Below are 134,680 nucleotides of genomic sequence, written 5' to 3' on the forward strand. Positions count from 1 at the left end.
TGTTGCTGAGCTGGACGCACAGAAAGCCACCGACACGCGGGAGCGCTGGAAGTCGCCACCCGCGCTGCTCTTCCTCTGCACACGCGTGTCTCCCAGATGACGCCTTGTGCGCAGTTTCGTTTATCCCGTCAACGGCAGGGCGTGGGTTTCCTTTCATGAAGGGACATGTGAACCTGTTTCACTCCTTGTCACAGACAGCATCAGGGCGCTTTGCCGTAGGGACACACCTGTTGTGTCGCTGTCCCTTTCACGGTGAACGTCGCGGTTGTTTCCGCCTATTTCTGTTACTAACGGTGCGTCCCTGAGTCTTTGTCAACCAGCCACTCCTGTCATCGCTCTTGGAGGTTGGTCTCCAGCGCCTTTCCCTGATTCAGCTCCCAACCTTCCTCCACGAGCAGCTCAGGGACCCGCGTGCTGTTCCCTGAACAGGCTCCCCCACCTCGACGCGGCCCCCGGTCACCCCCCCGCACAGCGCCTCAGTCACCCACCAGACCTGCCCACCCTCCACGCCCGGCTCCATCGACACCTCTACCGAGGCCTCCCATCCTCCCAGGCAGAGTGCGCCTCTCCCTGTCCTGAGGGCCCTTCTCAGGTCCCCGGCATTCTGCATCCCAGCCCCTGGCGCTGTGCCGGAATATAGCACAAATTCAATAGACATTTGCCGACTGGCTGCGAGAACAAACAACATGCATGCAAAATGTGGCGAGGGTGGGTGCCTCCTGCAGTCCACGCCCACCCACCGGCGGCACCCAGCAGCACCCCCCACACTGCGCAGACCTTGGGGCCCACGTGTCTGCATTTGCTGAGTCATTTCCAGCCACTCCCTGAGGCCGTGGCTCCCTGAAAAGCCTCGGTCTGCGTTCCATCCAGGTGGGGCTCTGGGTGGTGAGGCAAGAAGAGAAAGGAGTTTCCTGAGACCGCCCTGTGCCAGGCCCCGAGCAGAACCTTGGGGCACTGCCTCCCCCCTCCTCCCCCAGGAACTGTCTGAGGTCCCCAGCTGCCGGGCGCACCTGCACCGGGTTGAATAGCCTCCCTCAGAAATTCCTGTCCACCTGGAACCTGTGGATGTGGCCTTATTTGGAAATTGTCTCTGCGGGCGGGATCAGGTTACATTTAGGCCACACTGGACTAGGGTGGGTCCTAAACCCAGTAAGGTTGGTGTCGCGGATTGAATGATTGTGCCTCCCTGCCACCCCCCATGCATGTATTGAAACATAATCCCAGTGTGGTGACGTTAGGAGATGGGGCCTTTGGCAGGTAAATAGGCCATCGGGTGGAGCTCTCGTGGATGCGATTAGTGCCCTGGGAAGAAGAGGCTGGAAGGCGGGGGAGCTGTCCTTGTGCCCCATGAGGATAGAAGGAGAAGCGGGCAGTCTGCAGCCTGCAAGCAAGTGTTCCCCCGAACCTCCGACCACGCCGGTGCCCTGATCTCAGACTGTGAGAAATAAATGTCTGCTGTTTGTGAGCCTCCCAGACTACGGTGCTTTGTCATAGCAGCTCATACTAGGACCGCCGGTGTCCTTACAAGAAGAGAAGACACACGTGGGAGAGGCCATGTGACCACAGAGGCAAAGATTGGGGTTCCCAGGAAGGCCAGGGACTGCCAGACACCACCCGAAGCTGGGAGAGGCCAGGAAGGATTCCCCTGCAGGTCTCAGAGGAGACGTGCCCGTAACACTGGAGCGGCACTTAGATGGGCATGAGCCGAGCAGGGACCAAGAACCCGGTGCAGAAAGTCGCCAGGGCGGGGAGCCCCGGGTGCCTGTCGATGGGCAAGACTACAAGCCCCTGGGTGACCACGCCCTTAAGCATTAACCCCGGAGATGACTTCTAGGCCTCAGCTGTGTTTCAGCTCTGGGCCCAGAAAAGCAGCAAACCCAGGTGGAGCGACACCGTGGCCGACATCAGGACCAGCTGCAAGGACTAATGACTCCCGAGGCTGACCCATCAGCGGAGACCTGGGCCCCGAGCAGACACAGCGGAAAGCTGGTGGATATTCTATTGAGATCTTCCCCTGAGGCCTCAGGTAAAAGCCCACCCTTGGGAGGGAGGGCCCCCTGGGCTCCTCAGAGCAGGCCTGAGCCTGTCCCACCCACCTCTCCTCCGGGCTCTCTCCGGAGCACTCGGAACCTCTCCTCTCCCATCTCTCAAGGCACGTCTCTCTCTCTCTCTTGCTCTCCCCCCACCCCCAGCTCCAAGGGCCCTTCTTTTGCTATAATTTGTTTCCTGAGCCCATTCCTTCTACACTCACTTCTTCTACCTCTGTGACTCTCTAAAGGAGCTTTCTTTTACAATTTGAGTCTCGGCTCTGAACTCTCTCAGCCAGAACTCAGGGCCTGAGGTTGCTGGACTGAGGTTCACACCTGGTGCTGTGTCTCCGCCGCTAACGACGCCTCGATCCAGCCTCCCAGCCTCCAGAGCTGTGAGATCGTTTTGTCCGAAGCCACCCAGTGTGTGACACTTGGTGACAGCAGCCTTAGGACACGAATCCACCCTCTTTCCTCCCTCCCATCTTCCTCTCTCGCCAGGGAACCTGGTCCCACACAACCCTCCTCTCCCGAGACGGAGGCCGCGCACCCTCATGGAGGCCGCAGGGCCCAGGGCGGTGAACACGGGCTCCCGGCTCAGAGGCTGCCTCTTTCCCTCCTCAGCCTCTCTCCACCTAACACGGAGGATTTACTTGCCGTTGGTCTCACCCTCGCTTGGGCGCGGGGGTATCTGCAGGGTGACTGCAGACCTCTCGGTGCCCAGCCCCACCCTGCGCCCATCCAGGCCTCCGAAGAGGTGGCCGAGCCGGCTGGGTGGGGGAGGGGCCCACGGCGTAGTCCCAGCAAAACACACGTTCGGGGAGAAAATGATTCAGGATTTCGAGGCATTCCAACCCAAGTGCAGGGCCTTCTGGGCACAGGCCCCGTGGCAGCTGTCACACCCAGGGGGCCAGCCCGCTCAGACCAACCAAGGCCACGCAGAAAACAACGCGAACAGTTATTGAGTCTGCTGCGCGCCAGACTCGGCAACTCAGAAGCCTCGTGTCCCGTTTCCAGCAGGCCCTGGGTGTGGTGGCCTTTCCCCGGTGAGGAAGCGGAGGCCCCCAGGGATGAAGGCAGGTGAGCCCACGTCTGACTCCAGGCCATCCTGGCACAGCCTTTCCGTCAGCGCCCCCCCCCCCCCCAGCCGGCCCTCCCAGCCGACGGAGGAGAAGGTGGCCCATTTCCAGAGGAGGTTTGGGGCAATTTACGCAGAGATGCAATAAATCCCAAAACCACTGAAGCATGAACAAAAACACCAGAGTCAAAGAGTGAGGTGGGGAGGCCAATGTTTTTACCAGAAACGCTAAGCTGAGATACGCGGCCCCCGGGAAACTCGCCCCCAGCGCTCCGGCAGCTGCGACAGACGGAGGGCTCGGAGGGCTGGTCGCACAGCCCTGGCTCTCCAGGAAAAGGGAGAAAAGGCGTTTTTCACAAGACGCAGCTGCGGAGAGGCCCTGCTGCGCGAGACGACGCGGAGGACTGCTAGAGCCTGGGGATCACAGTTCTACAAAAGCACAGGAGCTCGGAATCGGACCATTTCAAGAAATGACGCTTCGTGCGGAACCCACAGGCATCCCGTGCAGGTGACTGTGGGGCAGAGGAAGAGGGGCACAGAGGGACCAGCTTCAACCAGCCCCGGTGCTGGCATCCCGAGCCCTGGGAGCCGGGGTGAGCTTGGGGGGGAAGTCGCCTCCGGGCCCCTCCCCCAGGCGTTCTCGGTGCTCCCCCGTCAGTGGAAAGGAGGCCCAGACGGGAGCCTGTTAAAGCAGCAGGTTGCTGAGTGACCTGCCCCCCCCCAGGTCTGGAAGACATACCTGTGCACCACCTCCCTACACAAACATCTCTTTAAGTAAAACAGATGGTTTTAACGTAGTCAAAATAATGTTCCCCTCTTCAAAAGGATACGGTTTTGTTTGAGCAGAGATAAAAGTATGTTGCTCACAGCATTGCTTTTTTTGGCCCTCGTAAAATGTGACCTTGGCAAAGGCTGACCTTGGAGAGACCCCTGGAGAAAAAACAACCCGAAGACGGTGCCATAGACTCAGCTCCAGCCCAGGGAGGTGCGCCAGCAGCCGCAGTGGGGGACGGGAGACCAGCGGGCATCGAGTGGCCTCTGCCTGGCTGGAAGAGCTCTGGGGGGGGGGGGGCAGCTGAACCAGGGGCACCTGAGGCAGCACCTGCAGCCAGGCCAGCCGGCCCCCTCCCAGCCCACAGGGACCGGCTGCGCGCCCTCGGGCCCGCCGCCCTCCTCATCTGTAGATGGGGGCGATGGTGGTGAGAAGGGCACAGTGAACAAACACCAGGGACCCAGTCCTGGAGGGCGTGTTTCCAGGACATCACTTTCCTGCTCCACCCAGCGGGGCCTGCCCACCCCTGCATGCCCGCATGCCCCACCCACAATACAGAATCCTGGGTCCCTTGGGAGAAGGCAACGTGGCAGTAAAAAGCTGCTTGGGGGACAGTCCAGAGTCACCTGACGCCTGCACAGGGATCTCTGGGCTCCCGGCAGGGAGAAGCCGCTGTCCTCCTGGGTTTTATAACCTCAGCTCACGTGAGGACCAGTGGGGAACCTTGGCCTGTCGGAAAACATGGCCACAGAGCAGGCTGCTTTTCCCTAAATCCCACTGTTCTGCGGGTGCCGGTGGAGACAGCACAGGGGGGGCTCGCCCACTGGAGCCGCAAAGGGTGCCAGTGAGCAAGGGGTGGAGGGCCTCCCAGCCAGGCGAGGCTGCCCGGGTTCAGTGCCCCATGTCCTTCCCGTGAGGACCGCAGCGCCAAGAAGAGGCTGCCCCTTCAGAGAGCAGAGCCCACTGGCTGCCCCGTGCTCTGCAGCAGGGACAGAGGGACAGCCTGAGGGACCGACACAGCCGTCCTGTGGCGTGGGGTTGGGAGCAGCTGTGGCCAGGCTTCTGAACCAGGTGCTGGAGCAGAGCAATCAGAGCAGGGAGGGGGCGAGCAAAGCCGCCAGCCTTCTTAAGTCACACGGAGGAGGTCCCGCCTCAAGGTCAAGCAGGAGATCCAGGGTGAATGACAGAGGCTCCAGGCCACCGGGGGACCCTGTGTGAGGCACAGTGAGGCCCAGCTCTACCGCTCCATGGCGGGACATGGAGGCACCGAGCGGCAGCAATTCGGGCGTTTCCATCTGTGTGACTGAGCCGGGAGCCGGGGCCTCAGCGAGGCTCACAAGATCTGGTGCTTGCAGGGGTCACACAAAGCTTAGCTCCGACTTTCCCTGGCTGGGCTCAGCCCCCGCAGGGGGTGGCTTCAGAAAGGTGGCAGGTGAGCAGTCCCCTAGCGTCTGTGCACCAGACCACGCACAGCAGAAGCCAATCGTTATCCCCAAACCATCCTCTAAAGGCTCCAAGGGAGACGTAAGCTTTAGGAAATGAAGATCAATGTTGCTGCTTTTGCATCGCATCCAGTAGACGGCTCACCGGATCTCCCTCCATCCAGTAGACAGCTCACCGGATCTCCATCCAGCAGACCGCTCATCGGATCTCCATCCAGCAGACCGCTCACTGGATCTCCATAGAGCAGGCTGCTCACTGGATCTCTCCTGGGCACCCTGTTCCTGGTGCCTCGACGTGCACATCTTGGGAACCCTGCGCCATCGTAGGTGTCCCGGATGGCAGAGGTGAATGACGCACAGCCCCTGCCCTCGGGGAACGTGCCATCTAACACAGAAGGGGGAACAGGCGAGTGGTCAACAGGTCAGACCCATGACTAAGTAGCAATGAGCTTTAACCCATGACTTCCAAGACCAGGCTCTAACATGCTCGGCAGGCAATGTCTGCATCATCGGGTCCCCAGCCTCTACTTCACATATGACCCAATGGGAGAACCCCAATTTCCAGCTTCTTCAGTGCTGGTCCCCTAGAGCCAAGGTGGCCAGTGAGTTTCCCCTCTGGGGCAAACCTCAGCGGACTGAGAGTGGCTTCTGTGGCACCGTGTCAAAAGGACTTTGAGCCAAGCCAGCCAGACTCAATGTGGGAGACCCTGGACAACGAGCCGTGCCTGCCCCTGACACCCAAGGGTGCCCTCGTATACCCAAGGTACTATTGATGCCACACATCCCTGATATTTCTGCTCAGCTGGTTTTGTCCCCCCAGCCTGACCCAAGTGAACAGCCCAACTTCTCCAGATGTCCTCTGCCTGGATGTCACAGTGGCCACCATCGCTTCCCAGGGCGGCCTCCACCCCTCCTCACTCACCCACGGTCTGGGGGCGTGTGCGGTAGGACGCATGCCTGGCCCCGGGGCACGGCCCGCCTGGGATTGTTAGCAAAATAAATTTGGACCTAATTAGTTCACTCAAACCATCCACTGAGGAGCAAGCTAGAAGGTTGAAGCTGATTAATAATTGTTGCTGAAGCCGGGGGTAATTAGTTATATAATTTTGGGCACTTGACCTGTAATTCCACAGAGCTGACATCACAAGACCAGAGCATCCGCATGGATTACTTTCAAAGGGCGGAGAGAAATGACTCAACGTTCACGTTCTCTCCGCTCTCGCTGAGCCAAGTCCAGGGCCAAAGGCTCACAGTCAACTTGACATTGTTTTAATAAAACGTCTGTGGAGCCAGAACACATGCGGGTTTCTTTACTGACACGCCCGATGCCCACTCGGGACGGAATGCACCCACTCTGGGTGGTAGGTACCCTGTGCCCTGGCTGGTCCCCCCGCCCCCCCCCCCCCAGTGGGCTGCAGCTGTCCCTGAGCAGGGCTCCCTCCCCATCTCTGCTGTCACGACTGACAGGCCCCAGAGCTTTGTTCCCCATGTGCTTTTGCAGCTGCTGGTGGCGTTCGTCACGGTGATCTGAAGAAAGCCCCTTGACCCGTATCCCTCTTTCTACCCCTTTAAGGCCGTAGGTGGTCAGTGGGCTGTACTTGTGTGCACTTTGGGTATGTTTTGTTTGTAAAAAATGTGAAATCTGGGCCTGGGCACTAATTTCTAAAATAAATGTGTATATATATATACAGTGTAAGGTTAACCCCCCAGTTCCTGAACAGACCTCGGCAGGCATCAGTCTCCCTTTTTCTAACTCAAGCCACATGGGTGCCTGGGTGCCCTTGGGGACACTCGGAGAGCTGGGACCACAAAGTCAGAAGGCTCATCCAGGGAAAGCGACAGTTGGAAATCGTCAGACTCTCTGTTGACTAAACTTCTCGGGGGAAACTGGTCCGTGGGTAGAAGTTGGCGGGTGAAGCCCTGGACGCTCTTAGAGGTGGAACTGTCCGAAGTCGTGGCCCCTGGAAAGTGTGGCTGTTCCTAACGTTTGACAGAGGTCACCCTGCCCTCCAAGGAGCCGGTGCCCTGTCGTGTGCGAGCAGCCTGCTGAAACGCAGAGCTCGCCGGGCGTGCCGGGGAGACGCTGGAGCGGCTGCGGGCATGGCGTCTTCGTGGCATCCTCGTGGTGCATTATCGCACCATCACGTCATCTGGCCCTGATTCCAACGTTTTAAAGAAATCCCTCCAGGGGATAAGCTGCCTGGTGATTAATTAAACTCTGTAACAAGCCGTTTGCCATCTCCCGGGCCTTATTAAGCCGCAGATACTCCGTAAAGGGGCCCCGAGAGGCGTTGCCGTGTCTGGAGACACGTATTTAACCTCCCTTGCTTTGTCCGCTAAATTTCTGGCTGTTTTTCTTGATGACAAAATGCATTTTGGGGAACTTGGCAATTCCCCTTTATGCCCGTGCTCAGCCCTTAATAAATTCTTCAGATCCTCAGCTGGGGTAGCCGTGCCCCCCCCCAATACATGTTACAGAAAATGAAGCTGGGACGTGGCCTCCAGGCCACAGGGGCCCAGTCCTGACCTCTGAACTCTCCATTCAACCCTCGTCCACTGCACACCACTGACCCAGAGCAAAGCAAAGACACCGTGACCACCCACCTCTTCTCAAAGTCTGTAAAATGTCCACCACGGCGTGGAAAAGAAATGCAAGGGGAGAAAAACTGTCTTGGAAAGAGCCACATAGAAGAACTATGTGTGTAGAAGGAAAGCCGTGCTGGGAAGTCATGAGAAGATGCCCACATTAAAGGACTGATGGATGGCCTGAGAGACAGCAGGGAGCTCGGCCAGGGCCTGGGCACCGGGGCTCAGCACGCAGGGGCCTGCTTCCCAGATGCCGGGGACAGGGAGTCATCAATCTCCGAGCGTAAGGAGGGGCCCACCGTGGGTCTCCAAACGCTGAAGTTCACGGGATTCATGAAATCCTACCTCACGCGACGCGCCTCCTGGGCTGATAAACAATATGTGCTCACCTACGTGGTCTCTCTGGTGGCAGCTCCGGCTGCCACGTCAGGCCACGTGGCTCCCTGCCGCCTCCAGTCTCCATCCCAGCCCCCAGCTGTGGCACCGAGAAAAGGAGCTTTGTGGTCTGAATTTTTCATGCTGAATCCCCAGTGCTCTCGGGGTTTTTTCCATTTATTCAAACCTAATTGGTGAAAGAGGCATTTGGGGAGCCCTTATTAAACACTGTCATTTCAGAAGGGAGTGTTTATATTAATGTAACAATCAGGATGTGCCATTTGGGGATTTTGAAAAATAACTTTCCCCCCCCCCCCCAGCATCTATGAAGTTGGCCTTCCCTCTTGAAGTGTGGGTGTTGTGTTAGTAAAATGAGCGTCCCCTGGCAACATTTTCAGAGGGGAGCCGGCCGGTCACGGAGCACAGGTGACCGAAAGAGCAATATTTCTCTCCGGCCAAACAGCCCGTGCGGTTTCTCTTACTATAGCAACATCCAGCACCGCCTCGGGCTCCCGCTGGTAAAAATCAATTCTCGCGCCAGCGTGGACAGCAGGGCTGATGAATGGAGTCATTCGAGACGCAGGGTCGGGTAGCACAGCCAGTCCCTTGTGAGCTGCAGATCTGGACAAAAGTAAATACCTCTGGGTTGTGACTTTTGTTCTCAGTAGGAAAAAGAAACCTTTCAAAATAACGTTTCGTGCTGACCTCTTCTGAGGGTTAATGCCAGGTGCTGGGCTGGAGGGGGCCAGGAGACCAGCCTGAGGTTGGTGGCAGCCACGTCCCCATGACGCGAGGCTGCCCGGATGGGGGAAGGCCCGGCATCGACAGCTGGCGTTTGCGTGACGGGCGATGTTACTCACAGGTCAGCCCGGTGCTCGGGCCCCAGCAGCCGCGGCTGCTCCCCGAGGACACACTCCAGGTAATTACAGAGGAGCCTGCTCCCCGGGTGTCTCGGGTGAGTCCTGGCTCCATTTCTGTTGTTTGGTTTTCACTAAGGAACCCACAGGCGGTTGCTCTCCAAACCCAGCCTGCCCTGAGGGTCCATGTGATGAGTCTTGGCCAAATGTATGAGTTCCATGCAAGAGCATAAATCAATCAGCTGGGCCCAAATGAGCGAAGTCTCTCTGTTCCCTCGGAGGGCGTGGGTCTCACTCACCCTAACTGAGCAAGTACTTAAGGCCCCTCCGATGTTCTGGGCACTGTGTGAGGACCTAAGACCCCAGGATGGCAGGACGGTCCCCTGTCTGATGGTTCCATTGCCCTACTCCTTTTAGGTGAAATAGAAGGTCCGGGTTGAAGAACACACCCCCCTTCTCTTATACGTCAGGTGCTCCCAGGTGAGCGTGCCTCCTAGCCTTGGCTGTCCCTTCTCTGCCACACCTGTGGGAGCATGGAGAGGCTGGGTGCCCAGGGACAGTGCGGACAGCTGCCCCAATGGAGCTTGCCAAGTGAATTTGATTGAGGTCCCTGGAAGAATTCCACCTCCTCCAGGAAGCCCCCTGAGGCCCGCCCGTAAGGCAAGCTGGAGCCCTTCCCTTTGCCTCGGTGACGTTCCAGAAATTCACTGCCCTCGGGGAATGCTGCCCGATCGTCACTCACTCAGGCCCTGGCTAAGACGGAGGGTGACATGGATTGAGTCACCATAGGTGGGGCCGAAATTTTGGTTTTTTATTTTCCCCACCGTTACCAAGCTTTGGAAATATGTAAATTCCTCAGACATTATGCATTCGACCACAGGGCGGGGGCTTGGGAATTAATCACAAGGGGCCATGAAAGTGGGAAGGAAGCTCAAAGTTGAAATGGAAGAACCAACAGCCCCCAGTAAATCTGTGTAAGAAGTGATGACATGGAAGGAATTTTTTTAGAGCACCAAGAAGAGGGCAACGCAATGGGCCGCATCCAAGTCACGTTCCATCTGCCAAGTTCGCCAGTGGGGAAACTGCGCCCATCCTTCCATTCATTGGACAAGCGCCCCCCAGCCTCCCCTGCGTGCGGGCCCCCTGTGGGTGCAGGGCGGTCCCAGCGCCGTCCACGCCTGTGGTCACAGGCCCGCTCACGCATCCTCTCGACAGGCCCTTTGCGATAACGTCGAACATCAGAGCGAGGCTGGAAAGGAAGGCGGACAGGTGAGGGGGGAGCCGGCGCGGACGGGACAGGTGCACCGTGTCCAGCTGTGAGGTCGGGGCTGTCACAGAACCGTCTCGACCAACACTGACCGACAGGCACTCTGAGGTGGGTCCCAGCACGCAGTCCTGGCTCTAGGGGAGAGAGTCCAGGCTGAGGCCGAGTCCTTGCAGAGGGAGGACCCGAATCTAGGTGCATCCGATTCTCAGCCCTGTGCCGTCTCTGAGCCAGAATGTGCTGGAGAGAGCACAGTGAGCACGTGGCGGACTGAGGAAGCCAGCTCTGGGGGGAGGGCAGTTCCTGCTTCCCCAGCCAGGCTGAGAGCTTGGGGGACACCCCAGGGACATTCGGAAGGACGGTCTGACTCACGGAGACCCTGGCTTCACGGACCTGGGTTGGCAGGATCAGTGAGGATGGGTCTGGGGGTGGCGTGTGGCCTGCCCTGCAGCAGGGACATTCAGAGAAACAGAACCCAAGCTGGAGGGGAGCGCACTTCCTCTGCCCAAAGCCAGACCCGGCCGACCCCAGTGATCTTTCTCTTCCTTGGCCAGTTTCAAGGAGCTGAATTAAAATCAAAGCGGGTCACCCTGGCCAGTTTTGCTCAGTGGTTAGATCACTGGCCCACGGACTGAAGGGTCCTGGGTTCGATTCTGGCCAAGGGCACGTACCTCGGTTGCAGGCTGGGTCCCCAGCCCTGGTCGGGGTGCGTGCAGGAAACCAATGGATGTGCCTCTCTCACATCGATGTCCCTCTCTCCCTCTCTCTCTCCCCCTTCCACTCTCTCTGAAAAGCAATGGCACAAATATCCTCAGGTGACGATTAAAACAATAATAATAAAATCAAAGTGCGTCCGCGCTGTCTGCATGCTCCCTAATTGAGAGATGTGCTACCAGAAAGAGCCATCACCTCCCGATTCCGTCAATCACTCAGTAAGTCCAGCGGCCTCTGCTAGGCCGCGTTGCCAGGCACCGTCGGAGCCCTGGGGCTGCCGAGGTGTGGAGGCGTCTCCTGGAATCGGACTGCGTGGGATGCTAACCGCAGGGAAGCAAACACAAACACTTTGCCGAGCACTCGGAGTCTGGTTGGGGGGGGGGCCTTCTCCAGATCAAGTCACCAAAAGCAGGCCCCGCCCATAAGCGAGTGGCCGCTGCGGAGATGGCCGTTGGTTAGAGTGAAACTGTGCTTTGTAATCAGAAATGAGCAGGGGTTTGACCGCCTGGCCGTGAAAGAGCTGCAGGAGGCAGCGGCCTCCGCTCGCCTCCCCTAAGAGCGGTTTCCGATTTCAGCCCTTCCAGGCTCCTGCACAAAAAACAAGCCTCGCCGCGTGGGATTTCGAGCCTCCCGAGGGCACTGAGTCCTTACGGCAGGGACCCGGCCTCCGAGAGGCGCTCTCTTCCTCTGCACGTCACGATCGGGATTTTCCGGGTACTGTCCGGGAAGAACGGTCAGTCTAACAACCGTAAATCAATCTTCTTAGAAGACCGTATGCAGCCAACAGAAAGGAAGGAGGAAGAATGAACCTGAGTCACAATCGGTGTCCCTCGCTCGGTTTGAAACCCACCTCTTCATGTACTACTCCTGAGCCACGGTCTTGCTTGGTGTTTGCATAACCTGAGGCCGTGGTAAACTCCGTAAAATAAACCTATACTCCATCAGGTGTCTCTGTCCTTGAAACCAGAGACTCCATGCCTTACACTCAAATGCACAGCTCTAAAAAGAGGGAAGGAAAGACCGAATTCTTCTGTGAGCTGGGCTGGAATTTCTGGCTGGGCCGGCCGGCCGAGCGTGCCCCGTGGGCCCCCGATGCAGTGCCCAGGCCCGCGGCTTCCTGGGGGCATGTCCAGGGGAGGGGCCTCCGGGCCAGCCGGTCTTAGGCTCAGATTCAGGCCTTGTCCCCTTACACTCCATGTGCCAGTTCTTTTATGCCTGAAACAGGAGTCGCGACGAAAACTCCGCCCTCCGAAGCCTGGAGCGGGGTCTAAGGAGATGGCGCCTGGGGCAGGCTCGGCCCAGCCCTGGCACCTGAGCTGGCGTTTCCCTCCCGCTGGCTGCCGGGCTCAGACCTCAGGGCGCAGCTGGGCTCTGCTTGGGGCCCGTGGTCTTCAGGGGCCACGGGTGGCGTTCACCGCTGGAGCTGCCAGCGCACGGCCACCGCGTGGGCCCCGCGGCCGGGACCCCTGCCTTTGTGCACCAAGAACACAGCAGCGTTCCCCCTTTTGGTTCGTTCTTTCATTGTCTGGACCGGCTACAACTTTAACAGCCAAAGCACAGGGAGAGGTGTCTTCTTTTTCCTTCGCACACGAAAAAGAAAATCCTCATACTATTTAGTGTCTTCGCTTCCAGGTCTCTGAGCTGAAGACCGTTAGACGTCGTGGGAAGACCGAGTCCAAGGACGTGCGGGCCTGTGGACGCAGCGCCCGCGCTGTTAGCGCCCCCGCCAGACGCAGCGTGGTGAGCTTGGGGCTTGGGCTTCAAAGCTCTGACGCCTGTTCGCTTATTTATTCAACAGCAGTGTGCAGAGCCGGGCACAGTGCTGGGCACCGAGGTGCAGAGAGTGTTTGGCCCCTGGTCCAGGGCGCTCACATCTGGTTGGGGACAGAGGAGGCGAGGGGAGTCAGGCCACAGCACTACGGAAGCCCAGAGGGACACGTAAGTCCCGCTGACTACCCCGCCCTATGGGGAGTGCATCCCCCGATTTTGCTGAACAGTCTGTACCCTTTCTGTGATTTAATCCTCAAAACGAGTCCATGAGGAAGACACCAGCAGCGTTCCCACCGGCCGCATGGCCGCGGGACCCGAGGCTCTGAGCTCTTGTATAAGTTTCCCAAAGCCACACAGAGAACCGTGGAGAGTAAAACCCAGACCTCCTAGAGCCCAAAGCTTGAGTTCCTGACAATTTTTTGCACGCTCTGTGTCACCTACGACCTCGGAGTCTCCAGCCACACCCCTTGCTCAGTTGTCTGCTATTTAAAACCCCTGAGGCATCTTGAGAGCAGGGTGGGGAGGTAAAAATAATTTAAACATGCAAAGTATTATCAGTAACCTCTGAGTTTTCTATACAAGGAAGTCCTCGGTAGGCTGAGCAAGGCCTTGATGCATTTTAACAACCCTGAAACTTAACTTGGAGATGAGATAAGGCCGGTCAGTTATTAAACATAACTATTCGCTGATTTCCACATTCTTCTGTGCGGCCAAGCTTAGCCACGGGAGGTGCGTGGGAGTCACGGGGAGCCCTGTCCAGCCCAGCTGCCGCCACTGTGGGGCCCGCCCAGTCCAGGGTGCTCGTTCCGGAACCTTCTCCCAAGAACTCTGGTTCTCCTAGAACCGCCACCACCCCGGGGACCTGGCTCCAAGAGAGCCGGCAGTCCTGTGTTTTTTCCAGGTCCCTTGTCCTGCACCATAGGAGATATGAGGCCGCCACCAGCTCACTGGCTCCCGTCTTCCCTCGCTGCTCGCTGCCTGAGCCCACCTCCCAGGAAGCTTCCAGGCCTATTCGCCTCCTGGCCACTAAGAGGTACCTTGTGAGTCAGTCACAATCCATGACCCCAGCTCTTCCCGAAGCGGTTTTAAATGGGCCGTGCACTTTCCGACGACGAGGTCTTCCGAGTTGCATTAGCTGCATTTTGGGATGGGTGCAAATGCACATTGTAGCATGTGCCGGCGCGTCCTGGGAGCCGGGAATGATTGGCATTCTCGGGGCAACCCCCCTCCAGTGCCTCCCAAAGCAGGAGAGCCTGAGTCAGCAGCTCAGGTGAGCGCTGTGGGAAATGTCTCCTCCCCCCCACTCTCTCCGTGAGAGCCACTCAGCAAAGTCACCTCCCCGCGGCTGTCTTTCCATCCCTCGAAAGGTCTCTCCCGAGACTGTGTTCCCAAGATGTTCACCCACAGGGCGGTCTGGGACAGATCTGCGCCTCCGTGACCTCTCTCTTCCGTTTGCCTCGGGGATGGTCAGACTTAAAAGTCAACCATAGGGCTCTTTGGCCACTAAAAATGCTTGCATGGGCACGTCTGTCCATATTTGAACCCGAGTGATCATCAGAGTCACCTGGGAAAGTTTTTAAAAGTGTGAGACGTGGGGTCCATGCTGGAGTTCCTAAACCAAGGCTTGCACGGTAGACCCTGGGGATGTGTCTCAGATCCCCGCAGGGTGCCTCCTCCTGGCCAGGCTGGGACACCCCACCGGGCGCAGTACTGGCCCTGCAGGCAGCACCAGCTCAGAGGGCCAGAAATTCATGCTCCAGAAGGAAAGGCCTCCACAAAGCTAACGGGGGATCTTCAGCCCAGGGCTCTGGAGCCTCAGGTCCTGCTCCGAGGCCTGGGATGCTCCTGGGATGAGAGGCAACTGGTCTCACACCTGCGACACAGAAACCCTTTCTCAGGGGCACACATGGGGCGATGGCTGGGCAGGGCCCCGGAGAGATGCCTGCAGGACTCGGGGGGCGGGCTCCCCTCCGCCCTCCGTCCTCAGTGCAGGTATCCGGTGCCTACGGCCTGTGCTGCTGGGAGCTTAACTCAGCCGAAATCCATCTCCCCGGGAGCTACCCCAGCACCCTTCTGGCCGACCTCAGGCCAGACACTTGCCCTCGCTGTGACTGTCCTTCCCTGGAAAGCAAGTCCTATGCCCGCGGCCCCAGAGTCGAGCACCTAACAGCTGCAGCGGAAGGACTCTAACCTGCGAGTAACCAGCCAGGCTCTTAGGTTTGGTCCCCGAGGAAGGTGAGACGGTTTGTTTTACCCGATACAGGCTCGAACCAGCGACAAATGTGCAGGAACGGCACAGTGAGCTGAGCGGGACAGTCCAAAACGATGACTTAAGTCAGCCCGGAGGCAGGCGACCAGTGACCACACCTAATTACTCACTGACCACTGGGGCCTGACCCGAGAATTCCTCCTCGATGAGTCACCCACCCCCCTGGTCCTGTCTCCTTCCCCGAGTACTTGACAGATGGCCGCCTGGGGAGCTGGGCCCCTCCTGTTTGTGCCCTTGTTTTCTGTCACTAACCTACAGGACGTTAACCCCGAGTGTGAAGGAAAGGTATTTGGGGGGTCACAGGATTCTACGTGGGCAGCGCTGGAAACAACGTGGACTTTTACCAGCGCCCGTGACAAGCATTGGGATTTACTAAAAAGAAAAAAAAAGCACCAGGTGCCAAGTAGTGGGAGTGACGGGGTGTCGAGAGCGTCCTTATGAGAGCGGGAGACTTGGTCAAGTTCACGGAAAGCGCTGGGAGTCCAGCCAGGAGCCAGGAGCCCGCCAGCGGTTAAGGAGAGGAAGCCCGGTGGGGCCTCGGTACCTGGGGCTGAAAAGCCATCGGGGACAGTGAGGGCCCAGGGATGGGCACCAGGGAGGGAGAAGCCACCTCCAGGGCCTGCGGAGCTCGTGGGTGACCGGAGCCGAGGCCACGGCTACCTGGAAGGAGGGCTCTACGGCCAGGCACCACCTGCGGGAAGGAGGACCTTAGACCCCACAGCCCACCCCTCCTTCCGTCAGGGAAGCACTCTCCCTCTCAGGACGGAAGACCAAGCGTGACCTGTGGGGAAAATGAACCAGAGGGACACGGCGCTGGGCTCCCTCCGCCACCCCCGGCGGAGTCCGGGCTGAGCTTGCGCGTAGTGGACGATTAAAGACTCCTGCGTGTGGAGAGCGCGATGGGAACGTCGGGCCCTGGCTGGCGGGGGAGGCCGCGCGCGGGAGCCCAGCGTTTCAAATGCGGCCTCTCCCCTAACGGAGCGGAAAGAGCCGTCCAGCCGGCGCTGTGAGCCGAACACCGAGAACCGCAGCGGAGAAATGTTGGCTGTTTTGTCGTGAACAGTGCCACCGGGAGAGCGGGAAGCTGACGCCCCAAAGCCCGAGCTCCCGATGGCAAGGAGGGGACAGATTCTCTAGGGCACAATCACAAGACACAGGGGTTAGGGGTCAGGGTTGTGCTGGGAGCTGATTGTTGAAGGTGAGGTAGGGAGACGAGTCATTTCTTCAGGTCTGAGGACAGCTCTGGGGTCTCCACCCAAATGGTGTCCCCTGGGCCTGCCCCTGGAGCCCTGCCGGTCCTCAGGCCAGGGTGGAAGGGCCCTGTCTCCGCCAGCCTCCCCGATCCTTCCTCTGAAGGCTCACCCCTGCCAGTCTGCTCTGGGCGCCAGGGTGCCTCGCTCCACGCTGGCCCAGAGCCATTCCTCTGCGTCTCGCTGTCCATCGCCCCTCTAGGCTGGGAGCCACCTCTGATGTTTAGAGAGACAAGCTCGGTGCCTGGCACACAGTGGGCGCCCAGCGCAGCTTGTCCGACCGTGATTGAAAGAACAAAGGCCTGGATGGGTGAATGAATTAACAGGACCGTGTGCTGGGGGCGGGGGGCAGGGGAATGCGGAGAAGGACATTTACGGGCTGCACAGCTGAGCAACTGATGATTTTTTCATTGACACTCAGGCCCCACACGAAATTCAAACTCTCTTCGCTGCCCACACAGAACACAGTCTGCGCTTGTCACTCGACCCGAGACAGGCCACGGTGGGGGGACCGTGAGCGTGTCCCTCCTCGGGACCGCGGCCCTGCAGAGGGGATGGGAAGCTCAGCCTCAAACCCTTGGTGGGAAAGGCTAAGAGGAAGCCATCCATCGGGCGCGGGGAGCCCCGGGCCCCCCCGACAGGCCCGGGCCGCCCTCACCAGTGTGTGCGGCTCCCCCGTGACACGTTGCCCTGCCAACACGCATTCTGAGTCACCCAAGCAGACGTAATGCCATCGCCACCGTGACTCGATCCGGTTGAAAGGGAAGATTCCGACCTACCTAGGAAATGATTTTAATCAGTTTAGTTCCAGAAATAACTATGGAAATTCAGATTTTCCCATTCGGCTGCTTTCGGGTATTACATTGTGACCAGTGACTGAGGAAGCCACCGCTCCCCACCCCCAGCCCTTCCTCGGGGAGAAATGACGTGATTGGCAGCCATTCTGAGTCCCACATGGAAAGCTCTAGGGACATAAGCATATGAAAAGCCAACAAAAACGAAGCTTTTGAAAATAGAAAAAAACACCAAAATTACCGTCACTCTCACTCACGGAGCAGACAGCCGGTGCCTCTCGCATTAGGACGAGTCCTCCCCTCGCGGCCAAGTGTCTCAGTCCCCGGGAAGCAGGATCTGGGGCGTCCAGATGGTGACCCCCAGCGAGGCCCCGGAGAACGTAGCCCTGGAGCGTGCGGAGTGGCGGTGCTGGCGCTCGGTCATCCCCAGCGGCCGGGCGGGCGGCTAAGGACACGAAACACGCCGGGGCCTGGGAAATTCTCGGGGCCCCTGTGTGGCCGGCCCGGGTTTCTAAGGCCTCGCTCGTCCCTTTATTCGTCCATTCAACAGTATTTATTGGCGTACACGCGCCCCTTGACCCCTGCAGTCGCCTTTCACGGAGGTGGGGAGGTCGCAGGGAGGGGGAGCACGCTGAAGTCCACGGTGAGATGCAGCCAGCGTCGCCGAGCTGCTGAGCGGCGGGCTTGGATGTCACCTACCTTCTGTCGCAGCCCCGCCGCGAACCACACCCTTCCTGGGGCCTTTTAAAGTGAATATTGTAAATATTAAATTGAAAGTTGACCCAGACACTGGCTAGGGCCGTCCTAGGCGTGACCATAGGCATCGTGGCCGGGACACGTAATAGTCACCACGAAGCGCGTGTGTGCAGAAGTGGCACTGGGTAAGGAGACCGGCGGAACTGTACGGAGGTCGGGCCACCGCCAGCCGCCCAGAAGGACAAAGTAAAACAGCCCCGCATTTCCTCTCAGGCCTGACGGAACCAGCACCGCTCCTGTCAGATGCCGCTGGTGTGAAGACCTGGGACCCTAGCAGCCCCCGTGTACACGCGCCATCCAGGATGGGGACTAGCTCTCCCCGGGGGGCCCAGGACAGGGGGAAGGGTGCGGAGTGTTTCAGAAAACCGGGTAGAGCTTTTCAAGCCCTCAGCCATCGCCCAGGAGGACTGAAGCCTCAGGCCTGTCTCCACCCAGAGACATTGCCGGTCCCTCCAGGAGGGAGCTGCGGGGACCCTCCTGCACCAGCAGCCGCGCACTCATCCCATTCGGGGCACGCTCACAGCTCCCGGTCCCGGTCCCCCTCTGTGTCGGCAGAGAGCTCTCTGTGCAAACGGGTCCCGTCAGCCCTGGAGGTGGCGAGGGCAGCAACGGGGAGCCAGGCCTCCCGAGCCCCCGCCCTGACGAGCCTGCTGGCCGACGCCTCTGCGGCCCGGGTCCAGCTGGGGAAGGCTCAGCTGAATCGGCATCCTGAGCGCGCTCTCTAACCAGGAAAGTAGGTGGCTTTGGTCACTCACTTAGCACATGGCCTCAGGAACAGGGTCGTTGATGGGCTATCTTTAAATAAAGAGATTTTCCTGAAGAGAGAAAGGAGAATGAAGTTTAAACCACAGAAGGTTCAGGAAGCGGCGATGTGTGGCCCTGGGGACACCAGAGTCCTGGGCCCTGGGTGTTGCCTCGATGGTAGTGGTCTTTCTTTACATGTTCACTGTATGTTGACCTGCATGTGCTGTGTATTTGTATGTTTTTATCATATGTGCCTCCTAAATGCCAAACATGCTTTTGAAACTGAGACTCAAAAGCCATTTTAGGAAAAACAAAATCTTTATTTTTAAGAAAATAACTTACAGGTTGAGCGAACTCTGGCCTACGGCTCTCTGTTCTATGCACAGCGTCGCAGGCCGGAACAATTTGCCTTTTTTTGTTGTTTTTTTTCTGTTTTCAGTATAAGTTTACAGATATTATTCACGTCAGAAACTGCGTCACAGGGCAGTCCTCGTCGCACACCCCACGCCGGGACAAAGCGCCCCACGTAGAAGGCTGTTGTGAATAGAACATTTCCGCCGAGGCCGGCATAGATTTATAGATTTATATATAATTTCACAACAGCTAACAGTCATTGTCATCCTTAGTCAAAACCGAAGTCACACTCACTTTCAAACTACAACACGGAGTACATGTCAGCGTTACACTTCCCATACATTTAAAATATACTTAGACTTTCAAATACATTTATAAGGTACAGCGAGAGCGAGAAAATAAAGTCTCGGCATTTAAATACAAACCACCATAGAAAACCTTCAGGAAACAGAAAGTCCTATAGTACAAAAGTGCAGCAAGCCCCGCCCTCCGGCCGCAGGCCCGGGTGAGCCGCACCCGCGGGCGGCCCGGCCAGCCTGACGCACCGCCGGGGTCCCAGCCGCCCTGGCACGGGAGACGGAGGGAGGCGCACAGGGACTCGCCTCCCCGCACGCTGCCTGGGTCTCGAGCCCCGAGGTGGCCGGGAGCCCCGCGGACAGCTACGCACGCGTCCCGTCCGGAGACTCGCATCACTTGGTGTTTTGCTCCAGCGCGGAGTACTCCGTCTCCGACACCCTGGAGGCGTCGATGAGCTTGGTGAGGCCCGTCTTGGCCGAGTACTTGAAGATGAAGGCCTTCATCAGCTCGTACCTGTAGTTGCGGTTGATGAAGCTGTAGAGCACGGGGTTGACGCAGCAGTGCACCAGCGACAGGCACTGCGTGACGTGCAGGGCGGTGAACAGGAGGCTCTCCAGCTGGCAGGAGTAGGGGAGGACGTGCAGCATGGAGCACACGTCCAGCAGCACCGCCACGTGGTAGGGCAGCCAGCACACCAGGAAGACCACCACGTAGGAGAAGATGATCCTCCGGCTGCTGTGCTTCTCCTGGTCGCCGGCCGCCGCGATGGCGCGGGCCAGCAGGAAGTAGAAGACCGCGATGACACAGAGAGGGATGACAAAGCCCAAGGCCACGGACAGCAGCTCCGTGCTGACCAGCCACTCTTTGACGCTGTGCTCCGGGTAGAAGGCCCGGCAGTAGGTCTCGTTGGAGGCAGACGTGACCGTCTTCAGGTAGTAGGTGTCGGGCAGGGACACGCAGAAGGCCAGCAGCCACACCAGGACGCAGACGACACGGCGAGCCACCTTCTTCCTGTGGCTCGAGGTGTTGGCAAAGTGGGCGACGGACAGGTAACGGTCCACGCTCATGCAGGTGAGGAAGAAGATGCTGCCGAACAGGTTGATGGAGAAGATGAGGTGGGTGACCTTGCACGTGAGCTCTCCCATGGGCCACTGGTTATGCTGCACAAGGCTGACCACCCAGACCGGGATGGTGACCACCACCCACAGGTCGGCGATGGCCAGGTTTAAGATGTAGCAGTGGGTGTCGTAGCCGGTGGTCTTGGCCTGGATGTTCACCCAGACCACCACGGAGTTGGCGATCATGCCGATGACGAAGATGAAGATGTAGGCGAAGGACAGCGTGTAGAGCAGGACGCTCTTGTTGGCCATGTTGGGGCAGGTCACCGTGTCCACCACGATGCAGTCGCTGCTGTTGCAGGGCCAGCTGATGTCGGAGAAGTTCCCGGGTTCCGAGTAGTCAAAGAGATGCAGCTCCATGGCGGTGAGGGCAGCGACCAGGTGGCCTGCGTGAGAAATTGAACTGGAAAGACGGAAGAGGAAAACCGCGTCATTAGGAAACACTCGCGTTTAGGTCACAACGCTCTTTCAGCGCCTCATAGGCTTCGGCTCTGCAGAAGTTTTGCAAAGAGAACAACCATTACAGGACGCTGAGAAACAAAATCAAACAGCCCGGCCGGCGTGGCTCAGGGGCTGAGCATCCACCTATGAACCAGGAGGTCACAGTTCGATTCCCGGTCAGGGCACATGCCCGGGTTGTGGGCTCGATCCCCAGTCGGAGGCGTGCAGGAGGCAGCCGATCAATGATTCTCTCTCATCATTAATGCTTCCATCTCTCTCCCCCCTTCCTCTTTCTGAAATCAATAAAAACATATTAAAAAAAAAAATCAGACACGCCCAGAATCTAAATCCACGTGATGCTCAAAGAGACAGTGTTTGCTTTCTCTCTTTTCATGGCTGTGTTTGCAAGAAGTCGCCAGCCCGGCTGTGCCCAGGGTGTGAAAGCGACACAGTCCAGGGGCCAGAGAAATGCCAGGCAGCTGACATGGATGGCCGGCTAGCGCTCAGCGAGGGGACAGTGGAGACATTTTATCTACAACCCCCAAAATGGCAGAATTAATCTGTTCTTTACCCGTGTCCTGCTCTGGGGTCTTAGTGAGACTGATTCAGACTCTCTTCTGAATTTGCATTAAAAACGGGACTACTTCTTTCAACCTCTCTGCAAAATCAGCACGTAATCCGGGTCTTGGGCCACCCTCCGGCTGCAGACATGCAGACCACCGGGGACGTGGTCAGCATGTGGAGCACCCTGCAGCTGACCGCGCTCCAAGCCCGCGGGCTCCGAGGCTGCCCTGTGACTCCCACCCGAGGGCAACCGAGCAGCTGCCTCGAGCTCTGGGCCAGCGCCTGGCTTTCCACCCTTTATCTGTGCAACTGCTCCAAGGGCTCTGTGTGCCAAGACCCAAAGCACAAAAGTCACCACCTGCTGCCGTCCTGGAGGAGCCGACACGTTTCCCAACTGTCTCCCCTGCTGACCTGACGTGAGGCCGATGCTCCGAATTGTCACCACTCAGCACTCATGGAGAACCCAGCCCAGAGGTACCACTTGGCCTGGCAAGGATTTCTCCATGAATCACCAGCTATGGGAGGTGCCAGGGGCTGTCTTCCACCACTGCCCCCCTTGCCCCCAGGGCCCTGAAATCCTTCCTTGGCACGCATGGCTCTGGGTGGGCATGACTACAGGGGGAGATGTAAAATTAAGATAATCACAGGCCCTGGTGAGGACTGGGCGCTCACCCTTCCTTCTCATCTGTCCCAGGTAATGACTGACCAAGCCAAGTTTATTTGCGCAGTTAAAGCAGACTCCAGGTCACACATGAGAACTCCCCGGAGGAGGGAGGTCGATGGTCCACCCGCGGTGCGCAGGTGACCACGCTGATGGTATGAGAGGCAGCTGGGAAAAGCTCCCCGAGAGCGGACCCTCCTGGGCCGGGATTCCGGCTCCTCACTCGTTAGTGTTTACTTGAGCCTAGTTAACCCGTCTGCCCGCAGCTTCTCAGGACACCAGCGCCTAAGAACCGAAGGCCCTAATACAGAACCTAACACATAGCAAATGCTCAATAAAACTTTCCCTGCCCTCCTGCTCCCTTTAGGGGAAAGTGTGCCCTCATTTAATTCTTTCTTCAATTTAATTTTTTAAATTTTATTTTATCGTTGACAGTATTAGAGATTTCTCCCATTTCCTCCCCTTCCTCGCTTAATTCATGCTGCAAATCTGAAGCTGACACTTCTGGGCAGTGTCCCTGCCGTGGAAGTCATGCAGGACACAAAGACGGGCGGTCGGTTCTCCTTCAGGATAAAGAGCAGAGTCCCCAAGAAATGAGACATTTCGCTGCCTCCCAGGACCCGCTGGCTCCTCAGCCTCAAAACTCACGGCAGGCGACCTACCCTGGAACCCCGATCACCAGAGGCCGCCTGCAGGCTTCCGGAAGTTCTCCTCTGTTGGGTTGTAAGTGGCCATTGGTTCCCCTCCTGGTGACCTACCCAGGCCTCAGTGTCCCCACTGCTGATGGAGAGGGCGGAGGAGCTGGGTTAGAGGACAAGCCGCAGCCTGGCAAGCCAGAGAGGTGGGCCGGGCCCAGGGACAGGAGAGCCACTGGGCTGGTGCCGGGCTGGGCTCCTTCTCCGCCTGCACTGGGACAGCCCAAGAGGCCATGGCCACAGCCATAAACCCTGGGGTTTGGGCCGATCACAGGGACCAGAAAGAAAGGAACACAGAGCTGAGCGTGTCCCATGCCCACATGACCTCCTCTGCAGCAGCCGGTGTGGATGGTCAGCTTTCCTGGGAGGCAGCGGCCATTCTTGGAGCTGAAGCTTAGGAGCAACTTTGTGGTGTCAATCAAAGCTGCCCACTGCCTGCTACCCTGTGGCTCGGAGCCCACACCAGGGTGGGCCAGGGCACGAGCCTCACCACAGACACTTAGGTTGTCAGGTGTCGGCATAACGGGTTCCCGGCAGGGGGGAGAAATGCGGCACAGGATGAAAGACATTTCCAGTTCCGTGACTCCACAATTCACACATTCCTCCTCCCGAGAGATTCTCATGTTCCCAAGTGTACACACAGGAATGTTTATTGATGCACAGATTATATGCTAGCAAGACAGAAATGCCCATCAGTAGAGAAACGGTTCAGTAAGTTCGGGTGTCCACTGTTCGTGGTGAAAACAGAGGAGACAGACCCTTGAGAATGTGGAAAGTTGTAACGCTGTTCAGCGGCAGCGGTGAGCAGATCCGCGCCCATTCACAGGGCGCAGTCTCTTTCATGTAAAAAAAGGCAAACATTGTGTGCATTTTATATGTAAATGAGAAAAGGCACAGAGAACTGTCATATTATGTATAAAACTTTGGGCCAAGATGGTGGGGTGAGGGGACAAAGCAGGGATTGCGGCTTTGACTCTATAAACTTCTCTATTATTTGAAATTTGACATCAGGAATTACATAAATTTTAATTAGGAACCATAAATCGGCAGTTACAGAATAGTCATGAGTGTGTAAAGTACAGCACAGGGAACAGAGCCCATAATATTGTAACAACTGTGGAGGGTGCCAGGTGGAAACTAGACTTATCGGGGGATCACTTCATACGTTATATACACGTCTAGCCACCACGCTGTACACCTGGAACTCATATAATATTGGATGTCAACTGTAATTGAAAAATAAAATAATTATGTAAATTTTAATAGAGGCAGGAATGTTCCAGAAAACAATAAAGGTTCAGGTTCCACGTTTCCAGACCACAGACACTCAAGTGAGAACAGAAAGTAGGTTGCTGACCCCTCCCCTGCCCCCCACACTTCCCGGGTTTATCTTACGAGTCACCTAGATTCCACGGAGTCCCCGTCCCACACCTGCCCTCAGGCTGCATTTCGCACCAGCCACGAGGGGCAGTGGCTCGTCCTGGGCCTGCGGGGGACCAGGTCTGCCAGGGCCTCGTCTACCACTGATGTCCCACGTGGTGGAAGGGCTCCTCTCTGTCCCCGAGGACGGTCCTGGGAGCCGTGCCTCTCACTTCCCAGGCTCACTATTCACCCACCACGTATCCCTGGCAACGAGTGAGCCGCAGCCAGCAGCCTGGGGTACTTAGCTGCATCCAAATGCTCTGCCTGAGCTCTCTGGGCAGGCTGCGGGGAAAGCCGGGATTAGAGGCCTCTGAGCTCAGCGTCCCCACAGGGCGGTGATTTGTCCTGCAGTAAACTGTCCCTTCACCGGCCAACAGTCAATCCCTCTGGGACAGACTGCCAAGTGCTCAGGTGTCTGGCCAGTGTTCAGCCAAACCGCCTTCAATGTGTTTGCCATTTCCCATCACAGACCAGGAAGCCCCTTCCCAACTAACCCCTCAGCCCCGCCCGTCCCAAGTGACGTGTCCCCAGTTCCTCCCACCTTCTCCTGCCCAGGCCGAATCTCGTGTATCTGGTTTACATTTCTCCTGCCTGCTCACGACATCTCACTCACCTTCCTACAGACACAGCCAGCAAAGCCATCGGGCCCAAAGTAGGTGGTCAATGAATCAACAGTCAGTGAATCAATAGTCAATGAATCAATGAAACGAAAGATCTGAGACTGTCCCTAGAAATGGGTGTGCAGAGGAGACTCCTTGGAAATCCCCACTGAGCAGGGATACCATCACCCCTCCTCAGGCCCCCAGAAGTTTGTGGAACCTCCTCTGTGAGGGGCTCTGCTCTGGGGCACAGGGACCCAGCATGATCACAGCCCTGCTAACTGAGGGGGTTCACCAAGCAGAGCTAGAGGCCAGAATCAAGGCTTGATGGGGGGAGGGGTCAGGCTGGGCCTGTCCCTGCAGGAGCCACATGGTCTTGAGCAAGCAAGCGGCTTTGGTGCTGAAAAGGCTCTGAGGACAGAGGTGACACAACCACACAGGCTTGTAGGTGTGCCGGGTGGCAGGGAGGACACACTGCTGGGGGAGGACATCTGGGGAGGAAGGTGCCCGCAGTCTCCAGCAGGAAAAATAAGATACGGAGGGCCAGGCAAGGCCCCAGGCACCCGCAGACACCGAAGGGCCCCTGCCTACAGGGGACCTTCTTTATCTACTTTCTGCGACTGGGGACCTGTTCTCCCAGGCTGGAAGTTGGGGGAGCAATTCAGTGCTGTCCCCAGACGAGGTCACCTGTCCAGCCCCTCTCACTGCTGTGCACCTGGAGACAGGCCGGGCAGGACAAGGGGCGGGCACCTCACTCTCCCGACTTCTCCTGAGACTCTGGGGAGGGGAGGCCTGCTCGGGTCTCCTGCGAAAGCCCCACCCGCTACCCGCCGGGCCTGCCATCTAGACGAGGACCCCCAGGACCTAGAGAATCACTGGGCAACTGCACAGGACCGAGGTTTGGTTTTCAAGTGTTCGCTTTTTGGAGTGTTTTTGTTACCAATCCTGCAATAAATCTATGGGGTGGTTCTCAGCCTAGTGGACTCCTGTGGCCAGAGCAGCCTGGGGTGCAGTCTGTCCCCCAGAAAACAATGCTGACTGGACCACACACACACACACACACACACACACATGAGTGACCCTGAATGATCCTGGCCTGCACAAGTAAAGAACTGCTCTGAACCATTTGAGAATTCAAAAAATAATAGAAAATTTAAAAAGAAAAAGCCATGCCCTAATTCAGATGCAGGCTACCTACTCCCGGGGTCCTCGGACATATGCCACGTCAACACAGGGGGCACCTCGTCCACTTAGGTACTGGGGGATACAGTGAACCCCCACATCCAGAAACCCGACCTGGTCTGTGTGCTCAGCTGCCCACAGGGAAGTGGAGCTGCGCCCAGCAGGGCAGATCTGAGGTCCCGAGTCACAAAGGCGGCCGCCAGGGTTGGCGGAGTGTAACCAGAGCCGAATTCCCACCCAGCTTAGGACCAGGACCAGGCGGCGGGAGGTCAGCCAGGCTGAGAGCCACTCAGGGCTCCCGGCACACACAATGGGGCTCCCAGGAGAATGCTACGCAATCTCAGACTCTTCCATTCAAGCCAGGAAAAGAGCCCCACAAAGGTATCTGGCACAATAAGAAATCTGGACGTGCCAGCTCTGCTGACGGGGCCTCAGGGTGCAGTCCCCATGCTGCGCTGTCCACGGCCCCGGATCTGCCCTCAGCCAGCAGCAGTTCAAGGCCACCTGAGGTAGTCGCAGCCTCTCCACCCTTTGGGCACTTGGAACAAAACAGGGTCAGCTTCCACACCTACTCTTGGCTCAGCAAAATTTTTGCTACAAAACTACACAATTCCTCCAGCAATTCCCCATTGCTTTACTAAGGAAGCAATAATGGGCTCCCCGCCCCAATTCTAAATTAGTAGGTCCTCGTGTAACAAAGGCATCTGATAGCCCAGCACAGAGCCGGTTCCTTTTTTTTTTTTTTTTTTTTGCTTGCCTTTATTATAACAGCAAATGTGTGCCCTAGAGCTATGATTTTCTGGACTTGAACAACATACCTGCCCACTTGGATGCTCCCAAGAGTAAGACTAAGTTCCTGGGTTGCCTGGTTTAACAGCACAAATCCTTCCCAGCCCCCACTTCCATTCAAGTCCTGCAAAGTCACTGGGAAAAATCTCGCCCTGAAACCTTTCTTTAAGGCTGTTTCCTCCTCATGGGCCACTCTCAGGGTTGAGAGTGACTCTCAGGCTCGGGTTTGAGAAACTGCCACCAACTTCCGTGTCTCCCAGGAAAACAGGAACCTCACCACCTAGAAAGATCACACAAAAAGCCACTGTTCTGAGTAAATAGGTTTTTTTGTTTGTTTTGTTGTGGGTTTTTGTGTGTGTTTTTTTCCCCAATTCAGAAAGCCTATGCTTGGCCTGTTCTGGGCCTGACTAGAAACCACAATATCTTTTTCATTCTCTCAGGATTCGTTGTTAACGGGTAACCTCACCTCTAGAGTCCTGACCCCCTGTTAAAGCCCAGGCAGGCGGCCTGGGCTATACTTTACAGAACTTTCTTTAAACTATGATTGCGATGCAGGCCCTGTTTAAAAAAAATCAGATGGGCAGCAAAATACGGTCACTTTCCAATTTCCTTTCTCCTTTCCACCTGCGTTTCTCAGTTTTCCTTTTGCTTTTCCACCCCGAGCAGCCTCCGCCCCCACTCCACCCCCCACCCCAGGAGGCTGTGGAATCGAGCTCAGCAGTTGTGTGCACACTTGAGTGTTTATGGCAGAGACAGGGGAAAAAAGGGCAAATTGTTTCCAAGGTGGAGCTCCCCTGTGCCCCCGAGAGAGCCGTGCATCGGGGAGGCTGGGCGGGTGGGGGGGAGGCAAGAGCTTTATCCACTTAAATCTGCAGAAAGTTGGGCGCAGGCTCCAGCAGCCTCCACTCTCTTTTCTAGGCAAGCCTATTTGGTCTGGCATTTTCCTGGCATAATAAAGGCACACAAAGGCTGCATCTGTGCTTAAAAAGAGAAGAGAAAGTTATCACATGGAGACTCTGCAGAGTGAAGTTTGGGGGGGGGGGGGGGGGTGTCACTGCACCAAACACCTTCAAAGGCTGGCAACCACTTCGGGAGCTGGGGGGGGGGGGGGCAGTTCCACTTTAGGGAAATGTAATTATTCTGTAGCGAGCAAATGAATTGGGGGGGTGAAGACAGAAAAAGAGAGCGAGAGGGAGAGAGGGAGAGGGAGACAGCCAGTCTGACTTTTACAACTTCTCATTCTGTCTGGAAATCACAAGTCACGGTTAACCACCCATCTCTGCCCTCGCTCCAAAGTCCTTCCTCTCGGACGCCTCCTGAATTTTTGAGCCTGCTGACAAAGCTGAACAAAATTTACGTTTTACCGAAGGGGTACATATAAATCATAAAGTCCTAGCCTTGGACTAAACACGTCCTGCGCGAACAAGAAGCACTCGGGTGAGATGAGCAAGGACGTGGTCGGGAGAGAGACGCCGAGCTCCCCGGCTCCCAGGACCCGCGATCCCCCCGAGGCGCTGAACTCGGGCGCCCTGGGCTCCGCAGAGCCCCGGCTGCGTCTGCTCCGTTAAGGATGCCTCGGAGTCCAGGGTACATCGGTCTGGACTTGCGCGTGTCCTACCGAGTCGGTCTGTCCCGCAGCTGACACGGCAGAAGCGAAGCAGGCAAGCGGGGTGCCAAGCTGTCCCCCGCGCCGGCTCCGAGAGGCACAACGGACACCCCGCCACCCCCTCGCGGAGTCCTCCGCGCGCTGGAGCTTCGGCACCCACCGCCGCAGATGGACACCAGACCCCCAAACCCAACGGACGCACGAGAGGTCCTGCCACGAGCGACCTAAGAAAACCGCCCTTTCGCGCTCCGCCGGGCACGGCGCCCCGGCCCCGCGGCGGCGGGTAGGCGCGCGGTGCGGCGCGGCGGTGCCACGAGCGCCGGCTCCCCGCCAGCGGACCCGCGCGGTCCGGCGCAAGCACCCATCCGGCGCAAGCGCCCCGCAAACCCCCCGCCGGAGCGGCAGCCCTGCCCGCCGCCTCCCCTGCTCCCCGCCGGGGCGAAGGGGAGCCGCTGCCTTACCTCCGGCCGCGCTCCGGCTCTGGGCTCGCCTGCGGGCTCCGCGCTCCCTGCCTGCGGGCTGAGCGGTTCGGGGCACTGCGAGCTCAGGGCTGCAGACTCGCGTTATATACACTGCGGGAAGGCGCCTCTAGATGGCAGCTCTGCAACCCACAACCCCGCCTCCCTCCCCCCGCGCCGTGCCACCCCCGCCCCGCCCGACGGTCGGCGCAGACACACATGCATGCTTGCACGCACACACCCCTCCGCGCACCCCGGTCTGCTGCTCCCAGCGAAGCCCCTCCACGCGCACCAGCCGCTCTTGGAAAACCCCCACCTTCCTTCATTTGCAAAGTCTAATGAAGCCGCCAGGTCCAGACCCCGTGGGGAGAGGAGGGGGGGGGGGGGACGGACGTGTCAGCTAGAAGAAAAACTGCGAAGAGACCCTGGTGCTCTGTGAAATCGTCAAATATTTATCCGGTCTCAGGTATATCGCGAACAATCCCATTAACACCAGTGCGCCCTTTGAATGCCTCTCGGCCCCGGGAAGACTTTGTTCCCCAGACAAATGCGCTGAACTTCTGAACCTGGGGGCTGACTTAGGCAGCCTGGGTTTCCTTTGTTAATTCCTCCAAGACGGAGGTCACGGTGTTAGCGGGAGCAAGCAATCGGCATCATACCGAGTACCCCCAAAGCGGGGAAAGAGCCTCCGGAATAGATTTCAATAGATTTTATTTCAAGTCTTTTTTTTTTTTTCTGTAAAGTACTTTAGGCCCAAAGCCCTTGAAAACCGAAGCAAAACGATACTCTGAAGCCGCTACACAGTGCGGGGCACACACAGTCAGGGTAGAAAAAGTGTCTCTTGGATGATGTTTTTCCTGAGGTGAGTTTAGCCAACGCTTTATTACTATTATTGTTATGATTATTTAAATCTACATTCTTATCTAGAAGTGTGTGGCTGAAGTTCTGTCCATGGGGGAATTAAACCTAAAAATGTGCTCCATGGAGCGTTCACCTCCCGCGCCCTATTTAGAAAAGTAACCACAAAGCAAAGACCTCAGCTTTCACTTCTAAAACCACGGTAGGGGTGCTCCCCGGAGGGAGGTGCAGCGTTTCCTTCGCGGGGGGCTCTCTGAGGGCCTCCGGAGCCAAGTGCGCCCCTTGCAGAGTTTCCACGTTCTCCCTCCGGAGCCCCTTTTTATACTTTTACTAAAAATAAGAGCAGCCAGCCAAGGCGGGGCCGGGGGGCGGGGAGGTCGCGCGCCCCTCCGCTGGAAGCCTCCTTAACAAAAACAGTATTTTGTTTAGATCAGTCTTCAGGAGCTGAGCGCACACCTGCTCTCCCGGGGCGCCCCGAGGGGGTCTGCTCCCAGGGGCACCCCAAGGCCCAGCTCCCAGAGAGAGCTGCCCTCCAGGAAAGCTGCGGGCAGCTGTTCCGCACCCCCGAGGTGCAGGGGGCGCTGTGAGGATGCTCATGCGTCCGTCTTGGGCGCTGATTCCTTCTGCGGTTACCCAACCTCCGAGCCCGAAGGAAATGCGCCCCCAGCTGTGAAGCAGGGGTTCCTCCGTGACACTGGCCACGGGCTCTTTGTCTCCGTCTGTGAACTTGGCCGTCGGTCCCTTAGAGACGCATCTGTCCCGGGGCAGGTTTGGGTGCTGCGCTGAAAAAACAGGGTGGGTTTGAATCCGCTCGCATCCAGCGCGCTCTCTTGAAAAAAGAAAAAAGAGAAAAAGAAACAGGCATTGAAAAGAAACCTGCCCCAGGATGCTGTTGCTAACCGTGGAGGAAGGGACATGCAAAGCAGCTGTAAAAAAAAGCACCCGGCTAGTTCCTCCGCTTGGGGCCCTCCCTCCCCGCCCGGCCGGGTGCAGGGGCGACGGCGGCCGGTGGACCCAGGACTCGCGGCTGCGGGAGGCGCAGCTCGGCCGCGCGCAGGAGGCGGCCCGCGGCCACCCCACCCCCACCCCACCCCACCCCCACCCGCGTCCGCTGCGGCCCGGGTGCAGCACCCCCGCCCGCCCCTGTTCCAGGCCCGGGGAACTGAGAGGTGAGTAAGCAGTGCTTTCGAAGGGAACCCGACTCCATCGCCCCGGGGCCTGAAATGCCTCTGGGGCCCTGGGGAAGTGTACCCCAGCTTTGGGAGGATCGCCTTTGTAAGGGAGGGGCCCACGTGGTCGGCTTAGGAGTTTGGTTGCTCTCCTAGGAAACCCCGAGAAGGGGGGTGGGGGCGCGGGCCGGCTGACTCCGCGCTGGTGGTTCCCTGTGCACTCAGTGGGTGGGGGAGGGTTCCCAGCCCGGCCCCGCGGCCACCCAGCGGCCACCCCGCCTGGGAGCCGCACCTGGGAGCCCAGGCTCCCAAAGAGGCCGCCCCGCGCCCCACCCTCGGCCGGTAGGCGAGCAGGTGTGACCGCCTGGCCCAGCCTCCTGCCCAGCCCCGGCCTCGCTTGAAAAGCTCTGGGATGCTGGAGGGCCAGGGCCAGTGCCGGTGGGTCCGGGTGTCTAGTGACCAGCTAGAACGGAGTCAGCTTGGATACTGGGGACTGCAGATGTGACCTCGAGGACACTCAGCTGTGCGCCTGGCTCGGGGAGTGACTTTGCCCAGAACAACCTCAGAATATCACACAAGGCATTGCGGAGCCCTGGAGCCTGGAGTCCCAGCCCTGGGGGGAAACCGCAGCATCTACAGGCCCGGCCTGCTGGGAGTGGGCTCAGCTAGGACTGGACCTCCCCTGAGGGACAGACACTTAGAGCTTCTTCCTGCAAGGACCTCGGAGTAGAGACAGGGCCCCAAGAGCCTGGGCTCTGTCCAGACAGGTCTGCCTGGAACCCCAACTTACACATCACGTCTCCTGAGGCGGCTCAGCCTTTTTGAATATCAGGTTTCTTATCTTTTAAAAAATTATAATAGAACCTTCTATTCTTGCCAGGTGCTTCTCAGGATTAACTGAAAAGATTCCCGTTAGAGGAACCTCCTCACAGGTCCCAGCAAGGCCCCACCCCTGGCCCCACCAAACCCCAGTGACTCATAGCGTTTTTTTCAGGAATTCAAAGATACTTAACTCAGGCCCTGGCAGGTTTGGCGCAGTGGTTGGAGCATTGGCCTGTGGAGTTGAAGGATCCTGGGTTTGATTCCAGCCAGGGGCACGTACCTAGGTTGCAGGCTCAATCCCTGCCTGGGTCAAGACGCGTGCTGGAGGCAGCCAATCAGTATGTGTCTCTCACACTGACGGTTTTCTCTCTCTCCCCCGTCCTCTCTCTCTGAAAAGCAATGGGAAAAATATCCTCGGGTGAGGATTTTTAAAAAGATGCTTAACTCAGGTTTCAACCTCTGATGGACCTTTTGATAAAGTTTGAATGTTTCATCACAGGAGCGGCATCTGAGCGTGACTCTGCAGTCTCTCTGCTACGTGTTCTGCCTGGAATCTTCACCGCAGCTGGGAAGGTGCACCATCCCCCCCATGTGTGTAACTGAGGAAATGAGGCCCAGAAAGAGTGGGCAGCCTGCCCAAGGGGAGCCCTGGTGACAGAGGTAGAGCCACAGCCAGGCCTGCCTGGCCTCATAGCACACGCTGCCATCCAGTGCCACAGAGAGACAAGGGAGAAAGAAAAGCCACAGTAACAACACGAAAGACTGTCTCAGGTGAGGCTTCCTAAAGCGCACCCTGCATGAGAACTCGGGGCAACCGATTCAGGAGGGAAGGGCTCCCGGGAGAAGCTTACAGGGAATGGGGGAAAGACAGCCAGAATCTCAGCTGCAGCCTGACCCCCGCCTGACTCTCTGAGAAATGTTGGGGGAGGACGTCAGGGGATCTGGGAGCATCAAGACACTGAATTAGGCATCGTGGCATCTATTCTATTAGCTCTGAGAATACACATTCTTACCTCAGGACCTTTGCACCTGACATTTTCTCTTCCTGGGATGTCCTTCCCAGTGATTGTTATAGGGCTGCTCCTCTTATTTGGACGTAGGCTTAAATATAACTTCTTTAGAAAAACCTCTTCTCACCTCTCTAGCCAAAGTGTCCCCATCCCAGTGATTCCCTTGTCACTCGATTTTCTTCATTGCCCCAATCACCATCCAGAGTCAGCAGTTCACTGTTCGTCTTCTCCTCACTACAGCGCTAGTCCTCGGGGGCAAGAATGTTGTTATTTGTTCAGTGCTGTATCCCCACGTGACACATGGTGCTTGGCCCATGGTAGATTCTCATCAATATTAACTGAATGACTAAACTCAGATGAACCTTATTTTTAATCAGGTGTTTGCCCTCTTCTTATTTCACTCACCTTCTGCCTCATAGAATTGGGGATGGGGGGTGGGGGGAGTAAGGAAAGGGCTCCGGTTAAATGTTCTTGGAAAACAGAAAACCATATACATTAAAAGTAGGCAAAAGGCTTGAATAGGTATTTCACCCAAAGGGATATCCACGTGACCAATAAACATGAAAAGCGGACGACTTCCTTAGTCACTGGAAAAATAGAGTTAGAATCACAGCGCCATGCCACTGAACACCCACCGGAATGGCTAAAGTGAAAGTAACTGAATGTTAACAGGATGTGGAACCACCAGGACTCTCATTCACTGGTGCTTCTCGAACTCCAAGTGGTGAAGGACCGGCTCTCTTTTTTCTTTTTAAATTTCCAGTGCATTGCAGACCAAACACGGTCCCACTGAGCACGACTAGCACACAGCTCCTGCTGACTGTGCCTCAGCTCTCAGGTGTGACATCTGAACTGTCCACACACCCTCAGATAAGGCTGCTGACCCCGTGTTTGTATGTCACCTAACTGTCACGTCTCCATAAAAGTTTCCAAACGCTCAGTATCAGTTTCTGTATTTACCTCATTGCAGACCAGTCGCCAGTAGCTCGAAGCCCACCCTTGAGTGGCACTGCAGTACCCTGATGGTGAGTGTGAATTAGCACAACCACTTTGGCATATTTGCTGCAGTTGAACATACATATACTCTAGGACCCAGAAATTTCACTGCAAAGTATGTATCCAACTTAAAGGTGTAATATTGCGTGCAAAAAAAATGCAAGAATGTTTATAACATGACTATTTCTAAGAACCCCAAACTGGAAATGAACCAACATTAGCAGAAAAAAATATTACAGACCAATATCCCTCATGCGCATAGACATAAAAATCTCTTTAAAAAGCAAATCAAACACAACAGTAAGCATCATGACTAAGTAGGGGTTGTCCTTGAAATGCAAGTCTAGCTTAACATTTGAAAATCAATATAATTTACTCAGTTAATGAAATAAAGCATTGGAAAAATTCAAAATCAATTCATGATAACAAATTTTCAATCTAAAAATAGAACGATTTCAATTTGATTTAATTTCTCAATTGGTTATAAGGTATATATGAATTTGATATAGGGCATGTATGAATACTTAGAGCTAACATTCTACTTAATGGTGAAATTCAAACACTTCTAAAATTGAAAACAGGCAAGGATATCCATTTACCACCTCCTTTCAACATTGCACTGGAGGTCCTAACTATTGCCAATAAAGAAGAAAAAGAAATAAAGGCATATGGGTTGGAAAGAAAGATGCAAAACCACTTTTATTAGCAGTTGACATGATTTACATAGAAAATCCCACAAATACACAAAACAATTTCAAGAACTAATCAGTGAACTTGGAAAGGCTGAAGAATATAAAGTCAGTATACAAAAGTCAATTGTATTTCTATCAGCAAGAAACAATTAGAAAATAAAATTTTAAAATTTCATTACAGTAACACCAAAACTCATAGAATATGTAGGAATAAATTCAGCAAGAGGCACATGAGACCTCTATAAAAATAGCCCTGAGAGAAATTAAAGAACACCAAAATAAATGGAGAGATATACCATATTCATGGACTGGGAGATGCAATATTGATACTATGTCAAATTTCCCCAGATTGATGTGTAGATTTAATGTAGTCTCATCAAAATCCCAGATGGTTCTTCTGTAGAAATTGGCCAGTTAATTTTCAAATTTTTATGGAAATTCAAAAAGACCTATAAATAGCTAAAAGTATTTTGAAATGGAGGAATATTGGAGGACTCACACTTTGTGATTTCATGACTTACTATAAAGTCATGGTAAGCAATTTAGTGTGGTATTGGCATGATAAACAAATAGAGCAAGGAAACAAAGTAGAGTCCAGAAACAGACTCAGACAGGTGCAGTCCATTGATACTCAACAAAGACATCATAGCAATTAGCAACATTTAAGGACAGTTCTATTACTATATCATGGTAGAACTCAGATAATTGTGGGGACTGACTGGAAGGGGATTTTCTGGGATGATGGCAATGTTCTCTCTATATTTTTTTAATTTATCTTTATTGTTGAAAGAATTACAGATGTCTCCTTTTTCCCCCCTTTGACCCCCTCCACCCCACATCCGCCCCCCAGGCCTTCCCCACACTATTGTCTGTGTCCTTGGGTTATGCATTTATTCATATAAGCTTTTTGATTAATCTCTTCCCCCCCTTTCCCTCTGAGCTTCATCAGTCTGTTCCATGCTGCTTCGTCTCCAGATCTATTTTGTTCATCAGTTTATTTTGTTCATTAGATTTCACATATAAGTGAGATCATGTGATACTTGTCCTTCTCTGCCTGGCTTATTTCACTTAGCATAATACTCTCCAGGTCCATCCATACTGTCCCAAAGGGTATGAGATCCTTCTTTATAGCTGCATAGTATTCCACGGTGTAAATGTCTCACAGCTTTTTATCCACTCATCTACTGATGGGCACTTGGGCTGTTTCCAGATCTTAGCTATTGTAAATTGTGCTGCTATGAACATAGGGGTACATACATTCTTTCTGATTGGTGTTTTGAGATTCTTAGGATATATTACTAGAAGTGGGATCATTGGGTCAAATGGCAGTTCCATTTTTAATTTTTTGAGGAAACTTTATACTGTTTCCTATAGTGGCTGCACCTTTTCGATTGGATAGTGCTTACATGGGTGTATATATTTATCAAATATCAAACTGTACACTTAGATGTGGGCTTTTCATTAAATTTTACCTTGAAAACATTGTAGAATATGCACATAAAATGATATTGTTCTTTTAAAATTTTAGAGCAGTCAAAGAAAAGTACATATGGTTTGTGGAACTACACAAAAAGCCTACATCGATGTGAGAAAGGCCATCCACCAACTTGAAGACAACGGTTACCTCTCAGGAGAGAGAGAGAAATGGGATCGAGTGGGATACACGGGGACATCTACACCATCTCTGTGATATTTTTACTTCTTCAGGCAAAATGTTCACATTTGTCAGATCTTATTGGTGGCACATAGGTATACTTTAGATGATTTGTCATTCCCTGTGTCTGAAATGTTTCATTTTAGCCTTTAAATTTTAAAAAGAGGAAAATAAACTTGAATAGAAAGTTCTGGGCGAAGCATGGCTATCTCTACTTCCTCTCCATTGTCAAGTTTGACACAGAAAAGAATGTTTTCTGATCTCCGAGTGAGCCCAGGAAGCTGCTCCCACGAGAACACATCAAAGCGCGAGAGCCTAATGGGACGCCAGGGACAGCGGGTCAAACCCGAGGCTCATTTTTCTGAAACTTTGACAACATTCCACAGCATTGTCGTTTCACGCCCCTCACGCTTCAATATATAGATTCTGCTTCAAAACCTAACACCGATGCAGCTGAAAAGATCTAAACCTGGAGACAAAGAAGACACATCTGAGTTCATCTGGTAAAATTATTTCAGCGGATATGGGTTTTAAGATTACAAATTTTATATATGCCAATAGAGTTATATATTTTAATTTCCACTTATGTTTGGAAAGACTTCTAAGGAGCTTAAAGACACCTTGTGAGCTCAAATTAGTAAGGGAGATGCTCCCTCCCTCCTTCCTTCCTTCCTGTTCAGAGAGAAATAGGAAAAAATAGGGCAGAGCAAGATCTCACTTTCAAAACACGCTCTTCCTAAAAATCGTTAACACCAGATTTCCAGGGTTTCTGCTTACAGTTGCATTAGCTTCTGCAGGAGGCCCGTCCCAAAGACGCGAGCCAAGGGCGCTCTTGCCTCTTTTACCGGTTAAGTCAGGTGCTCCTTGTTGGTAATTGCCAGAAACCCAAGTTGAACTAGTTCAAGCAAAAAGGAGGAGCTTATTGGCTCAACTGGGCAAACCAGGGCGAAGAGGGCCGGAGCTGGCCCCGGGTCGGCGGGACGCGGACTCTGCTGGAACCGGGACGCCCCCGTTCCTGTCCCCCCCTGTCGCGGGCATGCTCTCTGGCGGGACCGGGCGGAAGGCAGCCGCTCGGGTCCATCACAGGCGCTTTCCTTGGGCGGTGGGCCTACGCGCACTTGGTCTGATCTTACTGATATTCCCGGTGGTTCAGCATGTAAATTAGAAACAAGTGAAATGAACTAGGAATAGATCAAGGGCAGGCAGGCGGAAGCAGGTGCACCCTCTCCCCAGCATTTGTCCCCTCCTGTCGCTCTCGCACCTCAGGACAAGTTCACAAGTCCTGGTCCAGGGCCGCCCACCAAGAACGTCTCCTCCCTCTTGCACCTCCTAGCAGGGTTTCACTACACACATTTACATCTTAAAAGATCATCTCAGTTTTGCTCTGGAAAGTCCCCTGCTCCCCCACGGAGATGTAAATACTGTGAGTCAGGGTTTGGGACAGGAAGCAGAGGAAGGTTCCACCAGGAGAGGAGCTGTGGGAAAGTCTGATAATGGGGGAGCGAGGCCAGAGGCCCAACACAGGTACCTGAGCCCCAAGGCAAGTGGGAGGGAAGCTGGGCCTCCTGCTCTGCGGGGCCAGGGCCAGGCTGGCAGGTACTGGTGGCAAGAATTGGAGCACCGGGGACGGGCTCAAGGTCTAGGCTGACGGAGGCCTGGGAGGGCCGGGAGGGCCAAGAGCTCTGGCAGGCCTGGGAGGCCTGGGCTGAAATATAAATCCAGGCAGTCGGCACTAACAGTGAGAGGAGCTTTATTTCAAACAGCCCGAGACACTTCTGTTGTTTGCAAAGGCTCCATCAGGAGACGGTCCCCACACAGCCTGTTTTGACGTTGGGATCAGTTAGTACAGGGATCAGCAGGCACCTGGGTCCCAGTCTCCCACAGCGACAATGACCCTGGGAGGGGCTGGCGGGACGGTCCCCTCACGCTGTGCCTCGGGTTCATGGGGAGTGCTCCCTGTGTTCCTCTGGGGGGGGGGTCAGGAGCCAGCATTCCTCCTGGGGCCACTCAGCTGGTCTTGGAGACAGACACTTCCAGCTCAATGTCCTGGTGGAGTTCCTGGGTGCCTGAGCGAAGGACTTCACCCAGCTGGTGGGAGGGGCGCCGGGTTCGGCCTCCAGGGGGCCCTGGGAAGGAGCCCCGAGTGCTGGGGGCACTAGGAGAGGCAGGGGCCGGTCACACAGCCCCTCCTTGCGTTACTCAAGCCCCCACGGGACTAGCCCTCAGGTGGGGTGGGACAGGCAGAGGCAGGGAGGTGCCCCGTTGGCGGCGGCCAGAGGACAGGGGCATCTGCAGGGTGGAGGGGGCAGGAAACCAAATGGGGACTCCCCTGGGGAAAAAGACGCCGCCTCCAAGGCCAGGACTTGAGCACAAGGTAGAGGCTGGGCAGTGAGACTCCGGGAGCAGGGTCCCTGGCTTTCCCTCGTGGGCGGGAACAGGTGCAAGTCCCTGCAGCCAGGTGGGGATGACGTGAGTCCCATGTCGAGTGGTTTCATTAACAGTGAAGGAAAGGATGGCGGTAACAAGTGAACGCTGAGCGTCGCTCTTTCACAGAGACGTCGCATGTATCTCTGAACCCTGGTAACAGCCCTGCAGAGAGCATTCGTGTACATTAGTATCCCTGTGTCACCGAGGAGGAAGCTGAGGCTCAGGGGGGTCCCCTGCCTCGCCCGCAGCCCTGCCCAGCTGCTGGGTGTCACTCAGCCTCCGGCCTGGTAGGGAGGCTGGGTCACTGGTTTTAGAGAAGCCGCCTTGCCTGGAGCGGGCCTGGGCTGCGTCTTGCCTGAAACAGAGCCAAGCTCGCTCCGGCAGGACTTCCCCGGAGAGGTGAGGCCATCCGTCAACACGCACTTGACTGCCGGTGACGGGAGGGATGTTGACACACCAGTCCTCACTGTGCCGGTGGAAACCGAGACCTTGTCTTTAACCCCGCTCTGCAGGTCAGCGCGCCGGCCCGCAGCTGTGTGGCCAGCGGGGCGCCTGCCCGACCCCCAGCATCTCCTGCTGGGAACTCATCTGGCCAAGCAGCGCTGGGTGTTCCAGGCCCACGGGGCCCCGGGTGTGGGCACGACGTGGCTGACCTCGCCCGCAGCCCGCAGACTGCACGCACCGGCCAGGACAGCCACCCCTCGTGACCACGGCCACGGGAAAGGACAGGGCGTGAAGCGGAAGCCACTGCTGTGCTTCAGCCGCATGCCGGAGAGCTGACGTCTCCATTGTCCACTTTCTCTGTTTTTATTTTTTTCTTTGTTAATCCTCAACTGAGGATATTTTTTTTTTCATTGATTTTTAGAAACAGTGGCAGGGAAGGAGGAAGGGGGGAGAGAGAAACCTCAATGTGAGAGAGACAAATCCATCCGTTGTCCCCTGCACATGCCCTAACCTGGGTTGGGATCAAACCTGCAACCCAGATAGGTGCCCTTCACCAGGAGTCCAACTGGCACCCTTTGGTGCTGGGGCTGATGCTCTGACCAGGGAGACACACTGGCCAGGGCTTGAGTGTCCACTTAATGTCCACCTAATGCGCCCCAGGGTGGGACCTGGAGAGTGTTATGCTAAGGGAATAAGCCCGTCAGAGAAAGACAAGTGTCACATGATCTCATGCACGTGGCATCTAAGGAACAAAATAAACCGATGAACAAAATAGACCCAGAGACACAGAGGCATGGATGGGCTGAGGGGCCTCCGAGGGAAGGTCGGGGAGAGACTGACCTAAGAGCTTACACGCATAAACGCATAACCCGTGGGCACAGACAATAGTGGGGTGAAGGCCTGGGGGGCAGGGTGGAGGGGGCCAATGGGGGGGAAGGGGACGTTGTGATACTTTCAACAATAAAGATAATAAATAAAGAGGGCTGAGTGCAGAATAGAAGCCTTTTATGACCGCAGAGTAAGTCTGTTCACGCGGACAGTTCGGGTCTCCAGTCAATTTACAGGGTTCTGCGACCGTCACCCAAATCCAGCCTCAGAACATTCTCATCACTCCATGGATGCATCTCATTTTTTAATTATTTTCAATGGCTCGTTTCCCAAAGAGCATTTTGACAGTAAAGTCATATTTATAGTCAAAAATAAACATTTTGGATGATCAGGAATTGAGGGTTTTTTTTTTTTTAGCAACGAACCTTCCTTAGAGGAACATCTTTAAAGGTTCTTCTTCTGGAAGAAATTTTGAAAATTAAGAAAAAAAAAATTTGATATGCAAAAAAAAAAAAAAAGAACAAATTAAATAACAAACTTGTGGCTAAATCTGAACCAATTCTGATCACATATTTATGGAGTGTGATCTTTCTATATTCTTTTGCAGATAAATAGGGACACGTTGCCTCTCTTTGGAGCATCTCTTAAGACTTAAACTTTAGTAACTGCTTTTGCATTGACTTGAATTATGTTAAAAAGACAAAAAGTATATTTTTAAACAGTCGTGATTCGTGTGGAGAGGCTCTGGATAATTTTTATTTTCTTCTTTATACTTTAGCATGTTTTCTGCATTTTTAGAATCATCATAGCTGTGGTCTGAAATAATGAGAAGACACATCCAACGTCCCTCGGGGAGGTGGCCAAGCTGGCAGCCTGAGCGCCCTCCCCAAGATCAATGGACAGCTCGTCTTGCATTTTACAATGGACCTCAGAGGACACTCTTACTCTCTTAAATTTAATTCACTGTCGCTGTAACCCCCAAGAGCTGACAACACATTTTATTAAATTCGTATAGAAACAGTAGCTGTGTATTAAAATAACACGGAATAGGCCCGCCCTTGCACGGAGAGAGACCCGGAGAGACAGGGAGGCCCGTAGCCTCAGGGGCGGCCCAGAGTGAGCCGGACAGAGGCCAGTTTCCCTCGTGGGCATGCCGGTCATTCAAGTAACCGGGTATCTAGTTTCTCACGAGACCAGGAAAAATCCACGTGCGGCACTAAAGCGCCCGGCACTTCACAGTGCGCGGGGCGAGTCTGAGAGGGGAGCAGGCCCCTCGCGGGGGACGTGGCTCCTTCGCGTGAGCCCGAGAGGCCCCAGAGGGCAGCTGCCTGGCAATAACCTCATTTCCTTTCTCACGTGCGGAAACCGGGGGTTTTCGGTTCTCGCCACACCTTGTGTCTCGGGCCTGCGAACTTCAGCAGGGCGAGACCACACCATGCAAATAATCTAATAACTAAGCACGACTCCTCTTTCTAGTCATAGAGGAGGGCTTGGCTCGTCCGTGGCTCCCTCCAGAACAAGGTACCATGACCGTTTAGTCTCTGTTGCCCGCAATCGAGGTGTATGCCTGGAGGGCAAGAGCCGTATTCTGTCACGTCGATGCTTCGGGCCTGCACGTAGTAGGTATTGGACAAATAAATAGCCCCTAATGGATAACTAAGTGTCCCCGCGAGGGAACAGAAACCGTGACAGAGAGAACTAGAGTCGTGGGGGCTCAGAGTGTATACAAGACACCCCCTAACGCGGGGGAGGTCCCCGCTGGACTCTCTACCGAGGGCCGTCCCGGATCGACACCGCTTTCCTGCAGGGCTTACGCTGCGGATGAGAAGCGTCACATACTCTTCCACTTGCCTGCAAACTTAATTCCAACTGAAACGCAATCCTCCTTGCGATACCACAATGGTGCTCGGGACAGAATCTGCACCCTCCTTCCTAACCCAAAACACGTGTAAATGGGATTACAGGCTTCTAGCTGCCAATTTGCTCTGATGGCATAAAAGACCCGAGAGACAGTCTGAAGGCTCTGGGGTAATTACGGAACTACAGCTAGTCGGGGAAGCGTCCAACCCTTCACGGCAGGGGCCCCTGCCTGAATAGGTGCGGCGATTTTGAAAACGGGACCCTCGTCTCTGGCAATGGCTGGAGCAAATGAGTGGCATGCTGGCAGACGCCCGGGGGACATGCGGCCCCAGAGTGGCCCGCCTCTAACCATGCCCGCGACCCGGCTGCCTCTCCCGGGCCCTGAGGCTGTTCGGGGCCGAATCCACCGCCGCCTGTCTGGGCCTCCTTCGCCCTGAGCTAGGGTTCCAGGTTCAGAGGACAAAAATACAGGACTTTCAGTTAAGTTTCAGATAAAGCACAAGTAATTTCTGCAGGTCCCATACAATATTTGGGACATGCATGGCACATAGATGCATGGGCCATACTTACCCCCAAAAGTATTCATGGCTCATTTGGAATTCAGATTGAACCAAGCAGCCCCACACCGTGGTTTCTAGAGGACAGAACATCCGCTGACCGAGGGGTCCACTAGGCCTGGTCTTAACCCACAGCCATTTCCCAAAGAAGAAAGACAAGGAGGGACCCCCCCCACACACACCCCTTCAATGCCGGGTGTCAGTTTTCCCTTGATTTCTCAAAGGGGGGGGGCACAGGTCTCGCTGTTCCTCTAAGCTGGGGGAGGGGCACTTCCATGGAGGGCCCTTGGCTTCTCCTGGGGCCACGGACAGAGCCCAGCCTCTGGCTCGAACGGGTTCTTTGGACCACACGGTCATTACTTTCAATTGGGAAAATGTGTCGCTATCATGTGGCTGTTTCATTCCGGTCACTCGTGTCTGCCTCTCTGTTCGGGGGACGCCTGAAGCTCCGATCCTGTGTAGACAGGCTCGGTCACTGTTCACGTCTGAGATTACAGCCGCACCAGCCCTCGGGGGGTCCCGAAAGTCCAGCCCCCGACCGCGGGCCCTGGCGAGACCCGGAGCAAGGGGAGCGGAGTGGGTCGGTCCGTGCTGCTCCTCACGCCGGTAACAAAAAGGGCCTTTTCATCAAAACCTGTTAAGAGTTGTTCGGGGAATTATTCTTAAAAGAAGCGTTTTTTTCTTCAGAATACCTACTTTGAACATAAACACTTTCTTAATAGGCTCTTTTTTCCAGCCTGACAGCTGAAAGAGGTATAATTTGCAAGTGCTGATTCCCTGAAAGAGCAGGAATACATGTCAGCGAGAGAAAGAAAGTAAATGTGATGAGGAAATTGTACCTTTCGGGGGGGGGGGGGAGTGCAGTGAAGGGGGTGGAGGAAACAGTTTGATCATAAAATTACTGTGCATTTCCCTCCCTGAGTTCTCTGCGGAAAGTAACTACCGCTGGCTCGTAAGCACCGGTAGCAGAAAGACAGAAACGGAAAATTAAAAGCAGACCAGGTTCAAAAACAAAGCTTGAGGAATTCGAGCCATTCGGAAGGCCAGGCAGGCCCGGCGCTGTTTCCGGGGGAGGCGGCCGGGGCCTGGCCTTGCGTGTGCGCTGGGACGGCCCAGCTGAAGGGGCTGGGAAAGGCTTGGCTCCCGGACTAAGCCTCTAATCGAAGGAGGAGCCTGTTCCCAGAAAAGGGCTCGCAACTTTACGTCCATCTCAGGAGGCTCGGGCGCTGCCCACAGGTCTGTCGGGGGCCTGGGCGGGCCCAGAATCCTGGAGCAGCGCCGAGCCGGAGTCCGTGGGCTGCCCGCCTCCTCGCGGCCCAGCCCCACGCGGCCTCCCCCTGAGAACCAGGCAGGCCGCCCACAGGCGGACCTTCTGTCCTCTACTCTCCAGCAGCTGGCGTGTGAGTGTCCCGCGTCCAGGGTTTCTAGAACCTGGTCAAGAGCCCGGGAACGCTCGCCAGGCGACACCACGCTTTACCCAGGCCGTGGGGAGCGTGTGGGGCGGGATTGCTAAGCTCCTCTGGTGTAGAGGGACAGACAGTGAGGAGACCCGGTGCCACTTCCAGCCGACCCGGGGTAAGGCCCTTGGTCCTGAGTTTCTGTGTCCCCACCTGTATGTAGCTGGGGTGATGCCAGGTACCTCCGCGGGGCTGCAGTGAGGACTATGTGACGTCCTGGGTATAAAAGCGCCTGACGCACAGCGGGCGGTCGTTCCGGAGAGCTCTCTCGTCTCGATCTCGCTTCCTTCCCCTCCCCTCTGCTTTCTGGGACCACCTCTCGGTCCCCTGGCACTCATTCCTGCTCTGGGATCAACTTGGGGAACCCAGTCTGGACAGAGCACAGCGAGAACGTTTACTGAATGGACTCTGGGCCTACGGTTCTTGGGTGGCAAAGACAGAAGTGATCAGATGAGGCCGTCGGCTCAGGTGCCACCCAGGTGCTGGCAGTGCAAGGTGAGCTAATGGGTTACTTTCAAAAGGACATCAGGCATTGGCTTGTGGACCTGCAGGCCACAAATAGGGTGTCCCCCCAAAATGTATACACACACTTGGAATAATTATAAAGGCAGTGTTTACTAGAGTACATTTCATTTTCAAAACTGAGCTGTCAGCTGTTACGGGGTGTCCCCCAAAAATGTGCGCACACATTTTTGGGGGACACCCTGTATACGGACCCTCGTCACCTGGCATGTGACCCTTCACTGGCATTGCCTCATGGTGGGATCTCCCTTCCTGGAGCCCCACCTGTTGACACAGGTGTGGCCACCTGCTTACCGTCCATGCAGCGCCTGGGGCCCTGGGCCCGGGAAGGTGCTGAGTGGTGACAGGGGGAGAATCTGTCAGCAGACACTCAGGAGATGATTTTCCGTGAGATCAAGGGAATGTTTGCCTTGAAGTTTCCTTCCCTTTTATATGTAGGACTTAAGCTCCTTTGGTCCAGAGAATGGGGCTGTGGTGTCGCAGTCCCTGACCACAGATGGTATCTGGATATCTGGACGGAGCTTTGGAGGGGGGAGGGGGGGGAGGAAGAGCTCTGGACTTCAAAGAGGGGAGCCGGTGACAGTGAGGAGGCTCCAAGAGGCCACCGTGTGATTTGGGAGTGCTGACAGGTGGCATCTGACCTCCGCCTGGGGCGGCAGCTGGCCCTGCCTGCGGCTGACCCTCCCCATGCAGCCAGGGCCGGGGCACAGATCCTGCCCGAGAGGACAAGAGCGGAGCAGACCCATCGAATGGTGCAGGGGAGCCTTTTCTCCAGGGTCTATTATTTTCAAAAACGTACCTGCGTCGGGGGAGAATGCGCGTGAGCGAATACAAGGTGCCGGCGCTGCTCTTATGCCCACGGCGGCCAGTTTACTCCCAGGCGGCGTCCCTGACCCGCGTCCCTTCCACAGGGAGTGCGGCGCCTCGGCTCTCCCGGGTACAGCTGTCCTGCCTTCCGAGTGCCGTTCCCAGGGCCCCTCCCAGCGGGTGCGCTCAGGTCCACGCCGACCTGGGGCCCCGTGCCCAGGGCTGGTCCCAGGAAGAGCGGCCGCGTGCCACACGCTATCCTCTCGTCTGTGTGGAGGACTTGGGGACGGCATGTACCTGGGACGCTGTTCAGCGCGGAGCTTCTCGTTGACTTTTGTGCTTTCACCTGAAACCCTGATAGAAATGTCCTCACGTTGCCGAAAACCTTCAAAACTGACTGTGGAGTGGCTGAGACGGGGCTGATAGGCATCACTCCTGTTTCCTGATGCTGAGTGTAGACAGGTTTCCTCCTCTTAGGAAGTTCCCGGGAGTTGTTGGGCCTTTTGCCCAGCTGGCTGCTGCGCAGTCACCAAGCTAATGTGTGTGAGGGACACTGGTCACGGTGTGTCACGGTGTGGGGGAGCCTCTGGCGAGAAGGTGAGGCCTTCTCCTTCCTCGAGGTGAGTCAGTTCAGCAAGACATCAGCCCGACCAGCGTGGCTCAGTGGTTAGGCGTTGACCCCTGCGCCAAGAGGTCGCTGGTTCCATTCCCAGTCGGGGCACATGCCTGGGTCTCGGGTTCGGTCCCTGCTCTCTCCCTCTCTGTCTTCCTCTCTCTCTAAAAATCAATAGAAACATATTAAAAAAATTAAAAAATAAGAGATTAGAGCCTTCTCAAAAAATGCAACAATAATGTTAATGTGACCATTTGCTGTCAGTCCTAAAAGGAAAATGGACGATTGCCATCAGTCGGCATTACTCTCAGTCATTAGTAACATACGTCATCAGTGCACTTCCGGGGGCCCAGAAAAATACTCGCGTCGTCAGACCTTCTGATCACGTGGGGCAAGATCTATTCGTTTACAGACATGCTAAATAAATAAAGTGACCCAAAGGAAACTGCTATAGGTCCTATAACTCTCTATTGATTTTGGCCGGAACATGGCCTACTTGAGCGAAGCCAGCAAAGGGTTCCACCCCGTGCCACCAGGCAGGGACTGCGGCTCTGGTCACCGAGAATGAGAGGCTGGTGTCCAGCGGCCAGGCAACAAAGTCTGAGTTTGCTGGAGACGGTGTAACCCCCAGGCTTCCCAGGGTTAGAGGCCAATAAACATCCCTCTTCCCTAAGCCAATTTGAGGTGGGTTCTCTGCCCTTTACAACCTAACAAAATAAACAACAGCCCCGCCTCAGGAGCCAGATGGGGGGAGACTGTCCTGGGGGGAAGGGGCTCCCAGGAGAGACTGTGGGCCCGTGGCCTCGGCTGGTCTTTGAGGTCACAGCGAAAGGGGGGAAGTGAACACAGAGGCGCGCAGGGCAGGAGGGAGCCCTCGGGGCTGCAAAGCCAGAAGGGACCGTGCCTGAGCCTGGGTAGCGTCCCTTAGTGAAAGGCCTGGGCTCGGTGAGCGAGACACAGCTCGGAAGGGCAGCTGGGTTCTCTGGGAGGAAGTGGAGACCGAGAGAGAGACGCGGCCGTGTGGGCGCCTGTTCCCGTTAAGCTTCCACGGAGCCGAGCGGCAGCCCCGGCCCGATAACAGCGGGATCCCGCGCTCAGCGCTCTGAGCGCCTTGGTTCACGTTTCCTCCGAGCTCAGCCTCGGAGCCCACCCCCGGGACTCCCCTCTAGGCTGAGCCGGGCCAGGGCTGTTGCTGGTGTGTTTACATTTCCTTGCGAGGTGGCCCCTGGGGGCCCGGAAAGCTCTCCGTAATGCCCCTTAGCTGGCCACAGGTCACGCCAGGTCACCGTGTCAGCAATAATCCCCTCGCACTGCCATTTACTTCATGCGGGGGCAATAAGCCCCCCGGCAGCCTTCGCTCTGCCGATGGTATCCTGGCCCTGCACCCGGGATGCCCTCAGAAGACACCGCACCACCAGCCCTGCCCGCAAACCCGCCTCGTCCGCCTGCGAACCCAGCAGCTCAGGCCCGTGAGGCCACCCCGGAGCCGCTGGTTACCGCTGCCGACTGTCAAAGTACGTCTGTGTCCCGTTGTTTCTCCTTACAGCGAGGCAGAAGTTGTTCAGATGGTATTTGTGCCATTTAAAGGCCTCACTACTTGGAGAATATTGTTTCGTTTTAACACAGAAGCACCTCTTAAGAGGCAGAGAGCTCGGGGAGGAGCCCACTTGATGCCACTTTCCGGGCTGACCGCAGGCACTCGATCAACACGGGATAAAGGGACCAGGTGAAACCTGCTCTCGGGGACCCTCCAGGACAGTAGCGGCCCCTCTACGGCGTGGAGACCGCACTCGGCCCTGTGACCGGTAGCGCCGATGGGGGAATTACTTTCACTTTATTTTTTTACGACACTGAAGGGGACACAAACGTGATTAAGGGGCACACCCTGAATCGGTGGGGAAGAGACGTAAAGTACGAGAGACACCGCAGGATGAGTGAAACGTGTTACGTTCCTGCACTTATAGTTTAATAAAAAGTGTCTTAAAAGCTGTAGCCATCAATATTGCTTTAGGCATTTAACGTAGGACGCCAACTAAGAAGCCTGAAACCATTTTCTCAGCGTAACTAGCCGAAGTGAACAGCCCCATGGGGCCGCACGAGGCTGCGCACCTGGGCTCTCCACAGCACCCGCAGGCCGCGGCCATCTGAACGGGGACGCCACCCTGTCGCCTGCTCTGCGGGCCTCTGGCATCCTCGCCCTGCCACAGGGCAATGCCACCTCTCAGAGCTACTGCACTTTTAGGGAGAAAACACCAGAGAAGGGCACGTAGAGAGAAAACTGGGAGACAAACCGAGGCAGCAGGGCGCAGGTGAGAACTCTCACTGACCCGCCGCCTGTTTTTCTAAAACCAAGATTCTACTTCTGTGACGTCTAGCAGTGACCTACGGTAAATTAATAGGTGAAGTCGACCTGTTCTCTGCTGCTGAACTGCCTGGGACTGATACGCTCAGGCCATGCCGGTCTCCCGGTCAGTCTCACTCATGTGCCGCTTTTGTTCCATGAAAGATGCAGCTGTTGCTAGCATTCCGCCCCGCGTGTCAAGGACTATTGTTTTATTATGAGCATTGTGGACACAGCAGAAGGGGAGGGAAGTGGTAGGACAAAACCAAACAACCCAGAAATTGGACGGACACGTCTGTTATTCAGAAGTATCACCAAAATACAGGTCCTCCTCGAGGTGGGTTGACGGCTGAACGGCTGGACGGCCGGTGGGAACCACGCGCGCGCTGAAGGGCGGCAGGTGTGAAAACAATGAGAACACCTGGCTTACAAAAGCTGCTTCTGCGCCTGGGAGGGAAACAGGGTAATGGTAATAATAACCAAAAACATCCTGCCTCTGGCCGGTTCCTTTTCATTTTTTCTCACACTGGGCAGTTTTATTTATAGATAGAGGCCGCTTCTAAGAAACACACACACACACACACACACACACACATGCTCATTTCCAGGTGGAAGTGAGTTTATCTGACGTAAAACAGCTTTGGTGTTTGTATAATCTGTTTTCTTTGGAATCCCATCCAGAATGGGATGTGGGGATTGGTCACATCCGTTTTAATTCACTTTACCAGCACATGCTCCCCAAAAATCCGTCAAATAAGACTCATTTCCCAGCCCAAGTCCTTCTTGCTGTGTGACTGTAACGGACTGGAGAGAGGCCAAGCTGCACGGCCACGCTCCGCCGTGGGCCGGGCAGCTGGCAGCTGTCGGGGTCGTTGTTGCTAAGCCCGGATCTGAGCTGTGAGCGCCCAGCTGCACCCCCTGCGAGCAGCAGATCCTGCACACCTGGGACACCTCTCGAGACTTCTCTGAACCCCCAAACTAGGAATTCTGCTTATTGAGATGCGGATTCTGAGCAGACCCCTAGGCAACCCCGGCAGCTTAGGGGAGCAGCTGCCGCACGCTCGCGTGTGGGCTCTAATTTGTGCCAAGAGCTCCGAGTACATTACTCATCTACTCCTTATAAGGGTCCTTTGAGGTGAGTGGAACGGTCCCTGTTACAAACTATCACGTGTCCTGGACATCGGCGTTGGTTAGAGAGACTATGACTGTGAAAGCCACGTCTCCCACCACCAGCCCAGCGGTCACTTTAACCATGATGTTAACACAACGCCTGCTTCGTCTACTTCCAGTTACGTGTGGAAATGTTCACAGCAGCGGCATCTCGTCCATTCGCTTCTGTGCAGACGTACCTCAGGCCTAAAGGCTGCCTGCTGCAGCAGAGTTACATCTGGCATTTAAAACGCACCTCTTACGTAGAGTGGCGTTCTTACACTTAGGCCCAGGAAGTGCTTCTCACATCTGAGCTCAGAGGAGAGGGCCTTCGAATCCGGTTTCAACGGCGCACCTTTTCCCTGATGAGCCTGCCTTCGCCATCCCACCTGAGGGTCGCGGAGGAGCTGGATCCAAGTCGGCGTCAGGCCCCTTGCAGTGGGACCAGGGCAGTCCCTCCTCAAGGTTCAGCACTCACGCTCCTGGAGGACCTCGCTATGCCTCCTGACCGGCTAGGTGAGCTCAGCTTCGGGAGACGGCAATGCAGTACCATTTCTGAAGTCTATGGCATGAAGTTGTACTTAAGTTTTTCGTTAGGTCGCTCCTTTATTTTTTGCTGTTTTACTGTTCTGTCCGTTGCATTACTAACAGCGGGAGAGGGCCTCTGTGACCCAGCTTCCGTCATTTGCACGTGGGTGTCCTCGCCACGCTCTCTCGACTGCATGACTTCTGTATATGTTCCCGTACGAATTGCAAAGTGTAAAATTTGCTGATACATCTCAACATTTACTAACTAGGAAGGGAGAGCAAAGGAAACAATGGGAGTCACCTGCTAATAACGAACACCCGCCTAGCATCTCAGTTACCACGCACTGCGCGCCTCCCTTTCCATGAAGCCCGGGGAGGGCAGCGTCTGCACCCCTCCTGGATCCCCGACCTAAGCCTTCCCTTGACCCAGAGCAGATGCCCAGGAACGTTCTAGACGAAGGAACGACTGTTACCCACTTCACAGGTGGGAAGACTGAGGCCGCCGTCATTCGAGGCCTTGTCCAAGGCTACATATCTGAAGGCGGATGAAAACGGGGCAAACGGGACGAGGAGCCGAGCGGGGCCTGTCCCCCGGCGGGCGCCCTGGAGGCGGCTGCCTCTCCCTCCCCGCGGGGCCGCAGCCCCTCCGCCCCTCCGCCCGCAGCGCAGAGGCGCCCTTGGCGTCCAGCGCGGTTGCCACGGAAACGGCGAGCGGCCGCGCAGGCGCGTAGAGCGCAGGGGGGTGGGGAGCGGCACTGCGCAGGCGCGGCGCCTCCGTTGCTAGGAGCCGCCTGGCGTCCGGGGAAGCGGCGACGGCGAAGTTCCAGAGCCTCGGGCCGCGAGGGACCGATCAAATCCCGGTCTCCGCGCCCGACCGTCCCCACCGTCACCGTCCCTGGCCCCACGTGCGAGGCTGCCCCAGACCCCTGCCCCCCCCTCCGGAAGGATCGCCCCCTGCGCGCCCCTGGAGGGGACCCGGCCCTAAGGCTGAAGAGCTTCCCGGCGGGCGAGGGGAAGAGGGAAAGTAGCCGGCATGTCGAGCGCGTAAGTGAGGCTGCTGGGCCACAGCCGCAGGGTGGGCTTCTCCCAACCCAAAAGCTCCTTTGCTCTTTTCTTCTCCCACCCCCGCCCCTCCTTCTTACATTCTAGCAAATAAAGATACTCCTCAGGCTGGAGTATCAGCTTCTTGTGGACAAGCAACCTCATACACTTAGGCCCCCCGCCCACCCTGCACCGCCTCCTCCCGCCTCCAGCCAGGCCACCTCCTCCCGGCCCTCCGCTGCACCCCCTGGGCCCTGCTGGTGGTGTACTTTGGAGGAAGCAGAAGCTTCGGAGCTTCCGTGCATTGCCCGCTGCTTTGCTAGTATTTCGAAGTAGCATGTGGTTGCTTTGTGAAAACGCCCGGGTCGCAATATTGAGTCAGGAAAGATCTTGCAGAAGGTTTATTGCTCCCCTTTGGCTTTTTCCTAAGGACCCCAGTCAGGTGGCCGTGAAGGGCACGCCGGGGCCTCGCACTGCACCGGCCCTTGCTCAGCGACTATTTCCTCAGCCTTCGTAGTCATCACTTCAAACATGTCTCATAGCGCTGACTCTGGGCCTGTTTAAGGGTTTGAAATAGAATAAGTTTCCATCTTCACATGTAGGAGCTGCTACTGTTACGTCCATTTTACAGATGGGGAAACAGGCACAGAGAGGCAAAGCAGTTCATGTGCAGGAAGTAGGCAGTGCCAGCCCAGGTGCTGTAGCTCCAGCCTGTGCCATTCCAAACCCTGTTTTCCAGGCGAAGAAGTAAGAGCAGAGAGGTGGAGGGCTTGCCGGGGTGTGCCGGTGGGGGCGGTCAGTTCAGTCTCCGACGTGCTGAGTTTGAAGTGCCAATTGGGCATCCAGCGGAGATCACGTAGGCAGTTAAATACTCAGGTCCTGAGTTTGGGAGAGGGGTCTGTGTATGAATATGAGCTGGCACTGTGGGTATATGGGTGGTCTTTATGAGGCATGGAGCGAGTGTAGACAAGAGAGAAGGGGTTCAAGGACCTTGGGGACAAAAGGAGAAACTAACAAAGGGGTCAAAGGCCTGGTCCGTGAGAAAGAGGAAATCGTGGTGCCCTGGAAGCCAGGTGGAAAAAAAAATGTTACTCGGCGGAAGGGTAACAGACCCTGTAAAATGCTGCTGGGACAGGTCACAGGAGGGCTGGGAATTGAGCACTGATCTGTCAGTGTGGGGGCCAGCGGTGACCTTGACCTTCAGGGGAGCAAGGGAACAGGAAGATCATCTAGAGTGAGCGCAGGAGAGAGAGGGGAGAAACTGGAGACAGCGAGCACAGCTAACGTTTTAAAGGAATTTCGCTGTAGCTGGTGAATGGGAAACGGGACCCGGAGACAGACTTTTTTAAAGATTTTTTTTAAAGATAGGAAACAATAGCCTGTTTGTTTGTTGGAGGGAATGGCTGGGTGGTCAAGGAAACGGGGTGCTATGGGAGAAGGGGGGAGGACCGGGTGACGTCCTGTTGGAGAGGGCACAGGACCCAGTCCAGGCCTTGGCTGCAGAAGCAGGAAGGTTTGTCTCGGGATCTGGTGAAAGGGCAGGTGGAGGCTCCGTGAACATGCGCGCAGCCCAGCGGGTGGGTGCCCGGGGGGGGGGGGGGGGGGGGGGGGGGCTGGAAGGGTGGTGCAGACGGTAGACAATAGAGGCACTGAGGGGCAGTGGGCAGTACCTCTGATGACATGAGGTTCCGAGCTGGGGAGTGTCGGGGAAGGGGGGAGAGTGGTCTGGAAGGGGCAGTGAGGAGCAAGGTTGGCCCGTGGGAGAAAGGAGCCTCCCTGAGAGGGCACCTGGTCCTTAGGGGACAGCCAGGATCCCTTGGAACAAAAAGGCTGAGGGGATATTCCAGAGAGAGCATTAGCAACTAGATGACACTGGAAGAATCGAAGGCTCATCGCGTGTAATATAACTTGGGAAGAATTCCCATTTTGCAGTATTTAGATTTTTTTATCGAAGCACATGGTATGTCTGAATATTCCTGTCCCCCCGCCACCCCCACTTCCAGTTTAGGAAGACTGCCAGGTGTGGATGTCAGTCTGGTCTTTCTCAGCTGTCACATTCGCTCTCCCCGCCCGCAGTCCTCCTGACTTCAGTATCTGCTACGTTTCTAGGTCGTGCGCTCGAGTCTGAAACCAATCATGTACTTAAACAATTCTAAGTAGCCTCGCGGATAAAATAGTGCCTTCGCCTTGCAAGGCGCGTTTAAGATTTCCAGAACACCCCCATCTGTTACCCCATCCCGCGGTAATCCTCAGGGTGTCTGGGACAGGCGTCCGCACCCGGCTTGAGGAAGTCAAGGCACAGGAGGTTAAGTGACCTGCCGGGGGCCAACTCCTCAGGAAGCGGGTTCTCATTTTAAACCTGGAGGGTTTTTACCTTTGAAAACTGCCTCGCCATACCCAAGGAAAGTAAAACCACAGGTCCACACAAAAGCCTGCCCAGGGATGCTCCCGGGAGCATCAGTCACGATAACCGAAAGGCAGAGCAACCCCCGGGCTGGCCTGGCTGAGGCCCAGGGGAGGGAGGGATTGTGGCTGGTGGACACACATGGAAAGATGACCGAAGCCAAAGCCAGCCTCCATCCGGGGTCAGGGTAGGATGCAGGGGCCGGCGTGCTCATATAGCTACTTAACACTCCCACCAACCAGCAGCCTTTGGTCTCCCCAAGGACCAGCAGAGAGGCAGTGCAGATGAAGGAAAGGCTGCCGCCCAAATGGCAGGACCTGGAGGGCTCAAGCCAGCAGGACGGGCTTTGGCCAGAAGTCCCAGGGAGGGGTCGGCTCCGCCCTGGCCCTGGAGGGATCTCTGCCTCTCTGGCCCTGGGTGAATTTGGGCAGCAAGGGCCTGGCCGGGCCGGCTCCGAAGCAGCGTCTGGGTGCCCTGAAGTCCTCGGTGTGTTCCATCCCGCCCATTCGGCTGTCGTCCCCCTGGAGGGAGCCTCCTCTACCCACGATCCCTTGCTGCCGATGGGCTTGGGGCTCTGCGGGGTTCAGGTCACCCCGGCAGCGCCCTGTGAGGCAGCCTCCTCAGCTGTTGCGCAACCTCGAAGCTGACGGGCGTGTGCCAGGCTTTGGAGCCTGATAAGACGTCTTTATCGTTCACCGTGGGCTCCCTCCCCCACGCAGAGGTTATGACTGACGCCGTTTGCAGGGTCTGCGGCGCATTACTGCCCAGCCCTTGGCCGTATTAAACCTGCGCGTCCGTCAGCCCCGGATCCGCTGTCTCTGTCTCGCTCTCTGCGGGCGGGCCGGACCCTGCCTCCCGCCTGCTGTGCCCTCCTCAGCGGGCCCCCGAGGCCCCTCTCCAGCCTTGGCGGCTTCACCCGTGTCCCGCTGCCTTGCTGCACTCGCTGACTTCTTCTGTTTTGTTCCGATTTCCCTGGATTTTGCAATGGCGTCGTTTACAAGGGGTTTTTTAATCTTTTCTATGACGCCCTCTCCCTTGTATTCTGTCTTCCTGGGTGCGTTTCTAGGGTTTCTCTGCTGAGACTAGTTCGGTCTCCGGGTTTCAGCATTTTGAACTGGTCGCCATCTATCCCTGGGGCGTGCAGACCGTGCCGGCTGTTCATCGGGCGTGTGCTGTAAATTAGAGTTTATGGGGCATCTTCTCGGGATCTGTGGAAATCGTCTCTGGCATTTACTGTCCGTCGCTGTGCTCCGTGCAGCCCTGTGTTTAAGTCTCGCGAATTCCCGAGGCGACCCCTCCCTGGTCACCAGGAACGGCTCTTTTGATCTGGCGCCGGGCTCTGTTTGCTAAGTGGAATTTCAGATCCAAGTTTAAACAGAATTAGCCTGTCATTTTCTTCTGTGATGTTGTCCTGACAGGTTTAGGCCCCAAACCCTCTTTCCCCACAGCATGGACGGGGCGGGTTTTCTGTTTTATGTGAACATTACTTGAGCCGGTTGGTATGCGCACTGCAGCCTGCGGCCCCCGCCCGTGGGGTCAGCCGGCGCCTCGGGCCGCGAAGCCTGGGCTCCTCTGGCTGCTGCACAATTTTATATTCCGCGGGCACACGCCCCATGAGCCTCTGTTTGCTCGTACCCGAGGTGCGCCCGGCCCTGCTCGCTCTGCCCCTCCTCTCCTCCCGTTGGTCTTTCTGAGGTGCCCTCGGGGCGGGAGAGGAGGGGCTCCGTGTAGAAAGGAGAATGGAAGGAGCGAATTTACATGGCAACAAAGCATTTAAAAGGCTAGAAACGCCCGAGGCCAAGAGGACACTGGAGCATTTGACACGGGATGTCCCTGAAATGCAGGAGGGGGGAAGGAGACTGGAGGAGAGGAGAGGGGGGCAGGGACGGTGACCTGGGGCCAGCAACAGGGTGGGGAGATAAGAGGCCAGGCCTGGGCAGAGCCCCGGGACGGGGCGGGGGCATTCCTGTCCTTCCAGCCGGGCGGACGGGTGGGGACTGGCTGCGGATCTGTGTCAGGGACTCCTTCCCAGAAACGCTGAACTTCAGTTAGCTTTTCAGTCATTGTTCTCAGATACTATAAAAGAGCCAAAATCACCCAAATTTTTTTCTAAAAAGAGTCCCAACAGTAAAAGGGCAGCACACTCAGCCTGGGGCGCTAATAAAGGGACCAGTGACAAAGGTGCGCGCTGAGCCCAGGGAGGCCAAGCAGGGATGGTGTGGCGTCCTGGGGCTGGCGACACGGAGACGGCACCACCCTGACCCGCGGTAGAAGGAGGGTCATGTGTTGACTCCCTAGGGAGGCGGTGGGAGAGGGTGCACCTCTGTCTCACTCCCCCCGGCTTCCTGCCCACCCCCGTCCGCTGTCTCGGCCAATGGGACGCGGGGGCCCCGGGAGCCCCCGACCCCGTCCCCAGAGGCCAGCATCCACGCGGCGCCCGCCCCGTGCCGGTCACGCTCCGCTGTGTCCGTAGGGCTCCTGGTTGGTGCCGCAGCTGTGATTCACTCACTTTTCACGGCTGTGTGATAGTCCGTGAATTGCTGCCGTCTGCCTGCCCATCTCTTGCTGGTGGACACTTGGGTTATGTCCAGGTCTTTGCTATTATAAAGAAATCGTCACTCTGGATGCAGATTTGCTCGCGTTTCCCTGGGTGTGCGTGTTCCTTCCAGGGGATGCACGTGTCCTGCTAGACGAGAGAACCCTCAGTTACTTTCCAAAGGGGTTCATCCAGTTTATACTCCACCAGCTCTGCACGTGGACAAATCAGTTAACCGGCCCGGTTATCGGCTTTAACCCTGGCTTTACGGGTATCGCCGGGAATCACTTCGTGTCCTGTCGGTGAAAGGCTTTCCCAGCTATTTGTTCGATGATGATGACGGCAGTGGCCACACCCAAGAGTCACACCCGCGTCCACCTGGGCCATGCACTGAGTGAGGAGCCGCGACTGCCCGCAGTGTTCTGAGCTCGCCCCTGCGACGTTGCCGTCGGTTGCCCCAGGCGCCCGGCCTGCGCGCCTGACGAGGTGAGTTCTGCTGACGGCATTATCTGAACCCTCTGTGTCTTCTCAGGATGTATGATACGATGTGGCATCGGACCCAGGACGCCCTCAATTCTTTGCTTGTTAAAGAGTCTCAGGAGACGGCAGAACCACCGAGAAGTCAAGTCTACATCTTCCACATGTTAGCCACCTTCTACGTAAAATATGTACAGATCTTTCGGAACCTGGAGAATGTCTATGACCAGATCGTTCATCCGCAGAAGCGAATACTGATCCGGAAAATTCTGGACGGCGTGATGGGTCGCGTCCTGGAGCTGAAGAATGAAATGGTTGAGCTGGAGTTATCCGAGTTTCATTATTTCGACGAGATCCTACACGACCTAAAGTTGGCTCCCGTAAGTACTCGGGTTTCTTTGCTGACTAGTTTATTTTCGTTTTCAGTAAGATACGCAGCCCCGCGACCTCCCCTCCGCAGGCTGTCCCCATGCGTTTACTGCCCTCGGGGCCCCCCCCCCCCCCCCCCCCGCTGCCGTGGGCGTGGCCTGCGTCTCCCCGCTTTGGGGCACGAGTGAATCGTTGGCCTTTGGGCTGTTGGACGCTGAGGTTATTGTGGTCTCGTCACCCGGTGCCTGCCAGGCCTGTCGGACCGGAGCAGGCTGACCCCTCCCCAAGTGTCCTGCGGCACCAGCCCTCCCAGTTTCCAACAGCAGTGTCTCTCCTGTTTCCAGAGGAAACCTCTCTCTGGCCTGCCTTCCCGTCGCCTCCTGGATGAGTAGCCCTTGGCCGCTGGCTCCCTATTACCAGGGACGCATCTCCTCCATTGTTTGGGCCAGTGGTGACTCTGAGGACGTGTGGCAGTGGGCCTCTGGGCCTCAGGCACCGGAAAGGGCTCCGTCTCCCTCGCTGAGGCCCTGGGGGCCCCCCACCGCCACCTGCGGACAAAGTGCCCTCCTGGGAGCACTGCCCCTGCGGCTGCCCTCTGACCCTCGCTGCCAGGCGCCCGGGGCCGCCTCTGACGCTCTGTCTGCCTGGGTCTTCCGAGGGCCAGTGGATGCCACGCTGCAGGGTCGCAGTCCCACAAGCTCAGGCTTCATTTCGAAAGAAACGTTTCCCTGAAGGAAAGATAAAGGAGAAAATGTTGAATTTTCTACATGGGGTTTAATGTTTCTTCCTTTTGAAAATATTTGGGCTTCCTTGAAGGTTCTGTTTCCTTCTGGGATAGACTTTCCTGGCAGAAGTGGTGCATTTTACCAGCATGGAGCTGAAAGAGAATCACTGAAATGAGTGGAAATGTGGAAGATCATTCGAAAACATTCACGTTTATTGCATTCGTTTATAAGAACATGAGTTAAATTATTTCCAAGTCATGCACTTTACCCACTTGTGTGAAAAAATCAAGAACAACTTAGGTATATGCACAACCCAAGGACACGGACAATGGTGGGGAGAGGGACTGGGGAGAGGGATGGGACGGGGTGGAACCGGTCATAGGGGCGAAAAGGGGACATCTGTAATATTTTAAACAAAAATAAAAGTAAAAAAAAAAAAGAGTAACTTAGGAAAAACATGAAATAGTTACCTGATTATGTTCCTAAATTTAATTAATTAATATCAAATTTATTAATTTAATTTTAAGGTTATTAAATAATATCCCTAAATGTCAGGAATAAAGAGTTTATGCAATTTATATGGTAATGTGCACAGTGATGAATAGAAGATTATATTTATTGTATGAAAAACAAGCATCCTAATAAAGCAAATTAATTTTGTAAATAATTTTTGTAATGGGATAATTTACATAAAAATAAAGCCAATTATTAGAAAAAATTGTGACCATTGTGTCCAAAATTCGATGGTGGTAATGATAAATTATTAGGTTTTATTCAAAGATATCTATTGCTCAATACTTCACCATCCTAATTTACATCATTATTCTAGGTAGACTGAGGTGATGTTATGTTTCTTTAAAGAAATTCATTAAGTTGCCATTAGTTAGTGGAAGCCCAACTTGTATGAATTACTGAAGTCTTACATGATGATTACAACAGGGACGTGGCTACAGTGTTTCCTTTTGACTTTATCTGTGTCTCCTTATCGGTAACAAACTCTCTTCACTCCACTGGCCTCATTTCTCCCACGGGAGGAGAGGAGGGTGGGAAATAAAGCCCGTCTTGTTCTTACCGTACATTTCAAATGGACTTGAGTCCTGGAATTGTGACAAAAATGCTCTTTTGCTTATTTTTTCTCTTTCTCCAGGAACAATTAGATATTCCCATACCCAAGTACTTTTTGAAGGAGAAGTTGGAAGTAATAAAAAGAAGAGAGAAAATCCTTGCTCAAATATTAGCCGACATTGGATTGGACATGCAGCACATGGTTTGTATATCATTTCAACCAACATTATTAGCCCATAATCTATAAAATCTTCTCTTTCTGCTCCTAATTGAGAAGCGGTTGGATTATTTTGTTGTGAGGGGAGTGGTACCTTCCCCCCGCTTGTTATTCAGTATAGTTTTTGGTGATTCATAACGATTATTTGTCAAGAACTTAGAAATCAAGACCAGAATATAATACGTTGTTGGTTAAATCAGCATTTCTATGATTCTGTAGATTAGCAACTCCGTCTAATTTTTCATCTCAGATTCACCTCACCTAAGTCCGAAACGGAAGGGCGCTCATGTAAAATAATTGAGGGCTGCCCAGCCGGCGCGGCTCAGCAGTTGAGCATCGACCTGTGATCCAGGAGATCGGGGTTCGAGTCCTGATCAGAGCACATGCCGGGGTTGAGGGCTCGATCCCCAGTAGGGGGCGTGCAGGAGGCAGCCGATCAATGACTCTCTCATCCTTGATGTTTCTCTCTCTCCCCCTTCCTCTCTCTGAAATCAATGAAGATATATTTAAAATAAAATAAAATATAATTGAGGGCTGAAATAACTCACTCAGAACTCACAAATGACCATACTTTCTAAAAAGCTGATTGACCTTTTACAACTTCAACTTGAGTGACACTTGGACCACCTCGAGTGGACTGTCTGTGGGAAGGAAAGATCCTTAAAGTTCCCCGGAGGCCAAGAGCAGGATCCTGCAGTCCTCCGCCCTCCCTCCCTCCGCCCCTCGCGGGCAGCTCCGCTCCTTCCTCTCGGCCTGTAGCTCTGGCCTGACCTGCTCCGGGTCCGTGCTGGGGTCTCCCGCTCAGCCTCCAGGGGCGGTCTTGCTGCCAGTCCTTTCCACGGGCACCGCCCTGGCTTCTGGCAAATCTCCTCAAGCATTTCCGTGACCTTCCCTGCCTGCGAGTCAGTGCCCCTGACCACCCAAACCCAGACAGCCCTCAGCGAGCCGGGCACCCTCGGCGGCGATGCCACCCCTGCGGGTGCAGACCGGGTGTCCAGGAGGGATCGGGCCGCATGCTCGGTCTCCCTACACACGGGCCCGCCGGGTCCTGTCACCCCGGCTCCACCGCGAGCGGCCGTGGGGCGGGAGTGCAGGCCCGGCTCACCCGCCCTGCGTGGCGCTTTGCGGAGGCGCTCTTGCTTCCTGGGCAGAGAGGGCTCCGCCCTCTCCCTCCGTCCCAGCCTGTCCAAATGATTCTCGTTCCCACGGGAACCCTTTCCGGACCCCGCTAATTCCAGACCATCTCTCCATCCAGGGCCTATCCCCTAAGTGACTGGCCCCTCTTCCCATTGTTCGTTCGCCAAGGCTGACTTGCCCGGGGGCATCCGGCCGCCCTGCACCACCTGGCTCCTGGTCCCACCTTCAGCACGAAGCCCCTCCTTCAGCCCCCACCCCACCCACCTCTCCGAGGAACCCCTGCACAGAGCCTTGGCGAGCCTGCAGAATTCACTGAAGGTGGCACAGGGGAGCCGAGAAGGGAGAGTAAATAGTACACACTACAGTAAAACCCTAAAATTCCCTTTGCTGTTTCTGCCCCCTCCCTCCCCCCCAATCCCTCTTCCTCTGTGGGGTCTGCAGCAGGAGGTCTCTTCCCTCCCTCGGTCCAGCCCTGGGCTCTGCCCAGTTCTGGGTCACAGGTGCTCCCGCTCAGCAGGACTTCCAGCTTCTGGGCTCCAGCCCTGAGCATCTGGGTGACGTCCCCATGCCCTTGGGGTCTCCCTGGACCCCGACTCTCATCTTAAGCTGCTTATTCTTGAAAATATATGTGATATTTACCCCAAGAAGCATTTTGATAAGTGGACATTACTCTCCACATCTACTTTGTGATGTTCAACATTCACTCTCGGGGCCCCATCCATGTCAGAAATCTCTGTCGCATAGACTACCCCACACCTCTTAGAAGGAGCCAACAGGGACTGTAATTATTTTCAGAAAAACAGTATAGAATCTAAAGGAAATAAATGCAATAAGAGCTAATGTTTGCTGGGCACCTGCTACCTGCTTAAGCGTCTGGCGCCTGTAGGTTCTCAGTAAATGCCCCTTTGCTCCCTTCCTGCGTGTACACACACACACACACACACACACACGCCGTTCGTTACACAGAGGAGTGATCACCTGGGGAGCGGTGGCCAGGTAATGAATTGAAGCACCCCCCCTTGGGACCTCAGTGTCTCGCACTGTATCCTGACGTCGTGGCCATTGCTGCCCTGAGGCCTGTACAAGGACTCAGCCCGTGGTTGGGTGTTTTTGATCCCAGTGGCCCTTCTGCCCCATCCGTGCATGAGGCTCTGCCCAAGCCAGGCCACGCGCACAGCCTCTCCCTCACTCCCAGGACAACCGAGGGCCAAGGGCCTGAGCCCCCACTAAGCTCCCGCAGCCTCGCTCTTACCCCTCTTTCCTCCAGAAGAGCACAGCCCCTCGCCTGACTTTGCCTCAAAGACGGCATTGTACTGCACAAGCCCAGTGTTTCTCAGTCTCCATAGCACCCATCACGTCTGAATGTTTCGAAATGCAAACTTGTAGGTACCGGAGGACATTTCATATATAAAGTTAATGCGCCTCCAAAGATTCTAGCATGAGTCATATTCACAGATCATCCTGTAATGGGTTTTAAAGTCGGCATTTTCCTTCATGTGTATTTTATGTTTTAAATTCTCGCATTAGAATATGTTTTTAATTTATGTTTACACTATTAAGTCAATGAACACTGATGGCCATTTCAAGTTTCCTTGAATCCATTTCATTGGCATTCCTCATGTAATTTGCTGCCAACCTAAAACGTGGAGCTAATTAGTGTTTTGTTTGGACGGTGGGGGAACGCCGAGGGCTGCTTAACCGTGGGCCACAGCACGAACGTGGCACATCAGCAGAACGCACAAGAGTCACGGGAGGGCGATTAGTGTTGAGCCCACGTCACACGGAGCAGTTTGGCAGCTCCCCAAGGTGGGGCAGGAAGTGAGCCTGTGATGTTTCTGGGATCGGCTGGTGCAGTTGACATGCTTAAACACTGATTGACCCCCAATGTGTTTTGCAGAAACCCCCTGAAAAGATCATTCCCCTCGAGGAGGCCGTGAAGTTGATCCAGATCGCGGAGAGGGCGCGGCAAGGCCGCCTGAGGGCCATGTTCATGAAGGAGATCTTCCTTCAAGAGAACAGGGCCAGGCTGGCCAGGATGCTTGGCGAGAAGGTCGCGGACTTGGGGGCGGCCGCAGTGCGGATCCAGAAGGTGTGACGGGGGGCGCTCCCGGACCCGGGGCCAGGTGTCTGACGCTGCCGGGGATGCGGGCCAGGGACGCGGTCAGCTCCGAAACCCAGAATCCCCAAATCCTACTGATAGAACCGGGTTAAAGTCCAGAAACACTGGCTTTCTTACCCTGGGGAACCGTTCCCTAAGCTTGGTGTGTTTTTTTACATTTAATTATAAGTAGGTATAAAGCGCAGGGCATTTTCTTCAAATGGCTTTGAAATCGTTGCTATTTGTTGGGAGAGAATGTTGCTAAAAACTCATTGAGGATATAAATCCTTAATGAACCTTTAAAAGTCCATTTACACACGGACACATATCACCGCAGGCGGGGTCAACGCCTGCGAGCTTGCAGTTCACACGGCCCCAGCCACCAACGCGAGGGACCAGAACCTCGACGCTCCTTTTAAAAATTCCTCCTGGATCCTAGGTTGACGCTCAGCCTCTGAGCCACGCCGGCCAGGCTCTCTCTCTCTCTCTCTTTTTTTTTTTTTTTTTTAATGTACGAAACGAGTAACCATTTCTTTTTTAGGTCTGGCGAGGTTTCCATCAGAGTAAGAGAACCAAGAGGGAGCGAGAAGAGGAGCTGGTGTTCCTGGGGATGGTGAGTCTCCGGCTTCCTGGGAGATGACGGGACCTGTGAGGCTGACCTTCCGCAGCCGGTTCTCGAGGGACAAGAGGAAAGAAAAACAAATGGCCAGTGGCTTCCGAGGGCGGGGTCCCCTGTGGGGTGGGGAGAGCAGGGCGTGTCCCGCACAGCCCTGTCAGCACCCGGGGCTCCCCGGTGTGGGCACCGGGGCTGAGCTGCCGCCCGCCTGGCGTTAGCTCGCACGCGGCTCTATTAGTGCTGCGGCCGCGGGCCCGGGTGGCACGGATTCGCTGCCTTCTGGGGGCGGTGACTGAGCGAGAGAGGAGGGTGTATGAGTTACCCCTGCTGTGTAACAGATTATACAAACTGAGCAGCGCACACGCACACACACGCACACACACACATGCTCGCGCGCACGGCCGGCTCCGTGGCAGTGGCCGGGGGTCTGCGCTTCGCTAGGCCCTCTGCCCGGCCTCGCAGACGCTGCAGTCGGGGGGCCGCCGGGCGGGGCCCCTCCGAGGCGCAGCGGGGCAGGATGGGCTTCGGCAGCGAGTGTGGGTGTTGGCAGGGCTCGGCCCCGTGGGCAGTCGGATGGGAGCCTGTTTTCTGGCCCGTTGTTACCCGGAGACAACCCCAGCTCAGTGCCACGGGGGTCCCTCCATGTGGGAACTTGCCCCCCAAAGCCAGCAAGGAAGAGATGCTACCTCTCCTGCAAAAATCGCAGAAGTAGCACCCCTCGCCTCTGCCCTGCTCGGTGGGTCACCCTCCCTGGGCAGAGGGGCAGAGGAGGGTGCGAGCGCCAGGAGGGGGATGGCCGGGCGCCGCCCCAGAGGCTCTGCCGGTGCTGGGAGCTTCCTGGGTGCCGGGCCCGCAGGGGGGCCTCCACGGCGGGGGGGCCGCGTCTGCTTTCAGGGCGCAGCCATCGCTGGGAGTGGGCGCCGTGCGTTACCCTCGCCCCGCCTCTCAGCCGCGGCTGGCGAGCTGCAGCAGGACCGTCCAAATACGTATATTCTTCACCCTGATTCTATCTCTACCTTAAGGAAACCATCGGAAATAGAGGTCTATGTGCGTAGAAGTTTCCTAGTGTTCTTTTTAATGATGAAAATTAGAAATAAGCAATTCTAGTGTTCAGAGTGAGGACGAAGCTAAGTGATTTATGGTGGACCTACGTTAACACAGCAACGGGCCACCCTCGGAAACATACGTTTATGACTGATTTTTGACGGCCTGACAATGCTCAATGTGAAAATACAGGAGTTAGAATTATACATATAATTTCGACTGGATGTATACACACATCCACACACGTGCCAACAAAGGAAGGAAATACACCGAGTTCAAATAATGGTCAGTTTTTAATGTGAGGACTTTGGAAGATTTTTTTTGTCCATAATTGTCTGTATTTTCCAAAGCATTTGAATTTTGATTCATTAACTGGGGGAAAAAAAACAGTACATATTTGAAAATAAAAGTAAGCCCTGGCCTGTTTGTCTCAGTGGTTAGAGCGTCGGCCCATGGACTGAAGGGTCCGGGTTCGATTCCAACCAAGGGCACGCACCTCGGTTGCAGGCTCCATCCTCGGCCTCAGTCGGGGTGTGTGCGGGAGGCGACCAAGCGATGTGTCTCTCACATCGATGTTTCTCTCTCCCTCCCTTCCACTCTCTCTGAAAAGCAATGGAAAAAATATCCTCGGGTGAGAATTTAAAAAAAACCAAAGAGAATGAAAATGAAAGTAAATGCCCAGAGAATTGCCCACTTTGCCCCAAGCCCTCCAAATCGTGTGCTGCGCCCCGGCAGGTGGGTGGGGGTGATCCAGCCTGGTTTCTCCGTATGGCCCTCAAGCGGCGCACAGATCGGAGACATCAGGATAAAAGCAGGGGGTGCCTCCAGTTTCCTCCTTTAAACGTTAAACTCGCACGCAGAAGAGTCGACCTGGGATCGTCTCAGGGGCACGTGACACGTTGTGCTAGCAGCCCTTGTAATTCCCCAGTTCCATTTCACTTTCCCAGCCTGTGATCACGGGCCCGAAACCTAGGGGAGGGACAGCCAGTGCTTTTCCATCTCGAAGTCTTAAAATCTTACATTGCTACCACATAGGGTTACATGTTTTTTCATTATGATTTTTCTGTTTCACTTTGTCGTTAGTATCTGCTCAGCTCAAATAAAAAATGCCTGTTAATTTTTCAGCAGCGCAGAGCCTGGGCAATATAAGGAGAGGAACTTATCTGTTTTCTATTAAGCGCGGCTTCCCCGCCGCGTGTGCGCGTGTGCGTGTGTGTGCGTGTGTGCGCACACATGCGTGCTCTCTAGATATTCACGCTCATCTGAAATTTTACTCCATCGTATAATATATGGATTCAATTTATAAAGAATGGTATCTCTGCTCACTGGCTGATAACCGTAAAAATCCATTACCCCAAATCGGAGACGTGTCTCCGACTGCATACATTTTCCACTCTGTCACTAATTAAGATATTGTCTGCTCATTTTAAAGCTTCATTTTTCCATTGTGTGACTGTGTCCTATCACACCAGTGTCGAAACCACTGGCTTATCTGATCAAAACTGTACAGGAAACTCAGCCTGTTTCCAGGGGAGACTCTTTAGGAACCGAAACCAGAATTAGAGCGAGAAGTGTCTTATGCCAAATGTTTTCCTTACACTGTGATATACACTTTTTTTTTCTGATATCGCCATTTTAAATATTTATATTCTGAAATCTACAAAGGAAAATAAATAGCCCTCTGAACATTCATGTGCAGTTGCTCTAATTGGCAGAGCCGATGGGGTGGATCAGGTAGAGGGGACGTAATGAATGCCATACGCCTCACTCTGCGGACCCCTTCGGAATAATTTGTCCCACAGTCACGACCGTATATATTCTGTGTTGGCCTGAAGCTATCGATGTTTGCATCCTAATGAACAGTGGGGGACGCGCATTAAAGAGAGAGAACTGTCACCGTGAAACGCACCAGAGACCCCTCGAACTCTGCTCACTCTCACATCCTAACACGAAGCAAGCTGGGCGCTGGATTACTTTTTGGTGAATAAATTCGACTTCTTTCTATTATCAAGTCACCCCAAGCAGGAGTGGGGCACCGGGGCGCGCTCCCTCCATGGCTCCGTTGGGAAGGCGGGTGCAGTGCCCTGTGCTTCCCCGCCCTCGGCACCCGCGGGCCCCTCTGTGGAAAGGACCGTCAAAGCCAAAATGAGCCAAGAATCAAAATGAAACGCTCTTTTACGGTCACAGTTTAATATCAGCCAGGAGCCTTGTCGTCCAGCCCAGCCATGTGCGTTATTTAATGTATTTGGCTCCATATGACGTTGGATTGTTTCTAGAAGGAAATTTATTCTCAATAAACGGATGGGCCATGATGTATGGGGTTCTGTTTTGATTTGTTTTAGATTTGTTTTCTATTTTAAATGCAAAAGAGCCATCCCCCAAGTGCCCTCAGGGGAGGCTGCATCTTAGAAATGAGTGGGAGCCTCCGCCGTCAGCGTGGAAGGGTTTGCTCGCCATGTGGTGCAGAGCCAGGCACCCGGGTGGCCAGCTGGGAACGTGGGCCCGTGGGAGACACTGAGCAATTCCCCCTCCCCCCGGCTCTGAGCCTCGGTCTCATCCCCCGTGAGAGCTGTGGGACTTCGGGAGGGACCACGCACCGTCCAGGAACCACAGCTGCCGGGAATCGTCTTGGGAGACCCCGCGCGTTGTCCTGATAACTGAACGTCACACAATACAAAGTAGCAAGAAGGTGGTAACTTTCCTGTGTCACAAATGACGAAACACTTCAAAACAAGTCGCTGCATGAAACACGCAGGCCGCTGACTTCAAAATAGAAAACGTCTCGGCCCCTGCTCGTCGGGTGTGTCGGCAGCTGAGCCGGAGCAGCCACAGGCCTGAGCACCGTGCAGCGGCCGCTGTGGCTGCCTGGAGATGCTGGGGGTCCGTCCCTCAGCAAGAGGCGCCGCCCCCGGCACGGTCCACAGACCGGCCGCGCCGTGGTCCTGGGGTGGGGGCCGGGGGTGCAGGCCCCCAGCGGGCGAGCGAGGGATCAGAGCACCAGTGAGGACCCTGAGTCACCTTCGTTGCTTTGAAAGCCCACCTCAAGATGTTTTGGGAAAAAAGGAAAAGTCACTTTTTTTCCCTGTTAAGTGGGATTTTACAATCTAGTGGCCTGGGAACCTTTCGTCCGATGTTTTTATTATGACTCTGCTGTCGTCTTGTCCGGGCCTCCAGGCCATCAGAAATCCAAGGGTGAGAAGTCCTCTCTCCCTCTCACCTCCTGACCCCAGGATTCCTGTGGGTGACTCTGTCCTAATTTATCTCCAGTGAGGCCCAGGCAGAGCCCTTCGAGGCAGCCCCAGGGCGGCTGAGGCCGTGACTCTGGAGCCGCCGCCTGGGCTCTCACTCTGGCCCCACCACCCGCCGGGGGGACTCGGGCAGAGACCTGGCTTCCTGGTGCCGAGTCCCCGCATATGCAGGTTGGAAACGGTCCCGGCGCCCGCTCGTGGGTCTGTGTCCATATTGAAGACACTGGTCTCTGTAAATGATCAGAATAGTCTCACGTTGTGCACAGAGAGCGCCGGGTAAGTGTCAGCCGATGTTTTTCTTCCAGTGGCTTAGAATCGTGGGTCTAGATGCTCGCATGAGTCGTGATTTGAAAAGGCTTATTTAAAAATCGCCCTTTTACCTTGCAGTTAGCCAGGATCAGAAAGGTTAATGTCACAGTGTTGGCCAGGACTGTCGGGGGCCGAGGGACGGGTCAACCTCTTCGCAAGGCAGATGGGCAATAGCTCCTGAAATTACAAATGCACGTTTTTTAAAAAGTATGATCCATAGGAGCCATCAAAAAACATTTTCAGACTAAATGTTTCAAGCTGTAAGAAACCTGTCAGTGGAGAGACACAGCAAAGCACAGAGGGTAAGGTTCCCGGAATCAGTGCCCCGAGGCCAAGCCCAGCCTGCCACCTCCTGGCTGTGTGACCCTGGGTAAGCTCCTCAACCTCTCTGTGCCTCAGCTTCCTCAGATTTAAAATGAAAATAATGATGGTACCTACCCATGAGATTATTATGAGAAATAAATAAATTAGCACTTAAAATAGTGCTTTGCAACCTGTAAGCGCCATCGAAGCGTTTATTTAAAACACTTTCAAAGAAAGTGGGACGCCAGTAGCAGAGAAGCTTCCTCCACTGATCAGTTAAAAGCTCAACCAGACTGTTCCAGCCCAGCTCCTACTTCGCACATTGTGAAACTACCAAGAAATTTTTAGAAATTGGGCTTAACGGACCAGGACATTTTTAACCTTTAATAGTTTGGCACCCGCTCAGATTGTGGTGCCTTCAAACAAAGGCCCAACGTAGCTGTGCGGCTGGCAGAGGACACTGGAGACCGCGGGCTCTGGGTCTCCCTGCAGCTGTCCCCGCTCCCACTGGCTTTGTCGTTCTGAGCAGGCCCAGGTCGGTATAAACACGGATGTCGAAATACAGAGACATTACCCTGAAATGGAATGAAATGGCGCCCGGCCGGTGTGGTCAGTGGCTGGGCGTCTTCCCAGGCACCGCGAGGTCACCAGCTCAGTCACGGTCGGGCGCACGCCCGGGTTGTGGGCTCGATCCCCAGCTGGGGGGTGCGGGGGGCAGCCGGTCAGTGTTGATGGTTCTCTCACTGACGTCTTATTCTCTCTCCCTCTCCCTCTCCTTCTCTCGAAATCAATTTTTTTAAATGTTTAAAATGAAATGAAACAAAATGGCTTATTTCTATAAACTAAGGGACCCACACGCAATCTTGAAATGGAGCAACTGGAGAGCCGTGCCCGCCACAGCGTGAGACGGTCGTTCCATGGGCCGGGACAGATGAGGGGCGCCGGTGGCCCAGGAACGGGGGCCCGAGGACTCCCTAACCAGCCGACGCCCGCTGCTCCCGGAGGCGGCCGGGCACATCTATCTCTAGCAAGAGGTCCCTCAGGATGGTCATTCGCTTCGCTAGATGCCCCCCGTCTCCTCACTGCTGTGTCTTCGCCTTCGGGGACAGCAAAGCACCGTGAAGAAGCGGGACCCCCCCAGGACCGCGAGCTTTGGAGAAAGCCGCCCTCACCCAGCCGCTTATTTGCAAGTGTACTTGCGACTGACAAATGGAATGGATTTTCATTTGGACAAATGTCCATTTTCTCTTACTAATTTGAACACGGATTTCTAAAGACGAAGCCCATGAAACATTAGCTAAGCATTTTAAGTTAATGGGCCGTGGAGTCCTATTTCCCCTCCAACCCGGGAAGTGTCCCCCGATGTCCTGTTTCTACAGCAACATCAATTATTAATACGTGTGTTTCTGCTGACGGAGGACCCGCCGTCCGCGGGTTGCGTTCTCCGGTCCCGGGTCATTAGCTGTGGGGAGCTTGTAAACATAATGGCTTATTCCCGTGGGAAGCCTTCATTAAGACGCGTAATTCTGCAGCTAATGTATTTCGCTACATTGTGTGTTATCATGTTCCCTGTTTCCCTTTTAATATTCGTAATTTGTTTTTAAATGAGTTGCTGTTTATGGGACGATGAATTCTCGAATTTGAATTCTGTGTGATCAGAGTTGCCAAGGAGGAAACGATCTGTTAGCCCCGAGGAAACACTGCTCGTTAACACGGGACCCAACTAGATGACAACCGTTAAATTCAGAAGCAACTGGAGGAAGACTCTCCCAGGGACCCCAAGTGCATTTCTGCCGGAGGAAGTCCGTGTGGAGAAACAGGCATGAACACACGTGTGAGCAGCACCCCGTGGTGTGGCGGAAGGAACCCGGGGATCTTCTCGTGGCTTCTCCGTTAACACCAGTGACCGTGGAAACCCCATTATGAACCTTGGTGTCATCTGTCAACGGGATGGTCCCGTCCCCATTTCTACCTCAAAGGCAGGTGCAAGTGTGAGTGAAGAACCCCAGTGAAAGATCGTGGGGACAGTGAAAACCCGAGGGGAGCTGGGAGGCTTCCCCCCCACTCGCAGGTCACGGGAGCAGCATCGTTCGCCCAGCGTTTCGGGAGAGCCACTGGCGGGACACGGACCACGGGAGTCACCTGCTCAGTGCCTCACTCTTAGGGGTACACGGGGAAAGGCCCAGCTTCAGCTACAGTTTGTGTGGGTGCCTCTGGGAAAGGGGTTTATTGCGAAGGACCGAGAGGAGGGTGTGATGGGGTGGGGGCCATTCGTGGGACTCGCTGACTGAGGATCGTCAGGTGGATGCGGGACCTCGATACAATGTTGCACGTTCAGCACAGGGAGGAAGTGCGGCCTTTGCAGCAGACCCACGAGCACGTCGCAGAAACCCTGAGCTTCAGGTCGTCCTGGAGAGGTCAGAGGAAACTCTGAAGAACTGGGAAGTCCTGCTTCTTACATTTGAAATGCAGACTCTAGGAATGAGGGGCATTACCCGGGAGATGTGGGAACTGGAGACGGTGCTTCTTCATAGGCTGAAAGGGAATTCCCGCCTCTGTTTCGACACAGTGTGTAATATAAGGCCATGCCTTTGCGCACCTGCAGGGTGAGGCCGTGGAGCTTGTTTTTAAGATTGTTCTTTAAACTGAGTCTATAATCCTCATTCCAGACTCAGTTTTGAAGCAGTTTTGGGGTTTTTTCCTGCCATAACTGTCACACGTTGTACTAAACGTAGGCAGCTTATTTCCTTGGACGTTCCGATGCATATTTTTATAAACTCTTGTAGGTGCGATTTTCTTTCCATTTTTCTCACTTGATTTTGTGTCATTAAGTGGACGCCAAATTCCAACAACATCTGGACTGTGGTTTCAAGTTGAGAAATCACTCCCAGGGGCTCACAGGTATTTCTTGGAGGTTGTGCGTGTGCGTGTGTGTACTTGTCACATTTAACTATTTCAACCATTCGGAATTTATTTCAGAATATGACCTGAATTGAATCTTTAACATTACCCTTTTTTCCCTTCCCAAGTAATTGATTTACATTTACAGTTTTGTCGACGGAGACAAGACCTTGGGTTTTGTCATATACTAAATGCGCAGCTTTCGAAATGGGCTTTAACGTTTTTCTCTTGTTCTGGAATTTTCTCTACAAGGGAGCTTCCTAGCCTGGGTCCCATGCACATCAGTGTGGGTGCTGCTGGGACAGGGACAACAATCACACGGACCCCCGCACCAGCCCCTATGGTGGACCTGCACTGAGCATACCCCCCGGGCTCTGGACAGGCTTTCCAGGGAGGGGCCCCTTCAGCCTCACGCCTAATGCCGGCCCCATCCTCACGAGGAGGAGCCAACCCTGGGCGGTGAGCTCAGTGGTTAGAGCCTTGGCCCGCAGGCTGAAGGGTCTCGGGCTCAATTCCAGTCAAGGGCACATACCTCTATTGCAGGCTCAATCCCCAGTCTGGTGGGGCGCATGTGGGAGGCAACCAATCAATGTGTGCCTCTCTCTCTCTCCCTTACACTCTCTCTGAAAAGCAATGGAAAAAATATCCTCGGGTGCGGATTTAAAAAAATTAAAATCCTGAAAACATATCCATTGGGTCTCATGAGCCATTACGGTGGCTCCAGCTCACCCCTGAGTCGGCCCGTCCCTGCTGAGTGGCCTGGGCCGAATGCCTGAGCCGCTGGCAGCTGGGGACCTGCGCCTGTGCAGGACACCTGTCCCCCGCCCTCGGGTTCCCGGCACTGCGAGCCCCTCGCGTGTCTTCCTCCTCCGAGTCCTTCAGCTCCTCCCACCCACGCCCACAGCGCAGCGCTTTCCTAGACTGCCCGCCGTAGTCCCAGGCCGCGTCCCGCGTCGCTCTTGTCCCGCCAGCTGCCTTTCTCTGGGGATTTTAAAGAACAGGGGCTCTGTCTCGACATCGCCTGGCATCTGCTCTGACACCCTCCGCGGGCGCTGGGCCCGGCTGAGCACCGGGGTGGGCTCAGCGGCCAGGCGTTGGCCCACTTGCTGATGTGCAGACTTCGAGGGGGAAACGTTCTGACAATAAGATATGACATCGGCGAAGGTCAGGACCAGCGGAGAATCCTCCCCTCGGGGCGGACACAAGAGGACAGATGTGCTCAGGGCGGATGTGGGTTTCCCGTTCTGGAAGCTGGAGCACTCACCCTCTTCCCAGCCCTTGTCCCGCCCCAGGTGCTGCCTTATTCCAGCCTTTTCTCCCACTGACCGAGACGACTCGGGAAAGGTTTCCTTTCTGTAGTTTGGGTGAGTGTGGAAAGGTTTACTGAATGTGCATTTTTCACGCCAACTCCCCCCCGGGACTCTGGGACGCGGTGTGGCCTGAGCCCCGGCTTTCCCCCTCGTGGCCGTGACACTGGCAGATACCCCCCACGTCCGAGCCTCGCGCCCTGCGTGGGCCGTGGGCCGTGGGTAAGATGCCCGCGAGCGCCGGCGGTCTCCCTGGGCCTGCAGCCTCCCCTTGTGTTTCCAGAACCCGCCCCCGCTGTTCAACGAGGCGAGCGCGGCGGTGACCCAGGCGGAGCGGGCGAGCCAGCAGCGGCGGGAGGTGCAGGCGCGGCACGAGGAGGACTACGGGAAGGCCGCGGCCGGCGTCCGGGAGGAGCTGGAGCTGACCGAGGGCCCCGACATCAGGGAGCACCTGCAGGACCAGATCCGCCGCTGGTTCATCGAGTGCAGGTGAGCCGGGCGCAGAAGCCGCGAGAGGGGTCCCGAGGGCTCGCGCTTCCTTTGGGGAAAGTGAAATGCCGAGGCTGAGACTTCGGGAACTGATTTTTTGTAATGAAACGGCTGGTATCTTTTTTTAAAATAAAATTTGTTTTGAAATTTTATTTTATCATGAATATAAAAATCACAGTATCAAAAGTACATTTTCTTGAAATGCATATCACCACCAGAATATTTTATATTGAACTGCCCAATTATGTTTTCCTTTTCTTCTCTAAAATTATGTAGTTAATTTTTTTAATTGATTTATTGATTTCAGAGAGGAAGGGAGAGGGAGAGAGAGATGAGAGAGTCATTGATTGGCTGCCTCCTGCACGCCCCCCACTGGGGATCGAGCCTGAAACCCTGGCCATGTGCCCTGACTGGGACTCGAACCCATGACCCTTCTGCCCAAAGTCTGATGCCCTAACTGCTTAGCCACACCGGGCAGGGTGTGATTCTTTACTTTTATATAGACATTTCTAAATCCAATTTATTTTCAGGTGACAAAATCAAGTTGAAAGCACTATGTACAACTATAACCTTAAATTAGCTAAAATACATAAAATGTACAGATACACATACACATATACATACATATTCATACACACATTGAACTTATTAATTATGTCTGTGTATGGGTGGAGAATTTCTGGAAGGGTTCACTGTTAGTGTGGCCACCGCTGGAAACTAGACCAGTGGCGTTACCCTTTATTTTATGTTACTCTCTTCTTTAGAAGTCTTTTTGAATAAGCGTTATTTTTACAATAAAAAGCCTAGTTAAAATATAATAGAAGAAAGACAAGCAATGTGCTGGGCATAGTCCAAAATAAACATGCAACATTTTAGAACAGCCTGATGTTTCCAAAGTGATGGACGGGTGCCTGCCGACACTGTTGCAAATCACCTTGGGATCAAAGGCTGGGGGGGGGGCCTCCCCTCACCTGAGGCTCTGGGAAGGTCACGGGAGCCTTCTGCAGGCCCTGGGGTCAGCGGGGAGCGGCCCCCTCCCGGTGGCCCAGGGGCGCTGGGCTCCCTTTGAAGACGCGGCCTCGCTGGCCGACCCCTTGAGAGCGACGGTCCCGGGTCAGTGCCCCGCCGTCCGCGGCCCAGTCAGCAGCGCCCAGGCTGTGCTGCGCGGGCCCCGGGGCTGTGGAGATCCCTCCGGGGAAGCCGAGCGGGGTCAGGGTGAGCTCATCTCCTTAATTGGGTTACATTTACCTGATTGACTTTGATAAAACACTTTTCCTTGCTCTTCTAAATCAAAGACAAATAAAAGGCGAATCTGGTCTTTTGAAACACCCGACGTGATGAACCCTCAGGCTAGACTCCAGCGGGGGAGCGGGCGGTTACCAGGAGTCAGCGTTCGTGTAGATGCGCCACAGGTTCGGACACTTCTTAGCTCAGCTGATGACTACTTACAGTTGCCAAAGAGGGTGCTTCTCAGACTTGTTTTCTTAAGTCGATTTTTAAACTATTTTAAAGGAAGTCTTTCTTCCCAATGTTAAAAGTAATACATGCTCATTGTAGAAAATTCACAAGATAGAGGAGTTTAAAGAAGAACATTAAAATCATCATGATTTTTGTATGCAAAGCTTGTTACTATAAAATTTCTGGTAAATTTCCTCCCAGCCTTTTTTTTTAATCTTCACCCCAGGGTGTTTTCTCCATTGCTTTCAGAGAGAGTGGAAGGGGGGAAGAGAAAGACGTCGATTGGTTGCCTCCTGCGTGCGCCCCGACCGGGGCCGGGAATCGAGGCTGCAACCGAGGTACATGCCCTTGACGGGAATCGAACCCGGGACCCTTCAGTCTGCAGGCTGACTCTCAACCACTGAGGCTAACTGGCCAGGGCAGCACATGTGGGGTTTAATTGCAGTTTTGTGGATTCTTTTTCTAATTTAAAAAAATTTAATATTGGGCCCGACCAGGTGTAGCTCAGCGCTTGAGCGTCGACCTAGTATCCAGGTGATCAGGGTTCGATTCTCAGTCAGGGCACATGCCCAGGTTGCGGGCTCGATCAATGACTCTCTCATCTTCGATGTTTCTATCTCTGTCTCTCCCTCTCCTTTCCTCTCTCTGAAATCAATAAAGATATATATATTTTTAAAAATTTAATATTGGGTTTTTCATGTCTTTAAAATATTTTCCCAAAGGGGTTTCTAATGGTCGCCTAGCGTCCTGTCGCTCGGATGCCCTAGTTAGTGGATTGGTTGTTATCTTTTTAATCTTCCGTCAACTGAGAGGAGAAAACGCGGAGTCAGTAACCTTTTTTAAACAATGTATCCTTATTTTTGATAAGGATACATCTGTAACACTAACATCTGAAAGTGTTACAGATGCCGCCTTTTGAACCGCCCCGCCCAGCCCCGCTGGCCCCTCCCCAGGCCGTCCCCTCACCACGGACTGGCGGGGCTGAGTCCCTTCCCGCCCCCTCAGGAGCCTTTTAATTTGCATTTATTCCATGAGCCCTCGAGGATTGAGGGGGCTTTGGGGTTTTGTCAATATCCCTTCCCCGTCTGTGAACTTCCCTGTCATTTACCTGCTTCCTTTCGTGAGGCCCTTTTAAGTGGCCCCTCAAATTCAGTGATGCACACGGGGCGCCCCCTCCCCTTCAGCGAAGGCGGGACTGGGAGCCCTGCTCAAGGCGGTCAGATCAGCGCCCAGATCAGCCCCGGCAGCGCCTCTGGCCGCAGCCCGGCCCTGCAACCCAGTGCCCCGCGCAGGAGGCCGCACCTCCCCACGCGCGCCTTGCAGCCCCTGCCTGGGTCCACGGCCTTTCCAGCCCGACTGTCCGCGTCTTTTCGAAACACTGGGTTGTCGCCCATCCGCGGGAGGAGGGGGCCTGAGGATGGAGGGTGGGGGTGAGGAGGGGCTGCGAGGGGCAGGCGGTGGGTAAAGCTGAGGAGGTGACTGCAGGCAAACAAAATAGCGGGAATGTGCTTCAGCCCGGGGCGGGGGCTCAGCGCGCCTCGGATCCCCGCAACCTCCTTCTTTCTGAGGGGGCTTGGCATGCTCTGTTTTGTTTTGTTTTGTTTCGTTTCTAAAATCAAGATATAATTTAAATGCGGTCAGATTCACCCTTCGTGTGCAGGTCTGCAAGGCAAGCTTTGTCATTTTAAGGCAGGTGGGCCTGTGGGGCCTACAGACTCCTTGTTTCACCTGTGTCCCCCCAAGTTATGCCAATCTCGGGATCTCCAGGATCCCAGAGGAGGGGCTCCAGACTGACCGCAGGCGGGGAGAGTGGCTGCTCACAGCCCAGCAGGCCGGGCGAGGGCAGCGATGGGCTGCGATGGGCCAAAGGTAAGCAGTGTGTTTGGAGTGAGGGGGCATGTTATGGTCTCCTGAGGTCCTGGAGAAGGGGGTGTCTCCTGTCGACATAAGAGGCTGTCTCCTGTCCACGAGGGAGGCTGCGAGGGTCTCTCCTAGCCCCTGGCCTACCCAGTTTCCATCACTGTCCGCCCCTTTAGACACGGGCCTGTCTTCTGTCTCTTGGCTGCTCCTTCATGAGGGACGGTGCCGGGTGCCTGCCACAGATGCCCTTATGGGACACCAAGGCTTAGGAAGGTTGAGTGAGGTTTTCTGGGGGTTCATGGTTCATGAGAGGCAGGGCTGGAGTTCAGACTCGGGTCTCGATCCCAAAATCCACGATGCTCCCAAAGCACATTTGTCCTGAGGGCTCCGGCTGCAGAAACCCTGCCCCGGGGTCCCGGCCCCGCCGTGCGGAGTGTGCCGGGTCATTCTGTGGGAGAGATGGCATTGCCAAGGCCACAGGCTCACTAGCAACACCCTGGAAACTGGGGCCCTCATTCCTGACCCTCCCCCTTCCTCCCGCTTCCAGGCCCCTCCTCATGGAGCTGGGGACGGCTCTGTGCAGATAAAAGGGGGGAAAGCTGGCTCACCCCATTATTCATAGACGGCAACGTGGACTCAGGGAGTGAGGGGACTTGGCCAAAAACTTGGGTAGTTACGAGCAGAACAGTCTCCCAGCGAGAGGGGACTGAGGCGAGCCCTGTGTGAGGCCGGATTTGGGCCTCAAGGGAAGTGCAGGACTGTTCCCTCTGAGGACCTGCCAGGACATCAGAAGCCACCAGCAGGTTGACAATAGGTGTCTTCGGGTATCGGGGCCTCGGTTCTGTCCCTTTACACTCCACATTTTCTATGGGGAGCGTGAGTGACTTTCAGGGTGAAGACGGAGTTTCAGAGGCGGTGGGAGCGGGGTGGGCACCCAGGGTGCGTGAGGGGCCTGTTATCTCGGATTCCTCCTGTAATTATGTTTCCAGTAAACTCTCAGCGGCAGCTGTGGCCGGCGGTGGCGAGGTGAGCGTGCGCAGGTGGCTCAGATGAGAAGGCAAATGAGGTTTTTCTGCCAGTTGCTGTGTGGAAAGTGAACGGGGGACACAGGAGAGCAGGGATGGGAACCCAAGGTCCCGGCATTTCCACCGAGGCCTGGGGACAGGGGCACATCCCGTGAAATCGCGTGTCTGGGTGTCAGTGGTCGCGGTAAGTCGGATTAGGAACACGCAGCCCTACAGGTTCTTCTGGTTTCTCCAGGCGCCGAGTCTTGTGGAAAAACAGGCCCAGGGCTCACGTGCAAACGCAGTGGACACACTCCCTTTCCTCGGCCCATGGACCGTTCCAGGCGACACTGGCCGCCGCACTCCCCGCATCCCGCCTTTATGCCTCCCTCTGGGTTGCAAGCCTTCAGGGGACAGGGCCCAAGGCCTCCCGGCCGCCTCCTGCCGCAGGGCCTGGGGAGCAGATGCAGCGTGTGCTGAGCCAAGCGGGCAGGCGGAGGGGAGCCGCTGGGGACCCAGGGGACACTGTCGTGAACGCTGAGCCCAGCCTGACGCCCCTGGGGCTGGAGCACAAACCAGGGCGGCTGGAAGGCTTGTTAAATCCCAGTTCTGGGCCCAGCCCCCGGAGCTCGCTGTCTGCGGGTCTCAGGTGGGACCTGAGAGGCTGCATCTTTTAAATCACCTCCCACTCCCTTTATAAATAATGCGTTTTATAAATAACGTGCTCACCGCTTGATCGGATGAGGTCCTATCTTCAGGATTAAGCGTTTTGCCCTAAAACCGCCCTTTTCTACAACTCACTCTGCTGCTGTTGATAACAGATTGTTTATTTTTTAAAGTAGCACCTAAGACATGGTATAAAACGTGCGTGCCCAGGCAGTTTGCTAGCTTACTTCCTCCCCTCTCCTAAGCTCCCTGGGCGCCCGCGCTGGGGGCAGCGACGCCCTTCAGTCGGGAGGGCTGGCGGGTGGCCGATGTCTGGGTTTGAACGGGGCCCGTGCGGAGAAGCGGGGGCGGCCTGTTTGACCGGGAAACCTTTCCACCCCTTCCTGCAGCGATGCTCTTGCCTGGCTCTTAATGTTCCTCTATAAATGCGTATTTAGGACAGGGGGGTGAAAATAAAGCCCGTGCCTCATTTTCTCAGCAGACGGTCAACCCAAACCACCACAGCCAGTGGTGCCGTTAGTAATGGACTGGCCTTCTTCTTAAAACAGAGGGCAGAGGGCGGGCAGGGAGGTTCCTGGAGGATTCGAGCATCGCGAAGGTAACGCCTCAGCCCCAGGAGGCGCTCCTGTCCCGAGAGATGGCTGCTTAAGACGCCGACTGACCCGCGGACGCCCGGGGGTAAGTCCGGGCGCGTGACGGCCACTGAGCAGCCACCGGGCTCCGCACAGGCCTCCTCCCTCCGCTCCTTTGAGGGATGGAGGCTGCGGTGACTGGGCCCATGTGCAGCCAATTGCCTTTATTGAGTGTCAGTGAATTTATGGGCAGCGACGGACACTCCTGGGGGCTTCTGTGCAGTGGCACCGGCCGCTTTCCTTAGAAGGCGGGAGAGATTTACGAGCCTGCTGACATAAGCGGAGGTGACGGGATGGCTTGGGGGGTACCGGCCGGAAACCCCTCCGTCCATATATTTTCCATACTTGATGAAACACAGATAAATCTCTGTCCCGGGCATCTGAAACGGGGGACCCGCAAAGCACGGTGTCAGACCCCGGGGGGGACATGGATCATGTTGGCAGTCCTGCTTTCTAAATCACCCGGCTCTGGAGCCGGTCATTCGCACATTTGTGTGAGAATTTTTGACAATATGCATAAATTTTTAATGGGCCTCGACTTTACCAAATGCCCTCCACCCCACATTTGCGCGCTGAGAGTTACTGGGCGTGGGTGCTTTTCTCCTCGGGCGTCGTCAGTACGGAACAGACGGGCAGGTCGCTGCGCTGAAGGCGTTTTTTTATGAAAGGGACATGAGTCGCTGAATGATTCTGTGAGAAATCAGCATCCCCCTCCCCCGCCAGCCTTTGTCATGCATCAATCCTAGAGTTTCCAGAACTGGAAGGAACTTTGGAAATCGGCTAATAGGCTCACAATAGTCATTGTTTAATAACTGAATGACTCAGCCTCGTTCCGTGGCACCTCGTGGCCGAGAGGGACCGGCCAGGCTCCCATAGAGAGGAGCAGTTTGCTCCGATCACACCGCTGATTAGCGGCAGGAGGCCCAGGTTTCTGCATTTCCAGGAAAATACTGTTTTCATTACACATCTAGCCCCCCTCGTGCTTTGTCTCGCGTCTGAGGCCTTAGTTCAGGGTTTTATTGCTGGAACCCAGTGGGCAGTGTGCTCTCGGGGCTGTGGGCCCGGCCGTGCTGAGTCCCGGGTGGAGCGCCGGGCAGTGGAGGGAGCCTGCAGGCTGGAGAGCGGCTCGGGGCTTGGCCCCACTCGGACGCTCTCAGGCCTGCCCAGGCCTTGCCCCCCGCCCCCCCCCCTGTCTCTGTGGGAGTCTCATTGGGGTGCACGGCTTTCGACTCCATCACGCCGCTGACTCTGGGGGGTGAGTCTCCCGTCCAGGTCGCTCTCTTAAACTCCAGAGGTGGAGGCCCAGCTGTCCAGCCGTGTCCCCGCTCAGGTGTAGGGGGACAGCGGAGGCTCCGCAAGTCCAGAGCGGAGCTGGCGTCTCACCCCCTCCAGCTGCCCCACACAGAGCCCCCCCCCCCAGGCTCAGCCCAGCACCCAGCCAGTCAGAAAATGCCATTGGCTCTACCTTCAAGATGCGCCCCAAACCCGCCCGCTTTTTATATCTTGTTTACTGCTCTGCTCAGTGCCTACAACAGTGTCGACCACGGAGTAGTAAAGGAGTGTTTTTTGAATGAATGAAACACTGGGTATTTTTTGCAACAAAAGAGAGCTACACACTTAACGAGGAAACACTACGGTCCTTCCCACAAAAGGAAAGAACAGTGTGAATGGCCTTTGCCCCATAACATTACTGCTGTCATATGAGTTATCGTTAATATAATCACAGAAGCAAATAAGAGCAATAGATATTTTGAAGTGTTAAAATGTATTTTTTAAATCAGTGATAGAATTAATATGAAAGAGAAATATATGAAAATGTACAAAGTCTATAAATTTCACAGGAAGACATGACAAACCACTTGAGTAACCGGCAGGACGCGCTGTGTTCCGGTTAAATGCGAAGATGACATGTCGGCTCTGGGTAATTTATAGAGAGAACACGGTTTCAATTAAAATCCCAACAGGATTAGTTATTGAACTTGCAAACATACTCGTTAAAGTCACTGGGATTAAAATAGGAACCTAAGGAAGGACAAATGGCCCAGGCTTTCAAGGAGATTATAAAGTGAGGCGAGGGCCCGCTAACTAACGTACAAGCAGAGATCAGGGGGCAGAGCGGCCCGGAACCCGCGCAGAGGCCCAGCCAGCGCGGGGTGAAGTAAGGAAAAGGAAGGGGGCAGGAAAGCGCAGCTGCGGCGACCAGGCGGCTTCAGCAGGGTGGGGAGCGCCGGGCCCGGAGGGAGGCCAGAGCCTCCCGCTGCACAGACGGAACCTTCAAAGGGAACGGAACCGATTCCGCTATAAAAGCTACAAGGCTGCCTGGCCCGCGCGGCTCTGCCGTTAGGGTGCCGGCCCGCAGGAGGGTCGGGTCGCAGGTTCGATGCCCCGTCGAGGATGGTACCTGGGTTTCAGGTCCAATCCCCGCCCCTGTCGGGACACGTGCAGGAGGCAACCCATCGATGTGTCTCTGTCACATCCCTCCCTCCCTCTCTCAAAAAAAAAAAAGAAAAAATAATATCCTCGCTCCTCAGGCGAGGCTTAAAAAACAATTACAAGGTTCATCTATACCTCAGCCCTAAAATGAGGAGACGTAAAAGGAGCTGGGTGCACAGAAGCAGCCGGGAGAAGCTCGAGGCCCAGAGCCTTGGCTGGGACAGCAGGACCACGCGTCACCAGGAGGCTGGTTCCCTGGCAGGGAGGGGACCCGGCAGCTCCCGGCTCCTGGCTTCCGTCACAGCCCAGAAGCCGTCTGGGCTGCAGGACCGAGCGGTGCCATTTGTTTTAGAAAAAGATTAAGCAGTGTCTCAAGTTTTCTAGATAATAAAGTCCATGCTCAGTGTTCATATTCAAACTTTTCTAAATGCTTTAGGGAGTGGATTTAATGAATAACTTAAAGTCTATCTTTTGGGAAGGATACTTCTTAATACAAATTAGATACTGTTCCAGAGGGCTGAATTCTTGCTTTAAAAAGATGTAGTCCCCCTGGGGCGAGCCAGCACTTGCCCGCTGGTGACTCAGCGCAGACCGAGCTCAGGACACCGGCGCCCCGTCTTCCCCTTTCTCAGACCCTGTGCTCGGGGAGCCTTCCTCCTGTGCTGCTGCTCCTTCCCCGGCTGGTCCTGCAGCTCTGGGTGAAGTCGGAGTCGTCACCCTTGGGTCACCTCCCTGCAGCCATGTGTCCCGTCACTGCGGGTGGTGAAGGTGCACCCAGTCAGTGTCGTGTGGGAGAGAAGGGCGGCCTCTGCGCCTCGGTGACCCTGGGGCTTCGGGGAGGCAAGGACAGGAACAACGTGCTCCGGGACTGGTGGTGGGGGAGGGACAGGTGGATGGGAGCCCAGCAGAAACCAGACACTCTGTTTCTACTTTTAATTTTTCCTGACACCCGTAATTTGAAGTCCCGGTTACTCCCTGAACGTCCCCAGGTGGGCCGTCACCTGCGGGAACGCTGTCAGCCCAGCACCTGTGCCAGAAACACCGAGAAAACCGAGACAATGTTTCCATTCGCTCACGTCTGAGTATCGCTCTCCCCGGAGGTTTCACGCCTTCTCCGTGCGCTGCGTCCAGGCCACTGAAACACTGGTCACCTGCGGCTTCGTCACGGCAGTCACAGATCGATCACGCCTTAGCCAGGCACATGCTGAAAACGTGGGGTGGCATCCAGCCGCCAAGGAATAGAAAATAGAATTCAAAAGCTGTTTTCTCTTAGCATCCTCTGAGTGACCAAGTTACGGGGACAGAGTCCCGACCGGGACAAAGGCAGGGCACCCTCGGGGACAGAATAGAGCGGTGTGAGCACAAGAAAGTGTGCGCGCATGTGTGTGTGCGCCTGCACATGCGTGTGTGTGTGTGTATATGTGTGTGTGCGCGTGTGTGCGTGTTTCTGCCTGCACACAAGATAAAGAGCTGTCAGTTTGCACTGTCGTTTTCTGAATACAAATTTTAAAATTCATCTTTTAAATGTGTGCCCTACTACAGCTTTTACATTCTTTCAGGATAAGACTAATTCAATTTCAGATTATTGATTGTTTAAACTATTGTGACTAAGAGCTAAATGTCTTCACTTATCTGTTAAAAATAAACGTATTTAATATTTTTGCAAAAAGTACTATGAAAAGTGCATGTTATTAAATCTTACTGTGACATTGACGTGCGACGAAGCTAAGAATCCCGCTGTAAAGTGGAACATGTAAATCCTTTCGTTTTTAGTTTACGGAGATTGCTGGGTGGGCTGTGAGCCCTCGAAACCACCCAAGCTCTAGGTGTGGAAATGGAAGCGCACAGCCCAGCTGCCTGCACAGGGGCCTGGGAGGAGTCGGGGGCGAAGCCGAGCGAGGGCTCTGAGTTTTCGGCCCAGCAGAGGGCTCTGAGTTTTCGGCCCAGCAGAGGGCTCTGAGTTTTCGGCCCAGCAGAGGGCTCTGAGTTTTCGGCCCAGCGCGCTCGCAGATTTCATCCAAGAGCCAGGCAGGCCGCGTGACGGGGACAGAGCATGTCAGGCGGGTTAACGAGGCCCAGACATGAACCCGGCGGACACGCGTCCAGGTCGAGCGCGGGCGTCAGCCGAGCACTGTGCGGCGTGACAGGAAAGTGAGCGGCGAGGGCAGGGTCAGCACCTCTCCATCTCAGCCGCCGGCTCCGTCGCCGCATCCAGAATCGGGTCGGTGCCGAACAGGTGTTTGTCGATCGGCTGTGTGAATAAGTGGATGGACAGATGGGTTAGTGGGAAACACCGGCTGGGTGGACGGATGGGTGTGATTTGGGTGTGAGGAAACGTGTTGGCCTTGGCAAGATCCGCGTAACTCAGCGCACCAGGCGACCGGTTCCTGGCGCTACAAAACCACGCGTTTGCAAAAAACCTGTCCAGCGCGCGAGACGGACCAGCGGATGTTCGTGTGACGGAGAAGGAAAGTCCGCCGATGGGCTTCAGACCCCACCTCCCCGCAGCCTTTAGGGAGCCGCCGCTGTCGGGAATGGCGCAGTCGAAGCGGAACCTTCTGTCATCTCCGAGGCCGTCGAAGCCGCCGTCTCCCCTCCAGCTGCGCATTCGCGGGAGGCCGCAGTTTCCTCCTAACGCTTCAACCAAGACAGCAGATTCAGCACAGAAGCAGAGGTGAGCGTCCAGCTACGTCCCACGAAGGCAAACCTCAGAGTGACTTCAAAGATGCCAAACAGTGAGATTCTCCTCACTGATTTCCATTGATTGGGGAAACGTGTTATCGTTAAAAATGATGTCGACGTTAACATCTGATGGGTTTATTATTGTAACTTTTAAAAATGCGTATTTCAGAGATTGCTCAGTTTTACTAATGCAGTAACTCTCCATAGCAATAACACATTTTCAAAGTGCTCTTTGGGAGACTGAAAAGTTGTGCAGGAGTGTGAAGGGTTCCTAAGGCCAAAAGTTTGAGAAGCACTGTTGCAGAGTCACTTGAAACGTGGTTGTCTCCTCGGGCCCCTGGGGCCTACGCCTCTGTGTGTCAATGGAACTAACGTGGTCGACTTCTCCTCCTGTACGCGGAGTAAACATAACACCGTCACACAACGTCAGTGTCTTCTAGAAATATTCACTACATCTCCTTCTGAAATTCCTCGGCACTAAATTACAGAGCCTGCTTTTCAGAACGGACAAATTACAGGGCTGCCACAAGAGTAAATCACTGCTTGGAGCCCATAAAACACAGGCCCTGGGACTTACGGAAGCCTAGAGCCTGGTGCGTGTTTCCCGCGAGTGACTAAACCTATCCCCGTAGCACCCCCCCCCCCCCGCCTGCTTAGCTTCAAACTCCTGTGTTTATCTGCAGCTTTAAACAGGAAGAAATGATTTGTGCTCCTCTCGGCCATTCTTAGCTCAAGCACAGAGCATCTCATTAATTTAAAGGGGAAAAATAAGGCGAAGCGAACAATCTGTTTCAAAGGGAGAGAGCAGCGATTCCTGCGGGGGGCAGCCTGCTCCTGAGGGGCCCCGCGTCCGGCCCAGGACGGCAGGGAGCCCCCCCAGGAGCCAGCACTCATCTGAATGGGCACAGGCGGAGCCAGCCGGGGGGTGGGGGGTGTAGCGGGCGGCTGCGAGCATTTCCGTTTAATCTGCCTGCCTTTCTTACCTCCTCAGGCACTTAACCGGCAGCTTCCCCAAATACCCGGACGCAGAAGAAGGGGGATCCGCTGTCATTTTCTCCAACAAGACCCCGCAGCAGGTACGAATATGCCCGAGAATTAAATGTAAATGTGCCACGACTGCGTCTCCTCAGCGTGAGGCCGATGGGCTCGTGGCTCCGAGGCCTTGGCTGTTATTCTAGGTGGAAAGGCTTCGGGTGACCATGGGCGTCTGTCCTTCCCAGTCCGTGTCAGAACGCACTCACCTTTCTCCCGTCTTGCCCGGAGCGAGACCTGACAGCCTGCGGCCCTCAGCTTCTCAGTGAATTCTCAGCGGGCGATCTCAGGAGCCCTCCACGCCCACGCCCCTGCTCACCTCGGTCTCGTCTCCGGTCCCATCTTCACCCAGTCACCCCGCGCCCACTCCCTGTCCTCTCACCTCTCGGGCTGCGGCGCGCCATCCTCTGCTCAGGCCCCGCTCCCCACCAGGCCTCCGCTCTGCCGTGTCAGGGTCCTTCTCGGACACGCCATCTGGTCACCTCTGTAGACGCTCCCGGCATCAGATGAAATCAACCTCGAAGGCTCGCTTTAGGAAAGTCTTAATGAGCTAGACATAGGAGAACTTTTCTTACCCTCGGAGACTCCACAGGAACCAAGAGAAGTCTGCATGGCCCTCACCAGCGAAGCTTTAGAGGCGGTGCCCTCGGAAGTGAAACTCAAGAAAAAATAGTCGCTACCAGAACTATTGGTTAATATTTTCCTATAAGTTCTAACTATCTGTCTAATGCAATAAGAAAAAGAAAGGAGTCATAAATGTTTAAAAGCGATAGTTTTATCATTTTTTTAAAAAAAAAAATTATATGTTATCTTCCTAGAAAACCTAAACTTAACAAAAATTGTATTGACATGATATACAGAATTATACTGACAAAATTATACCGAAGAATTTGAAAAAAGACTTGAACCAAGAGGCTGATGAATTACTTCCTTGGAAAGACTCAGTGAAGTACAAATACACATTGTCTGTCCATTGTTCTGCACAGTCGATGCAGTTCCAATCAAATCAGAACAGGTTTAGGACAAAATTATTTTCTCGTTTACGTGGAAGAATAAATACATGAAAATATGCAAAAAGTTTTTGAAAAAAGACCATAATCACAGGGAAATGTCCCACCTGATACAAATCAAACTATAAAGATACAGTACTTAAAACATCATAGTAATGGGAAAAGAACAGACTGATAACTTATGTGACAATAAATACCTTTCACATACAAAGAGTTCTTAGAAAGCAATAAGAAACATCTGAACACCTTAGTAAAAAAGATGGCAAAGAAACAAATAGAAATTTAATAGAAGAACTTTTACATGTCACTAACAAAGAAATTTCAGTATAATCTTACCATATCCCTTTTCACATATAGGATTGGTAAAAATTTGAAATCATGATAATAACTGGAGTTTCTAAGCATGTGGGGGGAAAAAACCACTCCCCTACATTGCTGCTGGAGTCATAAATTAGCATAACATTTTTTTGAAAGGCATGGCTGGAGTAAATATCAAAACTTCATCTGTACACCCCTTGATCTGTAAATGTTACTTAAGGAATTTATACTAAGGAAATACTAAGACGAGAAGCCATGGATTGGGATCAGCACACTTTTCCCATAAAGGGCCAAATAGTAGATATTTGAGCCTGTGGGACGTACGTTCTCTGCCCCAAATGCTCCACGTTGCCGTTACAGTGTGAAAGCAGAAACGGCCCCTATGTGAGTGAGTGGACATGGCTGTGCCCCAATAACATTTTATTGATAACCCTGGGCATCGGGCCAGATTTGGCCTATGCACTGTAATCCAATAACCCCTGCCACAGGCGTGGAAAAAGCTGTGTGTGTCTGCATGTGGTTATAAATGCAGGAAACAGGCCGCTGGTCCTCAGCAGGGAACTAGTTAGGTAGCATGCGCAGCTATCGGGGGCCCCGGTCATCCTGACTGTCCCCGCGCTCCCCGGCGGGAGCCCTCCGAGCCACACAGGTCCCCCCTACCAAAGCCAGCTCGGCGTCCACAGCCTTCCCTCAGCCTCCCGAGGACTCCTGTCTTTCTCCTCTGAACTCTGTGGACACCTAATATCTACCCTCCTGCGCGGCCAGCCACCAAGCCCGGGTGACTGTCGTTTAGACTTGGTGCAATTTCACCCGTTAGGTGTAGGCCTTGTCCCTCCAGCTGAGTCCTCAGGCACAAGTCGGGTCCTGAGAGTCCATGGCAGGCAGCCAAACCCTGTGCACGCTGGTGCAGAAAGGTAGCAATTACGGGATTAAGAACCTCAGCGGGATGTCTAAACTGTACACGAGAAACATCCCAAAGTAGAGTGAACATCTAGTCAAACTAAAGACAAAAGAGAAGCGAGGATGCCCAGTTAATAATTAAAATAACACAAAGGGGCCCAGGACAGATGACTGACAGTCAGGCTGGAGCAGGGGAGTCACAGTCCCCCACATGCTAGGTCTGCAGCCCGAGGCCGGCTGGACCCCCTGAGCCTGCATTTTCTTAGCTGCGTGTGGAGACCCGAGCTGTGCCCACCTCCTGGGTCGGATGCGCTGATTAGAGGGGTGATACGTGCACAGAAACAGAGCCGGGCCTGCCGAAACCTCTCACGAGGCTTAGCAGTTGTTCAGGTGTTAGTTGTAGCAGGATGAAGAAAGGTGTAGACCAAGCCTAATCCTTATACTGATGCACACAAACAGCCAAGCTTATATTTGCGAAAAATAAAAATAGGACAAATACTTCTTTATGAAATGAGCATAATCACATCGATACGAAGTCCCCGAAAAGACTGAATACAAATCGGACCACAGGTCAGTCTTCCTTGGGAGTATTCATGCGAAAGTTTACACCGAATATCGGCACACTGAGAGCCGGCGGGCCGCGGTCAGGCAGGCGCCAGCGGGTCGGGGCGCAAGGGCGGCTCGAGCTCAGGATGTGCGTGAGCCCGCTGGTCATGGGGGGAGAGCCAGGCCCCAAACTGCGAGCTCCCCGGGTGGATGCTGACGGGCGCTGGACAAATCCAGCCGCCTTTCCTGGTATTAAAAAGTAAACCGATGGGAATATACGGATACTTCTTGAACGTGACGAAATATTGCTAACTTAGTTCAAAAGCCGTTACTATGCTTAGTGAAGTTCACTGGAAACGTTTTCACTGATGTCAGGAAAAATACAAGGGTGGCCACTGTCACCCTTGTCCCACCTGATCTCTCGAACGCTGTCAGACAGAAGAAAGAGCATAGAGATGTGGAGACCAAGCCTAATCCTTATACTGATGCACACAAACAGTCACTTTTTGAACGTGTGTCCTGTACTTGTAAAAGGAAAGAGAATAGAGTGGAAATCTACGTTAAAAGACCTGAGAAGTCAGATGGGCGAGTTATAAAATTAATACACAGAAAGCAGAAGCTTTTGTGGGTACAAACAGCAGCTGGATAGGAAACAGAATAAAAGGGCCCATTTACAACAGCAACCACACAAAGGTAAAATACCAGGAGTGAACTTAATAATCAATGTGTTTATGTGAAGAAAAATTTAAAACGTTCTGAGGGATGCAAACAGAAGGGTGCAAAAGCGCGTCCTGCCCTTAGGTAGGGATGCTCTGCACCGTAAATACTTCAGCTCTGCCGACATCCCCGATGAACTTAATTGACCCAATAAAAATACCAAAGAGCATTATGTTGGAGCAGGGAGGGAGCGGGCGCAGGGAGGGTGACCCACGGATTCCAAACTTTAGGTAGAAAGTAAATAACCGAGAGCAACCCGTAAAATTCTGAAAACAAAGCGTAAGGAGGAGTAATGAGCCTGCCAGGTATTAAAACATGATATTAGAGGACCATCGGTACAAGCAAATGACTAGGAAAAAAACATTAAAATGTATGTTTTTATTGACTTTTTTTTTTAGAGAGAGAGGAAGGGAGAGGGGGAGAGAGATAGAAACATTGATGGGAGAGAAACATCAGTCCCCTGCCTCCTGCAGGCCTCCTCCTGGGATCCAGCCCCAACCCGGGCATGTGCCCTGACCTGGAATAAAACCAGCACCTCCTGGTGCACAGAAGGGTGCTCGGCCAGCTGAGCCACACCCGCCAGGCGAGAAGGACACATTAGAGGGAAGGACGGAAAATGAAGAAATACACCCAGGTACGGTACATAGGGAAACGTAGTGTGTATATATATACACACATATATATACACACATATATATACACACATATATATACACACATATATATAATAAATGTGCCATCTCACCTTTCCTGTGTAGGAAAAAAAAAAGACCATTTAATATACAATATTAGAATGACCAGGCTGCCATCTGATAAAGAGGAAATTAAATCACTATCTCTTCATAACAGAATGGTTTCAGGCAGGTCAAAGATTTAAGGGCCAAACAACAGAAAATGACAGAAGGGCTTGAAGAAGCCGAGGGAGAAATACGTCACCGCGTGGTGGGGAAGACCTCCCGACGACCGACCGCTGTAACACACCCGGGGGGTCACAGGAGAAAAAAATGAGAAATTCAACTACACACACAAAAATATTTTTAACCTGCACGGCAAAGCCAACCCCAAGCGAAGTCGAATGGCAGAGGGCACGCGGGGGGATTATTTGGAATAAGTGTCACAGATAAGAGATGGTTTTTCCAATATATGAAGCGCTCCTACAGCTCTGTAAAAAAAAAAATGTAAAAAAAAATCAATAACCAACATAAAAAACAGCCAAGGGATAGGAACAGACGGTTCTCAGAACAGAAAATCTAAATGGACTTGAAACGTCATAAAAGGTGCTGGACGTGTGAAGAGATGGTCCCCTCACCCGGCAAGAGAAACGCGGGTGAAAGCTCCACGGCGGGGGACACGGGTCGGAACCTCATCGGAACCCAAAGCGTTCGCACTTCCAAAGACGCTAAGAAAACGCGAGGACAAGAGCAGCGGGGGGAGGGTCTCTGCCAGCCCGGGGGTGACGGCCCGTGGGGAGCCCGGGGAAAGATGCCCCCGGACAACTCGCAAAGAGACGCCTGAAGGGCTGGTAGGCCCCCGAAAAGATGCTCCAGGTCGCCGGTCATCGGGAAGCGCAGAGCAAGGACAGTGTGTGCACTACGCTGACGTTCGCACCAGTCCGCAGGTGTGTGCCCGTGTCACGTGCGCACGTGGATGCGTGTGTGCATACGTGTGCTCTCGGAGGGTTTGCCCGGAGTGGAAGCGAGCAAGCGCAGTAAACGCAGCGCCGGTGTGGGGACGGCCCGCCACAGCCGCGCCCCGCTTCCCACGGACGGGACCGGCAGGCGACCTCCGTGCGCCTTCTGCGTGTGGCGTGTGCACACACACATTCGCACACAGGTACCCGCGACGGCCTGGAGGCCCACCTAAGGCGATGAGCGGGCTTTGGAAAGCGCCTCCCGCGGGCCGGCGCCCAGCCCGGAGGAAGGAGACGCCTCGCCGCCCGCGCTCCCGTCGCCTGTGAACTGTGACCCCTGCAAATGTATTATCTGTCCGAAGGTTGAATTACCGCGGAGGCATGGACACAGTTGACGGGGCTTTAACAGGTGCACGGAACTGCATGCTCCACAAATGAAGATTCACCCCTTTTCCAACGGCTCACATTTATATAGTTTTTAAAAGTCTTTACGTTTCTGAAAGTTTCCGACCTTCCAAGAACCAACAAAAGCCGGTCGCGCTTCCCAACAGGGCGCCCCGGCAGCCGCGGCCGGGCTCCGCGAGGGAGGGGAGCCCGACCCCCAAGGGGGCGTTGCTGCTTTGACAAGGGACTTTTCATCCTGTCCAAGGCGCCCTTTTTATTACCGAAAAACACAACACATACGTCACCTGTCACCTTCCCAGCTCCCTTCTCAGGGCCTCACCCACCGCAGCCTCCCGGAGCCGCTGGAGGGGGCCTCTGGACGCGGGACACGTGACTGTAGCTTCGTTTGGGGGGCTGTTGTTTTTAGGTCCAGACGGTGCCAGAATAGCTGCTTTGTTCATGATGAAGCTGCTTTTCATACTTTTAAAGGTGTGAACTGAGCTCCTAAGGCATAAACATCAAAACTATAATCCCAGACGCTAACGAGACACAGCCAGGCAGCCTTGCCCCCGACGGGGGTGCCATGCAGCCGTGAGGCGAGGGCGGCCCCTTGACCTGGCCCTGCGGGGAACCACGGGGCCGGCGATTTGTCGTCACTTTAACATGTCTGCACGTGCCCGTGTCCCGAAGCTGCGGCGTTATTTCTCACCTACCTGTGTGCACGTCACGCCACAGGATGAGTTTACACGTGTGGCTCCTCCGGTCCCACGTTATGAGGCGCGTCCCGTGGGCGCCGCTTCGCATCCCAGCTGAGCCGCCGACTGGCTGTGCCCTTGGCCGGGTTGCTGAGCTTGCGCCTCAGTCCCCTCATCCCTGAAATGGGCTGACAGCCCCACGCGGGGCTGTGTTTAGGAGGAGAGGAGCCGGCCTTTGGGGGCTCGCAGAACCGCGCCCGGCCTGCCGCCAGTGCCGTGGACCGTGGACCGACGCGGACGCGGTGGCTTCGTTTTCGAGCTGAGGAGACTGAGTCCCAGATCAGTCACGTCGCTCGTCTCGGCCCCACGGCCAGGGAGGAGCAGAGCCTGAGGGTCACGCGGGTGTGCGTCCGGCCCCGCCGGGCCCTGGCTCTGTCCCAGGCAGTGAGAGCTCAGGCCCCTGCTGGACGGGCCCGAGCTGGCTGGCGTTTTCCAGCCGGGGCGGGCTCTTCACCGGCACCGAGCCTCTGAGCCGGCCGCCCCCCCAGGTGTTTAAACTGCAGAGGAGCAAAGGGGTGTCGGCCACTGGGGAGCATGAGTTACACCCCTCGTGTCCCCGAGCCCCTCGCAGTCGGCAGCCCTGCCTGGGGGGGAAGGGGGGGTGCTCCCCCGGCCAGCACAGCCCCCCGCCCAGCCAGAAAGCCGCGCTGACGAGGGCTCGGCTGAAAGCGGGCTCGGCTGGGACGCGGGCTCGGCTGGGACGCAGGCTCGGCTAGGACACGGCCCGGCTGGGACACTGGCGCTGTCTCACCAGGTCATCGAGGACATTCTCACCACGCAAGAAGACGATGAAAAAAGCAAGAAGAAGAAACCGGAACCGAAGAAGAAAGATCAGAAAGTCAAAAAGAAAGAACCGAAATCAAAGATCAAGGTAAGGGAGTCGGGATTTCAGAAATCCACGGGGGGTTTTGCTCTTTTGCTTTGGGTCGGGGGGGTCACCTTGGGGCGCGGGGAGGGCAGTCGCCTGAGTCCGGAGGCCACGCGGCCCCGTGGCTTCCCGGCTCTGCTTCCGTCGGTCGGCAACCGGCTGCCACCCCCTGCGACCTATGAACACCCGCAGGGCGAGAAGGGACCCCTGGCTCGGAGTCTCCCCCTCAAGCCGTGTGCGTGATCGTTTTTATTACTGAAAATAAGCGGTGCCATGTGTCCCTCCTCGAGGGCAGAGGGCCGGAAGCTGCCCGGCGGACCAGGGGGCCCTCGGGTAATGGCCTCGGGGCCTGCACAGCGGGCTCCTCCCCCTGGCGCCCGACGCTGTCTTGGGTGTATTTTCACGGAGTTGGCGTCTCGCTCTCTGGAGCAGGTCGGAGGTCAGGCAGGGTCGCTACGGGCCAGGCCTTGCCCTGTGTGGTGGGGTCGGGGGTGACTGTAGGGTTGGAGGAGCCGGGGGTTGGGGTGGGCGTGGGGCGGGCCCAGCGGGTGCTGTCCTCTCAGGACCCCCACCTTGGGGCGCGTGGAAGGCGGCTCCCAGGGCTCTCGCTCAGCATCAGCACCCCCACGGGGAGCGGAGCTCGGGCCCGAAGCTCGTGTCCCCCGAGAGCGTGACTAGAGTAGCACTTCCACTCAGGGGCCACTTCACAGCTGACCAGACCACAGCCACAGGACACTGGGTCCTTAGAGGTTAAGGTCCCGCCGTGACTGTCCAGAGGCGGGGACCCAGCTCCAGCCCAGGCGGCAGTGGCCCTGCTCCGTGTCCCGGAGCTGGGTTCTGACGGGCGCTCGGGCTCCAGGGTGCCCCGGGGGACCCGCTCGGCGGCGTCTGGCCCCCTGCTCCTGGGAACCCTGGTACCACGTCCCGGTGAGAGGACGGGACCGTCTGGGCGACTCCAGAGGGTGAGGAAGGAGCCTGAGCGGGGAGCCCGGGGAAGGGGCCGGCGAGCAGAGGGCAGCACCCAGCGCCCAGGTAAGTGCAGGGCACAGGCCGGGGTAAAGCCCACACGCTGTTGAAATCCCCCCGCGGCGGCGCCAGCCGGCTGCCCGCGATGGCCGCGCTCGCAGCGCTCAGCTCCTGCGCTGTGACGGGCCATCCTTCACCCGCCCCCTGCGTCCCTGTCCCTCCCTTTAGCCGTGCCCCATTGTCCACCGCAGGGTCAAAATGAGGGCGACCCCTGCTGCTCATTTGGGCACAGCCGCCCTGCTGGAGTGGAGGCCGAGGGGGCCTCTCCGGGGCCCCTCCAGGACCCAGGGGCTCGGGCCCCAGCCGCCCAGAACGTCCTGAGCTCCCGGTCTCAGGCAGCTGACCCGTGTGAGGTTACCCTCCCCCCAGGACAGTCACGTTAGGGTGCGAAGGCCCAGCCCCTCACCCGCTGGTCAGCCCCTGGGCGCCCTGTGATTGTGCAACAGCTGCTCCCTCCCCCCCCGTGGGTGCTGTTCCCAGTAAACCCTCTGAGTACCTCCAGGGACCCCATCTCGTGAGACCACCTACTGCCCTGCTAATTTGCCTGCCTCCCAAAAGTTGTGCATTGTTCCATCATATCCCCAAAAAAGCTGTCTCGCCCGATGAAGCTAATTTTGTAACTCTCCTTGGTAAGAGAGTTTTTAAGCGGCGCCCGAGCACAAGGGCAGCCGGAGGCGTTTCGCGTCACCCTCGGCATCTCCCCTCCGCGCTCCGGTGGAAAACCCGCTGTTAGCGAATCTCGTTCCATAAACACGGAAAGCGCCCGCGGCGCCACCCGCCTGTGCGGAGTGAAGGCGTTTCGCTAACTAGCTACGGAAGAGGCGCTTGGCCACGAACAGCTGGGGACGGAAAGCGACGTGTGGGCCCGTCGGCACTGACGATGTGGCTGTAAAGGACGGGTGGGCCCTGCAGGATGCTCAGAAATGAATTTAGTCCTGAAACACAGGCCTCCAAAGCGGCAGTGTGGTTATTAAAAGAATAAGTGGCCGTCGCTAATAAAAACTGGAATATTTAAATTATATGGGGACACTTCTCAGAGATGGGATTTTCTTCCCCGTGGACTTTGGAAAGTCTCCTAGAATCAACCCCAAAGGGCCTGGGAGCACCCCGGAGGCCAGCTAGTCAGATCCGGGTGTGCGATTTGGTACTTTGACCTGTAGAAAAAAGGCATCGTTACAGTCCCGGTGCAAGGGTGAGGCCGGGAGAGGGAACGTCTCTGTAACATGCACAGACACTGACTCACCGGCCCGAGCCCCGGGGGCCGAGCTGTGATTTCAGTTGGGTATTTTACAACACTTAGTCCCTACCAGTCGCCAGCCCCCTACGTACAGTCAGGAAACTTAGGAAAGACCTCATATTAAACAAAAAACCCCGGCAGGATTATCTGAATATTTGCACTAACCTCTGTAATTGGAAAGCACCCTTCCAGATATCACACAGGTAGAAGGTGGGAAGCTCCGTGAGTCCCCGAGACGTGACAAAGTGTGCACAGCAGGAGCGGCCTGGAGAGGGGCCTGGGGGCGAGTGGGTGGGAAGGCGGGACGAGGGGTCCCGGGCGGGGTTCCAGGCGACCTCGGGCCCCCCTCAGGGAGGGGCGTGGTGGGTGCGGGGCCCGCCGAGGGGGGCAGGCGGCGGGCAGGAAGGGCGCGGGCTCGCGGCCCAGCCTCGGCAGGCGCCGTGTCCGCACGTCCCAGGGACGTTACTCTGCCCCGTCAGGATGAAGAGGAGCCCTGGAAGATGTCGCCCAGCGCCTTCCTCCCCACCGTGGAGAAGGGAAACCGCACGTACAAAGGTCAGTCTGGGGAACGAGCGGGGCAACCGCGGTGTCACTGTCCCCGGCAGGCCCCTGGCCGAGCCCCGGCCTCCGGAGAGGCCGCGAGCACGCAGCTCGGAGCCAGGACTCCGTCTCTGTCTTAAAATCCCTCTGGTGCCTTCAAGGCCTATCGTGGGTGAGACGGCAGGACGCAGGCGGGGTGAGGGATCCCCTAAACCTCTGTTCTGCTTCGAACCCCCAACACCTCCATTCCCCTGCCGGTGATGGAGGGAAGGCGTGTCCTGGGTGGTTTAAGAAAAGCAACGCCACCCGGACAGCAGACATTTCAACCCCGTTAGACAGGCTGCACCCGCAGGTGATGCGGTTCCTGCAGCTCATGCGGGTGGTTAGCTCAGCCACAGCCGGGCCCACGTCTCCACGCGGTTCACGAGCACAGTCATCCCATTCCCTCGGGTCCTGTCCACCCTCAGGACACCCCCAGCACAGCACGACCCGCCTCGGGGACTCCGGTCGCTCGCGCCGCCTGGGGACCCCTGGGAAGTGCAGTGGGACCTGCAGTGGGGTCGGTCCCGTGGGCGCCGCCTCTGACCCTGGTCCTGTGTGGACAGGGCCTCGCGCTTTCTGTTCCCCTTGCCTGGGAAGCTTGTCCCTGCGGCCTTGCCCACCCGGCCCGGCTTCGCTTCCTCCGTCTGACCCCCACGTTGCTCCGCCGTCTCGTGCGGCAGGAAGCCCGTCCCCGCTATGGGCCTCAGAGCAGCGCCTGGCTGGCCACCGGGCTCCGTGGAGTCGTGAATTTAACACTTTATGAATGAAGTCTTTATAAATTAGGCAACATGAAGAAATCAGACTCACAAATACATCTGAATCTTTTCAGTGCGTTTTCTAATGAACGAATGAACGTGGGCGTGAATGTCATCAGGCAGTGTCACCGGAGGCAGACGAGTGGGACAGTTTCCATTATAATCCTTAATGCTCCCTGACTTTGTTTAATACGATGTGCATGCATTGTTTCGATGGAAGCAAACATTAATTTGGGGGAAATCTTGTGTTTCTGCGGGAAGCCGAGACTTTTAACCCACTGACGGCCCCGGGAAAGCTCTTGAGACTCTCGGTGCCTTTTGTGTAATATCTGTTTCCATTAAAGCTAAATAAATAAGAAAATAAACGCCCCCCCGCACAGTGGCCCCTGCGGAGCAGGAGCGGCACCCTTTCCCTGTCGGACTGGGGGCGTGTCCCGCCCAACCTGCCAGGTCTTCGGAAACATAAGGAAATGGCTGCCTCGTCTTAGACGTCTTCTGAAAACGCGAAGGTTTTCCCTTTCAAATCAGACATCAGCCTCTTACTCACGGGGCTGGGGCCCTCCCCTGAGCCCGGCCTGCTTTCCAGTCGGGGAGAAGGTGCGTTCTCTGCCGCGGGGCGAGCGGGGCGGGGGGCCCTGAATAGCTCCCCGCATTTACCAACGTCCACGAGAGACCTGAAGGGATTGAGGAGAGCCGGGCACAGACGCGTGTGGGAGAGGCACAGACTCGGGGAAAGACGCCCTGCGACGGGCCTGGAGGCGAGGCCGGGCGCCGGCCGCAGGCGCCGCTGCAGTTACACCCGTGACCGCGGCGGGGGTCCTTTCTGCGCAAGGCTGCGCGCCTTTCTTCTCTTTATTTGTTTTGGTTTTTCCCCACCTGGCCCCGTCCGTGGTCATCACGGTGTCACTGACCGTATTCCCTGCGCTGTACTTTACGCCCCGTGACTATTTGGCGCTTCTGAACCCCCCACCTCCCTCTCCCAGCCCGCAGCCCCCCTCCGGCGACCGGCAGCCGCGCTCTGCGTCTCTGAGGCGGTTTCCAGGCTGTTTGCTCATTTATTCTGTTCGTTAGACTCCACACAGGAGCGAAATCCTACGGTATTTGCCTTTCTCGGCTGACGCGTCTCACTTGGCATGATGCCCTCCGGCCCGCCCGGGCCGCCTTGTCGCCAACGCTAAGGTTCCGTCCCTGTTCCGCCCGAGCGATATCCACGGTGTATGTGCAGCACCGCGTTTTCCCCTCGGCTGCTGGTGGGCACCTGGGCGGCCCCGTACCGTGGCTCTGGTAAACAACGCTGCGGTGACCGTGGGCGCGCATATATTCTTCGGAATTAGTGTCCTGTGTTCTTCGGATACATATCCAGACGTGGGATCGCTGGGTCGTAGGCAGCTCCATTTTTAATTCTCTGAGGACCCTCCGCGCTGTCTCCGCAGTGGCCGCCCGTCGCCCTCCCCCCAGCAGCGCACGAGGCTCCTTCTTCCCCACGACCCCGCCAGCTCTCCCCTTGGCTGACGGGTTCCTTTCATTATTAAACGCATTGCTTCCCGATTTGGGTAAATCCATCCAGGGAGCACCCAGACGTGGGTTCCTCTCTGTGACCGTGACTGTCCTCTCTGTGTCCATCTAAGCTCCACCCCTTCCTTCTCCATCAGCCGCATCAGGGACCACAGACCCGGTCAGTCTCAGGATCCCCAGGCCCTGCTCACAGGGGAGCCCGGGGCTGACAGCCCCCTGTCCCCTTCGCTCACAGCACCGCCTGCCACCCAGGCTGCATGACCCGTCCTCCCAGGCCCCAGCCATTGTCGGAGGTGGGGAAGCCTCCTCCCGGCCCCGGGCCTTCAGTTGCCCTCCCCAGTTGGCGGGAATCACCGCCCAATAGTGAGTTCCCCGCGGGCGGCCACGCCGGGTGGTGGCTGCAGGTCCCAGCGGCTTCCATCACATTCTGAATGTGGATTCCAGGAGGAGACGTCCTTTCCCAAACTGACAATCTCATCTCCCGTGGGAGACACGCACGCACCCCGTCCCACCGCTGGGGCCCCAGTGACCTGCCCCTCGGCACAGCTCCCGAGAAATGAGCTTGATTCCCACCTATGCCAGTGACGCGAGATTCGCCTTATTTTCTCCAGGGGCATGTTCCTCTCACCACCCCCCTAGTGCCAGGCAAGGCAGGAAGGAAGTGTAAATCTGCGTGACCTCGCGAACACCCCAAAAAGTAGCTCAGCCAGACAGCCGTGGCGCGGGGGGCAAGCAGCGGGACCTGAGTGTTCAGCGTTGTCTTTAACGGGCCCGGCCCGGGGCTGCTGAGCTGAAGAAGCAGCACACGGGCCAGCAGTTAGCGATTTGAACAGTGAGACAGTCCCCCGCAACTGTACAGTTGCAAACCCATAACTGATACATTGTTTCTTACTTGGTAACAGTTGCAAACCCACAACTGATACATTGTTTCTTACTTGGTAACGCTCACGTAGAGACGCTATTCGCGGCTCCCTCTCTATTTGATATTTTCGCATCAGCGGCTCCTTCACATTGTCGGTGTTACACGCATTTGCGTCTCCTGCCTGGCAGGCCGAAGCGAAGGCCACGTGAACCCCGCACGCCCCGCCCCAGATCCTTCCTTCCCGAGCGGGCGTAGAATCCGCGCCGTAGGCTAGAAAGTAGATGCGCGTCTTCCACTGTGGGAGCCGCTCTGGTTGCTCCTGGCGTCGGAAGAAGCGCTCACTTTCCTGTCTTCTGTCCTCGGTCCTCGGTCCTCGGTCCGCGGTCCTCGGTCCCCGGGCGCACAGAGCTGTGGGAGAAAAGGGACGAGTCGTGGAACTTCTGCCAGGGCTACGATCTGGACATGATCCGGGAGGAGAAGCGGCAGGAGCTGGAGTCGGAGATCCGCGTGCAGGTAGAGCCGCGCCAGCCCTGCGGGTCACGGCGGCCACGGGTCGGCCCGCGTTGTCCTCACGACCCGCCGGAGCTGGGCACGCGTGAGGCGCAGCGTCGCCCAAAGGAGGCGTGTTTTGTGTTCACGTAGGTGGATGAGCTGATGAGACAGGAGCTGAAAAACTTAAAACTCGCTGTGAACAGAGAGAAGGAGCTTCCGACCAAACCGGGAAAGAAGAAAGGAGGTAAAAATGTGAGTAGCGAGGGAGCGCGGGGAGGGGCGAGCCCAGGGCAGAGCCCCGCGGCGGGAAGGAGCCCCCGCGGGCCCCGGCTGCCCGGCTGCTCGCAGGGAGCCCGCCTTCCCTTCCTGAGTTTCCGTCTCACCGGTTAGCCCTCGGGTTGCGGGCTCAGGGACGGGGCGATTCACCCCCTCACCACGGTGGAGTCGCATTGCCCGGGCCCACACGAGAAGGCCCAGGCGGTGACCTTCTCGGGCGGTTCTGCAGGACGTCGGTGGGCATCGGGAGCAGCCTGGCAAAGGCACCGGGATCTCTCTGTATGATTTCTTACAACTGCATGTGAACCTACCGTTATCCCACAGTTTAAAAATTAACTTTAAAAAGCCCAACAACATGAAGTGTAGCTACTTGCAGCCACACACGTGAGTCTTGCCGCTGTGATACTGCCTGAAAGAAGCCAGGCGTGAAAGGCTTTGCGGCGCAGGATCCACGCAGGAGAGCAGGCCCCGGGTCTCCGGGGCATCGGGGACGTGGCCACAGACCCCCTGGGAGGCAGGAGGGAGGAGGGAGTTCGGGCGATGGGAACACATTCTGTATGTCGAGTGGCGTGTGGTTATACGGTTACACGTAAAAGCGAACACAGTGATATGTAGAACTTAATTTACATGGGGATAGACGTAACTGTACATAAATTACGCTGCGATAAAAATAACAAACTAATGAATGAGGAACTAGCACGGAGGGGAGAGAGCGGAGCCTTAAGGGCCCGGTGGCCAGCCCTGTGCAGCTCGGATCCCGGTGGCCGGGGGGGCCTGAGCCTGATGGGCTGGGAAAGGGAGAGAGACGGGGCCGGGACACTTGGTGCCTGTGCGGAGGGGTCCTGCCCTGCCCGCGGGAGGGCTGTTCTCGTCAGAGCGGAGAGGCCAGCAGCCCTGTTACAAAGGACCAGGCCCCCTGCTCCTTCCCCGCTGCGGCGAGTCCCCGAAGGCAGAGCCCTCGGGGAGCAGAGGTGGACAGCTGCCCGGCCCTGCAGGCTCCTGGTTTCAGACCGGACGCTAGCAGAGAGGTGACTGGGCGCCAAAGACACCCGTGGCTTGCTTGCCCGTGCCCACGGCACTCTCACCCCTTGTCGTATCCTGTGCCCGAGCCCGGGGAAGCGCATCACAGTGCCCGGGGCTGATGGGAATGCGGCCCATGCAGTTTCACGGTGCTGACCTCACTTTCTGTCCACCCAGGGACGCGTCCACTGGGCGCCGGGGGACCTTCCGGGCCAGTCCCTATGTCCATGGAAACGTGCTTCCCACCTGCTTTACGGTTACGCGCACCGCGGCCAGCTTCTCACCTCGGCCTCCCCGCCGCCTCCAGACCCCGGCTCCCTTAGCTGATTTCTAGAGTCAATTGTTTTTCCTAAACCCTTGGACATTTCCTTTCTCTTCCAGAAAAATAAGGGGAAGAAAAGTAAAAAGGGGAAAGACAAAGACCTGACCCCTGACAGGTAAGGAGGGCCCTGTGTTGTTGGGGGGGGGTGCCCTGATGAGAATGGGGCACAGCACGGTCAGCCCCCACCCGGCAAAGGCCCCTGTGGGTTCTCCACACCCCAGCTCCTCCCTGGGTGTCCCGGGGACAGTGCCCAGCCCCTGTGGGTCCCGAACAAAGAGCGGCACCTACTGGGAGATGCGCCAGGAAGGTGGGCCCAGAAGGCACAGGTGGGCCCGTTGCCTCTGAACTCCTGTGACCTTCTTTACATTTTAAAATTCATGGGCTTCCTAAGAAATTGTTTAAAATACATCATCCTGACCCAACTTGTGAGGAAATACGGACATACCGTAAGAAACGTCTGCTTCATCAAATTAATGGAAACCTTAAACGGGTATTTTTACAATAGCTTAAGGTAGTTTCAAAGTTGAAACTGTGTCCTGTAACAAAAGCCTGTTTCACGGGGAGATCCAAATAGGGGTTTGTGTCCTCTTCGTACATGGTTTCGATTATTTTAGAGACACTTCCATTTTGCGTTACCATTTTATGCATGTTACATGGTTACATTAAGCAACTTGCTCAGCAGCTGGTGTTTCCTCGGCACAGGTCAGGTACTGTTATCCCAGGTTCCGTCGGAGTTAAAACTTCCTAATTCTCAGCTGAGGGCCCCCTATTTCCAATATATTTAGTAGAATAAAATTCCAGTCGATCAAAGACTGGGGTCACTGAATTAGCACTTATCCCAACGGTATTTGGCCTGAATCTGATATTCTGGAGCCTCTTTTAACCGCACTACCCGGGACCCCAGGACGGCCAAGCTGCTGCTTAGATATGGTCCTGTTTACAATCCCTCAGTCTAAAGAACGACGCGGGCAGGGCCAAAGAGCACGGCCCCTCGAAAGCAAAGGGAAAAGACAGAACATCTCGAAGGACTATGCCAGACAGTGTTTGAACTTGACCTGCCCGAGTTCCTGCAAAGCCAGGCCCCTGTCAACTTCCCCGGGAGGTTCATTCGTCAAGGGGCGTGGTTCCTCCATATTTTTCCTCAATTAGTATAAATTACCCGTGCGCTGGCTACGTGCCCAAGGACCTCTCAGGGAAGTGGTTTTGACATCTGCAAACACTGGAAAAGCATAATATCCTCCTAAAAAACCACCCCACTCAGAGCCGTGGACGGTGTTCCTTTCATTTCGAAGCGTTTCCCCCGTAAGCCTCCTTTACCCAGGTTTCCTTTACACTCTCGTGCTGGGGGCTTAAAAGGCAGGTCAGTGTCGCGTAGGATGCGTGGCCCACGCGGCCTGCAGGCGCTGACTGAACGAACGTGGAATAACGGCCCATTGTGTTCAGTTGTTGGGTGACCTCTGATTCTTACCCGAGCCGCTGCGCAGACCGGTGGAAGGGCGGGCGGCCCCGGGGAGCGTCCCCATTCACGGGAAACATCAGGCGCACACGTGGACGTGTGGACGTATTGTTTTTAAAAAGCCTAATATATCCCCAAGTTGCAGAAGCGCCTTGAGAGTCCGTGTGCGGGCACGTGCCCAGGTGTACCCTGACACGGAGCCTGGTTAGAGTTCCCTGCAGACGGGGCGATGGCGGAAACGCCGCTGGCTCCGCGCCCCTGAAACCCCCGTCTGCTCCCTCCGCAGAACCATCGAGTCCCTGTACAAGGAACTGGTGCAGGAAGGGCTCCTGGTCCAGGCTCTGAAGGTCAACCTCTCCGACTACATCGGTAAGGCGCGCCGGAGGAGAGCCCGCCCGCGGCCCGCGCCATCCCGGGTGCTGAGCTCCCGGAGCTGGAAATCTGCCCCGTGTGTGGTCCACGCCCGGGGCTGGCCCACAGCGGCGTGTAGTCTGCCGGGTTCGAATGGATTTGAGTTCGTTCTGTGCTGTGGACCGAGGGGTCCGGCTCTCTCCCCGGATGGGGCAGAAGCAGGTTTTCGAACCTGCTGTCGAGGTTCCCGGGGCTTTCTTTCTGGTACAGGCTGGGTCAGGGAGAACTGTTCCTGCGTTCACGTTGTTTTTGTTTTTAATTGTCACCTGAGGATATTTTTTCCATTGCTTTTCAGAGAGAGTGGAAGGGGGACAGAGAGAGAGACACCCATGTGAGAGAGGCCCATTGACTGGTTGCCCCCCACATGCACCCCAACCAGGCCGGGCACCGACGCTCCAACCACTGAGCCACACCGACCAGGGCCCCGCATTCCCGTTTAAACAAATGCCCCCCGGCTACTTCCATGACTCGGTCCTTACGGGAGGGGCCCTTCCAGAGGGGCCGCCACAGAGGAAGGTGTTGGGGACGGTTGCCGGCCCCATCTTCAACTAATGTCTTTTTCTTTATTTTAAAAAAAATAACCTGATGATCTGAAAACACCGTTAAAGCTTAAAACTCTACACAATCCCTCCGCTTGAGGCGGACGTCATTGTCACTGTCCCGCGTCCGCAGTGAACAAGGGCATCCTAGTGCATGGCCACCGAGGATGCTCACGCTCGGAAAATTTAACGCGAATACGATACTGTCCGCTAACGTCTAATTACCAGTCGATCCCACCAGCCGTCCTAATAAAGTCCTGCAGAACTGTTTGTCTTTTTCAACCCAAAACCCAGTCCAGGCCCACGGACATGCCGGTCATTTATTTTTAGTCTCTTTTCATTCAAATCGTCAATCCAGGACGACTTCTAACTGCGGTTTTCCCCGCGTTGGAAGAGACTCCAAAGCTTTCGGTATTTCCAGTGTTTCGTACGCACAGAAGGGTATTTCTTCAGTATTTTTATAGACACACACGGATGTGTCTGCCGCACGCATGTGACATCAAAAGCTCGGCGGCATCCGTACCGGTTCCGGAAAGAGCCGGGAGAAACGGTCGTCTGGTATTTTCACTTCGGATCCGGTGCAGATCCAGAGGCACCGTGAGCGCGTCAGGGCCCATCGTCTCCACCGAGGGGCCGGCCAGGCTCGTCTGCGAGGTGACCGCCCCCGGATTAGCCGGAAAATAACGCTTCAGGGTTACGACGCGGCCCAGTTACGCCCTCCGGTGCCTTCTGGTCAAGCCTGTGAAGATCTATTTCCGTCTCCTTTGGGGTTCCTTTAAAAATGTAAATGAACATCACCCTCCAAAAGAGATGTTTGGACTCGTGTCCCTCCTTCCCAACGGGTGTATTTTGGACTCAGAGGTGCTCTGTCCCCGGGCGGGTTCCACGTGGCCGCCGGTTTGTGCGAAGGTCATTCGGCAGCTCCTGGGCTACAAATCAAACAAAGCTGCCACGTTTCAGTCGCCTGCACGTGTCCTGGTTAGAGCTTTGTCCCTGCTCACAAGCCCAGTAGTCAGAGGTGATTTTTTTCCACTCTGGAGAGGTTACTGTCGCGGTCAACATACCTGTCTGCTTTCGCGATCGGACAGTTCTTCCTCGAGCCTTTCTCTGAGAAAACGTGTGTCCTTCACACTGCGCCCCCCCCCATAGGATTATATTTGCTCGGAAATGTTCCATCGGCCTCCTGCGTGAACGTCCACGCGCCCCGCTCGTGCCCAGACTGCGGCGCCCACTCATCTGTCCCGTTTCCTTTCCCCAGGTGAGTACAGCTACCTGGGGGCCACTCTCCGCCGGCTGTCCATAGAGCCCATGCCGTCCCTGTCCGACGTCCGCCAGCTGGTCGCCCTGTACGGGATCCTGCCGCTAGGTAAAGCCCCACGCGCCCTCTCCGGCCCGTTCCGGACACGGCACACCCCTCGCCGGCTTCGGCCGTGACTCCCTGGTCGTCACCAGTGTGCATCGGGGCTTCACTCGCCTCCCCAGGCTTGAGCGAGGGTGGTTCCCTCGCGCCGGTGCATCCCAGAGCACCCCGAAAGGGGCTCCCCGGGGATCCCGTTGGAGTCCCCGCTCCACGCTGTGGATGGAAGGTCCCGTGGGCAGCTGTCTGGGGAGGTAACAGAGCGAGCGCCTGGGAGCAAAGTGCATCGAGTCAGACGGGGCCTGAGGCTAAGAGCAGCTGGAACTTGGGCCGATGGAGATGAAATACGTGTAACAGACGGACAATACCAGGGTCAGCACAAAAAGTGCTTAATATCTGTGGGTCCACGAAACAAAATAAATAGGCTGGTCCTCAAATGTCCCCACAGTGTCACGGGCGGCACTGGAGCCCAGACACCAAGAGCTGGCAAGACATTAGGGAAACTCCTGACAAAGGGGAGGGTGTGCGTGTCCTCGGCTCCTGGGGACAGAGACCGATGTCCTTCCCAAGATGCCTGAGAGTGACAGGGAAGATGCTCGGGAAGCAGCCTGCCCGGACCCTCCTGTCAGTGGGGAGCCTGGAGCCCCTTCGGGTGGCTGGGCTCGCCGGACCCCAGAGCTGGCCAACGGTTGTTCTCATGGCCTGTGTGTGTCTGTCCATGTGTGTGTGTGTCCGTGTGTGTGTGTTCATGTGTGTGTGTGTCTGTGTGTGTTCATGTCCGTGTGTGTGTGCGTGCCCGTGTGTGTGCGTGTGTATGCGTGTCCATGTGTGTGCATGTCTGTGTCTCTGTGTGTGTGCATGTCCATGTGTGTCTGTGTGCCCGTGTGTGTCCGTGTGAGCAGTGTACAACCAAGGCCGAGAGAGAAATGTGTTCGCCTCTGCCTTCCGAGTGTTTCATCTACATTCCAGCATCTAAAAGAGCCTCCAGTTACAAAAAGGAATGTGCCCGCTGGCCCGGATCATTCAGGTCGCCGCTGCCAGGACCAACCGACTCGGCACCCGGCAGAGGCACGGAGGACTCGGGCCGCAGGCGTGCACGCCCGGCCCCCTCGCAGGCTCTGCTGCCCCCCGGCTCTCAGGAGCCTCATCTGGGTTCCCGGGCCAGGTCTGAGCTTTCAGAGCCCCCTGGGGGGATAAAGGAAGGCCCAGGGCGCATCTGCTCAGCACCCACCCTCCCTCCGGGAAAGGCCACCGACCCCTGGAGCAGGAGGGGGAGGAGGGAGGGAGGAGGGTCCCCACAGAGCAGAGCCAGGAGTTTCACAGGAATCGAGTGGCCTCCCGGCAGAAGTCGTCCAAGCGGACGCTGCCCCGGCAGAAGCTGGCCGGGTGGACGTTGGACCTGCTATTCCGGACGAGCGAGCTGCCTGGAGTCCGGTTTAGGAAGCAGCCGAGGCGGCTTGTCACGTGGGACGCCGGCCCTGGGACGCTAACCGTCCAAAACTTGAAGAGCCTGGAAATTCACTCTGTCTCTCAGTAATTCTCTGTATTTTTTGAAACTGCCACTGAAAGTCAAGATAGTCAGGAAGAGCCGAGGACACCGTGGCAGACATGGCCCGTCAACCCCCTGCCCCTGCCCCGGGCTGATCAGCGAGGCCCAGGCCACCCTCTTACCTCTCTCAGCAACCCTGGGGGCCACCCCTTCCTCCTGGAAAGTCACTGCCCCGGAGTAAATGTGAACCTCCTCCTGGGTCTCCCCCACCTTGTCCCCTCCCTCCTCCTGGCCCCTCCCCAGATTCTGTCCTCAGCTCTCGCCTCTCCCTCCACCCCTCCCAGGAACTTCTCCCCACCCCTGGCCTCAGCCAGCACCCTTGGCTAATCCGCCACCCCGACCACATCCCGGGACCCCCGCAGCCGGCGTCAGTCTCTGTCCCCACCTCCCGTTGCCCCTAACACGGCACCAATCAGATTCCCTGCCGCCCCCCAGCGCCTGCCTCACTCCCCTCGCCAGGCCTGTCCCCCCCGAATCTCCCCACTCGCCCCCTTCACTAGGTCTCCCAGTTCGGCCTTTGCTTCCTGGACCACCTCCTCCTGGAAGTCTGCCTGAGCCACCCCCACCCGGCCTCCACCAAGTTAAATTTAGTTTCTCTCTGGACTCTTCTGTGGCTCTCACAGATCTTAGCACTATTTGCCTTCCATTCGAGTCACGTCCACTCGGGTTTAATAAGTTGTTTCCAGCAATTCCTGACCCTTTTCACATTGGAAGCCTGGAGGCCGCCAGCAGGGACCAGGACCCAAGCAGCCCTTAGGCCCAGCTGCTGAGAAGACCCAGCGAGTGGGCACCTCGCTTCCTGGTGGAGGGCAGGGTCCCCTTCACCCCTCACTCACCACAGATAAGGCACGCCTGTTAATTCCATGTTTTTAAAATATGTCTTTATTGACTTTTCGAGAGAGAGAGAGGAAAGCAGAGAAACATTGGTGAGAAACATCACCCATTGGGTGCCTTCTGTACGCCCCCCACTGGGGTCCGAGCCCTCAGCCTGGGCAGGTGCCCCGACCGGGAATCAGACCAGCGACCCCTTGGAACCAGCGGGACTCGACCACTGAGCCACACTGGCCAGGCCGTTTAATTTCATTTTAAAGAGTACGTCTCACAACTGTTTCCAAGTTTGCGTGGAGCAGGTCAGTTGACCACAGAAACTGTGTCTAGCGATTCGGTAGATTCCCAATAGCTTTTCAGTTACCCAGGAAAAGACAGAAAACAAGAACAACACGATAGTTATTATGATGCTGATGCATTTAGAGCTGCTCAGAAAGTGCCCAGCGTTTGCCCAAAAGCCAGCCGGAGAGGCCGCCGTCTCCACCTCGGCCCTTCCCGGGACGCAGCTCCTCTCACTGTGGAATCGATCACGTGGGGCCCGTGGCTCCCCTGGTGCCCAGGACGGTGGGAGGTGCTCCAGCTGGGGTCCCCCTCTGGGCCCGAAGGAGATGGACCGTGTGGCGGGGGCACGTGGCGTGGATGGACCTCTGCGTGACACACGGTCATCCCGGTCGACTCGCCCCCACCAACAGGCGGGAAACCAGGCAGAAGAAAGACGTCCGGCTCCGGCCTCTGCACCCTGGGCTTCCCCTGGTCTCCCAGGAATCGCTCATGGCCGCTTGTCAGTGGTCCCCCCGCCCGTCCCCACAGCCTCCTCCCAGGTTTTCAAATGTGTTGCAGCTGCTGACAAGCAGAGAAACCCCACCCCATCCCCCCCTCCCCGAAAATTGCCAGAGGTAAGTCACTGCAGGAATGTGCTTTAAAATTATGAGTTTGGGGGAAAGTCTGAGGGGGGGGTGGCAGAGGAACAACATGTCGGATGCCCAAGGAGACCCCTGGGCTCCACCTGGAGCCCCGACTACAAATCAAAGCGTCTCAGGGCCAGCAGAGGTGGCAGGCGTGCCTCTGGTTAGAAATGCCTTCGATGCATCCATCACAGCCGCAGAAACGGGGGTCAGGCGTGGAGCCGTGGCCTCGGGGACCCCCAGCCTGAGAGCCGCGACTCACCGCGCGACGCGGGGCCTGGGGCTCTGCCTCTTGCAGGTTCGGAGGCCGTGCGCGAGAACGCGCCTCTGGTTAAGTCGCTGCTGCTGGCCGGGCCGTCGGGCGTGGGGAAGAAAATGCTGGTCCACGCCATCTGCAGCGAGACGGGCGCCAACCTCTTCAACCTGACGGCGGCCAACATTGCGGGCAAGTACCCGGGCAAGAGCGGCCTGAAGATGATGGTGCACCTGGTCCTCAAGGTACTTCCCGCTCCTCCTTCCTCGGCGCCCGTTCGCCTCCCCCTTTCAAGTCACATTTTCAAACCCCGGCCTTTGTCTCCTCAAGCGGACCGGCACTGGCCCTGGCGGGGAACTTCCTCGGGCTGGGCTGACGAAAGCACCCCCGCGTCCCCGCCGCGCCCTGTCCGCCCGCAGACGCCTCGGTCAGCGTGCCCGCTGAGCGTGCGGCCCGAGAGGCAGCGCCTTCCTCGGCGCGGACGCTCACTGTGCCGGTTGCCTCCCTGTGCCACTGGAGTCCTCTCCGAAACGCTCGCACCTCCCGTTGGAAATTACTTCTCCCTCCGGCAAAGGCACCGACACTTGCATTTGGGGCCCTTTCCCACGCGCAGGAGTCTCCCAGGCCCGGAGCTTTCTGCGCGTCAGCGCCTCACACGGGCAGCGGGGGGCCCGAGGGAGCCGGGCAGCCGCAGTCACGCCCGCGCTCGGCCGCAGCGCAGGCCGGCGGATGGGGTGTCCTGGGGGGTCCGCGCCCCCTCGGCTCCGAGATCTCAGATGAGCTCTGCACTGCCCCGGGTCTGCGTGTTATCCCCCCAAAACGAACGAGCCGCGCCGAACGGGGGGAGGTGCTCTCGGCCCTGAAACCCACGGTTCTCTGATGTCGTTTGTCTGTAGCTGATGATGGTGATGACAGACAGAAATACAGGTCGATGGGTGGATGGATGATTGTTAGATAGATGACAAATGATAGGCACATAGATGATAGATGATAGGTAGGTAGATAGATAGATACATAGATAGATACATACATACATAGATACATAGATACATAGATAGATACATAGATAGATACATAGATAGATACATAGATACATAGATACATAGATACATAGATACATACATAGATACATAGATACATAGATAGATACATAGATACATACATAGATACATAGATACATAGATACATAGATAGATACATAGATAGGTACATAGATACATAGATACATAGATACATACATAGATACATAGATACATAGATAGATACATAGATACATAGATAGATACATAGATAGATACATACATACATAGATACATAGATACATAGATAGATACATAGATAGATACATAGATACATAGATACATACATGGATAGACGGACAGGCAACACACATGTATACACACAAGGATTACCAACTTTTAAAGCATTCTGATACAGAATATTTATATATAATATTAAAACGTCACAGGATTTTATTTTTATTTGGTCGAGCACCTCAAGGTTGACTTCATGCTGTTCAATTTATTTTCAGTGGCCGGCAGGCCCGTAAAGCAGCTTTACTATGGAAAGGCTTACGCGCAGCAAGAGCCATCCTGGGCTTGGGGCTGGACGTTGGCCGCGCATCGGCGCTCGGGGGGCGCTAAGACACGGGCGATTGTCACCGTACACAGTGGCTCACAGAAGCGGTTCCTGCCCCATCACCCCCACGGCCACAGTGCGGAAGTGAGGGCGTCGAGGAAGGACGTTCCCCGGCCTCCTTCCTTCCCTTGCTGGTCCAGAAGGATCCAAGGAGAGAGGACTGGAGGGAGGCGGGAAAGGGGAAGGGGAAGGTGGGTGGGAGTCGAGACAGACCACCGAGCTGTGCACAGAGCGCCTCGAGCGGGGTAGGTGCTCCCACCTCTGTGTTGTTATGTGAGGGATTCGTCACCCCCGTTTTACAGAGAGAGAAACTGGGGCTCTGAAGGGTGACACAGCTTGCCCAAGGCCACCAAGGGCAGTGGCCAAGCCGGATTCAAGCCGAGGCCCTTCTCGTCTTCACCCTCTCGCGCTGTTTTTATCAAGGTAAAATTTACATGCAGTAAAACGCGCAGATCTCACGTGGACGTTTGAGGTGCCAGCCTCGAAAAGTGCGCGTAACTGCGTGACCACCGTCTTCGTGCGCTTTGGGGCCCCTCGTATGACTTCTTTCCCAAAACGTCTTCCAAGTCATTGGCCAGTGTCCACTGGACCGTTGGCCTCGTGGTTCCTCCGAGTTGTCTGTGGTGTGGATCCAAGTCCTTTGTCGGACATAACATATTGCAGGTGTTCCCTCCGTCACTTGCTTTTCCATTTCCTCACATTGGTTGTTGTTCACTTGTCCCATCGACCACTGAGAGAGGGTGTTGAAGCTCCAGCTAGGGTTGGGGAACCCTCCCTTTCTCCCCGTAGCTGTCGGGTTTTGCCCGGCGGATGTCGAAGCCCTGTGGTGAGGTGCACCACGTTTGGGACTGTCGCGTCTTCCTGCTGGGTTGTTTTGTCATTAGGAGGTGTCCCCTTTGCCTCTGGCAACACTCCTTGTCTTGAAGGACGGATACCTGGTCTGATCTGACCAGAGCCACCTGGCTTCCTCTGTCCTCCTTCGTGCTCAGCGTCGTTAGAGTGGCTGCACTTCTCGCGGACGGTTGCGTCTTGCCTCTTGCTCCGGCTGAGACGCGGAGCATTTGCTCGGTACAGAGGTGCAGCCGCTCCGGGTGGCTTAGGTCTAGTGCTCCCGGGTGGCTTAGGTCTGACGCTTTGCTGTTTGTTCTCCATTTATCCCATTTCCCATTTTTTTCCTTCTGTTTCTTCTTTTCCTGCCTTCTTTTGAGTAACTCAGTACTTTTTAGTATCTTATTTGAATTCCTCCATTGTCTTTCTAGTAATGCCACTTTCTTTTTAAAAAAATTCTGGCTTTCAGTTATAGTTTGCATTCAACATTATTTTGTATTAGTGCCAGGTGTACGGCACAGCAGTTGTGCAGCCACACACGTCAGCAATGCCTCTGTCTTATTTTTTAGTGCTTGCTCTATGGATGACAATAGCCCTTTTTAATTTATCACAGTCTACGTAGGGTGAATAACGTTCTATTTTACATAAAATATGAAACCTTACAACAGTATAATCCTTTGTATTTTTATCATATGTTTCACATCTAGAAATGTTATAAATGCCATAATAGAGCATTATTATCTTTGTATTAGTCATTTGTCTTTAAAGAATTTAATGGGGAAAAATTAGTATTTTACCCTTAGCCACCTATTTCCCATTTTCAGTATTCTTTATTCCTTTCTGTTGCTCCAGCTTCCCACTGGGTGTGATTTCCCTTTCAGCTGCAGAACTTCCTTCCATATTTATTTTAGTGCAGGTCTGCTGGCAAGAAATTTTCTTGGTGGTCATTAAATAAAATGTCCTTATATCACCTCCATTTTCAAAGGATAGTTTTGCTGGATATAGAATTCACGTGAGCCCTCAGTCTGCATCCAGAGCCTCCCGGTTTCTTAAGTGCGTTATCCAGCCTCTCACTGAAGTCGGGCTGAATGAAGCCTGTCCTCCCCCAGATGCCTCAATGCTCCTGGGGAGATTCTAGGACAGCCCATGCCATGATCATGGTGTCCTCATGCTCAGGAAATTGTTTCTGCTGCTGAGAGGTATTTGGTTTTTTTTCCCTGGATATCTGATAAGCTATGCTGGCATGTTTTACAATCGCTGCAAACTGACATTATGCAGACCACAAAATGCTACGTGTCAAATTTTCAAAATGTGAAACGGCACACTTATCCACCAAGGCCACTCCGTGTCAGAATGCCTGACACACACCTCATTAAGCTTCACCTCTACTGTGTGTATAGCTGATTAATGAAAGACCCAGGGGCCCAGATGTGGGAGTCATTCAATTAAAAACCTTGTGCAGTGAGGACGCAGCATCTTGGCATGAGTGACAGACCAGCTATCCGCATTGCAGAGAGGTATTTGCTTTTAATTAATCCAAAGAAAGCTGGTAAATCCCTGGCAGGAGGTGCCATGGGTGCATTCCTGTGTCATGTGAGCCGTGGCACGGGGGCCGTGGCTTGAGGGTAGCCCATGTGGATCTGTGACATCTGCTGGAGAAGGAGGAATAGCTGAAGGCTGGTGACATTCTATCTTCTTGTAAAGATTTCCTGTGACTGAATTAATGTCTGGAGAGTGGAGGTGGCAACAGTTAGGAGACTGTTCAGAAGTTCACTTCTGATTGGTGGCCTTGCCTCACGCCCAGCACCCCGCACACATGCAAACACACTGGGAAGACTAGTCTCTGGTTTGTTTCACAACCACAGACTCAAATCCATTTTGTTTTCAATGTTTCTGGAGGGTTCCTTCACTTCACACACAATAACTTTAATGGACTAACAACTTGGGTTGTTAAGAAATGTGTTTGCTGTTATTTAGAATTCCCTCTTCTACTGAACAACTTAGTCAGAATTCTCTCTGTGTGTGGAAAAGAAATACATCTCTTCAGTGAAGAAATGTTAGAAATACAGCCATCTAACCTTTTAAGGGTTGTGATAAATTGATGTTTAATACGTATTTCATGTACTAAAGAAGTTACCAAGGCGAGGCCACCGCTCAGCAGGCCTTGGCCTCCTCGGGTTTGTGCAACAGTAAATCAGGGGCTGGATGGGCAGGAAGGACTGACCTCGACCCCTGGCCAGGAGTCAGCACACACCAAGGAGTTGTACGCACACATTCCCTTTCCTTTGGAGCAAATCCCTGACGAGGCAGGGATTAATGTGCCCATTTATAAACAAGAAAACAAGGCTCACAGTGCTTAACTTGACAAGAAAATACGAAGGAACATAAGGCCTAGCATCTGGATTTAAGCCCAGGTCTGTCTCTACCACCATTACCTGGCCCCAACTGACCTCTAGGGGAGTGGAGGCTCCCTGAGCCCTGCCCTGGGGAGCTGTCCTCTCATGGTGACACTCCTGGGTCTGGGTCCAAGTGTCAGCTGGGGACATTTTAGCCTGAGAAGGGGAGGGAACTGGAAGCCACTGCGTCCTGTTGGAGCACTCGGGCAGGGCTCCACTTCTTCCTGAGCTCCCCTCTCCAGCATCCCTTCTCCCTGACCCTCTAGGCCATCCCGAGAAGGCCAGGGTGGACCCGTGGAGCCCAGGGAAAGAGGCCAGAGCAGAACATCTAACCCTGTGTTTCGGACCTTGGAGACGTCCTCCCTGGGAGAACGGGCTAAGGACGCCGCCCAGCCAGTGTCAATCCAGGCCCCGTGGCCTGCTGGTCTGGACACAGGGAGGCTGTGACGCTGCTCCGGCCTCGGTGCCGCCCCCGGGGCTCCCACCCAGATGTGCTGATTTCAACATCTGGGCCAGGAGCCGGGCTGGGAGACCTCCACTCCAGGCTAGTAACCTGAACAAAGGCAGCGTTGTGATTCGTGGGTGATTTTTTTAAAACAGACACGCAGATGTATAATAAATGTAATAAACATGTTAGCCCCACCTTTACAAGGTGAAATTCAGTAAGAAAACGAAGCAAAGACCTACACCTGACCCAGAACCCAGGGCTGCTCAGTGGGGGGAGGGGAGAGGAGCGGGATTTAGCCCCCGAGGGGCATCGCCGGGTGTAGAATGAAGGGAGGGAGGGCTGGTGGCGCAGGTCCCGAGCCGCTGGGCTGTCAGGGAGCCTGGTCACCGTGCGCGGTGTCGTGCAGTTTCGGGCGGAGGCAGGGGGCACACAGAGCATTCAGACCTCGGGGTTTTCTTCCCCCAGACATTATATTTTAGAGCAGTTTTAGGTTCACAGCAGAGTTGAGCAGCAGCAGGTGGGCTCCGCGGGGAGGAAGGTGGATGGATGGGTGGGCCGTCCTTCCCAGTTTGGGAAGCTGGTACACAACCCCTGAAAAAAGCAGCCGGTTTTTTCTAGGTTTTTCTAAGCAGAATAGGACCCTTTCAGAAAGAACTTCCGAAGCCTGCAAGGGTCGTCTGGGCAAATACAAACGGATTTTCACTGCTGAGCTGTCATATCCCAGCCCCAGGGAACGTCGCTCTGATGCTGAGCGCCTGGGAGTGTTGCTTTGGAGAAGACAGAAGGTCAAGCCCATGAAGCCGACGTGGGTGAAGGCGTCTTTAATTCTTTCATAAAACTTCCCAGGTCCTGAAAAGGCCGACGTCGGTGGAAGCTGGAGCTTGCTGCTGAAGGGACCCGATCGGGAGCCTGTCGTGACATTTGATGGGACTGAAGAGCCCCCTGGTGGCAGCTCCAGGAAACGACCCCCGTGACCTGAAAAGTCTAATTACGCATTAATTACACCCAATTGTCCATGACCTCAGCTCTCTGTGGGTAATTTCAATGAAGCCTTGTCATTGCTGCACGAAAATTAAGAGAGCAAAGGATACCATTTTTCACTGACAAATTGGCAGCGTTTTTTTGTTGTTAATACTCGCCGAGGAGCAGAGTGGAGAACAGACCCGAGTTCTCAGGGCCGGAGGGGAAACAGGACCTCGGGCGGCACGTCGGTGACACGTGTCAGGACACTGGGCCCTCGGACCCAGCAGCGTGGCGTCCGCCGTCGCTCTGAGGGAAAGACCGCTCGAGCCCAGGCCTCCCCCCTCTGCGCCGCTTGATCTCAGGAGAAGGCGGGAGCCGCCCAAATCTCAGGCACAAGGCCCGGAGCAACAGACGCGGGGTGATGCTGGGGGACACATTTCACAGCGGGCGAGCGGGCGCGGAGCAGGGCAGGAGGCACCGCCCGGGCGTGCCGTCGGCGTCGGTCGGTCTGTAAGGACGGGAGACGCCGGGCAGGCAGCCCCGTGCAGGGGTGAAGGCTCTGGGACGGTCTGATGTGGACTCAGGGTTTTACTGATGAGCACAGCTTTGCAGTCACAGGGAGAGGACCGAGTTCCTGGCAGCGTTTCCCAGCTCAGCCTGCCGCCTGGTGCTTCCGCAGACGGCCCCGTCCCTCGCCTGAGTCAGCAGCCCTCTGTCCGCCGGTTCGTCCTGGGGCGAGGACAATGAGCCCCCTCCCTCCAAGCTCACCCTGGAGGGAGGGGCTTCCCCTGGGGGCCGGCGTTCAGGGCTCCTCTTGGCCTGCGCCGGGCACGCTCACCTGGCGGCCTCCATCCCGCGCGCCTTGTGTGGCCGGCGGAGCCCGTCACGCTCAGATCCCAGCGGAGCCGGGCAGCCACGCCTGGTCCCCACACTGGCACACCGTGGACAGGCCGCTTGATGCCTGAGCCTCGGCTGCCCCGTCCGTAGGCGGTTGGTAGTAATGGCACCTGTTCCGTCGGGAAGCAGGGAGGGTGAAGGACTTGCAGAGGAGGAAGCGCGGGGTCTGAGCTGCCCTGAGCGTGGCCGTGAGACCCCCCGCGAGGCCTGTGGCCCGGCCGGTGCCTGTGGCTCCGTAGCTGCATAGCGCGTGCCGCCCCCTCGGGCCTGGGGGAAAACATGCAATTCTGAATCCTTAGCGCCCTGGCTCTGGTTCTGAAACACAGTGCCCAGCAAACAGCGGGTGGCTGGTGCTGCTTCCTCTCTGAACGTCTGCGTGGGGGCTGTGAACGCGGCCCGCCGGGTGTCGGACGGGCACGGGGACCCGCTGACACCCAGCTGGTCCCTGGTCGTGCACAGTCTGCTCCGCTCCCTCCAGGTGCTGGGAAACGGACCGGCCAGTGTTCCTGGTGCTTCCCATCGCTGATTCACCGCCTCTCCTGGTTTAAAACCAGCTGCCTCCTCCGCGATGCTTAAGGAAACGTAAATAGGAGCACACAGCACCACCTGCTGCGGCTGGACGGCTTTTACCCGTCACTGTCCTCACAGAGCACAAACTAGCAAAACTGCCCGAATTTCGCTATCCCAGGGGCTCTTTGAAGAGACTGTTAGGTGTGTGGCAATTATCCACCAGCCCCGAAAGTCCCCGCGCTGGCCCTGAAGGGGCTCGGAGTCACCTTCCAGGCAGGACCTCAGCCACAAGGGGACTGCCAAATGAGCCGAGCGAACGGCCTCGCAGGGCCTGGGCTGAAAGGGCTCTCTCCCCATGAGCAGACCCGGGGAACCTGGGCGCCGGGCAGGCTGTAGTTAAAACCCAAGCCCGAGGCTCGGCTTCCCCAGTCACTGGCAGCGGAAAGCTATTTGTTGGCTCATTTCGAGCCAGCCGGAGTGGAGGCTGTGTTTCTAGAACAGAAGGCGCAGATGTCGAGCGTGCCCTGCCCGTAAAGTGGGTCAGGACCCTCGAGGTGCCCCCGTCCTCCAGGGAGAGAGGGGACCATCGTGCGCAGGCAGTGGCCCCCCCCCAGGCCCCGCCGCCCCCGAGAGCCCACGCAGGGAGCCCTGGAGTCCCGCCGTCCCTGCGCACCAAGCCTGCCCCCAAGACGGAAAAGCGTTTCAACCGAGGCTCTTCCTTCCCCTCGCAGGTGGCCCGACAGCTCCAGCCGTCCGTGGTGTGGATCGAAGACACGGAAAAAACCTTCTACAAAAAAGTACCCAACGCGGAAAAGATGGTGAGGGCTCCTCCATCGCTCCTCAGCCTGGGCTTTTCTTTCCTCCGAGGGGGGCCCCCGAGCAGCGCTGTCCCCCCTTTCCGAGAAGGTCTTGCCTTTTCAGGGGAGGCAGGAAGCGAGGGGCAGCCCTCTCCCGGGGTGTCTGAGAGGGTCCCGTGGGCTGATTTTACGGGGTGTCATTTAGAAGAAAATGAAGGGCTGTGGGGGGGGGTGAGCCGAAGCCCCAACACCTGACTTGGAGGCGGTTTAGAGGGCTCTGTTCCGCCGTCGGGGCGAATGGCACACACAGGAGTTATTATTGGGACTTCCTATTGAGTCATCGTAAATAGCAGAGGCCCGACGTGTATGAACAAAGGCCCTCGGTGGAACTGGGAGCGAGCCTGGGCCCGGGAGCCCCCTTTCAATTGCTTCCTTCCAGCTTTTCTCTCCCGTCAGCGGCCCCACCCCCACACTTCCCCCCACAAATCACCAGCAAAGTTCCCACCGGTTGAAAATAAATTGCAGACCCCTGTGATTGTTGTTCCACGTCAGTTTACACCAAAGCAAACCGTGGTCACCGGCGAATGCCCGATGAAACGCCCCATAAGGGTTTTAGCCGCCCTGGGCCCTGGTGCCTTGCCCGTCCCTGGGAGCAGGTGGAGGTGATTTGGAGGAAGGCCGGAGGCTCCATCGCTCCTTCCCCTTCCCCCCAGGAGCCCCCTTGGCCCTGTCATTCTAGAAACTTGAGAGCACACGGGTTTCACCTGCGAGCCCAGCGGTGAGCGCCCTCTGCTGGCGAAGTCGCTACGTGGGGGGGAAAGTCCACAGAGAGGCAAACTGGGGGCGGGAGTTCCCGGGAACCCCGAGAGTAAACCTAAAGAGAAGTGCCCGGCGGTGTGCAGTCCGAGTCACACACCCGATGGCACTGGAAGCTTCGTCTCATTCCTGGGCAAGGGCCACTTGGTTCCCACTGGACGGCAGCCCCGGGAGCTGGAAGGCTGTGGACGGTGGGGACTCAGGGAAAGGGGGTGCCTGGCCTGCTCTGCCGTTCACCTTAGCTGGCTGTGTGTCCTTAAGCAAGTAGCTTAACCTCTCTGAGCCTCCACTTCCTTCATTTTTTCACTAAAGAGTTTCAGAGAGAACAGCCCCAGGTCCATGAAGCTCCCCTCACGTTCTCTCCCACGAGCCCCTCTCGCTGTCAGCGGTTGCAGCCCCATCGGACATTTATTCTGTCTCCCCACCTGGTGTGGGGGACACACAGGGCCGGACACCAGGTGCAGTCGATGCAGGGGGTCTGCAGGCCACTCCAGGGAAGGCGAGAGGTGGGGTCTTGGCCCAACATTCCCACTGTAATTCATGAGCTCAGATGCCCCTGAACTGAGAGCAAAACTGGCCAGGACGGAGCCTGGGTGTCCCCGTGCCGGCTCCTCACCCGGCGTCCCCCACCTCCCCGGGCTTCCTCTGGGCTCCCTGTGCCAGGCCAGGTTCATGGACAGTCTGTTTCCATGGCTCTTCCTCCCTGGGCCCACCTCCCTTCTCTCTCCCCATTAGTGCTGAGAGGACACTGACACCGCAGGTTCACGCTATTTCCAAGCTGCCCCCGGGGCAGAAGCGGCACCACCGTGTCACCAGCATTTCTCAGACACGAGGTCCTGGACCTGGGTCTGTCCTGGGCCCTGCGGCCAGCAGAGGAAGCCTCAGGTTCCCCGTCAGAGCAGCTCGGGGGAGCGCGGAGCCCCGCAGGCTAACCCTCCGTCCCAGCAGCCCCCCCGCGCGTGGAAACCCACCCTGCTTCCGTCCTGGGCGAGGGCCCAGGTGTTAGACTGTCCCCCAGGTGCTTCCTTCCTCCCCTCCCAGATCCGAATTCCAGAGGCCGCGTGAGGACAGGAAGCCTGCCCTCCGGTCACCCAGGCCAGGGAGCAGCCCCACCGCCCGGGACCAGCCTGGAGAGACAGGCTGTCCCCCCACGACACCCCATGCTCTCCCCTCCCTTTCCCCCAGAACGAGCCCAAACGCCTGAGAAAGCAGCTCCCCAAAATCCTGAAGCTCCTGAAACCCAGCGACAGGGTCCTGATCGTGGGGACCACACGCCGCCCTTTCGACGCCGATCTCCGGTCGTTCTGCAGAGTTTACCAAAAGATCATCCTGGTTCCCAGGCCGGACTACGCGTCCCGATACGGCAAGTACCCCGGCCCTGCCCTGAGCCGCGGCGAGGCTGGGCTGTCGGGCTGGGAGGGTGGCCTCGTCACCCATCAGCACCAGGTGACGTCACCCGACGTCAGCGAGCTCGGGGCCACGAAACTGCGGGGTCACAGGGCAGAGCTCCGCCTCTGTTCCACGGTTAACACGCTTCTACCCCCGAGCAAAGGAAGCGAGACGGTTAACGTTTGGGCCCTGAAGGTGACGCAGCCTCGTGGGTGGGCACCTTCCCTCGAGCGTGGCGTGGGGTCGCTCGTCTGGTACCCGGGGTGGTGGTGTCTGTCTCGGACACAACCGTTGCTTTTTGCCGGGTTGATTTTTTTATTTTTTCAATCTCGAAGTGTGAGTCCAGGAACATGTGGACTTTTTAAAAATAAACATAAAATATAACAGAAGCTTCCTTTTTCAAATTTTTTTTTTTAATCCTTGCCTGAGGATATTTTTTTTCCATTGCTTTTCAGAGAGAGTAGGAGAGAAACATTGATGTGAGAGGGACACGTCGATGGGTTGCCTCCCACAAGCGCGCCTACCAGGGCCGGGGGTCCGGGGATCCGGCCTGCAACCGAGGTACCTGCCCTTGGCCAAAGTCGAACCCGGGACCCTTCAGTCCACTGGCCGACGCTCTAACCACTGAGCCTAACCAGCCAGGGCATTTTTCAACTGCTTTACTCTTGAGTAGAAAGATTCGAGCTCCACTTCTTTTGAAATTGTCTTTAAATGGAAACAATACAAAGAAGAGACCCTGAGGGTGGCAGTGAGACTGGAAAGAGCCAGGACTTGGGCTCTGCCAGGCCTGGTCTGGGTCCCTCTCTGCCAGGGAGTAGCTGGGTGGCCTCGCAGCTCAGAGAGGTTAGGTCGCGGGGCTGTGTGATCCTTGCCGGAGGTCGGCAGAGGCCTGGCACCGTAGCAGCCCCAGGAGAGCGTGGGCCGCGGCGGTCGACATCGTAAATGCCACCTGGCGTCTCCCCGGTGCCCTCGGAGTTCTCGCAGCCGCCGTGGCTGGGCCGCCCACTGTGCAGAAAGACCGTTGCCGGCCGCAGCGATCAAACGCGGCCTCGCCCAGCGCACGAAGCAGGGGCTGCGAATCCCTAACGGGGCCCCGCTCGGCCACCCGTCTCCCGGCCGCAGCGCCGAAGGGGCAGGGAGCAGTCGCGGTCCCACCGTCACATCCCCCCGGCGGCATCGGGAGTGATGGGGCTGAGGGCAGAGGGGAGGGCCAGCCGAGGAAACGCAGACCTTACGGTTCACCGGACATGATTCAGGATCTACCTTCTCGCCCCAGGTCAGGCTGTCCTTCAACATGTCCCTGCGAAGAAAACCCGCCCCCGTTGATCGATGCCCTCCCAGTCCCCACAGCTGCCTTGGGGCCTACTTCCCCCGCCGTCCTGGGGCCCCCTCCTCTTGCCTCTCCCCGGGGGTCAGTCTCGCTAATAACCCGGCTCTTCACGCCCGCGCTGGACGCCTGGCTGTGCGCGGAGGAGTCACACCCACGACTTCTCTTGGCTCTGGGACTGTCGGCCTCAGGCCAGAGGTTCACCCATATCCCATTATTCACCCCCTGTGCTTTTGCAAAATCCTAAAAAAAAAACAAAACTTTAAGATACTGTGTCTTCCCGCGCGTCGGTCAGGGTGGGAGGAGTCTGCAGTGAAAGCACAGAGGAGGCCGAAGCCCCCATCCCTGGTCCCTTCCGGCCCAAGGAGGGGAAAGTGTCCCTTCCTAGCACCTCAGCTCGCCGCAGGGCCAAGGACCCTCCACCCGAGGACAGTGGAGGTGAGCGGCTGGAGTGACTCTCGGAGTAACCCAAAGCCAGGCCCTGATGTGGTCGGTTACCTTGCGAGTCATTCATTCCTCGGCGGCAGGCAGACGTGCGCATTCATTTCACTGAGCTTTTCCCAGTCGATGAGTTTGGGTGGCACGGTCGCTTCACAGACCCGGCGGTGCGCAGATCAGGCAGTGATGTTAAGCCCCGGCCGTGTGGCTCGGTGGTTGGAGCATCGGCCCGGGGACTGAAGGGTCCCGGGTTCAGTTCCCAGTCGAGGGCAGGCACCTGGGTTGCAGGTTCCATCCCCGGCCCTGGTTGGGGCGCGTGCGGGAGGCAACCCATCCACGCGTCTCTGTCACATCAATGTCTCTCTCTCTCCCCCCCCATCCCTTCCACTCTCTCTAGAAATCAGTGGAAAAAAATATCCTCAGGTGAAGATTAACAAAAAACACACGCACGTTTTAAATATTCCTCAAAGCAAGTCCGAAGGCTTTAGCGCCGCTCGGCCGGGTCTCCCCGGCTCTGAGACGGGCCCTGCCGACGGCCTCCCGTCTCGCCCGACCACACCGATTCCGGTGGCTCCTTGATGCCCCGCTCTCCACGGACGGGCGTGGCTCTGAGCGCAGTGTTACCTCCAGTGGCGCGTGGGTGTCCCCTCGGCCTCTCGCGTTAAGTAAACCTCAAGAACCGCTTCATAATTCACGTTCACAGCAGCCCCGTGTCCTGAGACCTCTGGGTTCCCGGGTCCCACTCACCCAGAGAACAGCCGGGCACCCACCCAGCAGACCAGTCAAGCTGCCCGTGTCCTGGGTCCTCGGGGGAGGAAATAAGGGCAAGCGGCTCTATTTAACACGAGGCGCAGCACCGCGTCTCACAGCCCAAGGGGCACGAGCCCCGTGGCGCCTCATGGGAATCAGAACCTGCCCGGCTGGCGTGGCTCAGCGGCTGAGCACCCACCCATGAACCAGGAGGCCCCGGGCTCAGTTCCCAGTCAGGGCACATGCCCTGGGCGCGGGCTCGATCCCCGGGGGGGGGGGGGCGTGCAGGAGGCAGCCCATCAATGATTCTTTCATCATTGATGTTTCTCTCTCTCCCTCTCCTTTCCTCTTTCTCTAAGATCAATAAAAACATATCTTAAAAATATATTTTTTTTAAAAATTAGTAAGAAATGAAGTTTTAAAAAAGTCACCCTCCTGCTTATCCAAACTGCAGAAAACATAATATTCCGATGAGCAGAGACCCCGTCTGCGCCTACGGGGGTCTCCGATTTTGAAAGCGTTTGAATCTCTCAAGGCACCACCCCGAAGCGGTGTGGCCTGTGGTTTCACTTTCCCTTGTCCACTCGCAAGGGCCTCCTGGATCTGTAGACCTCGCTGCGTGCGTCCTGTGGTGGGAAGGCAGCCGGGGGCAAGTGTGCCCTCTGCTCATGGGGATCGGGGAGTGGACCCACTGGGCGCTCCTTCCTCGCCGGGATGGGGCTGTGTGTGGAGAACTGGGTTAATCCGCCTTCTCGGGGGTGACCCTGGCTGTCTCTGTCTTTCCCTCCACCCCGGACACACAGTTTTGTGGAAGCAGATCATCCAGCGCCACGGAGGGGTCATTACGGGTGCCTTGAACGTGAGCTGCCTGGCCAAGGTCACTGACGGCTTCACCCAGGGCCACATCGTCCGGGTGGTCAAGGGCGTGCTCACCGACCGCAGGCTCCGGCAGCAGCCACAGAAGCCGCTCACCGCCCTGGAGTTCATCGCGGCTCTCGGCCGCGCGGACCCCGTGTACCAGGAGGAGGAGGACAGCTTCAAGGTGAACTTCCCAGGGCCTCTGTGCACCGGGGGGACCACTCACGTCACCAAGAAAGCCCCCACCCCGGGACAGAGTCAGACCCCCGGGAGGCGGGTGATTCATCGGGAAGCTTGTTGGTTAGGCTGGCCTGTGGTTCTCTGAAACCATTAACCCCTCGAGAAGCTCCACATTGTGTAGAAATACAGGTGAGAGAGAATTTGTATTAAACGTACATTAAATGCCCAAACCTTAAGGGCAGCGTGCCCCTTCCATCTTAGCCAGGTCTTTTGCTTTTCATCTTTACCCGAGGACGTGTTTCCATTGCTTTTAGAGAGCATGGAAGGGAGAGAGAGAGAGAGAGAAACATTGATGTGAGAGGGACTCATGGGTGGGCTGCCTCCCACACTCACCCTGACCAGGGTGGGGGATTGAACCTGCAACCCAGGCACGTGCCCTTGACCGGGAATAGAACCTGCCGCCCTTCGCTCTAACCACTGAGCCACCCCGGCCAGGGCAAGATCTCCTTTCTTTGTAAGAGTGTTCCAGCAAATTCACATCGTTTTTATTTTTTCCCCCCGAACATCTGTTTCATTTCAGAACTGGTACGCCAAAACCCCCTTGGGTAAGAGGCGCGCCCTGGCGTCCATGGGAGGGAACGTGGGAATGGCAAAAGACAGAGGGAAAAAGAAGGAAAAGACAGAGAAGAAGCGAAAGAAAAAGTGATGCCTCTCTGAGGAGCCGGCCTTGAGTCCGTCTCGGGGATGGCGGAGGCCGGCCCTCCAGTCCGCAGAACCCAAGCGGGTGCCGCAGCTCCTCGGCGTCTGATGCGCTCGGCGTGACCTCTGCTGGGTGCCGCACCAGGCTAGCTCTCCACAGCACCGTTTCCAGAGGTGGCCACTGTTCCTTCGCCCGTGTAAAGTTTGTACATAACCAAAATCCACTCTTCGCACTCCACAACCTTTTCCCTTTGGATACTTCCTCATCTCATCAGTACTAGTCGCCAAATTTAAAAGTTGGTAGTTAGGAAATACTCTAATTTGACAACTAGTAAGTAGCTGGAGTCTATTACCAAATTACTAGCTTTTTATTAACCCATATATTCTATATATTCTCTTGCACATGTTTTAATAAATTAATCTTTCCACTATTAATAGACTTTATATAATGGAATAAAATTCTGTTGTCTTTGAACTGACTCAGTAATTTGGTTGCTTGAGCTAAAAAAAAACAAAAACAAAACCTTTAAAATTAGCTATGTCCATCTTCTGACTTTGAATATAGGGAAACTAAGGCCCAGGATCATAGAGAAATAGAATAAGAAGAGGTAATTGGGGGAGGGGGGGATCACAAAAAGAAAGCTTAGAAATTAAAAATATAGTAATTTATATAAAATGGGAAAAAATAAAAAGAAGTCTGAACTCCAGACTAGACATGGTCAAAGAGAAAATTAGTGAACTGGAGGATGGTCCTGGGGAAATTACCCCAGAAGGCAGCACAGAAAAATAAAAAGATAAAATCTATAAAATGCAATTAAGAACCTTTAAAGACACTGACACCTCACTAACAGAAGCCCTAGAAGAAAAGAAGAAATACCAAAGGACCAATAATCTGAAGAAATACTTGCTGAGAAGTTTCCTGAATTAAAGGCATGAGTTCTCAGACTTTTGGAACATTGTGGGTGAAGTAACTGCCCCTTAACTCCCAGTCCCCTGCTCTGGGAAGCATGGGAACATTGGCAGGCCAATGGCTGGATGAAAATGACAACATAGAAATGGGGTAAATGTGGAGAAGATAAAGCCTAAATGAAGACGTTAAAAAAAAATGCTGAATAAGAAATTGAATAAATAATAGCAAAACAGGGATTCAAAGAGAGACTTGAATTTCCTGTGACATGAAAAGACTGGAAGATTGTGAGTCACCCATTTCTTGATTGTGGCCAGAACACAGAGGAAGGAGACTTACAGGTGGGATGAGTTTAACCTGAGATTTATGAATACCCTACCTGACAGTTTCTAGTTCTGCCACAGAATGTGGCACAGTCCCCTACTCTGCAGACTGCAGTAGATGTCACCGTTTTCCCGGATTCCCAGGAGGCTGGACCTTCAGTGCCCAGATCCACCGATAGTTCCCAGTATCTCCTAGACACCGGCACTCACCCTCAGCCTGTGTCTGTGCTGGAGGCCAGCGCATTAGGATGGAGAGAGACAGCCGTGGGCCCACATGCTCTGGACACAATCTCAGCACACAGGGAAGCCATCCTGAGTCCATCCCCTGGAACAAACTCTGCTTTCCAAGTGCTCTGCCAGAGACCTGTCTTCTCACACCGAAGGATCCCTGATTCAAGACGAGGGGGGCCTGGCCTCCCCTTGCCCACTTCACACTGTGTCTGACCAAGGCCCAGAGTGACCCAAGAGATGGACAGACTGCCCTCCCTCACCTCAGAGAGCAGTGTCGTTTCTCCCAGACACTTGCACCAAGATCCTTCCTAACATATATCCTGGGAGACAGGCCTTGGGTTACGACTCTAGCAGAGAACCTCAAGACTCTAGGATTTGATGGTCGATGCAGAACAATAGGATCTGGAGAGTAAAAAAAAAAAAAAAAATGAATGTTATGATAATGAAATGGACATTATGAAAATGTGAAAAGTAGACACCACCATTGGACTTGGTCTCCATTTAACCACAAGTGTACTTTATCAGGACTCATACAAAGCTGTGTTGGTCGAGCTTAATAAATAATCATCAGTGATGGAAATTTAACCAATGCAGGGGCTTTAGAGCAGCCGCATCTGATGGAATTCCTGCAGTGATGGGAGTGGTCCGGATCCCTGCTGTCCCTGGGGGTGGCCAGTAATCACAGGGCCATTCAGGACTTGAACTGTGGCCACTGCCACTGGATGATTTTTTTTTTTTTTAAATATATCTTTATTGATTTCAGAGAGAGGAAAGGAGAGAGAGAGAGAGAGAGAGAAACATCAATGATGAGAGAGTCATTGATTAAGCCCACAACCCGGGCATGTGCCCTGACCTGGAATCGAACCCCAATCACCTGGATCCTAGGTCGACGCTCAACCGCTGAGCTACGCCCAGCCAGGCAGGATGATATTTTTATTTATTTAAAGTTAATTTACATTTAAATAGCCACACGTGGCTGGTGTGACCGGCATATTGAACAGTGCAGCGCTAGAGTAACTCGAGTGTTAAACCTGGCAGAGGTGAGTAAGGGGGTACCGACCCAGCCTGCTTGCCCCCCCATGCACACTCACACTGAGATGTGCTCCCCGCTCGTCCCTCTGTTTTCTCCCAGCTGTGACCTCGTGCCTTTCTATTGCCAGGTTTTCTCTCCAGGTCCACAGGGTGTGCCTCAGCCAGCCCCACCCTCTGGTTTCCAAGAGCCACGATGTTGTCTCCCTCCCCAGCAGGCTTTGTCCCCACCCCCACCCCGTTCACAGATGCTGAGCAGACCCCCTCGTAGGTCAGTACAGACTCCACGAGATCCCGACAGGCCGTAGCCCAGCACCTGTGGCACGTACACCCTGACCGCCCTCACTGCGTGTGTGGCAGGGACATGTAGATATGTGGACACACAGCCACAGGGACGTACGTTCCACTTTCTCTACATAAATGGTAACATATATGTAGTGCCCCCCCCCCATTGCTCTTTTCGCTCAGAGCTTTTTGTGGGCAGGCACAGGGGTGGGGAATCCATTGGATAAATTCCTAGAAGAGAAATTACTGGGTTAAATACCTGTGGGTTTTTAATTTGGGCAGCTCTGGCCAGATTGCCCTCCAGAGAGGTGCTCATCACAGTCTCGTGCAGGAGGATGGGTGCCCCTCACGGCATCACCCACGGGGCAGGGTCCCCTGGAAAGGTGATGCAACAATGGGCCACAGCTCCCCTTTGTCGCTGATACAGACACAGGAGAAGTGGCAGCTCTGATGTGGGAGGAGAGAGTGGGGAGCGGCACAGAGAAGGGGAGCCACCCTCTTGCCCGAGTTCTGCCCAGGCCTGAGCTTTCCTTGAGCCCTTGTGTGACAATTAGCTCCTCTAGAGCCCGTTCTTACCTGGAGAGGACAGTGATTAATGTCATTAACCCTCAGCCACGGAGCTTCGGTGGAATGAAGCCTGATGAGGGTGGGATCAGAGCTGGGAGCGGGGTCTGCACTTGGCCCCCCCGGGGACCAGCAGGCTCCAGGTCCAGAACCTTTGCAGGAACATGCTGCTCCTGAAGAGACCTTCCCGGGACCCTGGGGCTTGACCACTTCCTCCCAGAACTGGCCCAGTCAGAGCACCCGGAGCTAGGAATTCGCTTGTGAGACTCCCCCAAACAGGCATCCATGTTACAGGAAAGGCAGGCAGTGAGGTGGGTGTCCTCAGGCTGCACCCCAGCCCGTCTGGGAAGGGAGACCAGCCAGGGAGCTGGGAAGAGGGTCATGACCTTGGGCCAGGGCAGCCACACACGCGCGCATACACATGCACACCCATGCATACATGTTCACATGCATACATGTTCACATGTATACATGGGTGTGCATATGTGTGCATGCACACGCATGCATGCACAACACATGCACACAACACACACAATGTGAACACACACAAATACAGGTATGCACACATTCACTCATGAACACACCCTGCACACACAAACACACACATGTAATAAGTGTACACATATTCACATACACACACACACAACCCTCCTACAGCCCCATTTCCTCAGTAGACCTGACCGCACACGCCCGTGGACCCTGCAGCCCGTAGCACCAGGCTCCACCTGGGGCCGTGGGACCAGAGCAGCAAACAGGGACGATGCCCGGCAGGTGCTTCTGGGCCCCGAGGACTGGGGGTGGTGTTTACTGTCCACACGGAGTGAGTGTGCCCTGAAAACATCCGCTTCCTGCTCCCCGGGGAGTTGGGGGGGGCGCCCAGCTGCAGCAGGAAAGGCTGACGCAGACCCCAAGGCCCCAGCTGCACGTGTGGGGTGGGGCAGGAAGGCCGCTGCCCAGAGAGCACCGTGCCGGTCACCAGGCCAAAGTGCCTCTCACCGGACACCAGACACCGGCACCACTGTCCCCACTCACATGCGGGGCCCAGAGAGGCCAGCGGTCTGTCTTCCCCAAGTCACAGAGCTGCTCCCACTCCACAGACCACCCACGGGATCTGGAGGAGGGAGCTAGGGGTCTGAGCACCTGGTGGTCCGGGGTGATGTCCCCAGGGAGCCATGCGTGTGTCTCCTCAGCCTTAAAAGACCAGGGTAAACTCCATAAAGATCCTCCGGGCTCCCAGTTCCCATGGCCCCCAGACAGGAACTTTCCAGAGACCAGGGATCTGAAAACCCTCACCCCCAACCGTGACCACAACCAGGGCCACGCATGTCTCCCAAACAGCTGGGCTCCGTACAGCCTGGAGGAGGCTCCGGGACCACAGGGTGAAGCCCCCCCACGCCGCCTGATGTTCGGCCCACTCCCAGCGAATGGAGCCGGGGAGGCGGGAGTCTGCTCCTGAGACACGAGACCCCCGGCTCCCGGGAGAGGTACGCAGCAGACGCTCGGAGCCGGGTGCGCTCCTCATTTCACGTCCCCGAGTCCCAGCCCCCTGCAGCCCCGCCTGGTCAGAGGTGGCCTCTCTCGGAGGACGGGCCGCCTGCGTCTAAGACACACTGGCCGGTCAGAGCCCCGGGGGACCCCGGGGAGCGGCTGCCTCCATCCCCCGGGAGGCCCGGGCTCTGCGCACCAGCCTCGAATCTTGCACCATTTCTACACTAGAATAGAGCATTTTTTTAAAAAACTATGACCAGCAAGTGCAAACTGAAAGAAAGGAAATCGCCGTTTACAGAGGGAGGCTCTGGCCACGATAACGCCACATGTGGAAGGGTGTTGGCGAGAAAACGGCTTCAGACGCTCCTGGGACTTAAAAGATGTCACCGAGCAGATGCCAGGGCATCTCTGTCCTGCTGCCAATTTCAGCTTTAATTTTCGTGCTAAACCCTTCGTCTCCGCACGTCCTCAGAGGGCTCATCTGGAATCCCAGGGTGAGTTTGTAAGAGGCGGACAACGCGCTAGACAACGGAGAAACGTGGCTTTGGAGGAGCCGAGTGGGATTGCAGTGTCGCAGGGAACAGGCGCGCCTCGCCCAGCTCAGCAGAGGCCGGGAAGAGCACGGGATCGCCTTACAGTGTCTGCAGACCAGCCGCCGAGGGGAGAAGCGGGGGAAGGGGCCTCCTGTCGGATCGCGGGAAACCCCACCTCAGCCCTGTCAGCAGCCACTGTCCCCGGGCCTGGCTGAGCGCCGTGTCACGCTCCAGGGACCACGATCGGGTGTCCACAAATGGGCTTATTCCACAGAAGAGACCCGGTGAGCCAGGGGGGATCCCCAGGAGCCCCCTCACATTCCTACCCGGCTGCCAACCCCCCGGCCCGCTGGCCCCGCCTTCCCGGCCTCCGTGCCGTCCCGACTCTGAGCCCAGGACCTTAGCATCTGCTTCACCGTGACCATCTTCTCCACCACTGCAGCCCTCGCGCCTCCAGGACACCAGGAGGCTGGGTACAGAGCAGGGCCACTCGGAGACATGTGACCAGAAGGATAGGATGATGGAGGGCCAGCCGGGAGGTGGGGGACACCAGGCAGGGCCCCCCACTGTAAGGAGAGGGACCAAGCGGTGGACCCAGGCTCCAGGCAGTCCCTGCACCCACAGTGGCCTTGCAGAGCTGCCCCCGAAACACCTGTCTCCAGGTGTGGCAAAGCACAGCCACCTCCAAAGCCTCCGCCAGGGACACGTGGCTCTTTGCCCATGTTTACGGGGCTTAGAGGTGGGGACAGGTCACTGTGTGGCCGGCGCTCTGGCAGGACTGACTGGAACAGAAACTGACACCAACCAGGAACCTCGGGCTCCCCACTCACAGCGGGACTCTGACCTCAGGGGCCTGGGGCTCCCCTGGCTCACAGTGGACGGTGCTCAGCAGCCCTGACCTCAAGGGCCTGGGGCTCCCCTGGCTCACAGCGGGACTGTGCTCAGCAGCCCTGACCTCAAGGGGCCTGGGGCTCCCTGCTCACAGTGGACAGTACTCAGCAGCCCTGACCTCAAGGGCCTGGGGCTCCCCTGGCTCACAGCGGGACGGTGCTCAGCGGCCCTGACCTCAAGGGGTCTGGGGCTCCCCACTCACAGTGGACGGTACTCAGCAGCCCTGACCTCAGGGGCCTGGGGCTCCCCGCTCACAGTGGACAGTGCTCAGCAGCAGGGCCGTGCTCAGCGGCCTTGATCTCGGGGGCCCAGGGCTCCCTGCTCCCCCGGCACGTACGCCATCCCCGAGAGAGCCGGGCGCCTGACTCCACAGCCGCCTCCTGCACGTCGGACTTCACTCCAAGTGGAAATTAATTGATTCTGCCTCAGCAACTTTCCCAATTTGCGAGAATTCCTCCGCTGACAGCCCGGCTGACGGGCCTCGCGGCCTCTCCGCCCGACAGCCAGCCGCGGACTTCAGAGGCTTCGCGGGGGATCCAGTCCCGGGCTCCCCAGCGAGACCCCCAACGCCCGCCCAGCTCCGCGCGTGTGGACGGAGCACAGTGCCCACGCCCCGTGGCAGTATTTCTCCTCACGCCACGTCGCCGGGCACACGAGCACTTCGCGACTGGTTGGAGCAAATTACAATGCACCCGCCAGGCCCCTTTGTTCCCTGGCCCTTCAAAGGGGCGCGCGCCCGGCCTTGGAAGCCGCGGGACAGCTGCAGTCCATTCGAGAGCACTCTACCCCAAGTCGGTCTTGCAAATTATTTCTGCCCTATGCAGAGAACTTCTTTATTCCTCACGGCGTCTGGGGACTTTGAATCTTGCATAATGCGCACTCGCACGCACGGGGACGGATTATCGCGCCCCGGGATGGAACGATGCGCTCGGTAATGAGCCCACGGAACACAGAGAGGCTGGGGTTTCGTGTGCGTCCCTGGAGCCCGGCGGGGCCTCGTCCACTGGGGGGAAAACCGACCCTCGGGACTGCCAGGGCCCCCTGTGCACCTGCAGAGACCGGCCTGTGCCACCCTCCAAACGCCCAGCCTGCGCTGAGCTGCCTTTGGCCTTCCTGCCTCCTAGCATTTCAGAGGTGAGCTAATGCTAAGATGACGACAGGCCGCACAGGATCTCTGCCGCCGCCTGCGGGCCTGGCCTCCGAGGCCGGGCGGTGAGCTTGCTGCGGGCTGGGCTGTCCACAGGCCGGAGCCCAGGGGCACCCCACCCCAGACCCTGGGCCCTGCGAGGACGGGGGACCCGGCCTCTCTCCCACCAGTAACTGGTCATCACTGACCAAGCTGGGGCTCAGCACCCTCGTGGGCGGCCCTGGAGAGCTGACCACACCTGCAGGGATCGGCACCAACGCTTCTCACTAGTGGCCAAGGTCATCCAGAGCCCTCTCTGCGCAGAGCAGTGACGACGGGCCAGTCACGGGGCTCCCGGCCTTCATCCCTGACGAGCACGGAAAGGTCTCTTGCCCCTCAAGCAGCACATGGAGAGCTACCAGCCGACCAGCCGGGCACTTGCCCTGGGGGGCAGGAGGAGTCCCATTGAAAGGGACAGAACAACGCTGGGGTCACAGTGCCCTCAAGTGGACATTCGCAAGCACTGCCCTTCATCGGTTACAGGTCAGGGGCGAGGAGGGTGCTGCTAGGCCCCGAAGCTCCAGGAACCCCTAATTCTAAGGGTAAACATGGCGGCCTGTCATTTTATGAGCCAGTCTATTTATTATTAGGAAATAAGCTGTTCGCCTTCTCTAAGAAGCGCATGACCTACCGATGTTCACAGAATGTCTGTGTGTAGCCCGCTGGGGGCGCCGCATCTCGCCCGCCCTGCGTGCGCTCGAGGGGCTGCCTCCCCCTGGGACCGGGGCGCCTGGGAGACGGACAGACACAGGCAGACGAGGGGAGGAGGGCGACCAGTGTGATAAGAGGCTCTCGTTGAGCAAGCGATTCCTTTAGACCCACTCTGGGGAAGGCCCAGGTCCCTGTGAGCTGACCCAGCCGGCCGCCTGGGCCCGGGCGAGGCCGCGGGTCACTGGGAGAGCCCGTGGGATGGGAGGCCTGGGCCAGCCGCTGGGCTGCGGCCGTCCCTGCCCGGCCCCCCCCGTCTGACAGCGAGCCTGTCCTCCCGCGTGCTCCATGTGGTCGCCCGCCACCGACGTCTTCCATCAGGTGCCGGTCACTGGCCAGGGCTGCCCGGGAAGAGCATGCCCTTGGCTTAAAGGATGGACCGTGGAGGCACCGGCAACCTGCGGCCCCGGCCGGCTGTTCCCCTTGCGACTGAGGACGCGCCCCTGAAGGGAGACCCAGGCGAGCTCCGCAGCGGCCGGGGCCCCTAAGGTCAGGGCAGTATTAGCACCGGCTGACCGGCCGGCCGCGGCCCATTGCGCCTCAGCACGTGCCTTTCGCGGGCGCTTTGTTCCCGGGCTCCTCGCCTCAGCTGTTTGTGCTGAGTGGGTCCCGGGAGGCGGCCCAGCCGGGCCAGTCCCTGCACCCAGGAGTGGGGTCGGTGAGAGTCCTACACTTCAGGGCCGCAGCCTCCAGAGGTGGGGTCGCCTGCGGTCAGCAAGACTGCGGCGAACACTTACAGGTGTCAAGAGGGTGGATCTCATGTTACGTGTTCTTGCAACAATAAAATAATTGGGTTTTTGTTCATCTTCACCTGAGGACATGATTTTTAGAGAGAGTGGGAGGGAGGGAGGGGGGAGAGAGAGAGAAACATCGACATGAGAGACACGCACACGCAGACGCACACACGTGCTCACAAGCATGCAGCTCACCTGACATGTAAGTTGGAAACGTTGCATCCTAACGGCTTCCACCGGCCGGGGAAGGAAGAGCCAGGGCCCCCGACTGGGGTGCGTTGATTCAAAGCCTTCCTCCCGTTGCCACGGTGAAGCCCAAGGAATGGAGATTGTTTCGGTGATAAGGGGGAGCCAGACCGGGAGACTCTTCAGATGTTGGGAGGGGATCTTCGTATATTGGGGCCAATAAATCCCCTTGAAAGCTGGTCTCCTAGCAACAGGTGGGGGATGCCACAGAGCTCCCGCCCGGTGTCCTGCTGCCGTTATTGGGTCAATAAACTCACTAAGATTCTATGAGCCAAATGGTCTCTCTCCCCGAGCATCACCCCGAGCCCAGGGCCCAGCTTCCGCAAAGGGGCGGGGTGCCGGCAGCTGAAACAGATGTGGGTCCCGCGGCCGCCTCCAGAATGCCTCGGGCAGCGGGGGGTCAGCGAGATGTCCCCCGAGCCGCCCCGCAGGCCTCATCTCCGCCTGGGGCCCGGGAACCTGGGAGGGGACAGAGCTCGCAAGGTGGGGAAAGGGGCCACTCACAAAGCAGGTGCCTTTTCGCGGGGAAGGTCTTTATTTTTTTTGAACCCTCACCCAAGGATATTTTTTCTATTGCTTTTCAGAGAGAGGAAGAGAGAGGAAAACATCGATGAGGTGAGAGTCACTGATGGGCTGCCTCCTGCACACTCCCTGCTGGGGATCGAGCCCCCAACCAGGGCACATGCCCCGACCCGGAATCAAACCCCGATCTCTTGGATCCTAGGTCGATGCTCAACCGCTGAGCCACGCCAGCTGGGCGCTCTCCACCTTCTTACAGTGTTGGGAACAGAGAAGGCGTTGAGCAGATAGTTAAATGCAATAACCCTCAATTTTGCCCTGACCTGCACCCTTGGGTGGTCCCAAACTCTAGGGAGATGGACTCCGCTCAGGGAATGTTCTCGTCAGTCATGGGGGCCCAGGTCCCTGCAACTCCAGGTCCCCTGGCAAGGTACCAGGAGAGTGAGCCCCCTGTTCCTCCCGGCACACGGCCCTCCCCCCGTCAGTGGTGCTGTGCGGCTGGTGGAACAGGGGAGGCCAAGGCCAGTGACCTCAGGGCCCATCGGTCAGGGAAGCAGTGACGGCAGGGCCACGAGCTCTCAGCCACACGCTGCTCTTACGTGTTCGTACGAAGCCAGCGGCCCCTCCAGTCTGTGTTCCCTCTTCTGAGTCCCCCCAACTCTCCCTGGGGCAGCCTGAGCCTCCACAGAGGTGGCCTGGCCTCCTGGCTTCCAAGGTGACTTTGTAGGTGACCGGAAATCCTTGGGGATACTGAGCTTCGGGTTTACGTTAAACACAGGCCACGAAGCCTCCCGCCGCGCTGTGTCCCCGCAGGACCCTGCGGGCTCTGTCTCCCGCACGCTGGAGACAAGCCACATCCAAAAGGTCACCCTCCCCGAGGAGGCAGAGAGCAGCCGGAGGGCAAACGCCCAGCAGGGTCTGAAAGACAAGCTCCCCGGGGCCTGTCTGCGAGCCTTGGGGACCCCTCAGCGGGAACTGCAGACAATTCCGATTCTTGACGCGTGGCTCCTTCCCCTCAGCCCTCCCCGCCTCTCACCACCCACCGAGAGGGAGCTTCGAGCCAGAATACATTTGAATGGCAAAATAATTTATGCTTAATTAGGGCGCTGGATTTAAAATTAGACGTTCAAATGCATAATCACGCGGACCTCTAATCCCATTGTTTTGCCATCAGTCGCCACCTTTTTAGACGTCCATGACCTGGAGCCTCCCCTTTGTCCCGGGCCCCCCTTCCTCACCTTTCTATAAATTATTCCAAATTAATATTTCTAAAACACCACCCTGGTCATTTCACAGCTTCCTCTGAAAACTTGGACAGCTGCTCATCAACATCCAATTCCTGGCGTTTAGGACCCTGCGCTCGGACCCGGGGGCCCCTCCCGTGGCACCAGGCCCACGCCCACGCCTTCCGGTCCCACTGGCCTGCTCCACGCACCCGGCGGTCCCTCCACACCCTTCTGCTGACTCTCCTCCCTCCCCCTGAGAGGGAGCCTTTCTACCTACCCAAGCTCTGCCCATTCCTGAAGACCGTTCAAAAGCCACCGCCCATGAGTCCTCCCGGTGCTACAGGAAGCCACCTCCCCAGAGCCTGCGGCACGCGTCCCGCCGATCGCGTCCCTACTGTGCCCCCTTTTCTAGTTGGCCCTGGGACCGGGAACCCTGACCTACCCACCAGGCCTTGTAGCCTACACTGGGGGCTCCCCGGGACGATCTTTGGGTTAAGGGTTAACTGGGAGACAGGCCACGTCTCTCCTTAGCCCTTGGGGACAGATCTGAGAAGAACAGACGGCTTGAGGGGGGGCATCCTCTGCGTAGGTGCCCAAAGCTCGCGGGTGCTCAACGCCCCCACCGGTTTTCTCTTGCCCGGCAGCCACAGCAGGTGCTTCGCATTTTCGCTTCGGGCCCAGCTCTCTGCCCCATCGCCCCTCCCCCTCTCTCAGCAAAGGACGGTTATTCCGCCCAAACCAAAGGCTCCAGGAGACCCCCTCCGACAAACTTCCCTCAGCCCTGAGGGCACCTGGTCTCCCCCCCAGCAGCAGGTAGGTTCCGGCTCCAGCCTCCATCCCCCTCTTAGCGCCTCGCTCCCCCCCCCACCCGCGGGCGTTGGCCTCCTGGGGTCGGGCAGGCTCAGCCCCCGGCCTCCCAGGTGCAGGCCGACCCTGCGGAGGCTCAGTTCCTGTCGTGTCTTCACAAGGCTCGAGCTGTTTGTTCCCAGGGCTTTCCGACACTCGGAAGTTTAAAGTTGGTTGTTTGGGCAAGTCCGTCGTCTTTTACACTGAGGGGCCCCTCCTCCAGCCCCAGGTGATCAAATGTGTATCCCTGGCCTCCTGGGGTGGGCCTACGATCTCTTGGTCATTACTGAAATGTTTTCGCCGCCTGGGCTACTTCGGGCGCGTAACATGACAGATTTCACTTCGTGGGTTCCCAGCCATCCCAGCCCCACTCCCTGAACACCTCCCGCCCCTGGCGAGGTGAAAGCGGCTGCTTTTACCCTCGGCCTGTTTCCTGTCTCCGTTTCCGAGCTTCCTGTAGCCTCTCCTGTCGCTCGCCCGTCGGCCCTTTTGCCGCCGTTGCAGGTGGAGAATCACTGTGGCTCCGCCGTGCGTTTTCCATCGACAAGGCAGTTTTCTCTCGGCGTTCCTCTCTGACTGACTTTCCTGAACATTGTAGGCCCTTGTTTCCCAGGATCCTCTCCTCTGTGTTGCCCAGTTTTCTAACTTCGCTGGTATCCAGAAAAACTACTGACTTGGCTCATTCGGGAGGGCAGTGGGCGAGCTTATTGCAGGTTTTTATAAGTTCTAATTAACATTTCCTCTGATTCACTTGGTTTCACACATGTATCGTGTGCAGACAATGGTCGATCGTTTTGAATTTTTAAAGCTCGGTTGGTTGAGCGTTGTCCCTGCACCAAGAAGAGGTCACTAGTTTGATTCCGGTCAGGGCACATGCCCACGTCATGGGCTTAACCCCCCGCAGGGGCCGTGCAGGATGCAGCTGACCCATGTTTCTCTCTCATTGTGGACATTTCTATCTCTCTCTCCCTCTCCCTTCCTCTCTCTTCAAAATCAATAAAACATATTTTAAAAAAAAATCTCTCCCATGTAAGATAGCATCCCCTTGAGAAAAGTTCCAGGGCTGGCTCTCCAGCGGCATGCCCTGGGGCCCTGCACAGCTCCCCGACTTCCACACCAGCCCGGCCTCGTGGGAGGCAAACACGACACAAACACGTCTGCAAAACACTTGCGCTTCTCGATGGAGTCCATGCTACTAGGCCTCTGGCCAAACACACGTGTGAACATAACCTGACATAAGTCACAATCAATGTGTCACCGAAAATACGTGAACTATGGTTCCCTCCGATGATTACTGAAAAATTAAGGCAGAACCAGGATGCGACCTCGTCTGAGGCAGAGAAAGCCAGGACCCGTCTGCATTGATTGCTTAAACGTATTCCGTACCCTTCAAGGACATTCGCAGGGGAAGGTCAAATACAAGATTTCCAAGAGGTGAAGGGGGGGAGGTATTGGTGCTGGGCTCCTTCCCCCTCGAGGACAGAGGCGGGTGGGTTGGGGTGAGGGGGCCAGGAGCTAATCAGACAAGAAAAGATAAAGAAATAGATCCTGGAAGGTTTCACAGTGAAATAAAGAAATTCATGTTGCCTTAAATATAATTTGTGTTAGTTACATTTCAATTCCTAATTTATACATAGCAGGGTTGATAAAGAATTGCATTATAACAGAATTAGCCGGAATAATTAGCATCGCGTATGCGTCTCTGATTAAACACCCAGCGGATCGCCTGGTAATTAAGATCAGTGAGCTCGGAGTTTCAGGCTTTGTCATCTTATCAGCGGCCTCACGAGTGCTTCCTCTCCACCCCCCTTCTGATGTGGGGCTGGGCAGCCGTCTCGAAGCATCT

The 134,680-nt window shown here is 56.0% G+C and overlaps 2 protein-coding genes and 1 long non-coding RNA gene across 3 annotated transcripts; 2 read left to right on the top strand and 1 right to left on the bottom strand.

Moving 5' to 3' along the window:
- Window positions 1-18,997: 18,997 nt before the first annotated feature.
- On the bottom strand, window positions 18,998-28,937 carry ACKR3 (atypical chemokine receptor 3). The gene is made up of 2 exons (XM_087819492.1): window positions 28,888-28,937; window positions 18,998-20,870 (listed from the first exon to the last, which is right to left on the bottom strand). The coding sequence occupies exon 2, from the start codon at window positions 20,825-20,827 to the stop codon at window positions 19,742-19,744; it is 1,086 nt and encodes a 361-aa protein (XP_087675618.1). The 5' UTR covers window positions 20,828-20,870; window positions 28,888-28,937; the 3' UTR covers window positions 18,998-19,741.
- Window positions 28,938-32,419: 3,482 nt separating this feature from the next.
- LOC107543072 (uncharacterized) lies at window positions 32,420-37,035 on the top strand. Its single transcript, XR_001603773.2, has 3 exons — window positions 32,420-32,504; window positions 33,714-33,768; window positions 35,960-37,035. It is a non-coding gene; the product is annotated as an uncharacterized LOC107543072 (long non-coding RNA).
- Window positions 37,036-50,645: 13,610 nt separating this feature from the next.
- Window positions 50,646-121,597, top strand: DRC11 (dynein regulatory complex subunit 11). The gene is made up of 19 exons (XM_016220483.2): window positions 50,646-50,662; window positions 56,132-56,456; window positions 58,318-58,437; window positions 61,487-61,678; window positions 62,229-62,300; window positions 71,699-71,904; window positions 83,631-83,715; window positions 90,686-90,802; window positions 93,542-93,617; window positions 97,183-97,289; window positions 97,419-97,520; window positions 98,946-99,001; window positions 100,629-100,711; window positions 102,551-102,658; window positions 106,230-106,429; window positions 114,596-114,682; window positions 116,663-116,840; window positions 120,185-120,423; window positions 121,000-121,597. The coding sequence occupies exons 1-19, from the start codon at window positions 50,652-50,654 to the stop codon at window positions 121,123-121,125; spliced, it is 2,490 nt and encodes an 829-aa protein (XP_016075969.2). The 5' UTR covers window positions 50,646-50,651; the 3' UTR covers window positions 121,126-121,597.
- The last annotated feature ends 13,083 nt before the right edge of the window (window positions 121,598-134,680 follow it).

The sequence above is a fragment of the Miniopterus natalensis genome, chromosome 8 (genome assembly GCF_054644295.1).
Source record: "Miniopterus natalensis isolate mMinNat1 chromosome 8, mMinNat1.hap1, whole genome shotgun sequence".
NCBI classification, from domain to species: domain Eukaryota; kingdom Metazoa; phylum Chordata; class Mammalia; order Chiroptera; family Miniopteridae; genus Miniopterus; species Miniopterus natalensis.

What these genes read in the sequence shown, in the direction of transcription:
- DRC11 (XM_016220483.2), top strand. An exon ending in GATTGGACATGCAGCACATG is followed by an intron (nt 58,438 to 61,486) that starts GTTTGTATATCA and finishes TGTGTTTTGCAG; the next exon opens with AAACCCCCTGAAAAGATCAT. An exon ending in CCGCAGTGCGGATCCAGAAG is followed by an intron (nt 61,679 to 62,228) that starts GTGTGACGGGGG and finishes TTTCTTTTTTAG; the next exon opens with GTCTGGCGAGGTTTCCATCA.
- ACKR3 (XM_087819492.1), bottom strand. Translation starts at nt 20,827, where the DNA reads ATGGAGCTGCATCTCTTTGACTACTCGGAACCCGGGAACTTCTCCGAC.